The sequence below is a fragment of the Myodes glareolus genome, chromosome 24 (genome assembly GCF_982192425.1).
Source record: "Myodes glareolus chromosome 24, mMyoGla1.1, whole genome shotgun sequence".
Lineage (NCBI taxonomy): Eukaryota > Metazoa > Chordata > Mammalia > Rodentia > Cricetidae > Myodes > Myodes glareolus.
Genome location: NC_142049.1, coordinates 39,133,277 through 39,277,455, shown reverse-complemented (window position 1 = coordinate 39,277,455; position 144,179 = coordinate 39,133,277). Strand labels below are relative to the sequence as shown.

General features: G+C 36.1%; 3 long non-coding RNA genes and 1 pseudogene across 3 annotated transcripts; 2 read left to right on the top strand and 2 right to left on the bottom strand.

Annotated features, from left to right (window-relative positions):
* Positions 1-8,305: 8,305 nt before the first annotated feature.
* On the bottom strand, positions 8,306-17,805 carry LOC146889959 (uncharacterized). Its single transcript, XR_015736303.1, has 3 exons — positions 17,653-17,805; positions 12,721-12,820; positions 8,306-10,216 (listed from the first exon to the last, which is right to left on the bottom strand). It is a non-coding gene; the product is annotated as an uncharacterized LOC146889959 (long non-coding RNA).
* A 42,375-nt stretch (positions 17,806-60,180) lies between these two features.
* Positions 60,181-63,834, top strand: LOC125395966 (uncharacterized). The gene is made up of 3 exons (XR_014999616.2): positions 60,181-60,302; positions 60,521-60,690; positions 63,670-63,834. It is a non-coding gene; the product is annotated as an uncharacterized LOC125395966 (long non-coding RNA).
* A 21,762-nt stretch (positions 63,835-85,596) lies between these two features.
* On the bottom strand, positions 85,597-86,868 carry LOC125395969 (protein tyrosine phosphatase type IVA 2 pseudogene; annotated as a pseudogene).
* Positions 86,869-92,038: 5,170 nt separating this feature from the next.
* On the top strand, positions 92,039-135,246 carry LOC125395968 (uncharacterized). The gene is made up of 7 exons (XR_015736337.1): positions 92,039-92,318; positions 94,458-94,665; positions 100,382-100,447; positions 102,139-103,189; positions 107,064-107,169; positions 114,667-114,785; positions 134,420-135,246. It is a non-coding gene; the product is annotated as an uncharacterized LOC125395968 (long non-coding RNA).
* The last annotated feature ends 8,933 nt before the right edge of the window (positions 135,247-144,179 follow it).

Below are 144,179 nucleotides of genomic sequence, written 5' to 3'. Positions count from 1 at the left end.
CTGACGTCTTTTCAATATAAATGTACAAGGCCTTCAAGTAAGTTTTAAGGACATGAAACATCATAACATAGTACCACAAAGCCTCTTATTTACAAAGATCTTCTCTGAACATCAATATGTTATTTTCCAACTAGTGCTAAAGGAACACCTCAGAGGTTGGTCAATTGATGCTCAGATATATGAGTATATCAATATCTTATTTGGACTCAGTTTTTTTTTCCTATTTGACTCTGGAAGAATAGAAGCAATTATTTTTATGCAAGTCTGTCATCATTTTATTATTAAATTCCTACCCATAAAGTCAGTGTGTTATGCCTTCTCTAACATGTCTTAATAACAATATTTATGTAATTTTCCCCTCATTTTTGGCTGCTATGACAAAAATATATCTGAAGGCTTCTCACTTTTTTCTCTTTCAGTTATGGAACTAATGAGAATGGAGAATTTTTGTCAGGCTAATTTGACGGGTAGTCAGTCCCATTTAAATTATAAATATTAGCAGATATAATCCCATTCTATGATGATTAAAGTATTTAGGAGCTTCCAAAGCAGGTTCTTTCCACCATATTGGCAGCTGTAAGAATATTTTTAAAATGGTCTGTGAATTTCCAGTATTTCACTTAAAGCCATGACTTTGAAAATAAATGAAATAACACACTAGGTAGACCTAAGTGATAAGTATCTGATATCCCTTCATAATATAAGGAATTCCGCTTTACAATATCTCTCCCTATATACAATGAAGCATCTCAAATATTTTCAAATATTCATATCAGTTTACATATATGTACATATATGAGGTTGACTATGCATACTTGTATTTATACATATGTTTACATGTATGTGTATACTTTCTTAATGTAGTTTAGAATTTTATACATGAATACTGTATTTATGTTATTCCATGCTCATTTCTGCTCCTTCATTTAAAACAATACCTATACTAAAAAATGTCAAAATAGATCCAACTACATAATAAAATTATTATATTTTATTTTACAAATACAATTATTTATAACATTATACTACACCATGTTCACAGTGTTGTGATTTTATATAACCAATTTTGCATTGACCTTTTCTAAAACAAAATCCTATCGATGTCACTGTACAGTAGAAAATGATCCTTTCTATTTAGACTCCTATGTTTGTCACTGGCTTTTCTGCAGGTTGTATTAATTTTAGAGAATTTTGTATTTCTGTTGACATTTAAAATATGGGATGGCACTGGGCTAAGCAGTTTTTGTTGTTTCTCTGCTTTCACTTAATCTTAATTGACTTTCCAGATTTCTAAATTTTGTTTTTTATTAACCTACCTTTATTAGAAGACACTGTCTTCCTAGCAGATATCCTGTCCATCAGTACATTAAATTCTCTCTGGACATTGCATGAAATATTTTCTAAGCCAAAAATAGTTTCAAGCTTTTTAATTTATTAGCTAGTCTCTGACCAAACATTGTAAGTTGTTTGATATTTGATCAGTTTGTGGAATTGTGTAGAAATGCTGTAAAATTGTGTTTTCTTTCTTTGTGGAAGTTAGAGCTATTGTTTGCTGTGGGTTTAGGGATACATATTGAGGACACTCTTAGAAATTATATTTGTTTAGAGAAGATGCAGATGAAGTTTCTGTTTCTTTTATCACTATCTCCCTAATTATTTGGAGTCGACTTGAAGATTGGATTTGTCCAAATTTTCTCCCTGTTAGTGATATATCTGCAATAGAAAAAGTGTTAGAGAAAAGTTCAGACATATCTATTAGTACCAATCCAGTAATACATTCTAAGGGTTAAATGTTTTTAAATTATGACATTTGAAGTACATGGAGAAATCATGCACTTTAATTTGATATGTTGTAGTCCAGTTAGTTGTGATTTTGTCCTTAACTTATTAGGATGAACTAAAGTAGAAATTATAGATATATTAAAGTTTTAAGAGATTTACTCTCAGATCTTAATATTATAGAATTTGTTAAAAGACCTTATTTTTAAGAGAAGCAGTAGAATCTAATTTTATTTAATTTTAAGTTGCTATGAATGAGAGGCTCCTGAATGTTGATCTTATTTAAAGTATGTGTGGCTTACATAAAAACAGCAAAGACACTGTAGTGATCCTACTGTTTTATTTCAGAAGGCAGGCAACAAATTTTGAAGCTGTAGGAATGCAAAAAGTAGAATCAGTGGAAAGAAAGTGGTAGAATAGTTAGTTACAATCAAGAAACATCTGTGTCAGTAAAGGCGATTGCCTGTTCTGCAATTTATGTGCTACAAGCTACTGTGTGGTTTGCCTATTGGAAAAGGAGCTGGAAATTGAAATTCTCACGTACACACCAAGAGAAAGACACTGAACATCCTGAAAACAAGAGTGCCAGGAAAAGCTAACTTGTATCAAGAAGGCCAACTTTATTGTGTTCCTGGGCAGCTTATATGGCACCTTCCCTGACCAATGTCCATGCCCTAGCTCTCAGGATTTTAAGCTACAACCCCACCAGAAACCACTCCCCTGCCAACAGGAATTCCTGAGGGTCTTGTGCTCAGAGCAGCTGCAAACACAGGAGAACAAGTTGCCTTTCTCAGAGCAGCTGCAAGCACAGCAAAAATTAGCTGTTTACAGGAAATTCAGGGTCTGGTGGTTCACAGTACCCAACATATTTCTACTCCAAAGAATATAACTTTAATTTATTTTCTGCTTTTATATTTATAAAATGCACAGACTCATAGAAGGCTCTCTTAATGAACTGATAATTTGAAATCTAAAACCTGAATCTATTTCTAGTAATATGTAATAAAAAAACTTATATTCTAACATTGTCATGCAGTCCCTGGACATAAAGCATATGCAGTGAATGCAGGAGCTCTGAAATTTACTGTCCTGTTTCCATAACACATGTGGTGATTTCCAAGGTTGTGGCACAATATTATACTAATGCATATAACTAGTATTTGATGGATATATATGTAAACTTGTATTACTGAGTTTGAGAATGATTGAATTTATAACTGTTTCACTGTAAAATCCAGACAAAGTTCTACTGTATTCTGAGAAACCATTATGAATTGAAAAATATGATCAGAATGTTTTATATTATTTAAGAAGATGATAAAAGGGGAAATATATACTTTCTCAGGTATGCTAGCATTGAAATGATACACATGTGCTAGCAAAATGCCCCATATCCAAACACACACACACACACACACACACAAACACACACACACACTAAAACATGCTTTCCCAGAAGTCAGATGCCACTGAAAAGACATCAGACATATATGACCTAAAGATAGGGTACTGTCATAGGTGATTGCAGAGAAAATCTAGTGATGGCAATGCAATAGATTTTAATAAAATTTTAATATTCATGTTGTGAGACTGAAAAAGATTTAATAGATATTAATTGAGAATATGAATCTGAAGTAAATATCAATAACATGTACACATGTGTGAAACACTAATAAAAGCATATACACAAAGGGGAAATTGTTAAAATGATACATATAATTGAAAGACCCCTGCCTGGCTTAGCTGCTGTAGCGCCATTTTATAGCAAGGCTTGAACTAAGAACTAGGGCTCATAATAAGGTCACAGATGGTATTGCCAATTCTGCACAAGCAGGATATCTGTGGTCAGGTATCAGGAGTTATGCCACCCGCACGAGAAAGATTAAGTGGGGAACGGAAAGTCCCCAAACTGCCAACATAGCTGTTATGCACCCAGCAGAGAGCCAACACCCTGTCTCAGGCATGACCTCATGGCCCCATTAAAATTGACCAATGAGACCCCTGTAACTATGCATCTGCTTCTGTACACCTGCTTCTGCCTACCCCAACCCTATATAATCTGTCCCAACCCCAGCTTGCAGCGCTCAGTCCTCCACATGACTGCAGCACCCACAGGCTCTGTGTGAACAATAAAAATTGCCTCTTGCTCTTGCATCCAGTGGCTCAGACTTGGTTCTTGGGCGAGGGTCTCCAAGTGTTAAAGACACCCTCTGGGGGTCTTTCATAATATTTTTTTCTAAATGAAAACCTCAAATTATTTTTAAATTATCATGACGTTGTTAGATACCAGAAGCAATTTGTGTATGCTCAGAAATGCGTTTAAAAGTAATATTTCAGAATTATTTTTATGTAAAAACACATATGTTAGAAATATATTCAATAATTCATGTATTTATTCATTGCATTTGTCAAATCAGACATGGTCTATTAGAAAATCCCAGAAACAAGCTTCAGTGAGCTGTCCAGAATCACAGTTAGATATCTGCATCCAGAATTGAGACTTTCATGTTGATATCCCAGATATATCCATATAGTAAATATGTTGTCCCTGGTAGTTCTCATGAGCTTTTTATTCCTTCACTAAGTGGTCACAGTGAGAGTAGTAAATATTTTATCCTCTAGACCACTTTTAATTTGGTGGATAGTGCTACAAAACATTTTTAAGAATGGGAGAGAAATACATTATCAGCTATGATTCAACTCTCTCAGATTACCACAAGATTTGCCTCCAGTGTTGGAATTGAGATCACCTTCCTTGTTGGGTTTTATTTCATGCTCAATTTGAATGCACACACTCCTTCAATCAGAAAATAGGAATGCTTATAAAAGTGTTATCAGTGCTGGTTCTTACAAGTGAGATTCTGTCTATATGCCAGGTCTCAGTTGGACCTGGGTATAACCAAAACCCTACTGTTTATTTATCTAGACAAGGCAGGCTTCTCCTGGTGTGTGCAGGAGGCAGAGTCCATGAAATTAGCAAAATCAGAAAGTGTATTCACAGTAACAATTCCAACTGTTGTGAAAATTTTGGAGTATGTATTCTATTATCTCCCCTATCTCGGTGCTTACAAAGTTTTGTGCCAAAATCGCCTTCTATGTTAACTTGCATTACAAATCTAAAAATATCTTCTCAGTCCTGTAATTATTTTCTCAGTTAAACATGGTAGTGTTTCATGTCTCTCAAGCTTTTTAGATGTAATATCTCTCTTATGTAAAATTTTTGGTAGCAAGGCAATCTGTAAAACCATAACTATCTAGTCTTCAAATATTTCAATGTGCTTAGCAGGAGAATGTATTACCCGAGTAAACAGAAAGTGCAAAACAAATAATTTTTAAAATTATAGAATTTAGAAGATTGTGGGTTGCAAGAACAGACACACAAGTTTCTTCTGCAACACTGATGCATCTGTCTTTAGCTTACTGGCCTAAAATATATCGCAGATGTTGTTAAAAAAACATTATATTGAAGGACAGGCCTATTTCATCTTGACAAATTTCATCAGCCCATATCTTTTGTGTCTTTCTTGTCAGATGTGGGCAGCATACTCTCTGTATTTGAGACAAAGGCAGTTTCTTGCCTGATGACTAACTTTGCCACTTTAAAATCAAACTTCACATGGAGATTCATTAAAGGCCATTAGCTTCTCTGTAGTAGATTGGTGTTTGTAGAGCGGATGTATATTACTATCATAATAATTCTTGTGGTATTAAGATAGCTAACATTCTACAATTTTTAGATCGCTGATGTGTTTCAAAATTACCTATGAAAATTTATCACTGATTGACTTAGAAAACGTATCTGACTTTACTGCATTTTTATTGTTAGCAGTAATTAACTACTACCTATAATTGTTAGTTTTTCTAAACAGTTTGAAATAGTATCTTTTATGGTGTAACAATTTTGTGTTATTGTTTTCTTGTTTGGAAAATAATAACCCAAACAAGAATAGAAATCTATGTACAGCATGTTGCAAAAATAACATTGAATCTCTATGAATAAGCCACAATTCATAGCAATGTAAAATATTTCTGATAAGTATCTCTTCTTAGTTTAAGCTAAGACTAAATAATCTAACCTTTTATGCTCTCATTCCTATATCATCAACTCCAGCATGAATGCTGATGAAACAGAGAAACTAAGCAATCAATCCACAATAGTCTCTGTGATAGACATATTGAATTTCCTAACGTACAGGAATAGGAATCAGTCAATGTTTGAATATTACACATCAACCATTAGACATGTTAGGAGTCACTGATATGCAGACTTGTTTGTGTAAGAGAAGGAAGTGTGAGAAGAAATATATGCAATGCCTAGGTCACTTGGGATTATAGTACACAATAAGCAGAGATCTGAGAAAGACCCAAATACACCTAAACTACATTTACTCCAGAAGACCATGCCTATATATTACTTAGCGTATCTTTAATTTTGAATATTCTGACACTTTCTCACAACAGGTGATAATGAAATTAACAAATCTTCACCTTCTTTTGTTATCACTGCAGACTTTCTTTTAAAGTTTTATAAAATTTTATTTTATGTGCATTGTTGTTTTACCATGGGTGACCTTCCCTTCACATCACTGAGTTATCTCCAAACTAGTACCAGAAATAACATTTATGATGGGTGTCAGGATATAGACAGATATATAGGTATATGAATATATCATTAGGAATCGGTTTATTTCTATATGATTTTGGAGAAATAAGAAAACTTTCTGTATAATTTTGTCATCATTTTGGTCTCTGTTTCAAGTCCATTAAAGAAGTATGGGGTATCCTGTCTGGTGGAGGTGGCACCCGCATTTAATCCCAGCACTTGGGAGGCAGAGGCAGGTAGTTCTCTGTGTGTTCGAGGCCAGCTTGGCCTACAAGAACTAATTCCAGGACAGGCTTCAAAAACAACAAAAAAACCCTGTCTCAAACAAACAAACAAACAAACAAACAAAACAACAACAACAAAAACACAAAAAGGAAGAAAGAGAGAAAGAGAGGAAGAAAGAAAGAAAGAAAGAAAGAAAGAAAGAAAGAAAGAAAGAAAGGTGGTATTCTTAAAAAATACTGCTCTTAATCATAATCCTCATAATTACTTAATTTTCAATGGTTTTAGAGCCACATTGACCAAAAGATATCTGAAGATTTTTCACAATTTTCACTTTTGTGCCATATATCACATGAGAGTGAGGATATTTTTCTGCTTATTTAAGCCACTATCATGTAGACTCAATTTTAGTTATGTCTCAAGTATTCCATTCCTGTGAAGCTTCTAATAGCAATGGAAGTACTTCTATTCTATGGGGAAATAAGTTTGTAGGAGCTTTAAAGACAGATGTTTTGCATCATAGTGAGAGGTGCAGACATATTTTTGAAATGGTCTTTTAGCTTCAGTGTAGCAATATAGGAATGCCCTTGTCCAAGAAGCAAATTAGATAAGAATATATTGACACATGTGTTAAAATATTCTCATATCCTTTCATAGTACAAGGAGTTCAGTTTTTATAATATCTCCCCAAGTATACCATGACACATTTCAGTTACTTTCAAATATCATATACTGATTAAGAAAATACTAAACAAACTTCTCTCCAGAGTTTTCTGATAACATGAAGATATTTTCTTAATAATCTCTCCTGATCTCAGGTAGTTTTAGCTTTTTCCAAGTTGACATAAAACTGTCCAGTTCACTATCATAGGTTATTGCTCCATTCAATGTACATTAATAAAGTTTTCCATTTGTTAATTTTCATTACTTTCCTTCCTTTTCCTGCTTAGTGGAACACAATAACATGTGGAGTTAATGTTTCCTGTGGGTATAAGGTGTTCCAGCAGTAGAATATGTAGAATAACCTCAGAGTTAATTAACCTGCTTGAGATGGATGAGTCAGACATTTATACCCTCCCTCCAAATCTCAAGGCATCTTAGGCAATAAAGGGATGAATTTAACTATATTACACATTATCCTTTCCTTATTTTCTCGAATTATCTATTCATAAGTTTGACAATAAATTTGATAATAAATACTGAAAAATATTAGTACTTTGGAATCATCTGCCACCTCTAAATCTGATGTAATCTTTCTGCATCTTTTCAATACTGAAATGCATGGCTTCTGGGTAGGGTTTTGATGAAGATTGCAACACCAGAAAATAGTCCCCCAGAACATATTAAATTGTAAAGCAAAACTTTCCTGCATACCCTTTTGTTAAATACTAATTATTGCCTGAAGATACCTCTCTGATAAGGGTCAAATGATACACAGGTATCTGCATATAACAGCATGTAGTTAGGACTCAGTTTGTTTACATTTGACTTGAGAAAATTGAAAGAAATTGCTTTTGTATAAGTTTATTCACATATTAGTATCATGTTCCTGGCCACTAGAATAATTTTTGAAATTTACTTCCCAGTAATAGTCTTAATCATAATTCTTACAATTAGTTGATTTTTCCATTGACTTTTTTGGATGGTATTGCAAAAATATATCAGAAGAATGTTCACTATTTTTCCTTTTAGGTCAAGTAGTTCATGAGAATGGGAGATTTTTTTAATGAAAATTCTACTCCACCAACAAGATCATTATTTTTATCGAATTATCATTCTGTTAAACCACATGTCAATCCCAGTTAGATTTCTAAATAGCAACAGATTGATTTCTAGTCTATGATGACATAATTAGGTAAGAAATTCATAATTACTTTAAAAATATGTTGTTTCTATCAAATTGGTAGTTGTAAGAATATTTTTAACATAGTCTGTGAAGCTGCAATGTGGCACTATAAGCATGCCTTTGACCAAGAAGCCAGCCAAATAGTACATTACTAGTCCCTGAGCGAGAAATTTCTGATAATACTTTATCAGTTTACACAATATCTCTTCAAAGATACCATGATGCATTTCATGTGCTTTTGAATATTTATATAAGAATATGTATATCTGTATGAGTTTCCATATACATATGTGTATAGAAACAAACATAAAATGCATGTGTTCTCTTTCTTGACATAGGATAGAATTTCATACATGAGCAGTATATTTATATCATTTCACAGTTTTTGCTTACTCTTAAATAAAATATTAGCACTACAAAGTTAAAGTAAATATGAGTAAATACCAAAATTATTTTATTTTATTGTACATGAACAAATATATAAATAACTAAGTCAAACTATGTACAGAATGTGATTATTGTATAATCACTTTAAGCAATGACATTTTGAAATTGAGTAGTCTTTCAATGTTAGTGTACTACAGAAATGGAACTATGTTTTTGCAGTTTTTAAGCTATTTTTTTTGTAAATATATTTGTTATATAAGCTGCACAGGAGGTAGGGTAAGGGAAACAATTATCCATCACTGGTAGGAATGAAAACTTGTACAACCAGTTTGGAAATCAGTATGACTGTTTCTCAGAAAATTTGGAATCAAAAAACATCAGGATCCAGCAATTCCACTCTTGGACATATACCTAAAAGATGTTCAATAATACTGCAAAACATTTGTGGAACTATGTTCATCGCAGCACTATTTGTCATAGACAAAACCTGGAAACAAACTAGATGCTCCTCAACTTTAGAATGGATATAGAAAATGTAGCACAGTTACACTTTGGAGTATTATTCAGTGTTAAGAAAAACAACGACATCTCTAATTTTGCATGCAAATGGATGGAATTAGTAAGCTCTAATTACTAATTAATTAGAGCTCTGAGTGAGGTAACCCAGACCCAAAAAGATGAATATGATATGTACTAACTCATAAGTGGATATTATCTATAAACAAAGGACATTTAACCAATAGTTCACGATCCTTGAGAAGCTAAGTAATAAGGTGAACCCAAAGAAAAACATATATCCACCTGCATATTGGAAACAGACAAGAACACCTGATAAAACTGAGAGCATGAGGATGAAAGGGGAAGAGGAGAGGAAAAGGGCAGGCAGGAAGAGAAATTGAGGGAATGGGATAATTTAAATGGAAAAAGGTCAGAGATTAGAGCAATGAAAGAGATATCTTGATTGAGGGAGCAATTATGGGGTTAGCAATTTCTATGGAAACTCTCAGGAATACATAAGAATGACCCTAGCTAAGACCCTAAGCAATACAGGAGAGGGGGCCCTGATTTTGATTTTGTAGTCAAACAGATGCATATCATAAATATTACCATAAAAGCTTCTTCCAGCAACTGAAGAAATCAGAGGCAGAGACCCACAATGGAGCACTGGACTGAGACTTGACTCTGGAAGGGTTCCCAGGTGTCCAAGGAGAGGTCCCCAGCTTGTTCCTTGGGCAGCAGAGGTGAGGGCGCCTGAACTGATCTTGTCCCATTGTCACGCTGATGAATATCTTGCATATTATCATAGAACCTTCATCTGGTGATGGATGGAGATAGAGACAGAGACTCACACTGGAGCACTGGACTGAGCTCCCAAGGTCCTAATGAGGAGCAGAAGGAGGGAGAACATGAGCAAGGAAGTCAGGACCGCGAGGGAGGTGTTCACCCACTGAGACGGTGGGACAGATCTAATGAGAGATCACCAAGGCCAGCTGGACTGGGGCTGATGGAGCATGTGATCAAACTGAACTCTCTGAATGTGACTGACGGTGGAAGCTAACTGAGAAGCCAAGGACAGTGGCGCTGGGCTTTGATTCTACTGCATGTACTGGCTTTGTGGGAGCCTTGTCTGTTTGGATGCTCACCTTTCTGGATCTGGAGGGATCGGGGAGGACCTTGGACGTCCCATAGGGTAGGGAACTCTGACTGCTCTTTGGCCTGGAGAAGGAGGGGGAGGAAGAGTGGGGGGAGGAGAGGGAAGGGAAGTGGGAGGAGGGAAGGAGGTAGAAATTTTTAATAAATAAATAAATGAATATATAAATAAATAAAAGAGTGGAAAGAATGAGAATATGAACAAAGAGGTTAAGACCATGGTGCGTTGACCCACTGAAACAGTCTACCTGTGCTAATGGGAGCTCAACAACTCTAGCCAGAATGGGGATGAAGAAGCATAGGACCAAACTAGTTCATCTGAAGGTAGTTGACAGTTTCCTGGATGACGGACCAATGAGAGTGGCACCAGGAATCATCCCTCCTACACACACTGACTTTTAAGAATCCAATTCTGTTTGGATGTATACCTTGCTCAGCATAGATACAGTATGGAGGACCTTGGACTTTCAATAAAGCAATGTGCCTTGCCCTCTCTGAGGATTGGATAATGGTTGGGTGGGAGCACAGGTGCAGAGAATGGGAGGAGGACAGGGAGTAGTAGGAACTTGGATTGGTATTTTTTTAAAATCTAATAAATTAAAAAAAAGAAAACCTCATGAAGAGAACTATTCCAGAACACGTTTTCTACTGTCTACTATTTGCAATTACTCAAAAGCAAAAACACATTTAAAACACTTGGTTATATGTAAATGTTCTCTTTTGTTTAATATATGGTTACCTTGTACATTAAAGAGTGGACAGATTGACACATGTAATTTCATCATACATTAATTTTATTTCAGATGTATGCAGTGTAGGTATATTGTTTTAATCTGAAATTCATTCTTACATTTGCACGTAATGTTCAAGAATATCCTCTATGCTGTTCTTTATTTATTGTATGTGTGGAGATAATAAGGACATAGGCCAGGGACTTGATGATCTCCTGACATTAATATTCACTATTCAGAAAATAGAGATCAAACCTGAAAGAAACCAGAGCACTAAATGATGAGTAGGGATCAAGTAGAACATGCTGACCTATGTAGTGGTCAGAAGGGTGTCCTTTGAGTTATATTCCCTTTGCTGTTTCATTTTGTTACTGTGTGATGGCTACTCTGTGAACTGAAAGGGAGAAGTCTCATTCAACAGCCAGCTTATTTGAGAAGTTGTAAACCTAGAATATATTTTTAGAACATTCATATTCAATTGCCCATATAATGGTATTATACATTTCCAGGATATTTGAGAAGTGTTGGTAAATGATGGTATCGTGATAAACTTGGACACCTAGGCTAGCCTGTCAAATTTCATTTCTAAAGAGAAAACGTATCTCAAATCTTATTAAATTTATTAAAATCAAAGCTAGTTTTAATAAACATTTGAACCAGTATTTGATTGATATATAGCATATTGTACTCTTGAATTTCCAACAATTAGAACTAATGCATAATTTTTGTAGTATATCTAGTGCTCAAAAATCCCTGTATTACTAGTGGGAGGACTAATGAATCCCTACACTCATGACAGGCACTATTTTATTTAATGAGCTAATTCAGAAGGAAAACTAGGCTTCTCTTTTAGGAATGTCTGTCATAAGAAACTATTTTTGTTCCAGCAGATGGCTCCATACTCATGGACATAAACTTGTCTTAAATGAACTTAGCTGTTATTAAAGGGTGAAAAAATATATATTTCAGATTATTGAGTGGTATTTGAAACTGGAGTAGAATTTAATGTTGAGAATTTGGTGGAATTTTTCAAAACAATGTATGTTCATATTAATATAAAGAAGATATACTTTGGATATTAATTCCACATGAGAAATAGAAAGTGTTATGACCACTTTCAAAGTTATCTTTGCAATGAGAAATAATTCCATAAAAAAGTCAATAATAATTCCTAACATTATACATATATTTAACATATTTTTTCTTGATATCAATTGACCTTCATTCATTTCTGTATAAATAATACACTCTGAGATTTTATATTTCTTTTGGACCAATTTGGAAGAGAACTTGAGTTTAACATTCCATTCTTTAATTCAAAACAGCACTTTGGTAGCACAATATAATGAATATAACTGTATTATATTTTATATTTCAATTGTATGAAAGTTTATAATTATATTTCACAAATTTATAAAATATAAATTAGTATTTTATATAACATATTATAATATTAATTTAGTTTTATTAAAAGCTACATCCTTGTCAGTTTGGATGCTCACCTTACTTCCTGGACCTGAGAGGAGCAGGGAGGACCTTGGACTTCCCATAGGGTAGGGAACTCTGACTGCTCTTTGGCCTGGAGAAGGAGGGGGAGGAGGACTGGGGGAAGGGGAGGGGAGAGAAGTGGGAGGAGAGGAGGAGGTAGAAATGTTTAATAAAAAATAAAAAAAAGTGGTCAGACTAAAATAAAAAAATAAATAAGTAATAAGAAAGCTGTTATATAAATCTCACCTTATCTGAGATTCATAAATATTATCTTTTAAATTCTTAATAAAATTACAAAGAGCTAAAAAAGGGCTGCAGAGACACTGGTACATGTACATTTATAAACATACAACAGTTTTTCTGGAACATTTTTTGTACTGTTTTATTTTATTTTATTTTATTGGATATTTGTGTTGTTCTTGGATCAGATGGGACAAATCTTAGACTACAATGTTAGTTGCAATTTAACACTGCACAGAGTACAGCATGTGTGGTTGCATGACATTTGGGACTGGCTCCTCAGCATGGGTTCCCTTAGAGACTTGATTCATGGCTGAAGTCTCAGGGAGCCATTACTACCATGGCACCTCTTGGATATTGTTGGGTTCATGTTTATACCGAATAGTATACAGCCCAGAGTTAATAAACCTTATGTATTTTCATCAGGGCCAAGTAATAGAGCCACACTCGTACTAGTCAGCACAAAGCACCCCATAAGCCATCTTGTAAATTGACATTCCTCTGTTTGCCACTAGCATTGATCTTAGATGAAAAAAGGAACTTATTAAGAGGATTCAATTTTTTGTTTGTTTAGAACCTTTGAAATATATATTTTAGTTGTTATGTAGTAATTAATACCCCATGTCAGAATGCCAGTAGTAGGCAGAGTTTGTGTCTCACCAGACGTTTCTTGAAAAATCACAGAAAATAAATTTTCTATTTATTTACACATTTATTATAAACATTTGTAAAAGCACAGCTTATTACTGGCTAACTTGTACATGTTATATTAATTTTATTTCTTATGTCTGCTCTGCCATGTGGACTGGTATGTTTTCTCAGTATAGCAAAAAATCTCTCCTTCCCACTGCTTCTCATGATACTGAGACTCCTCTATTTTTCCCAATTTTTGTGTGGTTATTCAGCCTAAGCTCGTCCTGTCTAGATATAGTTCAATCAGGATCTTTACTAAATCAATCAAAATGACATATATTAATACAGAATAAAGGAATATTTCATGCCCTGTTCTTGATTTTTTATACATACACACTTATTATTATATTTTATTTATATGGAGTTGGAAACATAAATATTCATCCTTACTATCTTCTAGACATGTTTTGTGATTAAAATCTAAAAATGTTGGTATATATTATTTTATATGTATATTTACTCTAAAATATCTATGTTTATTCCTTACATATTTCAGTTATTCAGCAGTAATTTCATCCTGAATGCTCATGTCTAGAAAAGGAAAAAGAACTACATGAACATAGAAGTTGAACCTGCCAAGTTGATGCTTAATATCTTACCATAGACTGGGCTGTGATCTACAACTGAATTAAAATGTGGAATTAATGAACAGGCCCATTTTCTTAGTCAGGCTGCACCTCCCATTCTGTGACAAGAAGTAAGCACCTAACACAATATCAAAGAGTAAAAATATTGTGACTCTAATTATTTCCTATGAGATTGTTATGTCCAAATCTGTGATGTCTCCCAAAAGTCAACAAGGAGAGAGAGTCTCAAATGTAAAAGCCAAGAGCTTTATTTTGTGTAAGTTTGCAAACTCGGTCTCTCCGCATGACCAATGTATTGGAATAAACAGAGAGCCCCGAGCTCAGCTAGTGTTGGGATTTTATTGTGCTAAAGTTATGGGTAAGGGGTTTCTGAAGTTTCAGACCCATTATTGGATGACATTTGTTTAGGGGTTTCCTGGTGACTGTGTGCTGGTAGTTGATTATATCTATAGCAGTTGGCATCTTAGGCATTTCCTTTGTATGATAAATTCTTGGGTGGTGCTTAGGTAATTTTAGTTTATAGTCCTTCTTGCAACCAGGTATTGCTTCAGGTTAAACTACTAAGACTTAGGCCTCTATTAAACTTATTGATGGCTGAGTACTACACTGTCAAGTGATTGTGGTTGGAAGTAAAGAACTACATTTGGGTGATCTAGTCATATTTATATTATCATGGCTGATTCCTGCAAAGATAAAGAAAATAAAGTAAAGAGAAAATTTCAGTATTCTTGTCTTTCTGCACACAACTCAAAATCAAAATCAAAGATAAATAGCACTATATGTTATATGTTAAAGTTCTCTTTTGCTTTATGTAGAGTTTACCTGGTACCTTAAAAAGCCAAATAATGCTGAGCGGTGGTGGCACACACCTTAATCCCGGCACCCAGGAGACAGGGGCAGGAGGATCTCTGTGCGTTTGAGGTCAGCCTGGTCTACAAAAGCTAGTTCCAGGAGAGGCACCAAAGCAACAGAGAAACCCTGTCTTGAAAAAAACAGAAAAAAAAGAAAAGACATAATTTACACAGATAATTTCTTTAGGTATTTATTTTATTTCATATGAGTCTATCATAGTTCGGTTTTTTATTTTGTTTCCACTATATCTTAGCTGAGCTAGGTAGCCTTCCAGTGAATGGGTTCCCTAAAGTCAGAAAAAGCAGGATGGACAAATCCTGGTCCCACTGATCCTGTCTCCACACTCAGTCCCAGTCATACAACTGTCCCACAAAATCAGAGACCCTAGTTTGTCACTATAGTGCTGCACTCACTGTCAGACCAGAGGTGTTAGGTTACCATTAGCTCAGGCAAGCTGTTTCAGTGGGTATTCCCATCATGGCCTTGATCTCTTTGGCTGTATTCTCACTTCTCCCATTCTTCATCTGGAGTGTGGGAACTCAGCCCTGTGATCAACTGTGGATCTCTGCATCTGCTATTATCACATGCTGGATGTAAGTTCTATGATGACATTTGCAAATATTGCCAATCTGACTTCAAGGCAAGGTCTCTTCAAGCACCCTTTCCACTATTTCTTAGGGTTTATCCGGGATCATCCTTGTGAATTCCTGGGAATTTCTCCAATTCCAGATTTTTGCTAGTTCCATAATCATTCCCTCAATCGAGATTTCTATTCCCATGCTATGTCCTTATTCCACTTGACAATCCAGTTCCTTCAAGTTCTTCTCCCATCTCGTCACTCCCCCTCCTACCCTTCTGCATTACTTTCTCCCTGCAACTATACTTTCCCAATTTCTCCAGATGTCTTTTTCCTATGTTTTGTTTTGTTCTTGTTGTTTGTGTTTAGCTCACCCAGGGTGGATTTTTCTAATTTCATTCATCTGCCAGCAAATTTGCAGATGTCATTATTTTTTAAGGCTGAGATGTACTCCATTGTATAATTGATTCCTCATTTTTTATCCATTTTTTTTTTGGTCGATGGGCACAGATTTTCTTCCATGCTGGTATTATAACATTATATGCATGAGGATGAAAGAGGTAGAAGCCAGACATTTGCCCACATTTTTTTCACATTATCATCTACTATTCAGCAAAGATAATATAGCAGTGGACTTTACAGAGGACCATATCATATTTGGTGAATAGGTAGATTACAATGATTTTTAGAATGGTTTACTGTGCAGTCTGTCAGTTATAGTTACTATCATAATTTTTTTGTTTTTATGATTACATTGTAACCTGACACAGTCAGGTAGCAGTCTCGGTCAGCAACTTGCACCTTTGTAAATTTGCAAACCTCGAAAACATTTTTAGAATGCACATTTTCTGAAGAAGGCCTGCTGGTATTATAAAATTCCAGGACATTCAAGAAGTGTTGTAAGAGGAAGTTTTCTGAGTATTTATGACCAACTATGCTAGAATGGTATGTTTCAGTCCAAGGAGAAAATCTGTCCCAAATCTGATAGTTTTAATAAATATCTCCATTAAATCAGTATTTGATTATGTAAACACATTTGTGTGAATGAATTTTCAAAGAATGTAACTAAATGCATAATCCTTGTATATCCAGTGCTCAAAAAATTGGACAAATGAAGCCAAACCCTTATTAGAGTGACTACTTGTTGTATTGAACTAATTGAGAAGGAAATTTACAATTATTTTCAGGGTAGCTTGTCATGAAGTGCACTCATGTACCAATAGATGGCTTTAAATTGATGGACATACAACTTCCTTAAATAAATTTTGTTCTTATTAAATATAGAAAAAACAACTTCAGATTTAATAATGATTATGCAATTGGGAGAGACATGCTACTATTTAGAATCTAGTAGATTTTTAAAATAAATTCTTGTAAATTATTATTTAGAGGTTATTTTATATATATTGATTGTAAGAAACAAAAATATGAAGACTACTTCTTACAAAGTTAAGTGTGCAAACACCTATAAGATCTAAAAACAAGCAAAAACAAATGTTAACAATATAAATATATTTTTTTACCTGAAGTCAATTAAACTGAATTTGTTTCTTTTTCATTAAGACACTGTGCGATACTATATTACAGTCAAGTCTATTTGGAGTGGGTTTCAAATCTGTATTTCATTCTATAATTGACCCATTCTCTTGTACAATACTTCAATAAATTTATATATATATATATATATATATTATGTATTAAAACTCAACAACATTGAAAATTGTAATTGTATATTATATGTGTATATAATTCATACTATCCTATTATATGTAACTTATTTAATTACCATTTTACTGCATAAAAAAACTATAGCTAAAAACAGACAAAAACAGATTACAAAAAATCAGAAGCCAGATCCATTTGACTGCACAGAGACACAATCAGAAATCTACAGGAATGGAGGCTTCCATGTATACAGGTAGATTAGAGGCGAAACAGCTGCAATCTCTCTCAGACAGCCTGTCATACATTGACAGTTTTGCCTGCTGTTAACTTACGTAAAAAACAGGGTAAATTGCATTTTATCTTGTGTTCTCCTGTCAGTTGTTCTGCTTCTTTTCACAGCATATAGGGCAGAGGGAGTAACAGATGACTCATCAGCTCTGAATGAGATCACCACGTTAATGCTGTCCTGTGTTTCCGGTCCTTGTTTTGAGAGCTCTCTCCTTATTGGTTCCTAAATGGCATAAAAAGGTGTGATCTGAGGGATTTTAGCAGTGGGGCTTTGACTAAAGTCCTGCTAAAAGCTGGACTTTAGTCAAAGCCTCACTGTAAACAACCCCAGAGAATAAAATCTGTCCAAGAGATCTGCAGGAGACAGAAGCAATACAAACATAGGAAAGCAAGGTTTTGTTGAGAATCTCCATGTTCCTGCTAAGTGTCCCCTGTTCCTGTTTTCAGTGCAGAATATGTGCTCGAGTTTCTGAAGTCACTGATTCAGTGTTAACATCTGTGATTCCTTGGTTAGAAATGGATTTTGCATTTTCTGAAATGAAGATTTATTTAAGGGAAGCAATAACTGACAATAACTGCGATATACTGATCTTATGCGCCATGTGAGGTCCCAGTAAAATAATTGCTATGTTGGAGAATAGCCTCAAGCACCTGGGAACCTGAAAATTTTCAAGTGTCTGCTTCCCCAATCAGTGTGATTCAGGACTCTGACATGGAATTTCTGAATGTGATACCAGTAAGCTGCAATCGGCAGCACAGAATCACAATCAGTCATCAGCAGGCGCAAATGGGAAATTTCAGATATATAGGCGGGATACAGACCCAAGACATGGGATATATGATCACCTCTTATTTATCTCGCAAAGCTTCCCTCTTTTGATAATTGCATTCTGTTCTGAGTTAAACTGAATTTTTTTCTATCATCCATTTTCACTTTCATTTTTTTTCTGCCGAACCACACATTTAGATGGGAGGGAGAAATGAGTCAGTGGCTCTGATTGAAATCTCCATGGTTACCACAGGATTTGTTTCTATTGGAGGAATTGGGATCATTCCACCCGGAGGTTTATATTCCAGGAAGGGTTTGAATGCACACACTCCTTCAGTCAGCGGAAAGGTGAGCTAATAACATTTTCAGAATAGAGGGTACTTAATTAAAATGGTGAACAGATGCTTAAAAGAAATCTCACACTAGCTCAGAATTGAGAAATAGATATTTATTTAGGGGTAAACTCACAAATTAGAATCCTCCGCTTGACCGGTTGAATCACAGGATCCAAAAGAGCAGCCGACGGAAGGGGAGCAAGGGGAAGGAGAAAACTGACGGACCTGGATTTTTCATCTGTGTATATATAAGATACAAATTTAAGATTAATTGTGTGATAGCAATATATATATATATATATATTTCTGCTCTTGGTTAAGGTATTGTATTGTGCAGCTAGTTTAAAATAGAATGTATGATTAAGAAACACAGTTTAATTGGGAGTCATCTATAATAGTCATGTTGGTAGTCATGTTATTTAGGTTTTTTGATGTACAGAGATATATTACAGATGGGCAGTTATTCTTCAGATCTCTCAAAGACTAATAGAATATGATATTTAAAATGTTTTAAAATTTAGACTGTTTGTGACAATGAGACACATACACATCTGCTCCTGGAACCACCATTTACTTCAAAAGAAGATGGGCATCGAGGAGGCTCCTTATGCAGTTTGCTAGCCATTTTGGCAAGAAACTACTCTTGCCTGGATTGCTTTACGATATGTTGTATGTCCCGGACATGTAGGACCCAACGAAAATGACAGCTGTAGCTGCCTAAAGAAGGTGAGACAGTTCTTCAGCGTTCCCTATTCATGAAAGATTCTGCAAGATATTCTGTAAGTTACATAAGAAAGTGACTGAAAAATGCCAGTATAGGTGAAACTGTCTATGAAATTTCCTGGAAAAGTCTGTCAGAAACTGTGGATCAGTAAGCTTAAAGTGGGTGCCCACAAAGTTACAGAAGGTCTTTGTGTGGCTGTCCATGCAGTGAGATGTCTCTCTCAAATCTAGAGGTTTTGAAGTTACTTACAATGTACTTTCTTAATATTATATCCTTCTGCATACTTTGATGTTGTTAAAGAATAAAATTATAATTAAAGTTTTCTTTAGTTATGATAAAAACATTAAAATATTCCTTTTTAATTAGAAAGAAATGGGGAGGTTCTGTGGGAGGTAATGTATGCTGTGAATATATTTTATTGTCATGCATTGATAAGGAAACTAGTTTCCACTAATGGTTTAACAGAGTAATTCAGGCTAAAGGAGATATATGAGAATATATATGGAGTCAGGCAGAAGCCATGTAACTTCCGTCAGAGACAGATGCCTTCACCGGAACCCATCAAAACTTGGAGAGTAGGTCAAGACCTCATGGTGATGCACAGAATAGTGGAGATAGATGAGTTTAGGATATAGAAACTAGCTAGCAATACCCTTAAGTTTTTGGTCAAATAGTAATGTAAATAATACAGTTTTACAACAATTGTGGTTTTGCAAAGAAGCAAAGTTCTGATTGGATTAAATGAATACTGCAGTTGAGCAATAGCAGTATTTTGTAGAGCATTGCCATAAATTAGTCACACATTAATCAGGATTGAGTATAATTAAGAGATCTTTAATTAGGTATATACTCTTAGATGATCAGTCCTCTGCATGAGCACAAAACAGGAACATAACCCATCAGCGAAGAGGGAGAAAGAGCACATTTCTCCAGCTATTTTTATAGTACTCCAAGACCACATCAACGTGGCCCAGGATCTCAAAACCATTGTCTTGAGCAGTTGCCAGAGCACCTCTCCCTTTTGTCTAAATAAGAGAGTTTTAAACACAATGTAAAGTTATATACAATCAGAACAGATACCATGTAAAAAAATTAGAGTTACAAACAGCATAAACAATATCAAGCAAGAAATATATGCTAAATATTTCAATAATTATCCTATCCCATGGTGTTTAATTAATATTAGAAATAGCTTGGCCAAGTCATGAGAGGAAAGTAAAAATGTCTATCTAGTCTTCAACCCCATGAAAGACCTGAGAAGGGAAATCATATCACTTGAATAAATAGAAAAGGCATTCAAACATCTTCCAAAATGTGCAATACATGACAGAGACATGTGGCTACCTGGCTAATCACCCAATCTCATTTACAAAATTGGAGCAACCAACTTTGGATAAGGCTTAGAGTAACTGACAGACTATTTTCAAAAGAAGGAAAAAATTTAAAACATCTTACTTATACATCTTTGCATGTTTTGGCAGTCTTTTTTTCCCTACTTTTCCAATTCAGACATCATGCATCCTTTCATTAGCTGAGGCATGGGCAGTTCTTTCCCTCAAAGCCAGTTTTGTCAAGCTCCAAGTGGATTGTATTAGTACCCAACATTCTCTGGTGGATAGATAGGTGCTGCAATGATAATAAAACATATTCACAGCACACAGGGAAGAACTTCACATCTTTCCTCCTTTTCTGTATAAATAACAGGAAGATTTTTTTCTTTAACATAGGAAAATTACATATAACAATAAAGAAATCAAGCAAGAAATGTTCACTATATGTAATCCTTTTACATTTGGCAAATTTAGTATAATACTTTATTATTTATCATGTCTTTGTAAGGATAAAGTTTTACCCTTTTTTATCTAATTTATCTTTTATCACCACAAAAGAAAACTATAATTATAATTGTCTGTTTTCAACACTATCAAAAAATACATAAGGATCTTATAACACCTAACAAGAGGAAGTGCATTGAAAATAACTTCCAAAGCTCTAGAATTGACAGAATCTTTCAATCCCTGGACAGTTACCCAAAGTTCTTCTGTAACATTGGGACACTTATCTACTTTCAACAGGCCCATGCTATATGACAGATTTTTCCATTGAGCAAAAAATTTGAAAGACTGTTTCATCCACATTGGAAGTTTACCAGTTACTTTCTTCTGTGTCCTACAGAATATCTGGGAGAGTCATAATGCAGGAATCCTAAATTATTTTTTCTTCTCTTTTAGCAATTCAGTCATTTTTCTGTGGATCCAAGATGTATACATTATATAGCATATGATGAAGCACTGCAGAAAAGAGCAGTTTTCTTGAACAAATGGCTAGGCTTTTCACATTAAAGGAATTTCTATAACAAGTTTCTTCAATACCCATCATCTTCTTGAAGTAATTGGTGCTGCCAAAGTTTAATTGATGATTAAAGTCTAAGTTCTTAAAAGATTTTTAATGCCATATTGTTTATGTCATTGAAGTGTTGAAGATTATATATCTAACTGAATTATATCTTTGCTAATCTAAAAAATTTAAATAACGTGACCAAAAGTTTGATTATTGCAGATGATATCTTATAATCTATATTCCTTAACTTTATAATACATTTAAATTAGCTCCAAAACCACAGTACCTTAAGAACAGAAGTACCCATACAGAGCAAAATTAAACTTAAATTTGTGTCGGTAGACTAAGATTCATTCCAATGCAAAGTTTTCATCTCTATATCATATCCCACTTTAGATAAAAACAAACAAGCAATCACTTTTGAAATGTGGGGGCAGTCTCTCCAAACTTCTTCCTGTTGTTTGTCAGACAATTTTTAGAGTTTACAGAGACCTTTGTGGTGTCTCACTCCATCAAACTACATTAGCCTGGAAATAATTCACAGGTTCTCATCTTCTTTGGAAACAAAAGCAGAACCTCTTTTCAAAAGTAACATATCTGGCATCTGGTGGTGACACACACCTTTGCTTTCAGCACAGAGGACAGAGGCAGGTGTATCTCTGTGAATTAGAGCCAACCCTGGTCTACAAGAACTAATTCCAGGAAAAACTGTAAAGCTACAGAGAAACTCTGTTTTGAAAAACCAAAAACCCAAAAATGTCCTTAGACTCAAATTTTAAGCCTTTAAAACTTGTTTTTGTTTAGCGTAGCATTCCCCGAAATAAAATGTTTCTCTGTCCTCAAAAAATTCAAAGAAATCACAGTAATATATATAATACAGACTCCTTGTATATGTTCCAACATTATGTGGCTTAGTTTTTTTACTAAATTACTTTTATCATTTATTTTATTATCTTTACTCCTTAAAATTATGAATGTCTGTATTCTTTTATGCTATTTTTTTCCATTAGACTTGTTTATTCAAGTATCTGAACACACTCTTTCCACTTCCTCCCCTCCTCCCAATACCCTCCCGCTCCCCATACTCCCCCCACTCCCTCACCTCCTCCCTCACCATTCCCCAGAGCAGTCAGGGTTTCCTGCCCTGTGGGAAATCCAAGTTCCTCCCCCCTCCCTCCAGGTCCAGGAAGGTGAGCATCCAGACAGGCCAGGATCCCAAAAAGCCAGTCCATGCAGACGAAACAAGACCCAGTGCCATTGTCAATGGCTTCTTAGTCTTCATTTGGACCTTGGGGGCTCAGTCAGCCCCCATGTCAACCACATTCAGAGAGTCCATTTTGATCTCATGCTCGTTCAGTCCCAGTCCAGCTGGCCTTGGTGAGTTCTCATTCGATCATTTTTACTGTCTCTTTAAGACTTCATTTTACTTTTTAACACTATTTCATTCTTTCCCTCCCTGGAACCATTTGATTCTTAAGCCTATGCACATTATTTAAACAATTATGACCTGTTTAGTGGTTTATTTTTACAAGAATCTTTATTTCACATGTATAATCATTTTCTGATAGGAAAGGTTTTTTTATTTTTAATGCTAATCATGCATGGCTAAGATTGTACCTGTGGCTTTGCCTGTTGTATACACCCAGTCCAGCATGGCAGATATATGTTCACCACCTCTTTAAGTGTTGATAACTGATCCAACTCTAGGGACACAGTGGGCCAATGTCACTGTAAAGCAACTTGTAACATGCTGCTCATGAACACCATTTATGTGCTCTGTAAGAGGACAGTCCAAAAGATCCAGAGCTGTTTGGGTTTCCAGTATGAAACAGGAAACCATCTCTTAAAGAAGTCATGCCTCTACTCACTGTCACCAAATAAAGCCTTTCTGAAAAAAATGCGACTACCAAGAAGGTTCAATTGACTCCCCTTTATTAGGGTCTAGAAGTGCTTTTTAAAGCCCTGTTAGGCTTTATGTTGGTGCACATTGCTAAATATTGGACACCATGATATAAGCAAAAGTTTTGGTAGGAGAAGCATTTTTCAATGGTTTGAGGAGACACCAAAATGTGAAATGACGAGGGATTATTTGACCAAGGGAGGTTCGAGATCCTGAGATAGAAACCTACATAGAAGATTATTAAGATCATGGGAAATCATGGACTCTAGACCAACAGTGTGAAGTTTGTATTCCACTGATCTAGGCATTCTGCATACGTGAGACATCGGTGTAGCTTGCTCTATGTGAGGGTCCCATGGCAGGTGGACAAGGATATATTTCTGGTGCAAGTTCTAACTTTTTGGAGCCAATTCCAGAAGTTGAGATGCCTAAATCAGCAATGATTTGGTAGGGTTTTGGATCTTCCTCAACTTAATATGCCAGGATATGTTGACTCTCTATGGGAGGCCTAACATTTGGGAGGAATTGATGGAGGATGGGCTGTGGGGAGGCAAGCATGTGGGGAGAGAAGTGGGTAAAGAACTGTGTTGAGCATGTAAAATGTTTAAAAACTAAACAGAAAGAATGCGATTACATAAATTCCAACTTGTCAGTGACTCAAATAGTATCTCATTTAATTTCATACTAAACATATAAGGAACCAAAAAAAGCTGCAGAGACACTGTTACGTGCATATATAAAAATGCACAGCTGTCTGTCCAGAGTCTTTTCGTCCTGATCTTTCTTTACTCAATATCTGCATGGTTCTTTGATCAAATGAGGCAAATCTTATTACTATCTTAGTTTCAGTTTAACACTTCTCTGTATACAGAATGTGTTGTTGTATGGCATTTGTAGCTGGCTCCTCACCTTTGGTATCCTCAGAGACTAGCTTCATGGCTGAGGCCTCGTCTCAAGGAAGCATGATTACCACTGTACCTCTGGGACAGTGTTGGGTCCATGCTTACACTGATTAGAATACAGCCCATTGTTAATAAACTTTCTTAAGTATTTAGATGGAGGGACACTTAATAAATCCATACTCCTGTAGTCACCAGCAACCATCCCATAAACCCTTCTCTTAAAAAGACAGTTTCTGAATAAACACAGAGAAAATTATTATTAATTTTAAACACTCAGCCAATAACTCAGTCTTATTACTAGATAACTTGTCCATTTTAAATTAATCACATTTTTTATATGTGCTCTCACGTGGATTGGTAACTTTTTTCAGTATAGCGGGTACATCTCCCTCCCACTGCTTCTCATGATACTGAGACATCTCCCAATTTCCCAATTTCTTCTTTCACTGATTCTCAAGCTTAATTTATCCATCCTAAATATAATCCAGTCAGAACTTTTATTATATCAATCACAATGACCTTTATTGTCACAGTATAAAGGAATAGTCCATATCTTGTTCTTGATTATTTAATAAACATCTTTTTATTACATTTTCATGAATTGCTGATGGAGACATAAATTATCATCCTCTCTATGTGCTTGACAAGCTTTATGTTTAAAATCTAATCAGAAAAAGATTGGCATATATTATTTCATATGTATGTTTAGTATTAATTATTTATGTTTATCCATTAAATATTTCACTTACTCTGCATTGATTTTATCCTGAAGAAAAACCACATGGATATAAAAGTTGAACTTGCCCAGTTGATGCTTAATATCCTTTCACAGGCTTGGCTGTGATCTACAACTGCCTTAAAGTGTGGGGTTATTGACCAGGCCCATCTTCTTTGTCAGACTGCTCTTCCCATTCTGTGACATGGAGTAATTACAGCAACACAATTTAAAGAGTGAAAACACTGTGGCTTTAAGCATTTCCCACGAGATAAAGAAAGACTAGTAAAAAGAAATATTCCAGTCCTTACTTTTGTTACTATGATTTGAAATTACTGAAAAAAAATCACATTTAACTACCACTAAATTATATGTAAACATTCTCTATTGTTTATGTGTGGTTAACCTGGTACCTTAAAAAGACACACCACCAACACTGGTCATTTCATTAGGTATTATTTTTATTTCATATGAGCATGATAGAGTTCCATTATTTAATTTTATGTTTATTTTTCTCACTATATCTAGGCTGAATTAGGTAGCCTTTCAGAGAATGGGTACCTAAAGCCAGAAGAAGCAGAAGGGATATATTCTCCTCACACTGCCAGTGGCCCCACTGTCTGCCCACGCCATACAATTCTCATCCATTCTGAGATGATGAGAATGGCCTCACTGCCTCCCCTTCTACTTTTCCCTCTCCCTGTGCTCATACTTTCCCAATTTTCTCATGAGGTCCTATCTATTTTCCATTCCCAGAGGGATCAATGTTTGTTTCCCTTAATGTTCTCCTTGTGTCTTAACTTCTCTGAGGTCGTGGGATACAGTTTCTCTATTTTTTGCTTAATAGCTGGTATTCTCACCTATGATTAGGTACATACCATCCTCATTATTCTGGGTCTGGGTTACCTCACTCAGGATGATTTTTTTTCTAGTTTCCTCCATTTGCTTACATATTTCAGCATATTATTTTTTTACCACTGAGTAATACTCTATTATGTAAATGTACCACAATTCCTTTATTCATTCTTTGGTCGAAGGGCATCTAGATTGTTTCCATCTTCTGGCAATTACAAATAATGCTGCTATGAACATAGTGGAACAAATTTCCTTGTAGCATAATTGAGGAAATTTTGTATATAACTCTAATTGTGGTATTAATGAGTTTTGCAGTTGGTTGATTTCTTATTTTCTGAGAAACTACCATACTGAACTCCAGAGTGTTGTTCAAGTTTTAATTCCATTGTCACTCTGTGTCTGAGGTGGAATATACAGGAGTTTCCTCCATGCTGCTTTGGTTACATTACACAAAAGCACTTTGACTGTAATTATTTCCATTAAAGGAAAACCTCTTAAAGAGAATTATTCCAGTACACATTTTCTTTTCTGTCTACTATGTGCAATTACTCAAAATCAAGCTCTCAGTTAACACACTAAGTTGTTTGTAAAGATTCTCTTTTCCTTGATGTATGGTTGGTTGCCTTGTAACATAGAAGGAAAGAAAGATTTAGAAAGATAATTTCATTATACATTTATTTTATTTCATACATGTCCAGTGTTTTTCCATTGTTTTAATCTGATTTTTTTCTGAATATTGCATGGTTTATTCAGGAGTAACATCTATGCTGTTCTCTTTTTGTTGTCTGTATGAGATGATATAGATAGAGGCCAGGGACTTGCTGATTTTCTGACGTTAATATGCACTATTCAGAAAATAGAATTTAATTATGAAGGAAACTAGAACAGTACATATTGACTAGGGACCAAGTAGAACAAACTGACCTAAAGAGTGACTAGTAGTGTGTTTTTGAGTTATATTCATTTTGCTGTTTTACTTTGTGACTGTTTTATGGCTCTTCAAGGAACAGACAGGGAGAAATCTCATCCAACAGCCAGGCAGCTTATCTGAGAATTTGGAAATCTCAAATATATTTTTAGAACACTCATATTCAAATGCTTGCATAATGGTATTATACATTTTAAGGACATTTGAGCAGTGTTGGAAAAGGATATTATGTGATTCTACTTGGCCACTTATGCTAGACTGGCAAATTTCATGTTCAAAGAGAAAACCTATCTCAAATAAGCAAATTATAAAAAAAATCTACATCAAATCAGTTTTTGATTAATATTTAGTACATTTGTACTCTTGAATACACAACAATTAGAACTAAATGCACAATTCTTTTAGTATATTCAGTGTTCTATAGTCCCAGTATTCCTAATGCGAAGACAAATGTATCTGTATAGTCATCAGAGTCACTATTTGATTTAATGAGCTAAATCAGAAAGAAAGCTAGGCTTCTATTTTGGAATGCCTGCCATGAGGGACTATTTTTGTTTCATCAGATGGTTCCATACTGATGGACATAAATCTGTCTCAAATGAACTTCACTATTATTAGAGAGTGAAAAAGAATATGTACCTCTGATGCTATAGTCAAATTGGAAACTGGAGAACAATTTTAGTGCTGAGAATATGGTAGATTTTTTTCAACTTTGGTATGTATATTTTCATAATAAGAAGATATTATGGTTACTAATTGCACGTGAGAAACAAAATGTATGAAGACCAACTTCAAAGTTAAGTATGCAATCAAAAATAATTCTATAAAAATGTCAAAAATAATTTTTAACACAATACATATATTTGACATATTTTTTCTTGAGATCAGTTGACCTTAATTTATTTCTTTATCAATAAGAAATGATGAGATTTTATATTCCATTTGGCTCAATTTGGAAGGCAGTTTGAATCTCAATTTTCAGTCTTCAATCCAAACATCATTTTTGTTGCACAATCTAGTAGATATAAGTGTATTATATTTTAATTATATGAAAGTTTATAATTATATGTTACAAATATTTAAAATATATAATATTAGTATTTTAAAATGTATTATAATATTAATTTAGTTGCATTAAAAAGGCACATGAATCAAATGACATAAACTGATCACAAAGATTCAGCAGTGGGATTTACGTGACAGACTAGAGTGACAACTAAAAATATCCTGATATGAATAGAGGATTTATTATAGCCCCATGTAATTTGGCAACCTGCTCAGCTGACACTACACAATTAGCCTGTTTTATCAAGGGATGCCATGATCTTTCTTCTCGTGTGGGAGATCCATTTTGGGAATGGCCATGCCATTATAGTTTTATTCTTGACACCTAAAAATCACTGAAAATTTCAATCAGTAAAGTAAGAAGTTACTACCCTGCCACCTAAGAACTTTGATGGGTTATTTTGAAATGTAGTTTATCTATGACAAATTATAGCCTTTCCATGATTTTTTTTTCTTTTACAGGAATGTGTTGTCTCATTGACTCAGACTAATCTTTCTATATCTTCATTTGGATTTTCTGTCTGGTAATATTCTGTCCTACCATAGGCCAAAGCATATTTTAATAAGCAATATTAATAAAGCATATTCACAGAATTAGGAGCGGAATCCCACATCCTCTCCCCTTTTCTGTCTAAAGAAAAAGGAAGATTTTTCTTTAACTTAGGAAAATTACATGTAACAATACAGAAATCAAGCAAGAATTAATTGTTCACTATAATTAATCCTTTTACATTTGGCAAATTCAAGATAATACTTTATTACTTATCCTATATTTGTAACGCTAAAGTTTTGTATCTTATTTATCTTTTATCACAACCAAAGAAAACTCTATTATAAGTGTCTCTTTTCAACACTGTCAAAGAGCACAGAAGACTCTTATAATACCTAAGCAAAGAAGAAGTACATTGAAAATAACTTCCAAAACTCAAGTATCCACATAGCCTTTCTCTGGACAGTTACCCAAAGTTCTTCTGTAACATTGGGACACTCATCTACTTCCTACAACCCCATGGTATATGGCAGATTTCTCCTTGAAGCAGGAAAATTGAAAGGCTGTTTCAATGAAATTGGCAGTTTGCCAGTCCCTTTCTTCTGTGTCCTGCAAAATATCTGGAAGACTCATGAAGAAAAAAACATAAAGTATTTTTTCCCCTCTATTAGAAATCTGTGCAATCATTTTTCTATGGAGCCTATATTTCCACTTTATGCAGCATACCATTAAGCAGTCCAGAGACAAACAGTTTCTTGCATTTGCATTGAAATTAGCTCCAAAAACACAATACTTTAAGAACAGAAGTACCTATACAGAGCAAAATTAAACAGAACTATGTCTCTGCAAATCTAGAAAACTTAAATAACATGATTAAAAGTTTGATTATTGGAGAAGATATCTTTTAATCTATATTCCTTACCTTTGTTTATTTATTTATTTATTTATGTTTAAATTACTTCTAAAATACAATACCTTTAAGAAAAGAAGTACACATACATAAAAATTAAACTTAAATTTATATCTATAGATTAAGATTCATACCAATGCAAAGTATTCATCTCTATATCATATCTCACTTTAAGTGAGAACAAGCAATCATTTTGGAAATTTGGGTGCGCTTTTCTCCAAACATTTTCCTGCTGTGCTGTGGAAGCTCTTTCCACATCTTCAGCCAGTAGCCTTTATGATACCAGTCTACTTGGGCATGATCTCTTTTGCTTTAAAAAGCAACAGTACCCCCCCTCTTTTTAGCCATGTGGCTATCACAGATAAGAATAATGGGATAGTATTAATTGTAAGAGTTATAAGAAGTCTGAGATGTGGGGCCAAACAGTTTATAACTAATGTAGACCTCTGTGTGATTCTCTTTGGGACTTAATGACTGTGGGAACTGGGCAGGAAAGATACTCCAACAATGAATGGCACCCACATGGACTATTGCATCCACATAAGCCCGAGAAAGCTTGGGAAGTAATTCTAGACTTAAAATAAAAGAGGTAAGAATGACTTATTAATAGCAGCATTTTCTCAAGTGGACTCTGTTTGCTAGAAGCAAATGTGTCTCATTTGAGAAACTCTTCCTGATTCAAGTTTAGCTGTAAAACCTTGTAGCTGTTTTAAGTGACCCTGCCATTAAACACTTAAATGGTATTAATGAAAAGCTGACCAAATACTTTTTGGTTTTCAGCCATAGCAGCAAAAAAACATGCCATCTTAAAATGTCAGCTTTCTGAGCCATCTTGCCAGAGCAAACTCTGAGTCTTTCAGGCAGGAAGTCCAGCTACAAAGCATTTGAGTGTGCTTTGTGAGCACACTGTTGCAGCTTGCTTGCTGGCAGGGACGTTAGAATGCCAGAGTTGTGGCAATAAACGTGGCTACAGCCAGTATCTCTTACATGAGGCTGGTATCTCAGAAACCTAGGGAATGGGCTGGATCCAGCTGTCAAAGTAATGGCTTTAATCCTCTCCATATTGCTTAGCAAATTAAACACTCATGTGGTCTGAAAAGGAGAGATATATAGTAAAGAGAGATTCAAACATGAAGAAAAACTCTAAATGTTTTGCAGTGTGTTAAAAATATATGTACGCTTGAAAGAGTAAAGAAAAACATTGAAGCCCATAAAATAAAAAAGAAAGAGAGTAGTTGTGTTTGGTGGTATACACATTTAATCCTAACATTTGGGAGACAGAGGCGTACAGACTATTAGGATAGTTGCAGTGTAACACTCCTCAGAGTACAGAATGTGTTGTTGCATGGCATTTATGCCTGGCTCCTCACCCATGGTTTCCTCAGAGACTAGATTCATGGCTGAGTTCTCAGGGAGCCATGATTACCACTGCACCTCTGGGATATTATTGGGTCCATGCTTACACTTGTTTGCATACAGCACATTGTTACTAAATTTTATTAAATATTTAGATGGATGGACACTTAATAGAACCATACACCTCTACTTTCCAGCAACCAGCCCAGAAGCCTTCTCTTTAAAATCTATTCCTCTTTGCCCCTGGCACTGATCTTAGCTGAGCAATGCCAGTTAGTTAGGAGCCATGTTTGACTCCAATTTTTGATTCCTTAGAATCTTTTAGATAAATATTTTACTGGTTATGTAGTTATTAAGTTCTCCACATCAGAAAGCAGGGTAGGCAGAGTATTGTGACCCACCAGACAGTTCCTGAAAAACCAGAGAGAAAATTATTATTAATTTTGAGCACTCAGCTAAAAACTCAGGCTTATTACTAGCTAACTTGTACATTTTAAATTAATCACATTTCTTTTGTGTGTTCTCATGTTGATTGGTAACTTTTCTCAGTATAGCAAGTGCAACTTCTTCCCACTGCTTCTCATGATACTGAGATGTCTCCCAGTTTCCCAACTTCTTTCTCTGGTTCTTAAGCTTAACTTATTACTTCTAGATATAATCTGGTCAGAACATTCATTAAATCAATCACAATGTCACACATTCACACAGTATAAAGGACTATTCTATACCCTTTTCTTCAGTGTTTAATACACACATTCTTTTTATTACATTTTCTTGAATTGCTGATGGAGACATAAGTTGCCATCCTTGCCATGTGCTTGACAAGCTTTGTGATTAAAATCTATTCAGAAAATGATTGGCATATATTATTTCATTTGTATATGTAGTCTAAATTATTGATGTTTATTCCTTACATATTTCATTTGGTGAGCAGCGATTTCATCCTGAATGCTCATGTCTTGAAACTGAAGAACAACCACATGGACATGAAAGTTGAACCTTTCCAGCCTATGTTCAGTATATTACCACAGGCTGCAATGCAATCTACAACTGCCTTAAAGTATGGGATTAACGACCAGACCTATTTTCTTTGTCAGGCTGCTCCTCCCATTCTGTGACATGTAGTAATTGTAGTAATAGAATTTTAATGAGTTAAAACATTGTGACTTTAATCATTTCCATTGAGGCAAAGAAAACCTAGTAAAGAGGAATAATCCAGTCATCTTTTTTTCTGACTACAAGTAGCAATTACTCAAAAACAAAATCACATTTAACTGCTACTAGGTTATATGTAAAGATTCTCTATTGTTTACATATGGTTCTCCTGGTCCCTTAAAAAGACACATCACTAACACAGGTAATTTAGTTAGGTATTTTATTATTTCATATGAACATACTATAGTTGCATTATTTTATTTTATGAATGTTTTTTCTCACTATATTTAGGCTGAACTAGATAGTCTTTAAGTAAATGGATCCCTCAATCGAGAACAAGCAGTAGGATCCCAATAGCCCACAATCTGCCCCAGCCATACACCTGTCACCCACGTTCTGAGTGCCTGGTTGGGTACATTGCTGGTTCTCTCACTGTCAGGACAAAGTTGTTAGGCTCCCAATAGCTCAGGTAAGCTGCTTCAGTGTGTATTCCCAATACAGCCGTGTTATCTCTGGATATATTCTCACTCAGGACAAACAAACAACTCCTTGCAACACCTCCTAGTCTTCATCTGGACTTTCAGAGCTCAGCCCTGTGATTATATGTGGATCTCTGCATCTGTTTCCATCAGTTGCTGAATGTTGGTCCTATGATAAAATTTAAGATAAATATCTATCTGATTACAAGGCAATGGTTTTTCAAGCGCACACTCCATTATTGCTTAGGATCTTCACTTTGGTCATTCTGTGGATTCCTGGGAATTTCTCCTATTCCAGATTTTGAAAGTTCCCAAATGTCTCCCACAATCAAAATAGTTTTTCCTTGCTCTCCATCTGTTTTCATGCTGCATCTCAAGAATCCTGTCCTTGTACAACACTCCAATGGACTTAAGTATATTACGTATCATAATTCAACTAAATGGAAATTTTTAATAATATGTTTATATATAATACATATTGAATGTATTATATGTAACATTTATTTATAATTTGTGTAAAAAAAAAAACCACACATAAAAACAGACAAAAACAGATCACGAAGAATCAGAAAACAGATGCACTTAGAAGTAGAGTCACAATCAGGAAACTCCAGACAGGAATAGAGGCTTCCCTGTATCCTGGTTGATTCGAGACAAAAGCAGATGCAAGGTCACTAAAGCAACCGCCATACTTAGCGAGCTTGTCTGCTGTTAACTAGAGATAAAAGACAGGAAAAAATGAATTTTACCCTGTGTACACTTCAATTGCTCTGCTTCTTTTCACAACACACAGGAAGGAGGGGGAGACACAGATGAATCATCAGCTCTTGATGACATCATCAAGTTAAATGCAGTTCTTGCTTTCCAGTCCTTGATATGAGATCTCTCTCCCTATTGGTTTGTAGATGGCATAAAAATGTCTGCACCGACGGATTTTATCTGTCAGGCTCCTGACTAAAGTCACCTGGACTTTAGTCAGGCTCCTGACGGTAAAAACCAAAGAGAAGAAAAGCTGTCCCAGAGACCTGAAGGAGACAGGAACAAAAGGAACCTCGGGAAAACAAAAGAAAAAACAAAAAGAATTGTTTTGATTTTCCATGCTTCCGCTAAGAGTCACCTGTTCCTTTTCGCAGTGCAGAAAATGTGCTTGAGTTTCTGAAGCTACCGCTTTCTCCATAATATCTGTGATTCCTGGGTTAGTTCTGGATTCTGCATTTTCTGTACGGCAGATTTACTATGGGAGTCATTCCCTGACAACACACGGGGATGTACTGATTATATGCGTCACTGGAAGTCCCAGTAAGATAATTGCAATGTTGGGAAATATCCTCAGGCACCTGGGAATGTCAATATTTCAAGTAGTAGATTCCTCAAAAAGTGTGTTTACGGATTCTGACATGGCATTTCTGAATGCGATACAGTAAGCTGCAATCCGCTGCACAGAATCACAATCATCCATCAGCATGCAGAAATGGGGTATTTCAGGAATATAAGCAGGACACAGACCCAAAGAGTAAGATATACGATCATCTCCTAGTTACCTGCGATGTTTTCCTTTTTTGAAAATTGAATTCTGGTCCTAGGTTAACTACATTTTTTCCTGTGATCCACTTTGACTTTCATTTCTTCTTCTGGACAAAATACAGTTAAATGGGATGGAGAAATGAGTCAGCAGCTCCGATCAAAATCACCAAGGTAACCACAGGATTTGTTCCTATTGGTTGAATTGAGTTCATTCTTCTCTTTGTTCCGGGAACAATTTGAATGCACACACCCCTTCATTCAGAGACAAGCAGAGCTAATTACTTTTCTAGCATAGCGGGTCCTTATTAGTCAGGCTCTGGCTATGCCAGCTCTCAGCTGCTCATGTTTAGAACCTGAACTCGAATATACATTGACCCAGACACGGCAGACTGCTATTGACTTCTATATGAGACTAAACCCATGGAAATTAGCAAAGTTAGGTTTATTTCCAGTATTGCAGTTCTGAGTCATCTGCTATGGTTTCCTGTGTAGCAAATCGAACCCTGCTTCTGAAACCTCTGCTTCTCTTTAAACTTCTGGCACCACTGTCTCAGTCTTGAAACACTGCAGTATCTGCAAGGAAACACTTCACTTCAGGTTTTAGCTTCTGACAGAGTAAAGGGGCATCATTCTCTTTCCTCTTTTCTCTGCGATTTATTGTGGAAATGGTTATGACATTGTAGTTTTTTCATGAAAACTTAGAGTCATTGAAAATACTATGTAGTATTATATGAAGGCACAACCCTACCTGTCACAAAAACTTGTAGTAGAATAATATATAGTATAAGAAGCATATTTCTTTTCATCCTATTGTCTTTTAGGTTTTCACAGCTTCAACTTTTCTGTCTTGATTGGCATAGTCTTTGTGTTTTGGCATATAAAACTCTTTTATTTATGAGAAAGTAATTTTATTAAATTATAAAAGTTCCCATTTCTGCCCCTCCTCCCAACACCCTCCCACTCCCCCCACTCTCTCTCCTCCTCCCTCTCCATCCCTAAGAGCAGTCAGGGTTTCCTGCCCTGTGGGAAGTTCAAGTTTCTCCCCCCTCCCTCCAGGTCCAGGAAGATGAGCATCCAAACAGACTGGATCCCAAAAATCCAGTATATGCAGAGGAAACAAGTCCCAGTGTCATTGTCGATGACTTTTCAGAAAGGCTCCGGGCCAGCCACATTCAGAGAATCCGGCCACATTCAGAAAATCTGGTTGGATCACGTGCTCGTTCAGTCCCAGTCCAACTGGCCTTGGTGAACGCTCATTAGATCAGTCCCCTTGTATCAGTGGGTGATCGCACCCCTCGCGGTCCCGAATTTTTTTTTTCATGTTCTTCCTCCTTCTGCTCCTCATTTGGACCATGGGGGGCTCAGTCGGTGCTCCAGTGTGGGTCTCTGTCTCTATCTCCATCCATCGCCAGATAAAGGATCTATGGTGATAAGCAAAATATTCATCAGTATGGTTATGGGCCAAACTCTTGAACACGATTTTTTTCACATGTATGCTCTTTTCTATTTAGGAAATCAGACAGCTTGAGCTTTGCTGGAAATCAACTACTTATTGATCATGGCAGCAAGGTATTACATATTCCCCCTTAAAGTAATTAACAAAACAGATTTCTTTGCTATTGTGTGTATTGTCTTTGTGTGCTATGAACAAGTGCATATCTTATCTTGTATATTCCATCCCAGACTCTGAATTCCTATATCTGCTAGTAATGTTGTGACTTGAAAAAACACTGGTACTTTCGAATCAAGAGCCTCCATTTGAGTCTGTTGCAATATTTCTGCCATCCTTTCAATATAAATATGCATGGTTTTATGTAGGTTTATAAGACATGAAACATCAGAACATAATACCACAAAGCCTGTTATTTTCTATAGAAAGGCCTTCACATTATTATATTATTTTCATTATGTTATTCTCCAACTAGTGTGAAAGGAATATCTTTGATGTGGGTCAAGTGCTGCTCAGATAAATGATTATACCAATATTTAACCTGGAATCAGGTTTTTTTCTATTTGACTAAGAAAAGTAAAAGCAATTATTTAAATAAGTCTCTCATCATTTTATTATTAGTTTCCTAGCCATAAAGGCAATGTGTGTTATGCCTTCCATCACATAGTCTTAATAACAATATTTACTTGATTTTTCCCCCGATTTTTTGGCCACTATGACAAAAAATATATCTAAAGACTTCTCACTATTTTTGCTTTTGGGCATGGAGCTAATGAGAGTGGAAAATTTTGGTCATGTTTATTTGAGGATTAATCTGCGATTATAGTACAATCATCAATCCCATTTAAGTTCTATATATTAGCAGATAAACTCACATTCTTTCTCGATGAAAGTATTTAGGAACTTCCAAAATAGCTTTTTTTCACCATATTGGCAGTTGTAAGCATATTTTTGAGATAGTCTATGAATCTCCAGTTTTTAACAGAAAGCCATGTTTGGCCAATAAACAAATGAAATAACACACTACTTATACCTGAGTGACAATAAGCTGATATCCCTTCATAGTATAAGTTCAGTTTTTCAGTATCTCTTTTAATATACTATGAAGCATCTCAATTACTTTCAAATATTCGTATGAGTTTACATATGTTTATATGTAAGAGATTGAGTATGCATAGTTATATTAATACATACATATGCATGCATGCGTACACTTTCTTAATGTAGTTTAGAACTTTATACATGAGTTTTATATTTCCATTATTTCACACATCTTTCTGCTTCGTCCTTTAAAGCAATATTTATACTAAAAATTTCAAAATAAGTTCAACAACATAATAAAATTACTATATTTTATTGTGTACATACAATTATATATATCAATAGTCCACACTGTATACACAGTGTTATGACTTTATATAACCACTTTTGCATTGACCTTTTCTAAAACAAAATCCTCATGTACAGTAGATATTGATCCTATCTATCTTAGCCTTCAATATTTGTCACTGGCTTTTCTGCTAATTGTGTTAATTTTAGAAAGTCTCCCATTTCTGTTAACATTTCAATATGGGATGGCGTTTGCTAAGCAGTTTCATTGTTTCTTTGCTTTTATTGAATTATAATTGACTTTTAGGTTTCTAAAAATTTTACTTTTTATTATCCTATCCTAATTACAAGATACTGTCTTCCCAGCAGATCCGCTGTCCTTGGTACATAAATTCTATGTGGACATTGCATGAAACATTTTCTAAGCCAAGATCAGTGGCAAGCTTTTGGATTTATCAGGTAGTCTCTGACCAAACATGTAAGTTGTTTGATATTTGAGCAGTTATGGAAATCTGTAGAAATGCGGTAAAATCATGTTTTCTCTTTTTCTGGAAGTTGGAGCTATTGTCTCCTGTGGGTTTAGAGATGAATATTTAGAACACTGTTAGAAATTATATTTGGAAGGTGCAGATGAAGTTTCTGTTTCTGTTACCACTATCTCCCTAACCATTTAGAGAAGGCTTAAAGTTTGGATTTGGCAATTTTTTTTTGTTAATGATATATCTGCTTTAGGGAAAAATGTTAGAGTGAAGCTCAGACATGTCTATTGGTACCTAACCTGTAGTAAAATCTAAGGGCAAAATGTGGGTAAATTATATCACTTGAAGTACATGGAGAAATCATGCATTTTACCTTGATACGTTATAGTTTGATTTTCTGTTTATAAAATGATCAGATTCATAGAGGGCTCTGTCTGAAGAACTGATATTTTGAAATATTAAATCTGAATCTATTTCTAATATATACATATGAAAAAACCTGGTATTCTAGCATTATCATGCAGTCCCAGAACATGAAACATATGCAGTAAATGCAGGAGCTCTGAGATTTACTGGCCTGTTTTCATACCACATGTGGCAGATCCCAAGGTTGTGAAATGATATTATACTAATGAATATAACTAGTATTTGATGGATGTATGTGTAAACTTTTGTCATTTAATTTCCATTATGTAAGCTTGCATATAAAATTATTCTAATTTAAATTTTAGAAAATGTTCTAATGTATTCTGAGGAACCATTATGGATTCAAATTTATTATCAGAATGACTTACATTATTTGATAATGTAACAGGAGAAAGATAGATTTTCACTGGTATGCTATCTTTGAAATAATACCCATGTGCTAGTAGAATGCCCCATATCCAAACACACAACACACAACACACACACACACACACACACACACACACACTCATACATGCTTCCGCTGATGTCAGATGTCAGTGAAATGACAAAAAAGGTGTATGACCTAAGGACAGGGTATCGGTATAGGTGATTGCAGAGAAAATCTAGTGATGGCAATGCAGTAAATTTTGTCAAAATTTTAATACTCATGTTCTAATACTGAAAAATATATTTTATAAATGTTAATTTAGAATACTAATCTTAAATAAATATAAAGACATATACACATATGTGAAATACTAATAAATGCATTTATATAAAGGTGAAATTGTTGAAATTATACATATATTATAATATTTTTTCAAAATGAAAACCACAAAATATTGCTATATTATCACGACATTTTTAGATACCAGAAGTAATGCTCAAAACTGGGTTTAAAGTAACATTTCAGATTGTTTGTGTAAAAATACATATATGTTAGTATATATATTCTATAATTCATGTACTTAATAATTGCATTTATCAAATATGATATGGTCTATTAGAAAATACCAGCAACATGCTTCAATGAGCAGCTCATAATCACAGTCAGATATCTGTAACCAGAAATGGAGGCATTCCTGTTGATATCTGAGATGTAGACCCAAATAGTAAATATATCGTCATTCGTAGTTATCATCGACTTTTGTGTTTCACTAAGTGGACACAGTGTCAGTAGTAAATTTATATTTTATCCTCTTGTCCTTCTTTAGTTTGGCTGATAGTACCACAAAACACATTTAAGAAGGAGGTCGAAATAAATCAGCAGCTATGATTGAGCTCTATAAGATAATTGCAGGATTTGCCTCCACTGTTGGAACTGAGAGCACTTTCCTTGTTGGGTGTTTATTTCATGCTCTATTTGAAGGCACACACTCCTTCAATGAGAGACCAGAAATGCTTATAAAAGTGTTAGAAAGCTGGTTCTTACCAGTCAGGCTCTGCCTATATTCCAGGTCTCACTTGGACCTGAGTATAATAACCAAAACCCAACACTTTATTTGTCTAGACAAGGCAGGCTGCTCTTGACATGTACAGGAGTCAGAGTTCATTGAAATTACAAATTTCTAAATCGATAAAAATTGCTATTATGTCTATGATTGCATTCCAGGATGAAATATACATTTGTTATAATAAGAAATTTGATTGATTATAATGCTATAATTATATAACTGAATAAATATTCCTAGAAATTGCCTCAAATATACCCCACCTTTAACGAGACCCTATAGTCCAATAGGTACTAATGATGAATTTGTGAATAATTAATCACCAAAGCTGTAACGATTATTTGTGGATCTTGCATGATTCACAACAGTTATGTTATTACAAGGAATCAAAGTTCTTATTGGATTAAGTGTATAGTACAGTAGAGGAAAATAAATATTTTTAGAGCATTGCAATAAAGTAGAACCACTTTAGCTTAGAATTTATTCTAATAAAGAGTTCTTTAATTAGTGGTAGACTCTCAGCTCAACAGTCTTTTGCATGAACAGAGAACAGGAAAAGAATTCAGCTGCCAAGAAGGAGAAAGAGCATGTTTCTACATCCTTTTTATAGTACCCCCAAGACCATGCTAATGTGGCCCAGCATCTCAAAGCCATTGTCTTAAGGAGTTCCCGGAATATCTCTCCCTTTTGTATAAATAAGAGAATTTTAAACACAATGTAAAATTATATATAATAAAAACAGATATCAAGTAAAAATCCTTGAGTTACACCTAGCATAAAAATTATCAAACAAGAAATATATACTAAATGTTTCAATAATTATCCTATCCTAAAGAGTCTAAGTCTTATATTAGAAATGGTTTGGCCAAATCATGAGAGGAGAGTAGCTATGATTATATAGACTTCAACCCCATGGAAGACCTCAGAAGGAAAATTATATTACATTAGTTAATAGTAAATACAATCAAGCAGCTTCCAAAATGTGCAATAAATGACAGAGACATGTGGCTACCTGGGCAATGACCCAAAGTCTCATTTGCAACATTGAAGCAATCAAATTTGCTAAGACCTAGAGTAACTAACATATCATTTTCAAAGGCAAGAAAAAAATTAATACCATCTTCCCCTGTCTTGGCATGTTTTGGCAGTATTTTTTCTTTTATGATGCTTGTCCAGTTCAGATATCTTGCATTTTTTTCAGTGATTGAGGCACGGGCAGTTCTTTGTCCAAAGGCCAGTTTTGACAGGCTCCACATGGATTGTTTTCAGTGCCCAACGTTCTATGAGGAATGGATTGGTGCACCTAGGAGCAATCTTGTATTATGTCTACAGAACTCAAAGTTATTTAAATGCCATATTCTTCAGTTCTTTCAGTGATTGTCGATTACCTATCTATTGGAAATAGAATCTCTATGTACCTAAAGAACTTGATTAGTCTCAATATAGTTATATCAAACATGGATGATTATTCACCTATTATTTTTAATATCTATATAGATTAAAGACTAAGGCTTCATATTAGAATATGAGGCAATCCTAAAACAACTGTGCAGCAAATGAGGACAATGACTTCAAATGTAAAAAATGTATAAACCTCCTAATTAGTGGTGGATGTATAGTGCAATAAAATAAATATATCCTAGAATTGTATCAGTCTACAAATTGTCTTAACCAGAGGTAGAAACATGCGTGCATACATTATGACAAAATAAATTTGCATAGGTAAACAAATATTAGCATAATCAATATACCAAATATAGGTTGAATTTGCATCGATACATAAGAATCTATCCTAACGTAAATTGTAAATACAAGATAGCTCACAATAATTCACTCTATTACTCATTATTATTATTAGTGTGAGAAAGCTCACACTAATCTACCTATTATTCTAATTTAAGGAGTTTCCACAGCAATACTTGATATGTGTGATTAGTAAAACAATATTAGCATGGGAATTTATGTGTTCCAGTAATGCCATTTTTAGTATTTATGGATTAAATAGATTAAAATTGAATTTCTCCTTTTCCTATTATACTTAATATATCATGAAATTTGAATTACTACTCTTCCTATTAAATTCCTCAATGAATAGAGTCAAGTTAAAGAGTAAATTTGTTATTTGTCCTATAATTTCTCTACACTGTTTGTCATCAAAACATGACAAAAAATGCCTGAAAGTCAGGACAGACATTTGAACAGAGAGTAAACCTGGGCTGGTTCTGATTAGACACATTGAACAGACTTGCTAAGTGTTTGGCTTTTCAAGACTTGTTCAGTCTGCTTTTCTATGTTTCAGAGTATCGCCAGCCTAGGGATGACAAAACCCTCTTTACTTTTGCTCTCCCACTTTGTTCCCTGATTAGAAAAATAATATAAAGCCTTCTCTACAGAGTCTTCTGATCACATGGAGATGTTTACTTAATTGAGATTCCCTGATCTGAGATAACTTTAGTTTTTTCCAAGTGGACATAAAACTGTCCAGTCCACTATCGTAGGAAATTGCTCTATTCAAGGTGCATTAGTAAAGTTTCCCGCTTCTTAATTTTCCTCACTTGTCCTGCTTAGTGGACAATAATGACATTTAGAGCTAATATTACCTGTGGACATAAGGTGTTACTGCAACAGAATATAAAGAAAACAGCCTCAATGCTCATTGACCTGTTGTAGATGGATGAGTCAGACATTTAAACACCTTCCTCCAAATCTCAGGGACTATTAAGCAATAAGGAGATGGAAAGAATTGAAGAGTTCAAGGCATATTTAATTATACCATATATTATCCTTTGTTTATTATCTCAATTCTGTATTCATATATCTCATGGTAAAGTTGAGATTGAAAAACATTGGTGTTTGGGAACCATCTGCTGTCCATTTAATCTGTTTTTTATCATTCTGTCATCGTTTCAATACTAATGTACATTGTTTATGGTTAGGGCTTGATGAATATGTGCAATAACAAAACATAATCCACCAAACCCTCTTGGACTGCAAAGCATGACCTATCCTGCATGTCCTTTTGTTTTTTACTAATTATTGCCTGAAGATACATCTCTGATGAGGGTCAAGTGATGCAAAGGTTTATGGGTTTAGCAAGATTTAATTAAGACTCAGTTTGTTTCTCTTTGACATGCAGAGTAATAGAAATTGTTTTTGTATGAGTCTATTAATATTCTAGTATCATATTCCTGGTCATTAAACAATGTTGGGATATTCCTTTCATTAATGGTCTCAATCAAAACCCTTTCAATTACTTGATTTTTCAATTGTTTTTTGGCTGCTATGGCAAAAATATTTCTTTCTTTTAGGGCATGTAACACATGAAAGTGAGGTGTTTTGTTCCTGCAAATTTTACTCCACTACTAGATGATTATTTTTAAGTAGAATGCAATTATTATTTGAGTGGTTTGTGAGTTATGATCAATATCTTATTCTTTTTTTTCAAAGTTTATTAAAATATAAAAGTTTCCATTTTTGCCCCTCCTCCCAACACCCTCCCACTCCCCCCACTCCCTCTCCTCTTCCCTCTCCATCCCTAAGAGCAGTCAGGATTTCCTGCCCTGTGGGTAGTTCAAGTTCCTCCCCGCTCCCTCCAGGACCAGGAAAGTGAGTATCTAATCAGACTGGATCCCCAAAGATCCAGAATATGCAGAGGAAACAAGTCCCAGAGTCATTGTCAATGGCTTTTTAGAAAGACTTCGGGCCAGCCACATTCAGAGAATCCAGCCTCCTCCAGAGAATCTGGTTGGATCAAGCGCTCCTTCAGTCCCAGTCAACTGGCCTTGGTGAACTCTCATTAGATCAGTCGCCTTGTTTCAGTGGGTGATCGCTCTGATTTGCTTTTTCATGTTCTTCCTCCTTCTGCTCCTCCTTTGGACCTTGGGGGGCTCAGTCCGGTGCTCCAATGTGGGTCTCCCTCTGCATCGCCATCCATCGCAGGATGAAGGTTCCCTCTGATCTTGCCCTCCCTGCTCACGTTCTTCTTCCTGCTGCTTCTCGGTTGGACCTAGGGAGTTAAGTCCAGTGTTCCAACGTGGGACCCCATCTCTATCTCCATCTATTGCCAGATGAAGGATCTATGGTGATAAGCAAAATATTCATCAGTATGGTTATGGGCCAAGGCCACTTCAGGCACCCTCTCCTCTGTCCAGAGAACAATCTGGGGATCTCTCCTTGGACCTGGGATACCATTTACAATCAAGTCTCTAGTAAACCCTAAACTGACTTCCATAGTTGAGATATATTCTTCCCTGGACCCATATCTATCCTTCCTCCCTCCCCCCTCCCAGTTCCCCGAGCATTTCCCATTCCTCCCCTGCTCCCTTGTCTCTAACCTCCTACCCTTCCAACTACCCTCCCAACCCCCCATGCACCTTTGGTTACCTGGAACTCTTGTCTATTTCCAATCTTCAGGAGGAAAACTACCTGAAATTTCTTCAGGTTCACCTTCTTATTTAGCTTCTCTAGGATCACGAATAATAGGCTCAAAGACCTTTAATTATGGCTAGAATCCACTTATGAGTGAATACATACCTTATTCCTCTTTTTGGGTCTGGATTACCTGACTCAGTAAAGCGTTTTCTTTTTCTTTCTTTTTTTTTATTTTTTCATTTTATTTATTTATTTATTTATTTATTTATTTATTTATTTAAATTTTACTGGGAACCCCTCAAGAATCAAGTCTCTCGCAAACCCTAGAATGGTTCTCTTAGTTGCGATATTAACTTCCCTGCTCCCATAAACATCCTTCCTCCCTCCCCCCTTCCATTCCCCCAAGCCATCCCCAATTCTTGCCCTCTCCCCACACCCTAACCATCTTCCCTTACTTGCACCCCCCCACCCCCCATGCACCCGACTTTGCTTGTCAATCTTGCCTAGATCTATTATCCAGGAGGATAACTATACAAATTTTCTTCAGGTTCACCTTCTGATCTATCTTCTCTAGGATCACTAATTATAGACCCAAAGACATTTAACTATGGCTAGAATCCACTTATGAGTGAGTACATACCATATTCCTCTTTTTGGGTCTGGCTTACCTCACTCAGTAAAGCGTTTTCTATTTCCATCCATTTGCATGCAAAATTCAAGATGTCATTGTTCTTTACCGCTGAGTAAAACTCTAATGTATATATGTTCCACACCTTCTTTAACCATTCTTCTATTGAGGGGCACCTAGGTTGTTTCCAGGTTCTAGCTATTACAAATAGTGCAGCTATGAACATAGTTGAACAAATGCTTTTGTGGTATGATAGGACATCTCTTGGGTATATTCCCAAGAGTGGAATTGCTGGGTCCTGAGGGAGGTTGACTCCCAGTTTCTGAGAAACTGCCACACTAGTTTCCACAGTGGCTGCACAAGTTTGCATTCCCACCAACAATGATGAGTGTTCCCCTCATTCCACATCCTCTCCAGCATAGGCTATCATTGGTGTTTTTGACTTTAGCTATTCTGACAAGTGTAAGATGGTATCTCAAAGTGGTTTTGATTTGCATTTCCCTGATCGCTAAGGAGGTTGAGCATGACCTTAAGTGTCTTCTGGCCATTCGAAGTTCATCTGTTGTGAATTCTCTGTTCAGATCAGTACCCCATTTTTTAATTGGGTTAATTAGAGTTTTAGTGTCTAGTTTCTTGAGTTCTTTGTATATTCTAGAGATCAGACCTTTGTCTGATGAGGGGTTGGTGAAGATCTTCTCCCATTCCGAAGGCAGCCTTTTTGTCTTACTGACAGTGTCCTTTGCTTTACAGAAGCTTCTCAGTTTCAACAGAGACTGAGAAATCTTCAGAATAAATTTCCCATTTATTCATTGTTTCTCTTATTGTCTGTGCTACTTGGGTCCTACTTAGGAAGTTGCCTCCTGTGCCTATATCTTGTAGACTACTTCCCACTTTCTCTTCTATCAGGTTCAAAGTGGACAGATTGATGTTGATGTCTTTAATCCATTTGGACTTGAGTTTTGTGCATGGTGATAGATATGGATCTACTTTCATTCTTCTACAGGTTGTCATCCAGTTATGCCAGCACCATTTGTTAAAGACGCTTTCCTTCTTCCATTGTATACCTTTAGCTCCCTTGTCGAAAATTAGGTGTTCATAGGTTTGTGGGTTAATATCTGGGTCTTCTATTTGATTCCATAGGTTGGCTTATCCGTTCTGATGCCAATACCAAGATGCTTTCAATACTGTAGCTCTGTAACAGAGTTTGAAGTCAGGGACAGTAATGCCTCCAGAAGTTCCTTTAATGTATAAGATTGTTTTGGCTATCCTGGGTTTTTTGCTTTTCCATATAAAATTGATTATTGTTCTCTCAAGGTCTGTGAAGAAGTTTGATGGGATTTTGATGGGGATTGCATTGAATCTATAGATTGCTTTTGGTAGAATTGCCATTTTTACTATGTTGATTCTCCCAATCCAAGAGCACGGGAGGTCTTTCCATTTTCTGGTATCCTCCTCAATTTCTCTTTTCAAAGGCTTAAAGTTCTTGTCAAATAGGTCTTTCACTTCCTTGGTTAGAGTAACCCCAAGATATTTTATGCTATTTGTGGCTATCGTGAAAGGTGATGTTTCTCTGATTTCCCTCTCCGCTTCTTTAACCTTTGTTTATAGGAGGGCCACTGATTTTTTGGAGTTGATCTTGTAGCCTGCCATGTTACTAAAGGTGTTTATCAGCTGTAGGAGTTCTTTGGTAGAGTTTTTGGGGTCACTTATGTACACTATCATATCGTCTGCAAATAACGAAAGTTTAACTTCATCCTTTCCAATTCGAATCCACTTGATCTCCTTATGTTGTCTTCTTGCTATTGCTAGAACTTCAAGCACTATATTGAAGAGGTATGGAGAGAGTGGACAGCCCTGTCGTGTTCCTGATTTTAGTGGAATGGCTTTGAGTTTCTCTCCATTCAATTTGATGTTAGCTGTCGTCTTGCTGTATATTGCTTTTATTATATTTAGGTATGATCCTTGTATCCCCAGTCTCTCCAACACCTTAATCATAAATGGGTGTTGAATTTTGTCAAATGCTTTTTCAGCATCCAATGAAATGATCATATGTTTTTTTTCTTTCAGTTTATTTATATGATGGATTACATTGATAGATTTGCATATGTTGAACCATCTCTGCATCTCTGGGATGAAGCCTACTTGATCATAATGGATAATTTTTCTAATGTGTTCTTGGATTCGGTTTGCCAGTATTTTATTGAGAATTTTCGCATCGATGTTCATGAGTGAGATTGGCCTGTAATTCTCTTTCTTGGTTGTGTCTTTGTGTGGTTTTGGTATTAGGGTGACTGTAGCTTCATAAAAGGAGTTTGGCAGTGACTCTTCTGTTTCTATATTGTGGAATACATTAAGGAGTATAGGTATTAGCTCTTCCTGGAAGTTCTGGTAGAATTCTGCATTGAAACCATCTGGACCTGGGCTTTTTTTTTTGGTAGGGAGATTTTTGATAACAGCTTCTAATTCTTCACAACTAACAGGTCTATTTAGATTGTTCACCTGGTCTTGGTTCAACTTTGGTTTATGGTACTTATCTAAAAAAATGTCCATTTCTTTTAGATTTTCCAACTTTGTGGCATATAAACTTTCATAGTAAGATCTAATGATTCTCTGAATTTCCTCTGTGTCTGTGGTTATGTCCCCCTTTTCATTTCTGATCCTATTAATTTGCAAGTTCTCTCTCTGCCGTTTGATTAGTTTGGATAGGGGTTTGTCAATCTTATTCTTTTGATTTTATGTTTACATTGTAACGTGAGACAGTCAACTAGAAGTCTTGGTCAACAAAATGACCATTTGGAAATTTGCAAACCTAGAAAACAGTTTTAGAATACTTGTTTTCTAAAGCAAGCACGCTAGCCTTATACAATTCCAGGACATTAGAGAAGTGTGGTAACAAGAATCCTTATGATTATTCATGGCCACATAGGCTAGAATGCATGTTCAGTTCAAGGAGAAAATATATCTCAAATCTGCTAGATTTAGTAAATGTTTGCATCAAACCAGTATTTGATTAATATGTAAGCATAATTGTCCTAATGAATTTTCAAAAACTGGAAATAAATGTGTATTTTTTCTAGTACATCCAGTGCTAAAAAAGTCCTAGAATGCCTAGTGTCAGGACAAATGAAACCAAACCCTTATTTGTGTGGCTTTTGTTGTATTGAACTAATTGAGAAGAAAATTTTGAATTATTTTCAGGGTAGCATGCCATAACGTGCACTCATGTATCAATAGATGGATTCAGCTTGGTGGGAATACAACTTTCTTTAATGAATTCTGTTTTTATTAAAGATATAAATAATATACTTTGAACTTAATAGTAATTATAAAATTTGGAGAGATATTCTTGTATTTGGAATCAGGTATATTTTAAAGTAAATACTTTAATTTAATATTTAGAGGGTATTTTATGCATATTAATTGCATGTGAGAAACATAAATATGAATGCCACTTCTTGCAAAGGTAAGTGTGCAAAAACCTATAAAGCTTAACACATGCAAACACAAATGTTAAGAATATAAATATTTAAACTTTTTTCCTGAACTCATTTAATCTGAATTCTTTTCTTTATCATTAAGACACTGTGGGATATTGCATTACAGTTGACACTATTCGGAATTGGGCTTGAAATCAATATTTCTTTCTGCAATCCACCTATCTCCTTGTACAACACTCCAGTGGACTTAAGTATATTACATATTATAATTCAACTAAATGGAAATTTTAATTATATATTATGTTTAAATACATATTATTTGTATTATATGTAATATATTTATTTATAAATTGTCTTATAAAAACCACACACAAAACCAGATGACAAAGAATTAGAAGTCAAATGCACTTGGCTGCATAGAGTCACAATCAGAAATTTCCAGACAGGCATGGACACTTCCATGTATACAGGTAGATTCAAGTCAAAAGCAGCTGCAAGCTCGGTCAGACACCATGTCATACTTAGCCAGTTTTGACGGCTGTTAACTAGAAGCAAAACACAGGAAAAATTAAATTTTATCCTGCGTTCTAATTTCAGTCGCTAGACTTCTTTTTACAACACACAGGGAGGAGGGAGGCACAGATGAATTATCAGGTCTGGATGAGATCATCAAATTAAACGTAGTCCTGTGCTTTCTGATCTCTCTCCTTATTGGTTCAGAGATGGCATAAAAATGTCTGCACTGAGGGATTTTACCAGTCAGGCTTCTGACTAAAGTTCAGCTGGACTTTAGTCAGGAGCCTGACGGTAAACAACCACAGAGAAGAAAATCTGTTTCAGAGACCTTAAGGAGACAGAAGCAATAGGAACCTAGGAAAAGCAAGGATTTGATGTGATTTTCCATGTTCCTCCTAAGAGTCACCTGTTCCTGTTCGCAGTGCCGGAAATATGCTCGAGTTTCTGAAGCCAGTGCTTCAGCCTTAATATTTGTGATTCCTGAGTTAGTCTTGGATTCTGCATTTTGTGTAGTTAAAATTTACTTTCAGAGTTAATACCTGACAACACCCGGGGATGTACTGATTATATGGACGCCCAGTAAGATAATTGCAGTGTGGGGAAATATCCTCAGGCATCCGGGAACTTTAAAATTGTAAGTGGCAGATTCCCCAATCAGTGTGTTAGGGACTCTGACATGGCATTTCTGAATGTGATAACAGTAAGCTGCAATCAGCAGCAAAGAATCACAATCAGCCGTCAGCAGGCAGAAATGGGAAATTTCAGGTAGATAGGCAGGATACAGACCAAAGAAGTGGAATATATGATCATCTCCTATTTACCTGCGATGCTTTTCGTTTTTGAAAATTGGATTTGGTCCTAGGTTAACTACATTTTTTCTTGTCATCCACTTTCACTTTCATTTTTTTTTCAGCTGTACCACACAGTGAGATGGGAGAGAAAAATGAGTCTGCAGTTCTGATCAAGATCTCCAAGGTTACCACAGGATTTGTTCCTATTGGTGGAATTGAAATCATTCTTCTCATTGGTTCATATTTCAAAAACAATTTCCCCTCATGGTTCCGGGAAAAATTTAAATGCTCACACTTCTTCAGTCAGAGGCAAGGAGAGCTTATTACGTTTTGACCATAGTTGGTCCTTACTATTCAGGCTCTGGCTATAGTACATCTCTCAGCTGCTCATGTTTATACCCGAAAACCGAATGTACATTGACTCAGACAAAGCAGACTGCTATTGACTTCTATATGAGATCAAGTCCAGGGAAATTAGCAAAGTCAGACACTGGTTCATTCGCAGTGTTACAGTTCTGAGTCACCTGCTATGGTCTCCAGTGCAGCGAGTCAAATCTTGCTTCTGAAACCTCTGCTTCTTTTAAACGTGTGGCACCACTGTTGTAGTCTTGAAACACTGCAGTATCTGCAAGGAAATAATTCACCTCAGATTTTAGCATCTGACAGAGTCTCAGGGAGTCATGCTATTTCCTCTTTTCTCTGAGTTCCCTTGTGGGAATGAGAATGTTATTGTAATTTTTTTCATAAAAACTTATAGAGTCATTTAAAATATATTTTATTAAATTAAGGTTTTATTTTTAACTATAATTTTCTGTAATGACTTACACTATTAAATGTATGCTTTTACAGAACCTAAATTAAGATTTTATAGATTTATGATCATGACTGCCATGCAGTGTGTTTAAAGCAGAATATACTGGGTTCGTTAACGTCACTAAAAAGAAACAAGACACAGATACACAACTAAAGCAGAATTCTGTTTCTTATAACACTTTTATTAATTAAAATTACTTGGATCAAGGGCTATATATTGCTGTAGAACAAAATTCAAATATCTGTACACTTAAAAATCAACAAAATTATGACCATAGAAGTGATTAATAATATTTTTTTCTGATAGATTTTAAATTTATTGCTCCAGTAATTACATATGTATAATAACATTGAATATATTTAATTCTTAATAAGGTAAGCAATTTTAAGTTTTTTTTAATTTTTATTTTATTACTTAACAAAAACAATCCAAATTCCTACTCTCTCCCCTCCTCCCTCCCTGAATGTGCCTGATCTTGTCATTGAAAATATTAACCAGTAACAGGAAGGCACAACCCTACCTGTAAGCAAAGAATCTGACACCAAATAAAATAGTATAGAAGAGGAAACACACTTCTTATCATCTCATTGTTGTCTTGGTTGGCATAGTCTTTGTGTTTTGGCATATAAAAACTCTTGTACATAATTTTTCTCTCTTGCATTCTCTTTTCTGTTTAGGAAATCAGACAGAATGAGTTTTTGGTGAAAATCAGCTCTAAATTGATCATGGCAGCAAGGTATTCCATACTACCCTTGAAAATAATTAACACATCAGATTTCTATGTTACTATTTGTGTTGTTTTTGTGTGCTTTGAACAAGTGCATATCTTATCTTTTATCTTCCATCTCAGTCTCTGAATTCCTATATCTGCTAGTAGTTTTGAGACTGGAAAACACTGGTACTTTGGAATCAACAGCCTCCATTTGAATATGTTGCATTATTTCTGCCATCTTTTCAATACAAATGTATGTCCCTTTAAAGTAGGTTTTAAAGACATGAAACATTAGTACAAAGTACCATAAGCCTCTTATTTTCTATACAAAGACCTTCCCTGAACATCATTTTGTTATTTTCCAACTAGTGCCAAAACAACATTTATGATGTGGGTCAAGTGATGCTCAGATATATGAGTATATCTATATTTCATTAACACTCAGGGTTTTCTTTCTATTTTACTATGGAAGAATTGAAGCAATTGTTTTTATGTAAGTCTGTCATTATTATTATTATTAGATTCTTAGCCAGAAAGTCAATGTATGTTATACCTTCCATCATGTCATAATATCAATATTTACTTGATTTTTCCCCTGACTTTTTGGCCACTATATCAAAATATATCTGAAGACTTCTTACTATTTTCTCTTTTCAGCTATGAATCTAATGAGATTGAAGCATTTTGGTCATGTTAGTTTGAGGATTAATCTGTAATTATAGCACAAGGTGTCAATCCAAATAAATTCTAAATATTAGCAGACATATTTCCATTCTATGACGATGAAAGTATGTAAGAACTTCCAAAACAGGTTCATTCCACTGCATTGGCAGCTGTTAGCATATATTTGAAGTGGTCTGTGAATGTCCAGTTTTGCAATTAAAGTCATGATTTGGCCAATAAACAAATGAAATAACAAACTACTTAGAACTGAGTGAGGAAAGACTGGTGTCCCTCATAGTATAAGGAGTTCAGTTTTATAATATCTCTCCATATATAATATAAAGCATCTCAATTATTTTCACATCTTTATATAATTTAATGTATGAGTATAAGTATGAGATTGACTATGCATAATTATATTTGTATATATTTATACATGTATGTGTACAATTTCTTAACATATTTTAGAATTGTATACATGAAACTGTATTTGTTATTTCACGCTCATTTCTGATCCATTCTTTAATCTATACTAAAAATGTCAAAATAAATCCTACTGAATATTAAAATTGTTATATTTTATTTTATAGCTACAATTGTATACATCCTTATTTTGCAATGAATATACAGGGTTGTGATTATATATAACCAATTTTGCATTGACCTTTTCTAAAACAAAAATCCTATCAATTTTACTGTGCAATAGAAAATGTTCCTTTCTATCTTAGCCTTCAATATTTATCAGTGGCTTTTCTTCTAATTGTGTTAAAGTTAGGAAGTTTTCCATTTCTGTTAACATTTAAATATGGAATGTCATTAGGCTAAACATTTTTGTTGTTTCTTTGCTTTCATTTAATTTGAATTCGATTTTCAGATTTCTAAAATTTTGCTTTTTATTACCCTACCTTTATTAGAAGACACTGGTTTTCCAACAGATATTCTGTTCCTTGCACATGAAATTCTGTCTTGACACTGCATGAAATATATCCTAAGCCAAGAATAGTAGCGAGCTTTTTGATTTATCACCTAGTATCTGACCAAACATTATAAGTTGTCAGATATGTGAACAGTTGTGGAATAGTGTAGCATTGTTATAAAATCTTGCTATTTTTTTTTTCTGGAAGTTAGAGCTATTGTTTCCTTTGGGTTTAGAGTTAAATATTTAGGACAGTGTTAGAAATTTTATTTGTTAAAAGAAGGTGGAGATTAAGTTTCTGTTTCTGTTACCACTATCTCCTTAACCATTTGGAGTAGGCTAAAGGACAAATTTGGCAAAATTTTCTTCCTGACAATGATATAGTGAAAACATTTAGAATAAAGGTTCAGATATGTTTATTGGTACAAAACCAGTAATACAGTTTGAAGGGCTAAATGTTGGTAAATTGTGACATTTGAAGTACTTGGAGAAATCATGTATTTTACCTTGATAACTTTTAGTTCTCTTAGTTGTGATTTTGACCTTCAAATATTAAGATGATTAAAAGTAGAAATTATAGCTATAGTAACACTTCAAGAGACTGACTTTCATATCCTAATATTACAGAAATTGCTAAAAGGTCTTATTTTAAGAGGAACAGAAAATCCTAATTTTATTTAATTTTGAGGTGTTACGTATGGGAGACTCCTAAATGTTGCTCTTATTTCATATATGTGTGGATTCCATGAAAATGGCAAAGACACTGTAGTGATCCTATGGTATTAGTTCATGGAAATGACAACAAATTTTAAAACTGTGGGAATGCAAAAAATAAAATCAAAGGAAAAAAAGTAGTAAATAGTTAGTTACATAAAGAAAATCTCTGTTTGTAAAGCACTATGCCTGTTCTACAGTCTACATGCTATGTGCTACTGTACAGTTCAAAGGCTGGTAAATAGGCTGGAGATTGAAATATACACATACACCCAGAGACAGAGACACACGTCATCCATGAAACAAGAACGCCAAGAATACCAACTTGAATCAAGAACACCAAACTTACTGTGTCCCAGGGAAGCTTATACAGTGCATTCCCTGACCAACATCCATGCCCTAACTCTTAGGATTTTAAACTACAACCCACCAGAAACCACTCCCCTGCCATCAGAAACTCCTGAGGATCTCATACTCAGAGCAGCTGCAAATACAGGAAATAAGGTTGCCTTGCTCAAAACAACTGCAAACACAGGAAAAACAAGCTGTTTACCGAAAATTCAGAGATTGGGAGTCCACAGTTCCCCAATATGTGTCTACTCTAAAAAATATCCCATGTGTTATTTTCTGTTTTTTGTTTATAAAATGCACAGATTCATAGAGGGCTCTGTCCATGAACTTACAATTTGAAATATGAAAATTTGAATCTATTTCTAGTATAAAATATGGAACAAATTGGTATTCTAACATGTCCCAGGACATGAAGCATATATAATGAATGTATGAGCTCTGAGATTTGGTTTTCAACAATGGATAGTCTATTTTGACAGGCAAGTTTTGTACATCTGTTTCCATTTCCCTAGAAGCAAGGCTTCTAACATACTATATTCTAGCAGCATTTGCATAACAGGACATCTGGGCCATACTAAACTCAGTTTGCATTTAATTCTTTGAGTTTGAATGGGTCAGGGCACCTAATATATTTTTTATCCTGCACATCCCTTTGCTCTATTGCTAATAACATTTCAAAGCCTTGTGCTTCCTCTCCTTTTATTGTCCCTTCTCTGAGACTAGCTTGCTTGAGGGCTACACAAAATTATGAGTGCTTGCAAGACTCCAGGAGGTCTCTTCACCATGTGTGGATCTAAACCAGACCCTGTGAAGTAAGAAGAGTGCTTAACTGATAAGATGAGATGTACAGAGTTTCTTAATTCTCTGACAGTGCTATTGCTAAATCCCTCAAACTTTGGAGCTCCTGCTCAATTTCTCCACCAGGTTTTTAATTCTCAGCATTCCACAACAGAAGCAAAGGCGTTGAAAACTCCTCATTGTGGTACTTAGCAGCTTCTTCCTATAGCTCACCAGGCTCAGGCTGATCATAATCACACAGTCCTGTAATGCTTCCCCATCTAGAAGCTTCTGTGGAGAACTGGAGTGTCTTGTCTCACTTCTAACCATTTCAGGGAGAACAACCTTTTGCCTTTCATGGTGCCAATCCAAACCCTCCCTTATAATTACTCACAAGTTAAAAGAATCTTGTGTGATCCTTTCAGGTCTATATTTGTTATCATCATCTTGGATTTTCACCTCAATTTTTCTGCGTCTAAAGTACCATGCTTGGAAACTCAAGGGAGAGGTGCTTTACAAATTCTAAAATTTTCTGTTCTTGCCACTACTCCAACTTATCTCCTCTATCTCTGAAAATATCTCCAAGCAAGTGCATGTTAGTTGATTACTGATTTTCAGCTCCCATATTTGCAAATTTATTTACAATTATAGTCCCATGTTATTCAATCCATGTTCACCTTTACTGACATCCAAAGTGCTTACTCTTAACTTACACCTATGGTATTCTTGACTTGAGGTATCCGTCAGGCCATACCTCCAGAATGCTTCACTTCCAAACAGCCATTATTCAGGTACGGACCAACCTATTTGTCCATACATGGCATAAGGATTAGTATTAAGATAGAAATTTCAAGAGACAATTGATACAATTTGAAGGGCATCCAATGAATACTGTTACATGTCCCAAGTTTACTGTTCAGTTTTTAAGAACCTCAGTCCAAAATGGTAAGGGGAGGCAAGACTTTCTTGACATGATACAAAGACCAAACAGAGTAATTTACTCAACAAATCTCCAAACAAGAAGTAACCACACCCTAGTTAATAATAAATTTTTTTCTTGACAAAATATCTTGTAACCACACCTTACATTAATGCATCCTGGCTTATACCCTTGAAGAAATAAGACTAGTTGGAACAGATTGATTTCTATGGTCTCTTCAATATAAGCACATGTGAACTCATGAATTCCAACAGATATAACAAAATGTTTAATTCTTATAATATATCAAGATTCAGAAATCCCATTATGCCTAATGGCATGACAAATGAGGTCTGATCATTATTAGAGTGGTTCTTTGATTTAATGAGATCAGTGAAAAGAACATCAGATATCTTTTCAAAGATATTTGCCAAAATAAACTACTAATGTTCCAGTAGGTGAATTCATACTGAATGAGAGACAAATGGTGAAAATGAACACAGTTATTATTAAAAGGAGAACGAGAAAATAATCTTCAGATATAATAGTGATTTTGGAAATTTGGGAATAGTTTGAGAATTGGGAATGTGGTGGGATTTTTCCCAAAAAATATTTGTAGAATAATTTAAAGAATATTTTGTATGTAGCTTCTCTAGGATCTCGAATAATAGGCTCAAAGACCTTTAATTATGGCTAGAATCCACTTATGAGTGAATACATACCATATTCTTCTTTTTGGGTCTGGCTTACCTCACTCAGTAAAGTATTTTCTATGTCCATCCATTTGCATGCAAAATTCAAGATGTCATTGTTTTTTACCGCTGAGTAAAACTCTAATGTATATATGTTCCACACCTTTTTTAACCATTCTTCTATTGAGGGGCACCTAGGTTGTTTCCAGGTTCTGACTATTACAAATAGTGCAGCTATGAACATAGTTGAACAAATGCTTTTGTGGTATGATAGGGCATCTCTTGGGTATATTCCCAAGAGTGGAATTGCTGGGTCTTAGGGAGGTTGACTCCCAGTTTCCTGAGAAACCGCCACACTGCTTTCCACAGTGGCTGCACAAGTTTGCATTCCCACCAACAATGGATGAGAGTTCCCCTCACTCCACATCCTCTCCAGCATAGGCCATCATTGGTGTTTTTGACTTTAGCTAATCTGACCGGTGTAAAATGGTATCTCATAGTTGTTTTGATTTGCATTTCCCTGATCGCTAAGGATGTTGAGCATGACCTTAAGTGTCTTTTGGCCATTCAAAGTTCTTCTGTTGAGAATTCTCTGTTCAGACGACTGCGAGAGGTGTGATCACCCACTGATACAAGGGGACTGATCTAATGAGAGTTCACCAAGGCCAGTTGGACTGGGACTGAACGAGCACGTGATCCAACCAGATTTTCTGAATGTGACCGGATTCTCTGAATGCGGCTGGCCCAGAACCTTTCTGAAAAGCCATTGACAATGACACTGGGACTTGTTTCCTCTGCATATACTGGATTTTTGGGATCCAGTCTGTTTGGATACTCACCTTCCTGGACCTGGAGGGAGGGGGGAGGAACTTGAACTTCCCACAGGGCTGGAAGCCCTGACTGCTCTTAGGGATGGAGAAGGAGGAGGAGGGGGAGGGGAGAGGGGGAGGGTGTGGGGAGGAGGGGCGGAAATGGAAACTTTCATAATTTAATAAACTTTAAAAAAAAAACAAAAAAGAGAATATTTTGTATGAATAGGAATTACATCTGAGAAAGAAAAACAAATAGAGCAAATGCAAAGTACCTCTGAAATTGAATATAAGAACTTATAAACTAAAACAAATAATTGTTGATAACATGAATATATATATATATATATATATATATATATATATATAAAACTTTCTTAATGAATTCATTTGATCTAATTTTATTTCTTTATCTCTAGCACACTGTAAGTAATTATATTCCAGTTGGGTCTATTTGGAAGAAGGCTTGAAAACAGTATTTCTTTCTTCAGTCCTATTAATTTTGAGGTATGATTTTGTAAATATGAATATATTATGCATTATATTTAACTTAATAATTATAATATATTACACACATATATAATATCTGCTATTTATTATACATATCGTGTTTTATAATTATAATTCAGCTAAATAAAAAACATACAGAAGAACTGACAAAAACAGATAAAAAACAGTCATTGGCCAGATGTAATTGACAGCTAAGAGTCACACTCAGAAAAGTTCAGACAGGAATGCATGTTTTCATGTATACAGCTAGAATGTAGGAAAATGCAGCCTGAAACTCACTCAGCCAACCAGGAATATTAGACAGTATTCTCTAGTGACCACTGGAGGTTAAAAATAATTTCTCTTGATTTCCCCTTAATTACCCTGGTTATTGAGAGCTCAAAATCTCAGCTGAACTGAGAATGAACAAGCATAGGACCAAACTAGACCCTCTGATTATAGTTTACAGTTTCATGGATGAGGAAGACTGAGGAGCCACTGTAGTGGAACCAGGATTTATTCCTATTGCATGTACTAGCTTTTTGTCAACCTATTCCTTTGGATGGATACCTTAATCAACTTAAAGATAATAGGGAGGGTCTTGGATCTTCCCCAAAGCAATGTGCCTTACCCTCTCTAAAGATTGGATAGGGGTGGGGTGGATTTTGAGGGAATGGGAGTAGTAGAGGGAGTGGGAACATGGATAGTTATGTATAAAGAAAAAAAAAGATTTTCTTGTGTGTTCCACTTTAAATTAACCTGTATATTTTACAGCACATATGGAGGAGGGAAACACAGATAAAACAGCAACTCTGGTGGAGATCTCTATGTATATTCAGACTAATGCTTCCCATTCTATGGTTTTAGATCATGGGCCTTAGTGGTTCCTAATACATCTCCACTTGAAGGCATGTTTTTCTCCAATTGGAGGCCTCAGATAAAATAAAATGTCTTTATTGAAGCATTTTGCCAATCAGACTGGTGGCTAACATCCAGCTTTTAGCTGTATTTATTAAAAGTATGGCTATAAACATCCATAGACTAGGAATTCAGTTTCAGACACATGCAGGAGACAGAGAGAATAGAAACCTAGAAAAGACAAAAAATTTGTGGGATTTTCCATTTTTCCGCTAAGAGTCACCTGCTCCTGATTATAATACAGGAAATGTATTTGTGTTTCTAAAACTACTGCTTTAGGCTTTATATCTGCAATGTTTGACTCAGTCTTGGTTCTGCATAAACTGCAAGGAAGATTAAACTTGTTCTGCAATACCTGTCAGAATTTGCAGATGTACTCATCAACTGACAATCAGAGATCCTTCTGGGATAATGGCTATATTGGATAGTATTCTCACATAGCCACCTGGCTCTCCTTGAAAATTTCAAGTGTCAGATTCCCTATTCATTCTGTTTATGGAATCTGGCATGGAATTTCTGAATGCCATACCAACAAAAGGAAACTGTAAGCACAGAATCACAATCAGGCATAGCAGGCAGACAGGGAGGCTTCCATGTATGGCCAGGACGGAGGGATAAGTTGCTGGCTATAGTATCGCACCCTAGTTACCACAGGATGGGTCTCTCTTTTGATAATGGAAATAAGTGATAAAATTAAATAACATTATTCCTGTCATCCACTTACAATTTCTTTTTTGTTTCTGTCACAGCACACATTAAGATGGGAGGGAGAAAGGAATCAGCAGTTCTGAAGGAGATATGAAGGAGCACTGAAGGAGTTCTGAAGGAGCTCAGGAGGAATCTCAAGAGCTCTGGCTGCTCAGTCGGCCTGCCAGGGTGCTGCAACTGCCGACATCTGCTGACTAATAAAGATTATTACACCTACTTCAATTCAGGTTAGGAAATCATAAAATTTGAAAGTTATATAAATATTAACAATATTACTATTCTGGAATTTAATAACCAGTATGCACATGCTAGAGATGGTATTCTGCAAGGTGTCTGTGATTTTTCTTATACATCCATTTATTTGGTTTTGGGAAATAGGTATGTTTTTCAAATTATATCTCTAAGAAAATGTTTTGAAAACAGAGCCAAAGATGAGTCATTTTTATAAATGATGCATTCTTTATAGACTAATTATGAGCAGGTAGTTGAAAACATTAACACTAATGAAAATGATAACATTGCCTTAACAGACAAAATCCAATCTATGGTACTGAGAAATTACCAGAAAGAATTCATACTGTTGCACTTAACAATCAAAATCTGCTGAAAAATTATGATAGGTTATCAGATAAACTATCTCTTTTTGAAAGCAATATACACTACATCAAAATAAAATCCAATGATGAGACAGTATCTTTACTGAAGAAATTTCATACCTTGGAGTCATATGTGCAGAATAAGGACTAATAGCTAAATGAATCAATGAGTGGACTAGAACAAAATGGAGGACTAGAGATTCAGACTTTACAAAAGTCAATGCTAAAATTTTTTGAAACTATAGAAGAAATTATTAGAACTGATGGGCAGGGAGAGAAGGTACAGTAAGAGGACTTAGACACACCAGTGTGGGTCAAATTCAGGGACGACATGCCTTGAGTATTGACTGTGTATCTGGTTATCTCCTCTGAGAAGCCATCTGGTACAAAATACTCCAAGGTAGTCAAATAATATAAATGGCAAACTATAGGAATGGGTATCTAAAGAAAATTAAACAAACACTTATCGCTGCAGCATTGGCTGATACTTTGAAACATGGTCCTCATGTAGGATTGCATTTCCCTGCCTAAATATAGGAGTAAGTTTCTGATCTTATGGCAAATTGTTATGCCAAGCTTTGCTGGTGTCCATGAGAATTGTACCTCATATTGTGAAAATACTGTAGAGGAGCAGAGTAAGACCTGAACCTAAGTGAGCCATATGGTGGTATGGAAGCTGACTCAGATTGGAGAAATAATAAAAAATATTAATTAAATTAAAATTAAAGCAGTGAATGTCATACAGGGAGTTAAAACTAATCATGAAAGGGATTTTATAAAATGATAGATAAAATAAATAAATAAGAAAAATGTGTTTCACTGTTTTTCTCTGTAAAGAAGATGTCATAGCTGTCCACTGGCTATACCAGTGTCAATATCTGAAGATATTGAATACAATCAGAGATGTCAGCTTTTATCTAAAACGTCTCAAAGGAGACTTAGATACTGCAAAAATACTATCATAGGCTAGATGCTTAACTCTCAAAAGTTCAGCTTACTGTGTCACCAATTAATCTGGTTGAATACTGGATCATCCTAAAACAAATCATCAGGTCTTTGCCTTAATTTATATAAGTCTTCAGTCTGCTATCCAAAAGACAGGGTTTCTTCTAGGCATTCTTGGCAGCTGAATTAATATGGGCATATGCTACTATCTCAAAATTTAATCATTGTTCTCTTTGTCTACGAAGGCCCTCACTGATAAGTATATCAGAAGAAAAGCGAATTTGTTGGTCCTGATTTCTCTCATCTGTGACGTGACAGTGTTCTGTATGTTGTTTTTCAACAACAGATAGTCTCCTTTTGACAAGTAAGTTTGTTCACTTGTTTCCAGTTCTCAGGGAGTAAGGCTTCTAAAATCTTATACTCTAGCATCATTTGCACATAAATAGCATTTGGACCATACTGAGCTCAGGTTACTTTTAAGTCTTTGAGTTGTTTGAATGGGTTCAGGGCAAATAATCTATTATTTAGCCTGCATATCCCTTTGCTCTATTGCTAACAACATTTGAAACTTCTATCCCGCAGCTTGTACCTTCTCTGAAACCTGCTTGCTTGAGAGATACTCAATGAATTCTGAGAGTTTGCACTACTCCAGGATATCTCTGAACCATAGGTGGATCTAAATCAGCCACTCTGTAGGAAGAGGATTTCTTTTCTGATAAGAGAGGTGTACAGTGTTTCCTACTACAGTTAAGGTAACATTTTCAAATCCATCCAGCCTTTTACCTTCTGCTACATTTCTCCGTAAGCTTTTACTTCTGAACATTACTCACTAATAGCAAAGAATTTGAAAACTACTCATTGCTGTACTTAGTGGCTTCCTCCTAAAGCTCACTAGCCTCCGGCTGATCATAATCCCACGACACTATAAATGTTCTTCATCTAAAGGCTCTTCTGGCAGAGAGGAGTGTCTTGTCTCATTTCTAACCATTGCAGGGGGACCTACCTTTTGCTGTTCATGGTGCAAATCCAAACTCTCCCTTATAAGCCCGCCCAAATGAAAAGATTACTTCTTGAATATGACAGGTTCAAATATTCTTGTAATGGTCTTGGATTTTCACCTCAATTTTTGATCTTCCAAGGTACCATGCTTGAGAAATCAAAGGCAGATTTACACATTCTAAATTTCTGTTCTTGCCTCTGTTACACTGTAGATCCTCTAGATTTTATGATATACTTGAGCAATTGCATAGTCATTTGGCTACTGATATTTTGCCCCATATTTACAAATTTATTTAAAATTATACTCCTATGTTATTCAACCCATGTTCACATTAACTTTTTCCCAAGCATTTACTCCTTTCTTAACACCTGTGGTATATTGATTTGCAGTGTTCCTCATGTTTTACCTCCATGCCCAAGCTTCACTTCTGTGAAGTCATCACTCAGGATCTCAACCAACCTGTTTGTCCATACTTAGAGAAGGGATTAGAATTAAGACAGTAATTTAGAAGAGAAAATTACAGATTTTGACGAGCATCCAGTGAACACTGTTGTCTGTCTCAAGTTTATTAATCAAAGTTCTTATGTACCTCAATTGAATAAAAGGGGAAGACAGACTTCCTTTCCATGATAAAATGACCAAACAAAGTAATTTTATCTACACCTCTCCAAACAGGAAGTAACCACACCCTAGGGCAAAATACTCTTTTACTTTGGCAAAATGTCCTATATCCAAACCTTAGGTCAAAGTATCCTAGCTTAAACCCTTGAAGGAGCAAAAATAGGTCTGATCTCTCTGATCTTTAGACAAGCTGGTACAGCTTCATTTCTCTGGATTCTTCAATATAAGCACATGTGAACTCATCAATTCCAAATGATAGAACAAGAACTCAGAAATCCCAATAAACCTAATGGCAGTACTAACAAAGTCTGATCCTTCTTAGAATGGTTATTTGATTTAATGAGTTAACTGTGAGAAATATTAAATATCTTTTAAATACATTTGCCCAAATTAGCTACTAATGTTCCAATAGGTATATTCATATTCATTGACAGACAACTGCCATAAATGAGCTCAGTTTTTAATTAAAGAGAGAAAAAGAATATAACTTCAGAAGTAATAGTGTTTTTGGAAATTAGAGAGTAGTTTTATAATTGGAGATGTGTTGAAATTTTCCCAAAAATATTTGTATATTAACATAAAGAATATATTGTATGGATAGGAATTGCATCAGAGAAAGAAAAACAAAAAGAGCAATATAAATATAAGTGTGAAATTGGACATAAACCCTTTTAAACAGACAAACTTAAATGTAGATAACATGAATACATATAAAAAAGGTTAATGACATTTGATCTTATTTTATTTCTTTAACTTTTGTTTTCTCTGATTTACTATATTCAACTATGGCCTATTTGGAAGAGGGCTTGAAATCTATTGTATCATTTTAATGTATGATTTAGTAAATTAAAATATATTCAACTAAATGAAAATATAATTATAAATTGTAGGTAAATGTAATATATGTTACATGTATCATGCATATAGTGTTTAATAATTATAATTCAGCTACACAAAAATAAACAGAATTGCCAAAAAAATAAAAATGATCAGCAATGAGATGTACTTGGAAGCCCAGAGTTACAATCAGAAAAGTTCAAACAGGAATGGATGCTTTCATGTGTACAGCTTGAATCTAGGCAAAATCAGCCTGAAATTCACTCAAGCAACATTTGGTATTATACAGATTTCTCTACTGATGACTGAAGGCAGTTCCCAGGTTAAAAATTATTTTCTTGTGTGTTCCACATTCAATTACACTACTTATTTTACAACTCTCAGGGTGGAGGGAGACACAGAAGAATTGGCAGCTCTGGTGGATATCTCCATGTAAAATTCAGACCTGTGCTTTCTAGACCTTGGTTTGTGATGTCTGTCCTTATTGGTTCCTAATATAATTATACATGAATGTATGTACTCCCCCAATAGGAGGCAATCAGATCAAAGAAGAATGTCGGCACTGTAGCATTTTGTTAGTCAGCCTGCTTGCTAAAATCCAGCTGTTAGCAGGATTTAGACAAAGCTTGGCTATAAGCAGCCCTAGACAAGGAATTCTGTCACAGAGACCTGCAGGGGACAGAGGCAATAGAAATGTATGAAAAGAAAAAAAATTCGTGGGATTTTCTGTTTTTATGCTAAGAGTCACCTGCCCCTGTTTGTAGTAGAGGAAATGTATTTGTGTTTGTAAAGCCACTGCTTCAGGATTTTTATCTGCAATTTCTTGCTCAATCTTGGTTCTGCATTAAATGCAAGGAAGATTAACTTTGGAAATGAATACCTGACAAAATTCATAGATTTACTGATGATCTACATAATCAGAAATTTTTCTGATAATGATGCCTATATTGGGCTATAGTCTCACATAGCAACCTGGATCTCATTGAAAATTTCAAGTGTCATATTACATAATCAGTTCGGTTATGGAATCTGGCATGTGATTTCTGATTGTCATACCAACAAAAGGCAACTGGGATCACAAAATCACAATCAACCATAGCAGGCAGAGTGTGCTGCTTTCATATAAATAGCCATGACAGACGAATAACTAGCTGGATCTAGGATCCTCTCCTACTTTCTATAGGATGGTATTTTCTTTTGATAATCAGAGTAAGTGCTTAAGCTAAATAACATTTTTTGCTGTCATTCACTTACACTCTTGTGTCTGCCACAGCACACATTTAGATAGGAGAGAGAAATGAATCATCAATTCCAAAGAAGCTCTGAAGGAGCACCAGGAACCATGGTTTCTCAGTCTGTCTGAAAGCTGGCTGCAACCCCTGATAGCTATTGGCCAAGAAAAATTATTATACCCACTCCAATTCACTGTAACTGCCTAGAAAAGGTAAGTAATGTATAAAATTTTAAAGTTATATGATTACAGATAATATTACTATTCAGGAATTTAATAACCATTTTGCTTACACCATGGATGGTATTTGGAAGGCTTATGTGAGTTTAGTTATACATCTATTTATTTGGTTTTGAGAAGTAGCTTTGTTTTTTTAGATTATATCTCTAATAAAATGGTTTGATAACAGAGCTAAGAATGAGTCATTTGTAGAAATGATTGTCTTTTCTGACTAATAATAAAGACATAAGTGAATATATTAATATTATTGAAAGGGATAATATAAATTTAACTGAGAAAATTCAATCTATGTTTAAGATTCCTGAGAAATTATCTGAAAGAATTCATACTGTTAAACTTAATAATCAGAATCTGTTGAAAAGATATGATAGGTATCAGGTAGACTATCTCTATAGGAAGGCAATATGCACTCCATCCAAATAATATCCAAGGATGAGACATTAAAAAGATTTCATACCTTAGAGTAATGTATGAAGAATAAGAACAGTAACTACATGAATCAATGAGGGCACTAGGACAGCAAACAGGACCAGAGATTCAGACTTTACAAGAGTCAGTGGTAAAACATTTGAAAAAAATTGAGGAAATTTTAGGAACAGATAGGCAGGGATAAAAGGTAGATGAACAGGATTTAAACTCACCTGTGTGGGCCAAAGTCAGTCATGAATACCTAGATGTTTACCTGCCTACCCAGTTATCTCATCTGTGAAACCATCTGGTATAATATATCCTATCGCAGTTAAATAACATAATTGGCAACCTATAGGTTAGAGTGATCTCTTGAACTCACTATTTATTAGGGACAGGATTCAGTAACTATGAAAGAGTTGAATCATATACCAGGGTTACGCAGGGCAAGAGTGAACACTTTAGTAACTTTTTACAAAGACTAACCAAGGCTGCACAAATAGGAGTAACAACCGAGAAGCTAGATGTGTACTGATTGATCATCTACCTTTTGTCTACCTTTTGAAAATGCCCACATCGAATGCAAAAAGATTCTTGGACCTTTAAAAGTCAGGTCAGGACCAATACATGAATGGATCTTGCTCACAGTGAATTTTGTGACATTTGAATATAGTACTGATGCTAGGTTAGGAGAAGTAATTTTCAATGGTCTGAGGAGACACCTAAATGCCAAATGAGGTGAGATTGTATGAGCAAGGGAACTTCAAGATCATGAGCTGGAAACCTACAGAGAAAAGAAGCAAGCTCATGGGAAAAGGTTGGTATATATTAATTTATATGTATATTTAGTCTACATTATCTAAGGTTAATCCTTACATTTTTCACATGCTGAGTAGTTATTTCATCCTGAATGTTCATGTTTGGAATCTAACGAGCAACCACACAAACAGGAAAATATGATCCTGACCAGCAAATTCTTAATATCTTAACACATTCTGGGCAGTGATTTAAAATTGTCTTAAAATATAATTTTGATCAACAGGCCCATTTTTGTAGTCAGTCTTCCCCTACCATTCTGTGACATGAAATATTCATAGTAACACAACTACAATGAGTAAAAACTATGTAACTTTAATCATTTCACATGAGATAAAAAAAAAACTCTTAAAAATTAAAATTACTGTACTCATTTTTTCCGTTTCCACTTTGCACTCAAAAGCAAAATCACATTTAACTAACAATATGTCACATGTAAATGTTTTCCTTTGCTGTACATTTGTTTCTCCTGGTACAGAAAAGAACTCTTCAATAACACAGACAATCTTATTAGGTATATATTTTATTTCATGTGAGTATACTATCGCTTCATTTTTTTTATTTTATGCTTATTTTGTTCCCACTGTATTGTAAGAGTCTGCACTTCTCAATGGATACCCACACCCGGTTCAGGCTGCGCGCTTTCCCGAACTCGAGCCCACGAGAATGGACGATTGTCCTGAGGGTTGGAAAAGAGACACACACACAAAAGAGACCTTTGCTCATTTACCAGAGTAAATGGCCACTTTATTAAACTCAAGTCGTGTATTTATATCAGTGGGCTAGAAGGATCGAAAATGCAAGGCCTCCTCCCAACCAGAAGCAGGAGGAGAAGATTAAAGCTTCCCAGCCCCTCGGGCAGGGTCAGCTAGGGGAGGCAGGCTATAGGCCCACTGCTAAGACCTTGAATACAAGTGGAATCACCATAACAAAGAGAACCAGGTTCTTGCTAGGTTATCTCCTCAAGCCAGAGCTAGTGCAGAGTCTCCAGAGAGCCGGAGGTCACACGGCCCTGTGAATCGCCAGGAGAAGGGAAAAACCTTGGCAGCTACACTGTATCTAGATAGCCTTCCAGAGAATGGATTGTGTAAGGCCAGAACAAACACAAGGGTTTAATGTTATCCCACTGACAATGGCTCACAGTTTGTTCCAGCTAAACAACTGTCACCCATATTTGGAGTGCCTACTTGGTACTATGTTGGTTCTCTTACTGTCATGCCAGAGTTGTTTGGATCCCATTAGCTAAGGTAAGCTGTCCCAGTGTGTATTCCCATTACAGCCTTGGTCTTCTTGCATGTATTCTCACTCCTCCAAACTTCAAGTTTGCTTTGGGTGCTTATCCCTGTTCTTGAATGTGGATCTCTGCATCTGCTTCCACCTACTGCTGGTTGACGATTATATGATGATATTTTAGATAGTCATCAATCTGACTACTAGTCAAGGGCTGTTCAACCACACTCTCCACTATTGTTTAGGGTCTTCACTGGTGTCATCCCTTGTGGATTCTTGAGAATTTCTCCTATTCCATGTTTCTACTAATCCCATAATAGTTCCCTTCTCAATCAAGATACCTTTTCCTTCCTCTCTGAGTCTTCCCATCACCATTCTTGAAAATCCTGTGCCTTTAAGTTCTCCTCCCCTCTCTTTTCCTCTCCTCCCCCCCTTCTGCAATACCTTCTTCCTGCACACATACTTTCCTAATATACTCAGGAGATCTTAATTTTTAACCTTCTCAATGGGATGCATGTTTATTTCCCTTAATGTTTCCCTTATAATTTAGCTTCTCTGGAGTTATAGGTTCCCAATGTTTTGCTTTATAGTTTCTGTTTCTTTATGATTGGGTACATACCATCATCATCATTGTGGTATGGGTTACTCACTCACCGTGGATTTTTCTTGTTTCATTCATTTGCCTGGAAATTTAAAGATGTAATGATTTTTTGTTACCGTTGTCACACACTCTGTTGATTAAATGTACCAACAATTTTCTATCCAGTTTTTTGTTGATGGTCATGGATTTTCTTTCAGGCTGCTCTGATTACATTATATGCATAAGGATGAGAGCAAGAACCCAGATGTTGTCTGAGATTATCATTTATTATTCAAAAAAGATAATGAAATTTTGGGGTTTATAGAGGACCATATAATATTTGGTGTGTAAGTTGAATACAACGATCTTTAAAGTGGTTAGCAGTGTGGTCTGTGATTTATACCCATTATCTTATATTTTTTTTACCCTTATGGTTGCATTGTATCCTAAGACAGTCAGGTAGCACTCAGTCAGCAACATGCCCATTGGGAAATTTGATAACCTACAAGACATTTTTAGAAGACTAGTTTTATAAATCAGTTGTGCTGATATTGTTCAGTTACAGGAAATTAATGAAATTTGGTAAAGGAATGTTTTCTAAGTATGCATGGCCAGCTGGGCTAGAATGATACATTTCAGTCCAAGAAGAAAACCTATCTCAAATCTGTTACTTTTAATGAATATCTGCATTAAAACAGCATTGTATCAATATGTAAGGACATATTCCCTAATAGAATTCCAACAAATAGAACTAAGTGCATAATTCTTGTAGTATATCAAGTGCCAAAATATCCCAATAATCATAGTGGAAGAAGAAATGAAGTCAAACCCTTATTAAAGTGGTCATTTACAGTACTGAACTAGTTGACAAAGAATTATAGAATTATTTCAGGTTAGATTGCCAAGTAAGGCACTCTTCTACCAAGAGATGATTTCTAATTGATGGATATACTATTTTATTAAAGCAATCTTTTTTTTTATTTAAGATTGAAAAATATACTTCAGATTTATGTGTAATTATGTACTTTGGAGAGAAATTTTTGCATTTGGAATCTAGAACATATTTAATGTAAATGCATTAAATTAATATTTAGAGGATACTTTATAATAATTGCAGGTGAGAAACAAAAATATTAAGGCCTCTTTGTGCATAGGAGTGTATGCAAACACCTAGGAGGCTTTAAAACAGGCAAAACCAAATGTTAACAATATAAATATATTCATTTTCTTGATTTCAATTAAACTGTATTCATGTCTTTATCATTAAGACACTATGGGCTAATATATTACAGTTAGGTCTATTTGGAAGTGAGTTTCAAATCTACATTTCTTTCTACAAACAAACCATTTTTTTGCACAACACTCGAATCAACTAAATATATTATGTATTATAATTCAACTACATGAAAAATTTTAATTATATTTTATATTTATATGTAATACATATTATCATATTATATGAGACATATTTAATTATAATTTGACTGCATAGGAAAACATACATAAAAACAGGTCACAAAGAATTAGAAATCAGATACACTTGGCGGCACAGAGTCACAATCAGAAATCTCCAGACAGGAATGGAGGCTTTTATGTATACCCATAAAATATAGGCAAAAGCAGCTACAAGCTTGCTCAGACAACCTGTTATATTTTACAAGTATTGTCTGCTGTTAATTGGAGGAAAACCCAGGGTAAATTACATTTTATGCTGTGTACCCCTGTCAATTGCTCTGCTTCTTTTGACAACGCACAGGGAGGAAGGATGAATAATCAGCTCTTGATGAGATCACCGGGTTAAAAGCAGTCCTATGCTTTCCAATTCTCGGTTTGTGTTCTCTCTTCTTATTGGTTACTAGATGGCATAAAAAGGTCTGCACTGACGAATTTTACCAGTCAGGCTCCTGACTAAACTCCAGCTGATAGCTGGAATTTAGTCAAGGAGACTGGCTATAAACAACAGCAGAAAAGAAAATCTGTTCCGGAGACCTACAGGAAACAGAAGCAATGCAAACCTAGGAAAGCAATTATTTGGTGAGAATTCTCATGTTTTTGCTAATATCACCTGTTTCTATTTGCAGTGAAGGAAATGTGCTCTAGTCTCTGAAGCCACTGTGTCAGCGTTAATATCTGTGATTTCTGGGTTGGTCTTAGATTCTGAATTTTCTGTAATGACTATTTACTTAGAATGTCAATACCCGACAATAACCGTGATGTACTGTTCTTACTGGAAGGCCCAGTAAGATAATTGCGACATAAGAAAATAGCCTCACGCATCTAGAAATCTGAAAAATACAAATGTCTGATTACCCACTCTGTGTGTTAAAGAAATCTGACAGGGCGTTTCTGAATATGATACTAATAAGCTGCCACTGGCGGTACAGAATCACAATCAACTATCAGCAGGCAGAAATGGAAGATTTAAGATATATAGTCAGGATACAGACCTGATAAGTCGGATGTGAGATCACCTTCTATTTACCTCACAATGCTTTCCTCTTTTGATTATTGGATTCTGGCCTTAGGTAAGTTACATTTTTTCCTGTCATCTACTTTCAGTTTCTTTATTTCTATCTTTATTTTTATTAAATTTTATTTTATTATATTTTTGGCTGGACCACACGTTTAAATGGGAGGAAGAAATGAGTCAGCAGCTCTGATGCAGATCTCCAAGGTGACCACAGGATTTGTTCCTATTGGTGGAATTGATATCATCCTCCTCATTGGTCTATATTCCAGGAGCATTTTGAATGGACACCTGTGAGGAAGTGAGCAACTTGTTGTTTCTCAGCTGCTCAGTCCTAAAATAATAACATAGAATTTATATTAATTAAGTCACTGCCTGTCCATTAGCACAAGGCTCTTATTGACCAAACCTTACATTTTAATTTACCACATTTTATTAATCTGTGTGTCAACATATTGCAGTTGCTTACCAGCCTCATCTCTGAGATGTTCTTCAGTTCCAGCTGACACTGAGCAGCAAATGGCTTACTTATCATGAACTCCATTTCACTATTGGGTTGGAGCGCCTCTTAAAAGCATCATTCCCCTGCTAGTCACAAGTCCTCAGTCAAGAAGCCCTCTTTTAAAGGAGCCATTGCCCTGTGTGCACTATCCTTGACCAAGGAAATAGTGCTGTCAGTATGCCTTACTTGGTTCTATCTCGGGGTGCTTAGAACACTTCTAAAGTCCTTTTGGTCTTACGTGAAATTTTCTTCCCTGAATATAAAAGTCAATAAGTGTGTATGGGAGTTTTTTGTCCCACCAAATTATTCGCAAATAACCACACAGAGAGCTATTATTAAGAATCAATCATCAGTCAATAGCTCAGGATCATTGGAAGATATTTCTTACATATTAAATTCAGCGATATTTCTTCTCTCTCCTCTTCGTCGTGGTTAATTACCTTTTCTTATTATAACAAATTCATTTCCTTTTCCCTGTAAGTGCTCATGATTCTGAGACTCCCTTTTTACTCTGCAAACTCGATCTGACTCTCGTGGCTACCGCATACTGTCTAGCTATAATCCAGTTAGCTTCTTTATTAAACTTTATTAAATTACAATGACATTTATTTAACCTGTATAAAGAAAATTCCACATACTCTTCTTGACTGTTTCAATACATACCTCCTTTGTATTACATTTTGTTTATAGGCTAGGGCTGGGTGGTGGAGGCATTAGTGGAGACATATATTTCCATTTTTCTTTCCTGATTGACAGGCTTTATGTTTAAATTCTATTCAGAAAAACATTCAGGAAATGTTACATGTATGTTGACTTTTAAGTATCTGTAATTTTTACTACCATATCTCAATTAATAAGCAGACAATTCATCTTGTATGCTCATGTCTAGAATCTCAAGAGAAATAACATTTTTAACTTTGATTTAAAAGTTTGATTCTTTTAAAAAATAAAGATCTCAAATGAAAGCAACAAGTTCTTTTCTGAAAATTGAGCAATGAGTGTGTACAACTTTATTCTAAATCCCTGGTTTAAAAAAGTTACTTGATATAGCGTATTTCCTATGCATTTTTGTTGGACAGGGAGCACAGGCTTGCAATGTCAGATGCCTTCAACCAGGATGGTGAACACCACCCTTGGAAGACCAGGGTCATAGAGAGCATATATCTGGAAGAAGAAGACCAATCTGTGAATATTGCAATGCATGAGAAATAAAATCTAAAATAATTGATATCCATGCAGATTAAGAAGATGAAGATATTTATACGAAAGTATAGAAACATTCTAGAAGAAAGAATTTTTTAACTGAAAAGAATATCTCCAAGATAATTATCCTAATTAAGCCCTTACTGTGTTACAAATGAATGAGAGTATGAGCATCGTGTGGACCAGTAATGGAAAGAAGCAATGTCAGTTAAAGCATTTCTCACTCAGTGGAAGAATGACTTTTGTCTGGGAAAGAGAAACTTTAGCCTAGTTAAGTTAATACAACCTTAACCAGGATATAATGAAATTATAATACAGAATGAGACTATCATTGCTCAAAATGCTGTCAGAGTCCTTTTGAGAATGTCAGGTAAAATTTCTGAACAGGTACTTGTAACAGGGTATGTATCTTTAGCATGAAGAAAACACATGCCTACAGTGACTGACACACAGAGAAAACATAAAGAGAAATAGAAATTTTAATAATTTCATAATAACAAGCTAAGAGTAATAATTATTGGCTTATAAAGAAGCAATTTTAGGTTGATTTATAAATCTGAATAGATATTTTTCTTATTTATCTATTTTATCTATCATTTTATACAATCCTTTTTATGGTTAGATTTAACACCCTGTATGACATTCACTGTTTTAATTTTAATCCAATTATTTTTTTATTATTTGTCCATCCTGATTCAGCTTCCATACCACCACTCCATCCCTCTCCCTCACTTACGTTCAGGTCTTACTCTGCTCCTCTACAGTATTCTCACAATAGGAGACAGGATTCTCATGGACACCAGCAAAGCTTGGCACAACAATTTGCCAAAAGATCATAAACTTATCCCTATATTTAGGCAGGGATATGCAATCCTACATGAGGAACACGTTTCAAAGTATCAGCCAGTACTGAGGGACAGAACATACTCCCATTGCCAGGTGTCTCACGAATAGTTAAAGCCTTATAAATGTCACATGTAATCATTAGATTAATAGATTGATTAATTAATATTATAATAATATAATAATTATTAATAATAATAACTAGATTAATAGAGGAACTAGGTAGGTTCTATGAAGCCAGAGTGGTTTTTGATATATTCTTACATTTTTCACATGCTGAGTAGTGATTACATCCTGAATGTTCATGTTTAGAAACTGAAGAGCAACCACACAGACAGGAACGTTGATCCTGACCAGCAAATTCTTAATATCTTAACACAGTCTGGGCTATTATCAACAATTGCCTTAAAATATGGTTTCGATGAACAGGCCCATTTTCTTAGTCAGCTTTCCCCTACCATTCCTTGACATGAAGTATTCATAGCAACACAATTACAATGAGTAAAAACTATGTAACTTTAATATGTAAAGTATGTAATTTCCCATAAGATAGTGAAAACCTCGAAAAACTTAAAATTACTGTACTCATTTTTTTTTCTGTCTCCACCTTGCACTCACTTAAAATCAAAATCAAATTTAACTAACAATATGTTACATGTAAACGTTCTCTTTTGCTTTAGGTGTGTTTCACCTTGTACATAAAAGGATTCATTTATTACACAGGCAATTTTATTAGGTATATATTTTATTTCACTTGAGTATACTATAGCTTTCTTGTTTTATTTTATGCTTATTTTGTTCCCATTAGCTAGGGTAAGCTGTCTCAGTGTGTATTCCCATTACAGCCTTGGTCTCTTTGCATGTATTCTCACTCCTCCAAAACTTGAAGTTTGCTTTGGGTGCTTATCCCTGTGATTAAATGTGGATCTCTGCATCTGCTTCCACCAGTTGCTGGATGTCGGTTATATGATGGTATTTTACATAGTAATCAATCTGACTACTAGGCAAGGGGTGTTTAAGCACACTCTCCACTATTGTTTAGGGTCTTCACTGGGGTTATTCATGAGGATTCTTGAGATTCTCCTATTCCATGTTTCTGCTTTTCACATAATGGTTCACTCCTCAATCAAATACCTTTTCCTTGCTCTCTGATTCTGTCCATCACTAATCTTGAAAATCCTATTCCTTCTAGTTTTCCTCCCCTCTCCTTTTCTCTCCTCCAAACCTTCTGCAAATACCTTCTTCCTGCACACATACTTTCCTAACTTTCTTAGGAGATCTAGCTTTTTCCCCTCCAAATGGGATGAATGTTTGTTTCTCTTAGCATTTCAGTATTATTAGCTTGTCTGGAGTTGTGGGCTATAAGTTCCCGATGTTTTGCTTTATAGTTTGTGTATTTATGATTGAGTACATACCATCCTATTCATTGTTGTATGTGTTACTCACTCATGGTGAATTTTTCTAGTTTTCTTCAATAGCCTGGAGATTTCAAGATCTAATGATTTTTTGTTACCACTGAGACATACTCCATCAATTAAATGTACCAACAATTTTCTATCCAGTTTTCGTTTGATGGGCATGGATTTTCCTTCAGGCTGCTCTGATTACATTATATGACTGAGGATGATAGAGCAAAAACTCAGACATTTGTGATTTGTTGAGATTATCATTTATTATTTAAAAAAGATAATGCAACATTGGGGTTTACAGAGCACCACATCATATTTAGTGTGTAAGTAGAATACAATGATCTTTAGAGTGGTTAGCAGTATGGTCTGTGATTTATAGTCATTATCTTATATTTTTTTTCCCTATGCTTGCACTGTAACCTAAGACAGTCAGGTAGTAGTCAATCAGCAGCATGCCCATTTGGAAATTTGATAACATAGAAGACTTTTTTAGAAGACTAGTTTTATAAAGCAGGCATGCTGATATTGTACAATTACAGGGATTAAGAAAATATGGTAAATGAGTTACTAGAGAAAGGTAAAGTGACCCGGAATGAGTCAGGAGGACTGATGTAGTCAAAGCAATATATGTGCATGCATCTAAAAGTCAGAGTGAGACCCACTAACATGCTTGATAAATATACACTCTTTGTTATAACACTAAAAATGAAAAGCAGTAGTCATGTGAGAAGTGTTGGTGTGCTTAATCATCCTCGGATCCTGCTCATATTTCCCTGCACCTGACTCTGATGAAGAGCAGGAAAATGCAGCGTCTGCAAATAGGCACAGGTGTCAACGACCTGGGAGTGATTTTCAAGCCAGTGGGGTTAGCAGACTGTTTTTAACTTTTATTTTAGCTTACCTGTGTAGTGGAATTTCAGTTGTATTTTAATAAATAAAGACTGCCTGCTGAAGAGCTGAGACTAAAACAGTCCCACTGGTCAGCCTTACAGACCAGATTATGGTAACACACACCTTTAATCCCAGTAGCTATAATGACACATACCTTTAATTCTACAGCCACACTAGTTGCCATAGAAACTGGGCAGTACATGCTTTTAATGACGGGAGTGCACAACTTAATCTAAGCCCTAGAGAGGATTATAAAATGGTAGGAAACAGCTCTCAGACACAGTCCCCTTCTGAGATTCCTGGAGGCAGGATCACCATTTCAGACTAAGGTTGAGGTAAGAGCCTGTGGCTGGCTGTTATGCTTTTCAGATTTTCATGTTGAACCCCAATTTCTGACCCTGACCTTTTATTAATCATGCATCATACCTGTTTGAGGGAAAACATGCTTGGCTTTCTATGCCTTGGTTATTTTACTTTATATGATTTCTCAATGGCAATATGGCAGCACTTCATTTTGTTACAAGGGTTCACTTTCTCTCTGTGTGTTTTTAATTCTATCAGTCTGTCTGTCTGTCTGTCTATGTGTGTCTTTGTGCATCTATCATCTCTCTATATATCTATCTTTATATACTTATTTACATAATATTTCTTATATCTATTTATCTATAGATGAACTCTGAGGAGTATTTCAAAGCTCAGATATCATAAATTATGCTGGAATAAATGGATATATAAGGATCTCTTACCTATGCTGACTTTATTTCTTTTGGATATAACCCGGGAGTGGGCTAGCTTGATCATGTGTTAGTCCTATGTTTAGATTTGGAGGAGCCACTACGCTGATTTTCATAGTGACTGGACTAATTTGCGTGCTCACCAGCCAGGTACATGGCTTCCTTTTAGTCCACACCCTAGCTGGCTTTTCATTGTTGTTTATTTTATTTTGGTAGCCATTGTGATTAGGGTGAGAAGGACTCTCAGTGATGTGTCGGGTGACATCTACTTCTCCCTCTTGGATAATTAAACACATTTTTGTTTTATTTCCGTGGCTACATTGAGCCATACAGTGCAGAGCTTTCCTTACCGTTGTCTTCATTTCAACGTCACTGAGTTAACATGTTGTATAATAAACATAAAATTATACATTTTCCTCCTTTTCTAATTTTTATGGAGTGGCATATATTTTACTTCCATATATGTTGAAAATCCCAAAATTCTTAATTATTTTACCCCTGTGCAAACTCAGCAAGCCCCTTCATAAGGTGGGCACAACTAATCCAGGTGGGCAGGAGTCAGCAAAGTCTGTAGATCCCCTTACTGTTTTGATGGCTCTCTGTGTTAATCTTCTCGTTTTCCACTACCTTCGCAGTGCTGTCTGCCAGAAAATACTCGGCGCAACTATTATTTTTGCTTTAAGTCGTCAGGGATAGTATAGTGATTTAAATAACAAAATTGGCATTGCTACGATAGTCATCCTTGTCACATGCTTAGTTTCCTTGTTTAGAATCAAGTTTCTTTCCGGTCTTACCACTTGTACACAAGTCTTTTATATGCATATATATATATGTTTTATATAGATATAGATGTGATATATATATATATATATATATATATATATATATATATATGGAAGAGTAGCCATGTCAGCTAAAGCTTGTCAATTAATGTGGAAAGACTATTACTATCAAACTATAAAAATATTAACCGACTGTGAGGGTGCTTGAAGCATCCCAAATACAGTGATAAAGTTGATTAACTGCATCAACAACACATCTAAAGGTGTATGGATGTTAAACATAAGAAAAATTGTTCTGAGAAGCTATGGGGAGGAAATGGCCTTTTAAACAAACCTTATTAGGACAGTTGACATCTGTATGAGGGACTAAAATGACTTCATGCCCAAACGTGAATTATAATGCTATATTTGTGGGTGGACGGTGCAGCAGTCTTCTGGGGAGTAAAAGGGGAACGCATCTAGAACTTCAATGCAGAGAAATATTAATTTTTTTAGAGTTTACTTTTATTTCATGTGTCTTGTTTTGCCTGCATGGAAAAATTAAAACAAAAAAGAAAATATGGTAAAGGAAAGTTGTCTGAGTATGCATGGACAGCTAGACCTGAATAACACATTTCAGTCCAAGGAGAAAATCTATCTCAAATATGCTACTTTTTATTAATATCTGCATTAAGCCAGCATTATCTAATATAGGTACATATTCCCTAGTATAAGTCCAACAAATGAAACTAAATGTAAAATTCGTGTAGTTTATCAAATGCAAAAATCCAAGTAATCATAGTGGAAGTACAAATGAAGCCAAACCCTTATTAATGTGGTCATTTACAGTTCTGAACTTGTTGACAAAGACATATAAATTATTTTCTTTTTACTTGCTATGTATTGCACTCCTGTACCAATATATAGTTACTAAATAATAGGCATACTATTTTATTAAAGCAATCATGTTTGTATTCAAGACAGAAAAATATAATTAAGATTTAAAAGTAATTATGGAATTTGGAGAGACATTATTGAATTTGGGATCTAGATAATATTTGATGTAAATGCATTAACTTAATATTTAGAGGATATTTTATGTATTTTAATTGCATGTGAGAACCAAAAATATTAAGCCCTCTTCATTCATAGGAGTGAATGCAAACACCTAGGAGGCTTTAAAACAGACAAATCCAAATGTTAACAATATAAATATATTCATTTTCTTGATTTCAATTAAACTGTATTCATTCCTTTATCATTAAGACTCTATGGGCTAATATATTACAGTTGGATCTATTTGGAAGAGGGTTTCAAGTCTACATTTCTTTCTGCAATCCAACAATTTCCTTGTACAACACTCTAATCATCTTAAACATATCATGTTTTAAAAATCAACTACACGGAAATTTTTAATTGTATATTATATTTATATAATACATATTATCATATCTTATAAGCTATATTTAATTGTAATTGGACAGGATAGAAAAACATACATAAAAATCAGATCGCAAAGAATTAGAAGTCAGATACACTTGGCGGCACATAGTCACAATCAGAAATCTCCAGACAGGAAGGGAGGCTTTTATGTACACCCATAAAATATAGGCAAAAGCAGCTACAAGCTTGCTCAGACAACCTGTCATGTTTTGGAAGTATTGTCTGCTGTTAACTGGAGGAAAACCCAGGGTAAATTACATTTTATGCTGTGTACCCCTGTCAATTGCTCTGCTTGTTTTTACAACGCACAGGGAGGAAGGATGAATAATCAGCTCTTGATGAGATCATCGGGTTAAAAGCAGTCCTATGCTTTCCAATTCTTGGTTTGTGTTCTCTCTTCTTATTGGTTACTAGATGGCATAAAAAGGTCTGCACTGACGGATTTTACCAGTCAGGCTCCTGACTAAACTCCAGCTGATAGCTGGAATTTAGTCAAGGAGACTGGCTATAAACAATCACAAAAAAGAAAATCTGTTCCGGAGACCTACAGGAAATAGAAGCAATGCAAACCTAGGAAAGCAATTATTTGGTGAGAATTCTCATGTTTTTGCTAAGATCACCTGTTTCTATTTACCGTACAGGAAATCTGCGCTAGTCTCTAAGGCTCCTGTGTCAGCGTTAATATCTGTGATTCCTGGGTTGGTCTTGGATTCACCATATTCTGTAATGCCGATTTACTTAAATGTCAATAGCTGACAACACCCAGGATGTACTGATCTTATTGGAGGGCGCAGTAAGATAATTGGAGCGTCAGAGAATAGCCTCACGCACCTGGGAATCTGAAAACCTCAAGTGTCTGAATCTCAAATCTGTGTGTTAAGGAATCTGACATGGCATTTCTGAATGTGATACCAGTAAGCTGCAACTGGCAGCACAGAATCACAATCAGTCATCAGCAGGCAAAAATGGAGAATTTAAGGTAGACAGTCAGGATACAGACCTGATAAGTCAGATGTGAGATCACCTTCTATTTACCTCACAATGCTTTCCTCTTTTGATAATTGGATTCTGGTCTTAGAAAAATTGCATTTTTTTCCTGTCATCTACTTTAACTTTTTTTCTTTTTATCTGTATTTTTATTTCTTTTATTTTTTTTTCTAGACAGAACATTTAGATGGGAGGAAGAAATGAGTCAGCAACTCTGTTGCAGATCTCCAAGGTGACCACAGGATTTGTTTCTATTGGTGAAATTGAGATCATCCTCCTCATTAGTTTATATTCCAGAAACATTTTGAATACACACAGTCCTTTAGTCAGAAGCAAAGAGAGATAGTTTCAGCTAAGTTTCAGCTTAGCTAGCCCTTATTTGTCAGGCTCTGGCTATATGCTAGCACTCAGGTGCTAATGTTTATAACCAAAACCTGAATGTACATTGGCCCAAACAAAAAGACTGCTCTTGACATCTATTTGAGAAAAAGCCCAGGGAAATTAGCAAAGTCAGGTGCTGGTTTATTTCCCGTATTACAGTTGTGAATCACCTGTTACTCTCTCCTGTGCAGCAAATCGATTCTTGCTTCTGAAATATCAGCTTCTCTTTAAACTTGTGGCAACACTGTCTCTATATGAAAACACTGCAAGAAGCTGTGTGAAACTCCGTATTTTTGTATCTAGAATTAAGCTTTCTCAGGTTTTCAAGTGGATTTTAGATTGTCAGGTCGGCACCACTTTGTTGGAGGGAGTGAGCAACTTGTTGTTTCCCAGCTGCTCAGCCCCAAATTAATAACACAGAAGTGGTATCAATTAAATCACTGCTTGCCTATTAGCTCCAGCCTCTTACTGGCTAACTCTTACATTTTAATTTACCAAATTTTTATCAATATGTGTATTACCATGTTGCAGTGGCTTACCAGCAAAATTTCAGCATGTCTGATTGTGGCGGTAGCCCCATGGCTTCTTTCTGACTCTGCCCTTCTTTCTCCCAGCATTCAGTTCCGTGTTCCCTTCCTACATAAATTCTGCCCTGCTATAGATCCACACAGTTTCTATATTCATTGATGGCATCACAGCATACAGAGGAAATCCCGCATCATTTGTTCTTCCATGTGTTGACATATATCAAACTCATAAATAGTTTTATAATAACAAAATATCTTAAATTCTATATACTATAGAGTACTGATGTGTTATAGATCACCTATGTACCAAAATTTATCTTTGATTTACCTATAACATGTATCTAACACAACTTCCTTTTTGATTGTTAGAGATGATTAACTACTACCTACATTTGTTAGTTTTCAACTCGCAACACTTTATGATACAGTTTTTCAATGAGTGCATTGAAAATATAACCCATACTAAATAGAATATACTGTTTTATGCATAATATAACAATTAATTTATATCAATAAACAAAAATACATAAAAATGTATAATATTACTGAAAGGTACATCTTTTTTATTTTAGGTGAAGACTTCATAATTTAACTTTTTTCTTCTCATTTATATATTATCAACCCAAGCATAAACTTTGTGGAAACAGAAACTAAGCAGTCTATCCATACTACTCACTGAGAGAGGAATACTAAAATAATTTATATACAGCAATAAGAATCAGTCGATTTTTAACTATTACATATCAGTCAATAGATATGTGTGGGCATCACCAGAGATGGTCCCCTTGGATGTCACAGATATGGGTACTCGATGTGTAAGAGAAAGAGGTATGAGAAGAAATTTATGTAATGCCTAGGACACTTGATTTTATAGTATACAATAAGCAGAGATTTAAGAAAGACACAAATAATTCCTGGATCTTTAGACTCTCATTGAAAATTTATGGTTTTACTAAGACTATTGGAACAGAGCATTTATACAGTCGTACATCTTTTTGAAGAGCTAACTGAATAATTATAATGCAAAAACTGTCTATAATATAGACATGCAATGTTGAAGAGATAAGAGAAAGAGAAGAAAAAGAAGTGGTGAACCTGAGCTACTAGAATAAAATGGTAGCAAGATACAAGTGAAGCATCAATCATTGCAAAAACTTAATGAAAGAAAGATAACATTTGTGTTGATGGTATTGTGACTGAATTTAAAGGTGGATAGGAAGTTCATAGGATATATCCTTCATGGAACCTTCTAGAAGAAGCCAAGTTTATTCCATGTGTGGACAAATCTCCAATGCAACATTTCACTATGCTGTCCATTTTAACATGAACTGCCTAGGAATAAACAAATTTCTTAATCCATTCTATGAAACAAACAAGAGATGAAGAACTGAAGTTTGTACAATTAGTATCTATGTGGAAAACAGTTAGATATTTAAGATGTAGAGACCTAAAATAATCCCAAGTGTGGATTTAGTGTCTTAAATCTAAAGAAAATAATAGTACCTTCGTGGCTCACCCAGATAGATATGTTTATGGCATATCTGGAGGCATTCTCAAGGTTACTCTCTGTATTAAGTTAACAATTATTTCTAAGATGTACAAAAGTCATACTTTATAAGACATACTAGAGGTGGGATGAGGGATCTAAGCCTGATGTGCAAATGTAGTTAAAGAATGAGGAGAGCAGCAGGATCCAAATCCCTCAACTCATGTCTTAGTGTGGAAAATAAGAAGTTTCTTTGAAGATATTTCAAGCCATTTAGCTCACCAGAGACAGTTGTTGGATGCAACATTTCCCTTTAATCCACAGACTGATGGCTAGTATTGTAAATAAAATAGATTCTGTATGATTATTTCAGGACAGAGCATCCGAGAACAAACAGAATCCTCCTTACATTAATATTTGCTATTATGCCATGTAGCACATGAGAGTGAGGATTTTTTTCCTGCTAATGTAAACCATATCATGCAGATTTAACTTCAGTTATATCTTTTATAGTCTATTTCTGTGAAGCTTTGAATAACAATGGATGGATTTCTGTTCTATGAGCATATGAATGTGTAGGATCTTCCAAAAATAGATGCTTTGCCTCATATTCATAGTTATGAACACATTTTCGAAATGGTTTTATGCTGGAATGTCGAATTATAGTAATTCCTTTGTCAAAAGTGAAAGTAAGATTACAATGTATTGGAACACTTTTTAGAATACTACATAGGTGTTCTGTTCTCATAATACCTCACTAATTGTACCATAACAAATTTCATTTACTTTCAAATGTTATGTAAGTTAATGTATTGCATATATATTTTTTCTGAATATGTACAATTGCCTGATATAGTTTATAATTTCATATATAAATATTGTATTTATATTACTTCATTAATCTTTCTGCTACCTTTAATGCAATATCTGCATTAGAAAATATCAAAACAAATACAATAATTAGTAAAGTTATTTTAGATTTTTTACATATACAAATGTATACTTAACTATCACACACTAAATAAAAATGTGGTGATTATATGTAATAATTTTAGCTTGTCCATTTGAAACTTAAAGAACAACTAATATTGTTGTACAGTAGAAGCAGACCTATTCTGTCTTAGCATGGAATTTTTGATCTTTTCTGCTGTGTGTGGGAATTTGAGATATTTTCCCATTTGTGTTGTCATTACAATTTGTGATGAAATTGAGCTTAATTTACTTTTTATTTTTAATTGTGATCATTTAGTTTTTTTGTTGGAGATCACATTTTCTAATTTTTTAAATATGTTTTTCCTATGTAGGAGATGATGTATGATATGAGTAGCCTATAATTCTCTTGGCTAAATAAGAAGATGATTTCAACCAATGGCTTAACAAAGTAAAACCAGTCTAAAAGATAGAGAGAGAGAGAGAGAGAGAGAGAGAGAGAGAGAGAGAGAGAGAGAGAGAGAGAACGTAGGCATAGTTGGGGAGAAGCCATGTAGCTGCCTCCAGAGAAAGACATCTCCACTTAAGCCAGCCTAAATTTTGCATGTAGGCCATGACCTCATGGTGATGCACAGGTTACAGGAGATGGGTTATTGTAAGATATAAGAGCTAGCTAGCAATACACTTAAGCTATTAGCCAAAGAGCATTGCAAAATATATACTGTCTTGGTTATTATTTTGAGTACAGGTGGTTGTGAAATGAATTAACAACATAGTCAACTATATCGACATAAATGTGACAGAGCCTAAAAAAGGAATTCTAGATACACAAAGACAGACTTAAGCATGCCTTTTTGGTAACAGCATTTTGTCAGGTGGGCTTTGTCTGCTAGAAGCAAGCAGTGGCACAATTCTTTTAAGAGAAGGCTTTCTGATTCAGTGGTAACAGCAAAAACTGGGAGACTCCTTTATGAAAGCTACGTGGTCTATGATAGTTGCATGAAGAACTCTGACTCTTTCTGGTGGTCTTGCTATGGAGTATTAAAAGGGGTTTGTGAGTAGAGAGCTACAACTTAATGGCATCACAGACCCAAGTTAGAATCTGAATATGAGAGAAAAGCACTCAGAGGCCAGGAACATCACTTTTCCATGTTGAACTCAGTGGAACCAACAGGAAAAATGGTATGATTTGTTCTAGTCATGTCTAAGAAGAATAGGTTGTTGGCAGAAGCTATTATCTTAGTGATACTAAATTGAAACTAACCATTGTATACAATATATTCTGAGCCCAAGAATAAAAGTGAGTTTTGTGTATTGATCAGGTGTAATTGGAAGAAACACTACAGTTTCTTTCCTTTTATTACCAAATGTGAACTTGAGTAATATTGTTGTAAAATGATGGTTTTAATGACAATTATAGCGAATGTTTAACACTTCAGTGAATGTTTACCAACATGCTTACCAACAGCATTACATACAATGCTGCTTATTCATGAAGCCTTCATTTATCAGAATATTTAATGATTTTTTTGTTTTGGTCGTACTTCAAATCTTGTATTTTTCCTTAACAAATTATTTTTGAATTCTCCCACTCTTTTTCTGTTTCTGTGTTTTGTAGCTGTTTGATTATTTTAAAATCAAGCACTCCAATCCAAAGATATAAATCTCTTGTAAGCCGTGATGATGAGTAGCTTTATGCTTTTGATTCTGAAAATTGGAGAGTAGTTTTAAAAATGAAATGTGGTGGATTTCTCCAAAATATACTTTTCTATTAATATAAAGAATATATTTAATGAATAGAAATTCCATCAGAGTAAGGAAAACATAAATAACAAAGGCAAAATATGTGTGAAATTAAATATAAGACATTTTAAACAAACAAACATAATTTTTGATAACATAAATATATATAAAATTTTAATGAAATCATTTGATCTTATTTTATTGCATTATCTTTATCACAGTGTGTTATTATATTCAAGAATGGTCTATTTGTAAGAAGGCTAAAATCAAAATTTCTTTCTTCAGTGTTATCATTTTTGATATGTAATTTTGTAAACATAAATATTTTATATATTGTTTTCAACTCAATAAAAAGATAATTATATATTATATATGCAAAACATATGCCATGTGTATTATACATATGATGTTTTGTATTGTAATTCAGCTACATAAAAAGTACATAGAGTTACAGAAAGAAAAGTTCAAAAACAGTCAGCAGTCAATGTACTTGACAGCCCAAAGTCACAATCAGAAAAGTCCAGAGAAGAAGGACGTTTTCATGTATACAGCTCAAATCTAGGCAAAAGTAGTCTGAAAGTCACTCAGCTAACCAGCAGTATTAGATAGTTTTCTCCTGCTCAGGGAGGAAGAGCACAGGTGATAAAAATATTTTCTCATGTGTTCTTCTTTCAATTGCCCCGATGTTTTTAACACACACAGGGAGGAGGGAAAAAAGATGAATCAGCAGCTCTGGTGGTGATCTCCATGTCAACTGCAGACCTGTGCTTTCCATTACCCGGTTTTAGATTTCTGGACATATTGATTCTTAACGCATATATAATTTAATGCACAATCTTTCCCAACAGGAGGCAATGAGAACAAACAAAATGTCTCTACTGAAGCATTGTGCAAGTCATGCTGCTGGCTAACATCTATCTTTTTAGTTGGATCTAGTTAAAGCATGGCTATAAATAACCCTAGACAAAAAATTCTGTTCCAGAGGCCTGGAGTTGACAGAGGCAATAGAAACCCAGGAACGGTAAGGACTTTATGGGATTTTCAATTATTTTGCTAAGAGTCTCCTGCTCCTGTTTGCAGTACAGGAAAGATACTTGTGTCTCTAAATCTGCTTAAGCTTTATATCAATGAATTCTGGCTAAATCTTGGTTTTGTAATAACTGCAAGGAAAATTGACTTCAGGAATCAATAAGTGACAGAATCCATAGATGTACTGATCAATTGCACAATATGGGTCCCCCTCAGAAAATGGCTGTGTCAGAAAGAAGTCTCACATAGCCATCTGTGTCTCCTTGAAAATTTCAAGTGTCATATTCCCTAATCAATTCATTTATAGAATCTGGCATGAAATTGCTGAATGTCATACCAAGAAACCGCAATTGTAAGCACTGAATTAAAATCAGTTATACCAGGCATAGGGGGACATTTTCATGTAAGTAACCTGGACAGAAAGATACATTGCTAGGTATGGGATTGCCCCATGGTTCCCAAAGGATGTTTCTACCTTTTGATGTGGGATTTAGTGACAAAATTAAATATTTTTTCCTGTCATCCACTTACAGTTTTGTTTTTTCTGCTACAGTATACACTTACATGGTAGGGAGGAATGAATCAAAAATATGGACGGATCTCTGAAGGAGATGCAGGAGCCCTGGCTGCTCAGGTTTTCTGCCAAGCAGTTACAACTGATGACACCTGCTGTCCAATAAAAATTATTACACCTACTCCAACTCACTGTAATTGCCTAGTGCAGATAAATAATTTGTAAAATTTAAAATTTATGATTACTGATAATATTGCAGTTCAAAAATTTAATAAACAGTTTGCTTACACTATGCATGTTATTCTGCAAGGTTTATGTGATTTTCCTTATATATTCATTTGTATGGTTTTGGGAAATATCTTAGTTTCTCTTATTATATCTCTAAGAAAATGGTTTGATAACAGAGTCAAGGAGAGTCACTTTTAGAAATAATACAATCTTTACAGACTAATAATAAACAGCTTGCTGAAAACATTAATACTATTGAAAAGGATAGCATTAATTTAGCAGAAAAATTCCAATCTATGTTGAGGGGTGCTGAGAAATTATCTGAAAGAATTCATACTGTTGAAATTAACAATCAGAATCTATTGAATAATTATAATAGGTTATCAGATGAAATATCACTCTAGGAAGGCAATATGCACTATGCTCTCTATTCAAATAATATTAAAATATGGGACATTAACTTTACTGTAGAAATTTCATACCTTGGAATTATAAGTTCAGAATAAGGACCAGAATCTAAATGAATCAATGAGGCAGTAGAACACCCCACATAATGGAAGTGTGTGCTCCCCAACAACTGGCTCCACACTGGTTAATATTCTGCTGATTTTCCTCAGACACCATTTTGAAAAAAAGTTTTAAAAACACAGGAGATTTTGAAATACTTCAATTCTGGCAGAAATCAAAACTCCAAAACTAGGAGCAAAACCCTCTTTCACTAAATTAATCCCTTTTCCTTTCTATTTTCTTTTCTTAAACATTTTATTCGTATTACAGAGGGATTTATCATTTGCTTTCTTCTCAATCATTAGGAGTTGAGGAGCACTGAACTACTTTGATGACACAGGTAAGATTCCAGATTCACATTTCCAGGTACCAAGAGTTCCCTCTAATGCCACGATCCAGTAAGCCTTCCTCTACTTCTACTGAACAGAGCAATGCCCATTGGTATCTCTGAAGCATAATTGCATTTTAGGTCGGTATTTCTCCAAGAAAAGCAGCTGTTTGGAATTGAATGCTCCCCTTCTTTTTTGTCTTATAAACTGAACAGCATCTTCATAATTCATTCCACCTTCAATCAATGCAAGTACCACTTGCACAGGAGCCCTTCCCAATCCTGCCACACAATGCACTGCGACACAGCAATCTGGCTCTTCACGAAATTTGGTTTTTGACAGCTTTAGCCAGTCATCTACTATTTGATTAGGGGGTGGAGCTCCATTAGCAGAGGTTCAATCTAGAAAGTGAATTCCTTCTTTTTCGACTGGAGCCTTGTCATATGTAGCATTACAAACTCGAACCAAAGTTGTCACTCCCTACTTCTTATGTTCCTCTGTGAATTTGTTGAGAGTAGCGTTGGTGGGGTTGTGAGTTATGAGAAAACGCGTGTTCTTGAAAGAGATCTTTACAGGGTCTGGACGGTTGATTATGGCAAATAAAAAGTGTGAACGTGCGTGTGCGAGTGTAGTCGGGAAAATGGGGTTGGAGGGCTTCAATAAATCTTGAAGTGTTCCTCAGCAGAAAACATTAAAAAGACCACTAAAATGCCTATTATTGATCACTATTTTCTCTATTCAACTTGTTTACTCCTTATAAAGCTTCTCTCTTCAGCAGAGACAGAAGTATTCAGAATCCACTTCAATCCAAATTCAACTTGGGCCTCAATGACAGCAGATGGATGCCTTCAGCCTCCAAAAAAAAAAAAAAATCCAACTACATACAAAATTTAAGCAGCCTTTAAACTACCTTCAAGCACTAGTGAGACAAGTTAAAAGTATAGGTTCTTTTCCACTTTTGTTTACTTGATGCTTAATTTTACTGGAGTCATTAAAAATATGCTTGTAATTGACAAGAAATAAAAACCTACTACTTCTGAGTCCAGTCGGCATAGCCTCGTGCCTTTCCTGGCTGCAGCTGCCACTCCAGCTGCCCCCAGACGGACGATGGTTATAGCCTATCTCATTTATTTTAATAATAAACTTACAAAGAACCAAAAAAAACAAATAAAATAAAAAATAAAAGATATGCAGAGACACTGGTACATGTATGCTTAGAAACACACAGCAGTCTGTTTAGAAGTTTTTATTGCCTTCATCTTTCTTTATTAAACATCTGCATGGTTCTTTGATCAGATGAGACCAATCTTCTCATAACTCCTGTGTTACTTGCAATTTACCACTGCTCAGAGTACAGCACGTGTTGTTGCATGGCATTTGTGACTGTTTTTTTGCCCTTGTTTTCCTGAGAGACTAGATTCATGGCTGAGGTATCAGGTAGCCATGATTACCTCTGCACCTCTGGGACATTATTGGGTCCAAGCTTACACTGAGCAGCATATAGCCCAATTGTTAATAAACCTTTTTAAGTATTTGAATGCAGGGCCACTTCATAGAGCCATACTTCTGTTAGTCACCAGCAACCAGCTCAGAATCTTTTCTTAAAAACCTATTCCTCTCTTTGCCATGAGCATGGATCTTAGATGAGCAAAGGTAAGTTATTCATAAGCCAAGTTTGATTCGATTTTTTGATTGCTTAGAATCTTTTAAATATATTTTATTTGTTATATAGTAATTAGTGCCCCAGGTCAGAATGCCATTTGTAGGCAGAGTTTTGTGTCCCAAAATACAGTTTCATAATAACCACATTGAAAATTATCATAAATTACAAACACTCAGCCAATAACTCAGGCATATTACTACCAAACCTGTATATTTTAAATTAATCACATGTATTATGTGTGTTATATGGATTGGTAACTTTTCTCAGTATAGAAAGTACATTTCCTTCCAACTGCTTCTCATGATACTGAGACTCCTCTCCTTATCACAGATGCTTCTTTTTCTGGTTCATCAGCTTAACATTATCCTGCCTAGATACAATCCAGTCAGGATCTTTACTTAATCAATCACAATGACATTTATTCACACAGTATAAAGGAATATTTCATATCCTGTACTTGAGTTTTTAATACACACAGCCTTTGAATTACATTTTATTGATTTGATTATCGAGACATAAATTGCCATCCTACTGTGTTTGACAAGATTTATGATTAAAATCTATTCAGGAAAAGATTGGTATATATATATATATATATATATATATATATATATATGTGTGTGTGTGTGTGTGTGTGTGTGTGTGTGTGTGTGTGTGTAAATATATATAACATTATCTATATTTAATACTTACATTTTTCACTTGCTGAGTAGTAATTTTATCCTGAATGCTCATGTCTAAAAACCGAAGAACAACATCACAAACATGGAAGTGTATCCTCACCAGCTAATTCTCAATATCTTACCTCAGGCTGGGCTGTGATCTACAATTGCCATAAAATATGGTTTTGATGAGCAGGTCCAATTTCTTAGTCAGCCTGCCCCATCCATTCTGTGAAATGAAGTAATCACAGCAGCACAGTTTCAAAGAGTAAAAACACTGACTTTAATCATTCCCCATGAGATAGAGAAAACGTAGTAAAGAGTAAAATACCTGTACTCATTTTTTTTCTGTCTACAACTTGCAATGAATCAAATCCAAAATCACATTTAACTAACACTAAGTAATATGTAAAGATTATTTTTTTCTTTATGTACGGTTCACCTGGTACCTTCAAAGACTCATCACTAACACAGGTAATTTAATTAGGTATTTATTTTATTTCATAGGATCATACAATAGTTTCATTATTTTATTGTATGTTAATTTTGTTTTCATGGTATCCAGTTAGCATTTCACAGAATGGGTTCCCTAGGGCCAGAACAAGCTGACAGTGGCCCACAGTCTTTCCCAGCCAAATAGCTGTCATCCATATTCTGAGCTCTAGTTGGTACATTGTTGGTTCTCTCACTGTCAGTCCAGAGTTGTTAGGCTCCCATTAGCTCAGGTGAGGTGTTTCAGTGGGTAGTCCTATTACAGCCTCGGTTTCATTGCATGTGTTGTCCCTCTGCCAATACTTCAACATGGTTTGGGGAGCTCAGCCCTGTGATTGAATGCAGATCTCTGCATCTGCTTCCACCAGTTATGGGTGTAGGTTATCTGATACCATTTAAGATAATCATCAAATGGATTCCTAGGCAAGGACTGTTCAAGCACACTCTCCACTAATTTTAGAATCTTCACTAGGATCATCCTTGCGGAATCTTAAGATTTTCTCTTATTCCTACTTTGCTAGTCCTATAATAGTTCCCTTCTATATCAAGATACCTTTTTCCTTGCTCTCTGATTCTGTCCATCCCAAATCTCAAAAACCCTGTTCCTTCAAGTTTTCCTTCCCTCTCCTTTCCTCTCCTCCTCCCCTTCTGCAGTACCTTCTCCCTGCACATATACTTTCCTAATTTTATCAAGAGATCTTGCTTTTTTACCCATCTCAGGTGGATGAATGCTTGTTCCCCTTAATGTTCCCATTGTTACTTAGCTTGTCTGGAGTTGGGGGCTATAGGTGTCCTATTTTTTGCTTTATAGTTTTTTGGTCACCTATGGTAGGTACATACCATGGTCATCATTGTGGTCTGAGTTACTTCACTCAAGATGGGTTTTTCTTTTTTTTTAATTCTAAAATTTCTTATTTATTTACTTATTTATTTATTAAAAATGTCCAACTCTCCACCTCCCTTTTCCCTCCTCCTCCCTACCTCCCCCTCCCTTTCTAGTCCTGAGAGCAGTCAGGGTTCCCTGCCCATGGGAAGTCCAAGGTCCTCCCCACTCCATCCAGGTCTATAAAGGTGAACATCCAAACAAACCACGTTTCCACAAAGTCAGTCAATGCAGTAGAATCAAAACCAAGTGCCATTGTCCTTGGCTTCTCAGTCAGCCTTCATTGCCAGCCACATTCAGAGTGTCTAATTTGATCATATGCACCATCACTGCCAGTCCAGGTGGTCTTGGTGAGCTCCTATTAGATTAGTCCCACCGTCTCAGTGGGTGGATGCACCCCGCATAGTCCTGACTTCCTTGCTCATGTTCCCCCTCCTTCTACTCCTCATTTGGACCTTGGGAGCTAAGTCCAGTGCTCCAATGTGGGTCTCTGTCTCTATCTCCATCCATCGCCAGATGAAGGTTCTATGGTGATATGCAAAATATTCATCAGTGTGGCTATGGGACAAGGCCAGTTCAGGCACCCTCTCCTCTGCTGCCCAAGGAACAATCTAGGTACCTCTTCTTGGACCTGGGAACCCCTCTAGAGTCAAGTCTCTTGCAAACCCTATAATGGCTCCCTCAGTTAAGGTATTTACTTCCCTGTTCCCATATCCACCCTTCCTCCATCCCACCCATCCATTCCCCCAAGCTTTCCTGAATCCTCCCCTTCTCCCTTCTCTCTACCCATCTCCCCTTACATCCACCCCCCCCACATCCCCGTGCGCCCAAGGTTTTTTCTAGTTTATTCATTTGCCTGCTATTTTCAAGATGTTAATATTTCTTTACCACTGAGATGTATTCCATTGAGTAAATGTACCCACAATTTGCTATCCATTTTTTTTTTTTTCGGCCAATGGGCATGGATTTTTCTCGAGGCTGCTCTAATTATATTATATGCATGATGATGATAGAGCAAGAATCCACACAATTGCTCATTTTTGACATTATCATCTATTATTCAAAGAGATAATTCAACAATGGGGATTACAGAGGACCATGTCTTCTATTGTGATCAAGTAGAATACAATGATCTTTAGAGTGGTTAGCAGTGTGGTCTATGATTTATAATCATTATCTTAATTTATGGTTGCATCGTAAATTAAGACGGTCAGATAGGAGTCAGTCAGCAACATGCCCATTTGAAAATCTGTTAACCTAAAAGATATTTTTAAAATAGTAGTTTTATAAAGCAGGAAGGATGGCATTGTACAATTTCAGAAAAGTAAAGACATGTACTAAAGAAAGTTTTCTGAGTATTTATGTCCAGCTAGGATAGAATGGCACATTTCAGTCCAAGGAAAAACCCATCACAAATCAGCTACTTTTAATTAATATTTGCATCAAATCAGCATTTTATTTATATGTGAGCACATTTTCCTAATAAAATTCCAACAAATGGAACTAAATTCATAATTCTTAGTATAATTAGTATACCAAGTACTAAAAAATCCCAGTATGCATAATGGAAGGACAAATGAAGTCAAAGCCTTATTAGAGTGGCTGTACACTGTATTGAGATAATTGACAATGAAATTTAGAATTATTTTCAGTTTGGCTTATCATATAGGCATTCATGTACTAATAGATGGTTTCTAACTGATGGACATACTATTTCCATAAAGGAATTATGTTTTTATTAAAAAAGAAAAATGTATACTTTAGATTTAATAGTGAATATATAATTTGGGGAGAAACTCTTATATTTGAAATCTAGAGAATTTTTAAAGTAAATACACTAAATTTATATTTAGAGGATTCTTTATGTATATTAATTGCATGTAATAAACAAAAATATGAAGGCCGTTTCTTGCACAGGTGAGTATGCAAACCCCTAGGAGGCCTTAAAACAGTCGAACACAAATGTTTTCAATATATATATTTAATTTTTTCCTGATTTCAATTAAGCTTAAATAATTTCTTTGTCATTAAAACACTATGAGCTATTATATTACACTTGGATCTATTTTGAAGAGCAGTTCAAGTCTACATTTCTTTCTACAATCCACATATTTCCTTATACAACACTCTAATTGATTTAAATATATTATGTATTATAATTAACTACGTGGAAGATTTTAATGATATATTATATTCATATATAAAACTTATTTTTGTATTATATATAACATATTTAATTATAACTTGATTGCATTAAAAATACATAAAACACATCACAATGAATATCGAAATCAAAAATATACTTGGGTTCACATAGTCATAATCAGAAATCTCCAGACAGGAATGGAGGGTTACATGTGTACAGATAGAATCTAGGCAAAAAGCAGCTGCAAGCTCGCTCAGACAACCTGTCTTATTTGCCAGTTTATTGCTGTTAACTATAGAAAAACCCAGGGTAAATTACATTTGATCCTGTGTTCCTCTGTCAATTGCTCTGCTTCTTTTTACAGCGCACAAGGAGGAAGGAGACACTGATGAATAATCAGCTCTTGATGAGATCATCAGGTTAAATGCAGTCCTGTGCTTTCCAATCCTTGGTTTGAGTTCTCTCTCCTTATTGGTTCCTAGATGGCATAAAAAGGTCTGCACTGAAGAATTTTGCCAGTCAGGCTCCTGACTAAATTCCAGCTGTTAGCTGGAATTTAGTCAAGGAGACTGGCTATAAACAACCGCAGAAAAGAAAATCTGTTCCAGAGACCTACAGGAAATAGAAGCAATACAAGCCTAGGAAAGCAACTATTTGGTGAGAATTCTCATGCTCTTGGTAAGATCACCTATTTCTATTTGCAATGCAGGAAATGTGCTGTAGTCTCTGAAGACACTGTTTCAGCGTTAATATCTGCGATTCCTCTGTTGGTCTTGGATCATGCATTTTCTGAAATGAATATTTACTTAGAAAGACAATACCTGACAATAGCCGCGATGTACTGATTTTATGCGCCATTGGAAGACCCAGTAAGAACATTGCAGTGTAGGGAGACAGCCTCAGGCATCTGGTTTCTGAAAAATTTCAAGTGCGTGATTCTCCAATCTGTGTGTTTAGGGAATCTGACATGGCACTTCTGAATGTATTACCAGTAAGCTGCAATCAGCAGCACAGTATCACAATTAGCCATCAGCAGGCCAAAATGGTGCATTTCTGGTAGATAGGCGGGATACAGACCCGATAAGGGGGATAGGTGATCATCTCCTAGTTACCTCACAATGATTTCCTCTTTTGATAATTGGATTCTGGTCCAAGGTAAACTGAATTTTTTTCTGTCATCCATTTTTACTTTCATTTTTTTTTTTCTGCCGAACAACACAGTTAGATGCGAGGGAGAAATTAGTCAGCAGCTCTGATGGAGATCTCCAAGGTTACCACGGGATTTCTTCCTATTGGTGGAATTGAGCTTCTTCTCCTCATTGGTTCATATTCAGGAACAATTGAATACACACAGTCCTTCAGTCAGAGGAAAAGAGAGCTAATTACATTTTCAGCATATCTGGTCCTTACTAGTCAGGCTCTGGCTATATGATAGCACTCAGGTGCTAATGTTTATAACCAAAACCTGAATGTACTTTGACCCAGAAAAAAGTCTGCTCTTGACATCTATATGAGAAAAAGCCCAGGGAAATTAGCAAAGTCAGGTGCTGGTTTATTCCCCATATTACAGTTCTGAGACAATTGTTACTCTCTCCTGTGCAGCAAGTCAATTCCTGTTTCTGAATGCCATGCTCCTCTTTCAACTTGTGGCACTATTATCTCAGTCTTGAGCACAGCAGTATCTACAAGGGAAAAATTCACTTTAGGTTTTAGCATCTAACAGACTTAAGGGGTGTCATGTCCTTTTCTCTCTTCTTTGAGTTCCATTGTGGGAGTGGGTATGACATTGCAGTTTTATTTTCCCTAAATCTAAGTACTTGAAAATATTATGCAGTAACATATAAAAACCCAACCCTACCTGTCAACAAAGACTCTGAAGGTAGAATAAGGTATTGAAGAGAAAATATACATTTCATCATCCTATTGCCTTTAAGCTTCTCACAGGCTAAACATTGCTCAATATTTCATTAGGACTCAGTTTTTCTTTTAATCTGGCAGTTTAAAATGATTTATTTTTATGTAAGCATGTCACCATTGTAGTCTTAGATTCCTAGCCATTAAGGTTCTTTGTGTCTGCCTTTCATCAATTGTCTGAATACGAATATTTACTTGATTTCTCCCTAGATTTTTTGGCCACTATGACAAAAGTATATCTGAAGACTTCTTAGTATTTTCTCTTTGCGGGCATGTGACTAATAAGAGTGAAGAATTTTAGTCATGCTAATTTGAGGATTAACCTGAATTTTAGCACAAGAATTCAATCCCATATAAATTACAAAAAATAGCAGAAGAATTCTCACTATATGATGATAAATGTATGTAGAAACTTCTGAAACACATTCTTTCCACCATATTGGCAGCTCTAAACATATTTTTGAAATGGTCTGTGAATCTACGGTTTTGCACTTAAAGCCATGACTTTGGCCAATAAAAAAATGAAAAACCACACTACTTGGATCTCAGTGAGAAAAAGCTGATATCCCTTCATAGTATCAGGAGTTGAGTTTTACAATCTCTCTCCTAATATGCTATGAATAATTCAATTACTTACAAATATTTATATAAATTAATGTATGTGTACATGTATGAAACTGACTATGCATAATTATATTTATACAAGCATATGTATGGATGTGTACACTATCTTACCATAGTTTAGAATTTCATACATGAGTGCTGCATTTATTTTATTTCAAACTCATTTCTGCTTTTACTTTTAAAACCATATTTATGCTAAAAAGTGTCTAAATAAATCCTACTACATAATCAAATTACTATATTTATTGTTCATTCTAGTTGGAGTTGGTGAGCTACCATTTGCTCAGGCTAACTGTCTCAGTGGATGAACACCTTATGGTCTTGAATTCCTTGCTCATACTCTTACTCCTTCCACTCTTTAACTGGATCTTGGCAGCTCTGTCTAGTGCTCCAATGTGGGTCATTGCCTCTGTTCCCGTCTGTTGTTGGATGAAGGTTCTAAGATAATCAGCAGTCTGACTACAGGGTAAGTCCAGTTCCGACACCCTCTCCTCTATTGCTTAGGGTCTTAGCTGGGGTCATCCTTGTGGATTCCTGGAAATTTATCTAGAACCAGGTTTCTTGCTAACCCCATAAAATGTCTCCCTCAATCAATGTATCTCTTTCCTTGTTCTCATATCTGTCCTTCCTCCATCCCAACTATCCTACTCCCTCAAGTTCTCCTCAACCCCCACCTTTTTCTCCCCTGCCTCCTAACCCCTTCCCCCATGCTTCTAAATCTTTCTTCGCAGCCTATATCCTGTTCCTAAGGACATTAAATTCTGTCTGGACATTATATGAAATATTTTTTTTGTTTTGAAAGCACTAGTTTTTTTTTAATTAATTTATTTGTTTATAAAAATTTACACTTCCTCCGCTCCTCCCCATACCCTCCCATTCCCCATACTCCCTCTCCTCCTCCCTCTCCAGTCCTAAGAGCAGTCAGGATTTCCTGCCCTGTGGGAAGTTCAAGTTCCTCCCCTCTCCCTCCAGGTCTAGGAAGGTGAGCATCCAAACAGACTAGGATCCCAAAAAGCCAGTACATGCAGACGAAACAAGACCCAGTGCCATTGTCAATGGCTTCTCAGTCAGCCCCCATGTCAGTCACATTTAGAGACTCCGGTTTGATCACATGCTCATTCAGTCCAAGTCTAGCAGGCCTTGGTGAGCTCTCATTCGATCAGTCCCCTTGTATTAGAGGGTGAACGACCCCAAAAACTCTACCAAAGAACTCCTACAGTATTCTGAGGAAGCATTATGAAGTCAAAATATTATTAGAAGTGTTTATATTATTTAATGAGATGATAAAAATTGAAAGATTGATTTTCTCAAGTATGCTAGCTTTGAAATAATGTCCATGTACTAGTAGAACGCTCCGTATCTAAACATACATCCACACTGTTTGTCTCTCTGTTTCTGTCTCTGTCTCTCTCTCTCTCTCTCTCTCTCTCACACACACACACACACACACACTTGCTTTCTCTGAAGTCAGACGTCACTGAAAAGAGAACAAGTGTATGAACAAAAGATGGAGTACTGATATAGGTGATTACAGAGAAAATCTAGTAAAGGCAAGGCATTGAATTTATTTAATATTTAAAAATCATGTAATAATACTGAAAAACATTTCATAAGTATTATTTGAGGCAATGTAAAGTCAATGTCAAAACATGTACACATATGTGAAACACTAATAAATCATACATACAAATGTGAAAAATTTAAAATTAAATGTATATTGTGATTTTTCTCTAAATGAAAACATCAAATTATTAGTAATTTATTATGACATTGGTAGATACCATGTGCAATTTGAGCATGTTCAGAACTACAATTTAAAGTTTGTATCTTACTTCATAATTATATTATGCAAAAAATAATTATTTTGTATCTTTATAGTGAATTCTATAATTCATGTATTTATTCATTGCTTTTGTGGAATCTTACATTGTCTCTTAGAAAATGCCAGCAATAATCTCCATGAGCAGACGAGAATCACAATCAGAAATCTACAGTGAGAAATGAAGGCTTTCATGTCGATAGTCAAGATGTAGACCTGAACAGTAAATATATCATCACTAGTAATTATCATGGACTTTTTTTCCTAGAGACTAAGTTGACCCATTGTTAGGAGTAAATTAAATTTGATTCTGTTGTCTACCTTCAGTTTGACTACTAGTGCTACAAAACACATTTAACTTAGAGGGAGAAATGAATCAGAAGCTATGATGGAGCTCTCCAAGATTACCACAGGATTTCCCTTCACTGTTGGAATTGAAATTACTCTCCTTGTTGGTTCTTATTTTATGTTCAATTTGAATGCACACACTCCTTCAATCAGAGGACAGGAGTGCTTATAAAAGTATTATCAGTGCCCGTTCTTACTGGTCAGATTCTATCTATATTCATGTCTCAGTTGAATCTGGCTATAACCAAAGCCTCACTGTACATTGATCTGGATAAGGCAGCCTGCTGCTGGCCTGGACAGGTATGAGAGTCCATGAAAATTAGCAAAATCAGGACTTCCATTCATAATGACTATTACAACTGTGTTTGATAACTCTGTAAAATGTATTATATTATCCACCCTATCCTGGTGCTTACAAATTTCGTGTAAAATCCACATTGTATGATAACTTGTATTCCAAACTAAAAATATCTTTTCAGTCCTTAAATCATTTTCTCAGTTAAACATGGTAGCATTTCATATTTCTCAAGCATTTTATCAGATCACCTTTATGAATATTTTTTTAATTTGGTAGCAAGGAAATCTGTTAAACTATGATTATATAGTCTTTAAACCTTTCAGAACCTGAGCAAGTGAATGTATTACCTAAGTTAACCACATGTGCAAAACAAACAATTTTTAAAACTATGGAATTTAAGGAGGCTGTGGCCGGCAGGGAGAGTCACCCAAGTTTATTCTGAAACACTGAGACATCAATCTTTATCTTATTGCCCTAAAATATCTCACAGATGTTATATAAGGCAAAATGTAGGGAATTTCTCCCCAAAATATTGGTATATTAATATAAAGAATATTTTATGAAAAGGAATTCAATCAAAGGAAAACATAAAGAACAAATGCAAAATATCTGTGAAATTGGATATAAGACTTTATAAACAACCAAACAAATGTAATTATTGATAACATGAATATATATATATATATAAAATATTTAATGTAATCTTTTGATCTTATTTCTTTATCTTTATCACACTGTGTATTATAATTAAGTAGGGTCTATTTTTGAGGCATGATTTTGTAAATATAACTAAACTGCAGACCTGTGCTTTCCATTCCCGGGTTTTAGATCTCTGTACTTATTGTTTCGTAATGCATATATAATTTATTAAATGGTCTTTTCCAATAGGAGGCAATCAGAACAAATAAAAATGTCTCTATTGAATCATTTTTCCTGTCAGATTGCTGACTAAAATTTAGCTTTTAGCTGTATCTAGCCATTTGTTAGGGTGTGGATTCAAGAACTAGGAAAAAGAATTTAACCATATGCCAAGGTTAAACAGGGCAGAAGAGAACTTTTTAGTGAGTTTTTACAAAGACTAAGGCTCTACAAGTAGTCGTAGGAGACCCAGAAGATAGATGTGTACTTATAGAATCTCTGAAAATGTCAATTTAAAATGCAAAAAGATACTTGGACCTTTAAAGTTCATAACAACACCAATAGATTAATAGATCTTCCATACATTAAATTTTGAGATATTTGAATATAATACTGAGGCTTAGCTAGGAGAGGCATTTTTCAGTGGTATGAGGAGAAATGAAAATGCTTAATGAACAAGGATTATATGATCAAAGAAGGGTCAAGATCATGAAAGGGAAACCTACAGAGAACAGAATCAACCTCAAGGGAATTCATGATATCTACACCAATAGCTGTGAAGCCTATATTCTATTGATCTAGGCCATCTACATGTGGGAAACAGATGTGTAGCTACCTCTATATGAGAGGCCAAGATATTTATTCCTGTAAAAAGGTAACTTTATGGAGACAATTACATAAGTTGGGATTCTAACTCAGTCTTGATATGGTAAGGTTTTGGACCTGCCTCATCTTAATATGTCAGGCTATGTTGCCTCCAATGGGAGGCCTTACATTTGAGAGGAGATGATGGGAAATGGGTTCCCCAAAGGTAGGCAAGTGTGTGGGAAGAGGAGAGTTTGGCAAGCGTATGTTTAAATATAAAATGAATAAAAATAAATAAAAAGAAAGCAATTGTGTAAATCCCACTTTATTAGTGACTGTTAAATATTATCTCATTTAAATCCATAATGCACTTATATAGATCCAAAAAAAAGAGCTAGAAAGACACTGATACATGCGTATTTATAAAAACACAGAAATCACTCTAGAATTTTTTTTACTGAATATCTGCATTGTTCTTTTATCAGATGAGATAAGTCTCTAACCACTCTGGTAGCTGCAGTTTAACACAGCTCAGTGTACAGCACATGTTGTTGCATGGCATTTGTTGCTGGCTCCTTGCCCTTGGTTCCCTCAGAGACTATCTTCATTAATGAGGTCTCAAGGAGCCATGATTACCACTGTAGCTCTGGGATATTATTGGCTCCATGCTTACACTGAATAACATACAGCCCAGAGTATGTATATCGTATTAAGTATTTAGATGGAGGGCCACTTAATAGAGCCAACCTACAGTTTGTTACTAGCTTCAAGCCCAGAAGACAACTCTTAAAGAGACATACCTCTGTTTGCCAGTAGCATTGATATTAGCTGAATATCAATATCACTATCAACATCAATTGGCTCCTCCCATCCTTAAACTGGACATTGGGAGCTCAGCCCTGTGATCGACTGTGGATCTCTGCATCTGTTTCCATTGTTTGCTCTATGTAGGTTCTACGATGACATTTAGTGATGTAGGAGGCCACTTGTTCATTTCACAGCCTCCCAGATTCCAGGAATATTCACATGGAAACTATATTCTTTAAATCACTGCTTGACCCATTATCTCTAGCTTCTTATTGACTAATGCTTACATATTAACGTATTCAATCTTTATTAATCTGTGTATCACTATGTGGCTGTGGCTTACTTGCTAAAGCTCCAATGTCTGCTATTTGTTTATATTTAAAGGGAAATATGCTACAGAGATTTGCATTTACAAGGATTTTGGTTTATTGATAGAAATTTAAGATCAATATTGTTACATATATATTTCTACTTCTGATTAAGGTATTTTGTTTTTGCAGGTAGCTTAAAAATGTAATGTATAATTAAGAAATATAGGTTAATAGAGATTCTTCGGTAATAGTCAAATTTTTAGTCATGTTGTTTTGGTTTTCAAGAAATACAGAGATATATTTCTGATGGACAGTTATTCTTCAGACCTCTCAAACACTGAAAGAATATTCCATTTAAAATGTTTTTAAAATTAAGATTTTCATGGCAATGACACACATGCACATCTGCTCAACGTAGCATTAATTACTTTAAGAAGAAGATGGGCATCGAGGAGTCTCTTTATGGAGTTTGCTAGACTTTAAGACAAAAAACTGCTCTTATCTGGACTGTTTGATGGTATGCTGTCCTAACTAAATATGCAGGAAACACAGAAAAAATATTGGCAATGACTCCTAAAGAAGGAAAGACAGTCCTTCAGGATTCCTGAAGACAAAAGTGATTGACAAACTGCAACTATAGGTGAAACTGTCTTTGAAATTTCCTGGAAAATTCTGCCAGATACTATGGGTCAGTAAGCTGAAGATGGGTGCTTGCAAAATTATAGAAGATCTTTGGGTGATTGTCCAGAAAGTGATATGTCTCTCTTAACTCTAGAGATTTGGAAGTTGCTTATAATGCATTTCATATTAATTTAGGTAATATTATATCCCTCTGGAGACTTTGATGGGGTGGACAGATAGTTATAATTATAGTTTTCATTAATTATGATTAAAGTTAAAAATAGTTATAAATACTGTAAATGTAATTCTTGTTAGATACTGTTTTGTTATATGTAACTTTACTAAGTTAAAGTTAAAACCTTCATTTTTATTTAGACAAAAAAAGGGATGGGATAGAGGGGGTGATGTAAACCCTTGCTAAGGGACCTTCTTCTGCTCCTTCAGCCAATAGACTTTAAGATACCAGCCTACTTGGGCATGGGCTCGTATGCTTTAAAAAGCAGTGGTAGTCATGTGCTCACTCTCTTGCTTCCAGCTCTGCTTCCAGTTACTAGACTCCTTTCCTGATCTCGAAGAAGGCTGTTTTCTGGGACAGTGATAGGTAAGTTTTTTCCCTTTAAATTAATAATCATTTTATTAATGATAATTCCATATTGGTGTGGGATTGTTTGTGACTTACTCCTTCAAACTATGAATTCTTTATATTGCTATGTGTTAATAAGGAAGCTGCTTATAACCAATGGTTTAACAGAGTAAAACCAGGCTGAAAGAGATATAAAAAGTAGGTCGAATTTGGAAGAAACCATGTAGCCAACACCAGAAACAGATGCCTCTACTGGAGTCCACCAAATTTGCCAGTAGGCCACGACATCATGGAGATGCACAGATTAGTGGAGATGCGTGATTTTAGGATATAACCTTAAATTTGTTTCAGTAGACTAAAGTCCATAACAATGCAAAGTATTATCTCTATATCTTATCATCCACATTTTTAAACAACTATGATCTGTTCAAAGGTTTATTTGTGAATGAATCTATCTTTATTGTATATGTGTTATATGTGTGTCAGAACTATTTTCTGACAGGAGAGATTTTAATCTTAATGCTCATCAGGAATGGTAAAGATTATCCCTGTGACTTTCCCTTTTGTACCTGCTCCCCTAATTCCAACATGACAGAGGTATATTCATACCTCTCTAAGCATTGATAATTGCTCCAGCTCTTGGGATACAGTGGGCCTATGTCACTAGAAATCATTTTGTAACATGCTGCTCACAAACACCACTTATGAGCTCTGTAAGAGGACCGTCCAAATAATCCAGAGCCCTTATTTCTTCCAGTATGGACCAGAAATCCATCATTTAAGAAAGTCACATTTCTACTCACTGGAAACAAATAAAGACTTTATGAAAAAATGTGACTACCAATAAGCTGAAATTGACTCCCCTTTATATGGGCTTAGAATTGCCTTTTAAAGCAATATTTGGCTTTATGTTGCTGTACACTGCCATAGGTTGGTCACTATGTTATAAACAGAGACTCTGCTTATGGTTTCCCATGCACACAGACCAAAGTAATCACATAGAAACTATAATCCTTACTACACAGTTTGGGCAAGAGATCTGGTGTATTTATAGCTAGATCTTACATCTTAAATTAACCCATTTCTGTTAACCTGTGTATATCCCCAAGACTGGCTTACTGACATTTCTTCTTCAGTACCAACCTTGCTTTTCTTTGAATCTGCTTACACTTTCTCTATATCTCTCCTTGATTTCTTGCCTGGATATAATCTTTCCTGCCTTAAGCCAAAGCAGGTTGCTTATTAACCAATGGTAAGAAAACATTTCACTGCATATAGAGAGGAATCCAACATAAGGACATGAGTCAGCATCTCTGAAGGAGATTGCAAAGTTTACCACAGGATTTATTAATATTGATAGAATTTATATTGCACTATTAATTGGTTCATATTTCAACCACAACTTGGATGCACACATTCCTTCAATCAGGTACAATGAGAGCTAATACAGTTGTCAGCAGAGCATGTACCTACCAATCAGGCTTTGACTATATCTCAGTTCTCAGTTGCTCATGATTATAATCAAAACATGAATGTTCCTTGTTCCAGGTAAGGAAGACTGTTTCTGATATCTGTGTGATACAAAGCTTTTGGATATTAGAAAAGTCAGGTATTTAAAGTTAATAATCATTAGAGGGTTTAAACAATGTAAACATATGCCATGTTTAATATAGATGTTACATATCCTGTTCCTTTCTCATTACTTACAGGGTGGATCATGCCTCTAGGTTCCTCTTATTAATAAGCTTAAAATCTCTACAGATCAAAAATTGTGGCTTTTTCATACAACATGTGACTGCTGCCATTTTCATTAAGGTCAGATAACCTTACAGTCATCTTAACTGAGAGACAGTTCATGTGACCAATTCCCACCATCTTTACTGAAGTATATCCTGCCTGGTCTCCCTATTTACTTTTGTTTTTTTTCTCTAAATTCTTCTTGCTGACTCTATTGCATGTGTGCTTTGCACAGTGGCATGCCTTTGGTAGGGTCCAACAAGAGCATCCACTTAACCTAATTCCTCTTCACTCTATGTGTGTGTTTGTTCATAAATGCAACTTAAATGTACCTATGCGTAATGTTATAATTGTTCATTGCATCTCATTTCAGACTACAAAAGAATAATTTCCATGTTTTAGATTGGTATGTACTTTTAAATCTCTTACAACAATACAATATATTTAATCCAACCCTAATTTAAAATATAACAAGATATTCTATACTATTGTCAGTTATGCCATTAACCTTCTGTTGGAAGCAGTCTTTTCTTCTTTCTATCTTTTTATAAGTGTAAATGTTACCTGTTAAGAACCAGTACAGTCAAGGTCAGACCCAGTTCTCCAGGCAGAGTCTATACTGTAATTTTACCTGATAAACAGCCCTCAAGGGCTCAGAGATCTGGGAAATAAGGCATTTCCATATTTAATTATGGTTGGCTCCTAACAGCAATACTCTGTATCCCCCAAAGAAGACAGAAGACAAATGACACAGAACAATGACCATTTACAATTAGCTTAAAATGTCAAGTGCTGACCATTGGGGAAAACTGCAGTTCATCTAAACTAGAGATCACCAGACATGGACAGAATCAATGGAATTTACAGCCTAGCTGCTCAGCTCAGGATTGGTTTGTCTTCCTACATATTTCTTAGCCCACAGAATCTTCTGGAGCCTGACAGGCCTTGTGCTAAACAGTCAAAGGCAAATACAACTTTGAGCGAACATCGAGAACCCTGAGGAGTAGCATAGCATGCCACCAGGTGAGTTCTCTGTTGTTTTTTAATCAGCAACTCAAGTAAAATTTCATTCTTCTCTAAGATCTCTGATGCAATTTGACAGCTGAGTGATTTTGTCAGTTGAGATGGACAATCTCACCAACAAATATCAGTAAAATACAAATACAAGTTATTAAGGTGTGTACCTGAAAGTTACAAAGGTGTGAGGACAAGTACAAGTCAACAAAATTCTCTCTCACATTGCCTTCCATACTCTTAAAATCACTTTTCATTGTTCAAAAATATCTGTCACAATCATTCTGAAATAAAGATGCTACTCTTTATACAATGTATATGCCTAAAACTTCTGCTTTCACAACCCCCCAAAAAATCTTGTGAGTTCCAAGGAGCTGAATTGAATGATTCACCTTAAACAAGTAAGATAAACCCTCCTCAATTCCCTGGTCCTAAAATTTATTTGCCTAATTTTAACCTTGTCCTCTGTTCTGCCAATACCTTAAACAGGTGTAAGAAACACCAGATATTTCCATATCAAAAAGACCTGACAGGAACAAACAGACCAGTTACACTAGGATGTGACCAGCACTCAGCATTTCAGGTTCCCCCCCCCCCCAAAATGATGTCCAAAAAAAAAAAACAACCCATGATGCAATCTTGAGAATTCACAGCCCCAATTCCTTTAATCTGTGGTGCCTTTTTATTATTAAGAAGAGATGGGAAACTGCTGTCACTCAAGGACCTGCAGCATTTCTACCAAAGTAGCCACTGGGGATCTGCAGCAATTTTAATTACATTAAATTTGGTGCCAAGAGACTCAGAAGGCTCTCCCACCTTGAGTCCCTCTCTTTGGTCAGGATCTAGAATGAGGTTTTTTTCCCCACAACAAACACGTTTTCCATATGCCTGAGTGTGATTTCTACAACATGATTTCTACACACTCCATTGGCTTTAATTGGTGTTTCCCCCATTCTGGTCAGCTTTACCAGTTCTTCAAACCTGAGGTACTGACTGGTGAGGTTCTGGAAATTTTCTGGTGTTGCTAGAACCTGGAGGACAGTCCCCAACTATGGAAGGTTGAGCCTTTCACTGTCATTCATCTCTGGATTTCATCCCTTAGCTAAAATCATGACCAGCCTGACCCAGGATCAGCCCTCCTGCACTAGCACAGGACACTCCGTGTGGTGCATTTGACTGGGGGCCCAGGGTTCCTCAGTTTTTCTTCCTATTTTTTTCTTTTTCTTTTCTGTTATTCCCCCTTACTGTGAAAGGCCACTCAGAGCAGCCTCTGGCCTCTCTGGCTTCTGATTCACTCTGACAAAATCCAGTCAGGCTGTAGCACCCCAAGTCTGGGTGGAAGAAACTCTCCCATAAGTCCTATGATGTTCATGCTGATTCCCACCCCACATATAATAGAGAGACATCTCACTTTGGCCTTATGGTATTGCTAGTTTTGTGGGTTTTACAGTTTCAGCTATGCATAGCAAGCCATCCATGTCCGTCTCCCCTGGGATGGATGCCTTTTAGAGATGCTCAACAAACACACTTCAGGAAATTACAAATACAAGTTATTAAGGTATATACCTGCAAGTTATAAAGGTGTGAGGACAAATACAAGTTATCAAATTTCTATCTCACGCTGCCTTCCATAGTCTTAAAAATACTTTTCATTGTGCAAAAATATCTGTCACGGTCATAAAGATGCTACTGTTTATACAATGCATATGTCTAAAACTTTTATTTTTCCAAACCCACAGAATTCTTGTGAGTTCCAGGGAGCCGAATTTAAGGATCCGCCTTAAACAGCTTTAAGAAGCACCAGACATTTCCATATCAGAAACACTGGACAAAAACAAACAGACTAGCTACACCAGGATGTGACTAGCACCCAGCTTTCTCAGGTCCCCCCCACACAGAAAGATGACACCCATAAATAAACAAGAAGCAGTTTTGAGAATCTGCTGCTTCAATTCCCTTAACCTGTGGTCCCTAACCTCCTGCCCTTTTATTATAAAAAAGAGATGGGAATGTATTGATCTATGCTGTCTCTTTAAGAGACAAGCCATGGCTACTTCCTCCCCCATCCACTGAGGCAGGCAGATTTTCCTTCCAGTTAGTAGTTGAGTCTCTTCCTTTCTGTCTCTCCTCAAAAGAGTCAGATTCTGCCTCTTTCCATTCTCCCCTTCCCCCTTCGGTATCTTTCCCCTCTCTGTCTCTCTCCCTGTCTCTCTCTCTGTCTCTCTCTCTCTCTGTCTCTGTCTCTCTCTCTCTTTATCTATCTATCTATCTATCTATCTATCTATCTATCTATCTATCTATCTAATCTGCTCTTCTCTCCTTTTCCCTCTTTCCTTCTATAATCCACTAAATGAATAATCTAACCTCACTCTGCTTTCATGCTGATCCGTGTCTCTGTCTATCGTCCATTACTATGTGTCTGCCTGCCTGGGAACAGTCACCTTCAGAGACCTGCAGCATGGTCCTGAGGCATGCCCATTTGTCTGTCTCTCCTCATGACCTGCTGCAGTCACTCAGGGAACTTTGGTGTCCCTGCCTGGGACTGGCTTCTCTTGGGACCTGCTGATCACTGCCTGTTGCCACATGACCTGCTGCCACTGCTTGGGGACCTGTAGCATTTCTGCCACTGCAGACACTCGGGGATTCACAGCATTTTTAATTAATCCACTAGAGTTTGAATCTCACATTCCATTCTTCAATCCAAACAGCTTTTTGTAGCACAATCTAATAGATGTAAGTGTATTATATTTTATATTTTATTTATGCAATTTTAATTGCATGAAAGTTTATGATTATACATTACAAATATAATACATATAATAGAATTTTATAACATATCATAATATTAATTCAGTTTCATTAAAAAGACACATGAATCAACTGACACAAACTTATCAGAAAGATTCAGCAGGAAGATGAACTTGGAAGACCAGAGTCACAATCATAGAAGTCCTGGTATCAATGGAAAGTTTATTATAGATACATAGATTCTAGGCAAAAGCAGTCAGTGACTCACTCAACTGACCCTACACAATTAGCCAGTATTAACAAGAGGTGCTCTACTTTTTCCTCCCCCATGGCAGATCCATTACATTGTAGTTTTATTCTTGAAACCTTAAAGTCACTGAAAATTTCAACCAATAAAGTAAGCAGTCTCTACCCTAAGGATTTTGATAGTCCTGAAATATAGCTTCTCTATGACAAATTATAGCCTTTCCATCACTTTCTTCTTCAGTAGCTGCATGGCATCTCGTTAGCTCAGACTACTCTTTCTCTATATATTTGTTGAATTTTCTGTCTGGCAGTTTTCTGTCCTAGCATAGGCCAAAGCATATTTTTAATATGCAATGATAACAAAACATATTCATAGCATACAGAGGGGCATCCCACATCATTTCCACTTTTCTGCCTAAATAAAAAAAAGACTTTCACTTTAACATAGGAAAATTATATATAACAATACAAGGATAAAGTAAGAATTGTTCAATATATTTAATCCTTTTACATATTGCAAATTCAGGAAAATACTTTATTATCCATCCTATCTTTATAAAGCTATTATTTTATATGTAATTTATCTTTTATTGTTACAAAAGAAAAATATAATTATAATCATCTGTTTTCAATACTATCAAAGACCACAGAACAGTATTATAACACCTAAACAAAGAGGAATTGCATTGTAAACAACTTCCAAATCTCTAGAACTGATAGAGGCTCTCACTCTCAGGACAGTTAACCAAAGTTCTTCTATAACATTGCGACTTTCATCTACAACCTATATTCCCATGGTATCTGACAGACTTTTCTATGAAACAGGAAATTTGAAACACTGTTTTACTTACATTTGCAGTTTCCACTGACCTTTTTCTGTGTCCTTCAGAATATCCAGAAGACTCGCGAAACAGGAACCCTGAAGTATTCTTTCTCCTTGTTTAACTTTATGTATGATTCACCTGGTACCTTAAAAAGACAGATCACTAACACAGGTAATTGCATTAGATATTCATTTTATTTCATATGAGCATACTCTAGTTCTATTATTTTATTTTCTGTTCATTTTGGTCCCACTATATCTAAGTTAAACTAGGTAGCCTTCCAGAAAATGACTTCCTAAAAATAGAACAAGCAGTAGGAATAAATCCTGTTCCCACTGTTTGTGTCTGCCCAGCCATACAACTGTGACTAACATTTAGAGTGCCTAGTTTGGTATATTGCTGGTTATCTCACTGTCACACCAGAGTTGTTAGGCTCCCATTAGCTCAGGTACACTGTTTCAGTGGGTACTCCCATTACAGCCTTGATCTCTTTGCATATATTCTCACTCTTCCCATTCTTCACCTGGACTTCGGTAGCTCAGCCCTGTGATTGACTGTGGATTTCTGCATCTGCCTCTGTCAGTTGCTGGATGTCAGTTCTATGATAACATTTAAGATAGACATCAGTATGACAACAAGGCAAGGTCTGTTCAAGCACCCAGTCCACTATTGCTTAGGATCTTCACTGTGTTCATCCTTGTGGTTTCCTGGGAATTTCTCCTATTGCATGTTTTTATGGGTCCCATAATGGCTCCCTCAATCCATGTAACTTTTTCCTTGCTCTCTATCTCTGTGCATTCCTCATCTCAACAATCCTGTTCTTTCAAGTTCTCCTCCTTTCTACTTCTCACAGAACCTCCTTACCTTCTGACTTTCCTTCTTCCTTCACCCATACTTTTCCAATGATTTCAGGAGATCTCTATTTTCTATTCCTAGAAGGATTTATGTGTGTTTACTTTAATGTTCTCTTTGTTACTTAGCTTCTCTGGGGTCATGGGCTATAGGTTTCCAATTTTTGTTTTATAGCTGTTGCTCACCTATGACTGGGTACATACCATCCTCAACACTCTGGATCTGGTTACCTCACTCTGGATGTTTTTTTTCTTGTTTCACCCATTTGTTTGCACATTTCAAGATGTTATTTATTTATCTATTACAGTGAGTAGTACTCCTTTGTGTAAATTGCCATGTTTTCTTTATCCATTCTTTGGTTGATGAGCATCTAGGTTGTTTCCAGGATCCTGCAATTACAAATAATTTTGCAATGAACATAGTTGACCAAATTCCCTTGTAGCATGATTGAACAAACATTGTATATAACTTTAATAGTGGTAATGATTGGTCTTACAGTTGATTGATTTCAAATTTTCTGAGAAACTGCCATGCTGAATTTCAGAGTTTTGTGCAAGTTTTAAACCCATGTTCATTCTGTATCTGAGATGAAATATACAGGAGTTTTCTCCATGTTGGTGTTATTATATTATACGCATGAAAACAATAATGGAAAAACTCAGACATTTGCCCATTCCTTGACATTATCATCTACTATTAAGAAAATGTAATTTAACATTGGTGTTTACAGAGGGATATATCATATTTGGTGATTAAGAAGAATGAGATGATCTTTAGAGTGGTGAACAGTGTAGACTGTGAGTTATAGTCATTTTCTTATTGTAGGAGGAGGGTCCACTTGTTCATCTTTGCCACCCAGACCCAAATAATCACAAAGAAACCATATTATTTAAAACACTGTTTGGCCCATTAGCTCTAACTTTTATTGGCTAATTCTTACATCTTAATTTAACCCATTTCTATTAATCTGTGTATCACCATGGGGCAGTAGCTTGCTTGGTAAAATTCTCAGCATCTGTCTCTGGTGGATCCATGGCATCTCTCTGACTCTTTCCTTCTCTCTGCATGCCATTTAGTTTTCCATGCCTACATAAATTCTTCCCTATGAACAGGCCCAAAGCAGTTTCTCTATTAATCAATGAAAACAACACAAAGACAGAAGGGCCTCCTGCATCATTTCCCCTTTTCTGTTTAAACAAAAATGAAGGCTTTAAATTTAACAAAGTAAAATTACTTATAACAAAACAGTTATCAAGCAAGAATTGCAGTTACAATATGTATATCTACTTTATCTTTTATCATAGCTAAGGAAAAGTATAACTATAAATTCTTCAACTCCATCAAAGACTCCAGAAGGATATAATATTACCTAAGTTAACAAGAAGTAGATTATAAGCAACTTCCAAAACTCTAGAATTGACAGAGACATATTGTTGCCTGGACAGTGACCCAAAGTTCTTCTGTACCCTTGGGGTAACAATCTTCTGCCTACAGGCCCATAGTATCCAGCTGATTTTTCCATGTGGCAGGAAATTTCAAAGATATACCTGTCTATATTGGAAGTGTGCTAGTCATTTTCTTCTGTGTCCTACAGAATGTCTTGCAGATTCTTTCATGATGCAGGAAACACAAAGGATCATCTCACTAATAGGCAAGTTCATCAGTCATTTCTCTGCAGGTCCTGCATGTCCAGTGAAGCAGTCAAGGCAAGAGCAGTTTCTTCCCAAATGGTTAACCAACTCCATCAGGACCTTCTTCAATGTCCATCTTCCTCTTGAAGTAAAGGGCACAACTGGTAGAAGGAGGGCCCACTTGTTCATCCTGGCAGCCCAGCCCCAATATAATCACAAAGAAACCATATTATTTAAAATACTGCTGGCTCCTGGCCTGCCCACAACTTCATACTACATACTGCTTGTCCCATTAGCTCTAAATTCTTATAGGCTAATTCTTACATCTTAATTTAACCCATTTCTATTAATCTGTATATCGCCACATGGTAGTGGCTTACTGGGTAAAATTCAAAGCATCTTCTTATTTTTTTTTTGCTTTTATGGTTACAAAACACAAAGAGGAGGGAGACACAGATGAATCATCAGTTCTTGATGAGATCATCAAATTAAATGCAGTCCTGTGCTTTCCGGTCCTTGGTTTAAGATCTCTCTTCTTATTGGTTCCTAGATGGAATAAAAATGTCTGCACTGAGGGATTTTACCGGTCAGACTCCTGACTAAGGTACAGCTAAACTTTAGTCAGGAGTCTGATGGGAAAAAAAAAACACAAAGGAAAAAAGTGTGTCCCAGAGACCTACAGGAGACAGAAGCTACAGAAATCTAAGAAAAGCAAGGATTTTGTGTAATTTTCCACGCTCCTGCTAAGAGTCTCCTGTTACTGTTTGCAGTCCAGTAAATATGCTCAAATCTCTGAAGTCACTGCTTCAGACTTAATATCTTTGATTCTTAGTTAGTTTTGGTTAGTTTTGGATTTTGCATTTTTCTCTAATGAAGATTTACCTTGGGAGTTAATACATGACACCATCTGGGGATGCACTGATCTTATGCACCATTGGATGCCACAGTAAGATAATTGCTATGCCAACTAATAGCCTCAGGAACCTGGGAATCTGGAAATTTAAAATGTCTAATTTCCCAAACAGTGTGTATAGGGATTCTGATATGGCATTTCTGATTGTGATAACAGTAAGTTGCAATCATCAACCAGAATTGCTATTAGCCATCATCAAGCAGAAATGGAAAATTTTAGATAGATAGTCAGGATAAAATCCCAAGACTTGTGATGTATGATCCTTTCCTAGTTACCTGCAATGTTTTCCTCTTTCAATAATTGCATTCTGATCCCAGGTAAATCACATCTTTTTCTGCCATCCACTTTCACTTTCATTTTTTTTTCTGTCGGACCACACACAGTTAAATGGGAGGGAGAAATGACGCCACAGCTCTGATGGAGATCTCCAAGGTTACCACAAGATTTGTTCCGATTGGTGGATTTGAGATCATTCTCTTCATTGTTCCGGGAACAATTTGAATGCACACACTCCTTCAGTCAAGGCAAAGAAAGCTAATTTCACTTTCAGCATAGCGGGTCTTTCCTAGTCAGTCTTTGGTTATATTCCAGGCCTCAGCTCCTCATGTTTATAACTGAAGCTGGAATTTACAGTGGTCCAGACAAGGCAGAGTGCTCTTGACTTCTACATGAGACTAAACCCAGGAAAATTAACAAAATGGGGTAATGGTTTATTCCTATTATTACAGTTCTGATTCACCTTTATGGTCTCCTGTGACACAAATTGATTTCTGCCTCTGAAACCTCTGCTTCTCTTTAAACTTAACGCACCACTGTCTCAGTCTTGAAACACTGCAGTATCTACAAGGAAATAATATACTTCAGGTTTTAGCATCTGACAGAGTCAAGGGGTGTCATGCACTTTCCTCTGTTCTCTGAGTTCCATTGTGTCAATGAGTATGACATTGTAAGTTGTTTTCTTTCATGAAAACTTTGAGTCATTGAAAATATGCAGTAACATATTGAGGCAAAACCCTACCTGTCACCAAAGACTCTCGAGGCACAATAAGGTATAAAAAGGAAAGATACTTCTTATCCTCCTATTGCCTTTTAGGTTCTCATAGGCACAATTTTACTGTCTTCACTGCCAAAGTCTTTTTTCTTTTGCATATAAAAGCTCCTGTAAATGATTCTCAAAAGTATGCCCATTCCTGACTAGGAAATCAGATTGCATGAGCCTTTTTTGGAAATTAAATATTTATCGATAATGGCAGTAAAGTATTATGCACTACCTTTAAAAATAATTAACACACCATATTTATTTGATAATCTATGTTTTGTTTTTGTATGCTATGAGCAGGCTATAAATTCCTCTGTCTGCTAGTAATTTGTGACTGGGAAACATTGGTACATTGCAATCAACACCCTCCGTTTGAGACCTTTGCAATATTTCTGCCATCTTTTCAATATAAATCTAGGATGCTTTCAAGTAGGTTTTAAAGTCATGAAATATCATAATATAGTACCACACAGCCTCTTATTTTCTATAGAAAGCCCTTCTCTGCTCATCATTATGTTAGTTTCCAGCTAGTGCCTAAGAACATCTCTGATGTGGTCAAGTTATGCTCAGATATACAAGCATGTCAATATTTCAATAGACTCTGTTAAATGAGGTGATAAAAAGGGAAAGATAGATTTTTCAGGTATATTAGCTTTGAAGTAATGCCCATGTGTTAATAGAATGTTCCATATAAACACACAAACACACACACACACACAAGCTTTCTCTGAAGATAGATGTCACTGAATAGAGAGAACAGATATATGACCTAAGGATGGAGTATTGATATTGTTGATTAAAGAGAAAGTCTTGTGAATGCAAGCCAATGAATTTTATCAAAATTTTAAAATTCATGTAATAATACTGAAAAACATTTCATAAGTGTTATTTGAGACTATGAGTCCAAAATCAGTGTCAAAAACATGTACACATATGTGAAACACTAATAAAAGCATACATACAAGTGTGAAATTGCTGAAATTATATGTATATTGTGATTTATTTTCTAAATGAAAACATAAATTTTTAAATTATCATGACATTGTTATATACCATATACAATTTCAGCATGATTAGAACAGTGTTTGAATATAACATTCCTACTTAGAAAATGTGTGTCTAATTTCATAATTTTTAATGTAAATATATATATATACTCTATAATTCATGTATTTATTTATTACATTTATGGAATATGACATGACTTCCTAGAAAATGCCAGCGACAAGCTTCAATGAGCAGACCAGAATCACACACAGAAATCTGCATCCAGAAATGAAGGCTTTCATGTCAATAGCCAAGATGTAGACACAAAGTGTAAATAAATCATCACTCATAGTCATAATGGAATATGTTTTTCTCTGTCTCTAAGTTGACCAGTTATTAGGAGTAAATATAAATTTTATTCTGTTGTCCTGAAGATGGACAATTTAGCTGCTAGTGCTAGAAAATACATTTAAATTGGAGGGAGAAATGAATCAGCAGCTATGTTTGAGCTCGTTAAGATTACCAGAGGATTTGCATCCATTGTTAAACTGAGATCACTCTCCTTGTTGGTTCTTATTTTTTGCTCAATTTGAATGCATACACTTTTTCAGTCAGAGGACAGGATTTCTTATAAAAGTATCAGCAGTACTGGTTCTTACTGGTCAGGTTCTATCTATATTCCCGGTCTCAGGTGGAACTGGGCATAACCAAAGCCTCAGTGTAAATTGGTTTAGACAAGGCAGACTTCTGCTGACATGTATAGGTGTGAGAATCTATGAAAATTAGAAAAATCAGGACTTACATTTACAATAACTATTCCAACTGTGTTTGGCAATATTGGAGAATATATTATATTTTCCACCCTATGTTGTTGTTTACAAAGTTGTGAACCATAATCACATTCTAAAATTCTTGTACTTCCAAATGAAAATTTTCTTTTCAGTCCTTAAATTATTTTTCAGTGAAACATGGTAGCATTTTATATATCTAAAATTTTAAATGTTACATCTCTTTCATATTTTTTTAAAATTTGGTAGCAAGAAAAACTGTAAAACTATAACTATATAGTCTTCAATCCTTTCAAGAACAGAGCAAAAGAACATATTACATGAGTGAACAGAAAGAGCAAAACAAACAATTTAAAACTTTGGAACTCAAAGTTATTTTGATTTACATATCCCTGATCACTAAGGAGGTTGAACATGACCTTAAGTGTCTTTTAGCCATTTTAACTTCTTCTGTAGAGAACTCTCTGTTCAGTTCAGTACCCCATTTTTAATTGGGTTAATTAGAGTTTTAATATCTAGTTTCTTGAGTCCTTTATATATTTTGGAGATCAGACTTTGCCTGATGTGGGGTTGGTGAAGATCTCCCAATCAGTAGGTTGCCTTTTTGTCTTAATGACAGTGTCCTTTGCTTTACAGAAGATTCTCAGTTTCAGGAGGTCCCATTTATTCATTGTTGCTCTTAGTGTCTATGCTACTGGTGTTGTACACAGGAAATGGTCTCCTGTGCCCATGTGTTATAGACTACTTTCCACTTTCTCTTCTATCAGGTTCAGTGTGATCAGATTAATATTGAGGTCTTTAATCTATTTGGACTTGAGTTTTGTGCTTGGTGATAGATATAGATCTACTTTCATTCTTCTCTAGGTTGACATCCAGTTGTGCCAGCACCATTTGTTAAAGATGCTTTATTTCTTCCATAGAATACTTTTAGCTCCTTTGTAAAAAATAAGGTGTTCATAGGTTTGTGGATTAATATCTGGGTCTTCAATTCAATTCCATTGATTAACATCTCTGTTTTAGTGCCAATACCAAGCTGTTTTCTTTACTGTAGGTCTGTAATAGAGTTTGAAGTCTAAGATGGTAATGTCTCTGGAAGTACTTTTATTGTATAGGATTGTTTTGGATATCCTGGGTTTTTTTGTTTTTCCATATAAAGTTGATTATTGTTCTCTCAAGGTTTGTGAAGAAGTTTGTTGGAATTTTGATGGGGATTGCATTGAATCTATAGATTGCTTTTGGTAGAATTGCCATTTTTACTATGTTGATCCTCCCCATCCAAGAGCATGGGAGATCCTTCCATTTTCTGGTATCCTCTTCAATTTCTTTCTTCAAAGACTTAAAGTTCTTGTCAAATAGATCTTTCACTTCCTTGGTTATAGTTACCCCAAGATTCTTTATGCTATTTATGACTATCGTGAAAGATAATGTTTCTCTGATTTCCATCTCTGCTTCTTTTAGAGACAGAGACCTACATTGGAGCACTGGACTGAGCTCCCAAGGTACAAATGAGGAGCAGAAGGAGCGAGAACGTGAGCAAGGAAGTCAGGACTGCGAGGATGTGTCCACCCACTGAGAAGGTGGGAATGATTTAATGGAAGCTCACTAAGGCCAGCTGGACTGGGACTGATGAAGCATGTGATCAAACCAGACTCTCTGAATGTGTCTTATAATGAGGGCTGACTGAGAAGCCAAGGACAATGGCACTGGGTTTTGATTCTACTGCATGGAATGGCTTTGTGGGAGCCTCGTCTGTTTGGATGCTCACCATTCTAGAAATGCACATTTAGAAAATCTAACTAACAAATTTGACTATTATAGAGGTTATCTATTAACCTATATTTCTTAATCATACATTACATTTTTAAAATGAGCTATACAATCACAATACCTTAATCAAGATTTGAAATACATATACATATAACAAAATTGACCTTAAATTTGTATCAATAGAGAAAAATCCATACTAATGCTAATTATTCATCTCTATATCATATCCCCCTTTAAATGTAAACAATCTGTTATAAACAATATTTGGGAATATGGGCATAGTTATTTCTCTCCAAACTGCTTCGTGCTGTATGGGGCACTGTTAATCAAGTTTTTCATGGTGTATCCTATGTGCTAGGTTCATCTCAGTCACTAGTTGGGTGAAGTAACTTTTTGAGGGTGTTCACGATGACCTTTCAGGAAGCCTTTGTCCATGAAACCATATTTGTTTGTAGATAATCCATAAATTCTCATCTTCTGAAAAAACAAAAGAACCTCTTTCCCAAAGCAACTTATCCTTAGGCTAAAATTTGGAAATCATGATACATTTATAATATACATGTCTCTCTGAACTTAGCTCCTTCACAGTCAAAAAATTCAAACAAAACACAATAATATACAGAATCCAGACTCTCTGAATTTTTCATTTTTGTGGCTTATTTTTTTCACTTCTTTTAATTTATGACTATCTGTTCTCTGTCTCTTTAAAGACTATATCTTTTTTAAGCATAAACTTTATTTTATGACTCTCTATACTCTTTATCTTTTCTCTCCCAAGCCTACACCCATTTAGAAGTTTTTTAAGTCTGAATCTGTCATATTGTTAATCTGTAATTCTTTACTATCTAGAAGAGATTTTAAAATGCTAAGCAGCTTGATTGGAGCTACTCTGAATGTTGGCTCTACCTCTCTCCAATTTTAAAATGATAAAAGCACCACCAGTGTGAGCTCTAAGTCCACCAGGCAAGAGCCAAGCTCAGCAGTCCAACCATGAGAATACACATAAACCCTTTTTTATCTGATTTACAGTCAAATCTGCCACGCAGAACACTGCACAGCCTGGAAACATCTCTCTTTATAGCAGTAGTAATCCGTCATGCTCTCCTGCTTGTCCAAACCTAGTAGACCTGATCCCACTGCCTGCCTAAGCAGAAAGAGCTGAGCCACAGGCATGGTCTCAGCTACTTTCCTCCAAATCCTCAGTGGGCACACAAACACTCGGGGCCCACACATGCTTCATAGCCAGATTTGCACTGGCGGCAGGGCCGAGGAAGCCTGTTTAAAGATGGCACAACTTTTATTCTGCTGCTATTGCTGAATCAGGAAAATCTCTCTGTGGCACACCCCAGCAAACAGCAAAAACTCTGTTGTTTCTGTGTGTCTAGTATTAAGCTCTCCCAGGTTTTTAAGTGAATTTCGTCCATCACATAGGCAGCAAACTGGTGTAACTGAGTTATTAGAAAGCAGTAGTTGTTAGATATGAGTGGAGCCTCAGTCATTGCAGGAAAATTATTCAAGAAACACGTTTGTCCTGGTATTATTATGGTAGGATTTAAAGATGACTACGAAATTTATAGAAGTAATCCATCATAAATCAATCTATGGGAAGGCAATTTTATGATTTGTGTGGGCAAATAGCAATTGCAACTTTTTCCTATGATAACCATTTTGACATGTGTCGAAGTCTAGAGCATCTGGGGTCCCTGGGAAAGAGTGTCGAACAAACCAGGACACAGGGGATGCAGGGCAGGAAAAACAGCATTTGCAAACTGCATGCTGTGTGTTTATTAAGTAATCCTTTTATACGCTTTGGAAACAATTGCTTTAGTCAACAGTTTAAAGAGGAACTATGTTGCCGGGCGGTGGTGGCGCACGCCTTTAATCCCAGCACTCGGGAGGCAGAGGCGGGCGGATCTTTGTGAGTTCGAGGCTAGCCTGGTCTACAAGAGCTAGTTCCAGGACAGGCACCAAAGCTACAGAGAAACCCTGTCTCGAAAAACCAAAAAAAAAAAAGAACAAAGAGGAACTATGTTGCATCTGCCTTATCAGCAATGAAGATGCAACACCAGACTCTTCTTAACTGCGATTTATTCAGGCCCTCAAAATAATCTTCTCATCCATTTGCTATCTCTTGCAACCTTTCGCCCAGGGGAAAAGCCAGTCTGCAGTTTAAATAACCTCTGGGTAGCCAACCCCAGCAAGCCACGTGGGAGATGCAGAAGGGAGGTCCAGAAATGTGGAAGCAAGCCAGATCTTAGCATTAGCCATAAATGGAGTTGTTACACATCTGAGAGCATTCACCATTGGAAAGGTGGAAGGTGGGAATCAGTGCCACCTGTAAGGCGTGGCATCACGTGGCTCTTTAGAGTTCCCTCTTTTTGTTTTAGATGCAACAGGCAAGAGTAGAGGCCTGATCTCTGAATACAGAATGACATTGGGACCTTGTACTGATCCTCATTCTGGTGTCATCCACCAGAAGAGTATCAGACCAGTCCGATATCTTTTTTCAGAGGTGGGATCTAGGGTATCAACCCACATGCAATTAGGCATGCTCTTCTCTGGGCCCAAAGTGACTGACCCTGAGTGCAGTGCTTAGCCTCGCATCCTGAACGTAACAATTCTATGATTGTCAATCATGTATGGGGGACTGTTCTGCTTCAGTGGCTGTAAAGCCTTTAATAATCATGGCTGCTCTGCGCTACTGAAAAAACCTGATCTTGCATATACACCACAGGCAAGCCATGGAGACCAACACCAAGAGGCCTGCTAACATTCCCAAGCCTGCCCACTCTTTTAGATGTTTTATGGCAGTGGAGATCCAGGATGAGAGTCCTTCAGCTATGCCAGCATCCACTCTGGTAGAATTCATGGTGACGATGACCACCCTTAGCTGTTCCATCACAGCATCAAATTCTCCTATCCAATTATCTAAAAGATAACTAGATAACTGCTTAGACAAATTTATAGCATGGCTTGGTAATAATCAGTCACTGCGTCTGAGATCGTAGGGGTGTAATCCTCCAGCTGCATCAAGAAGTCTACCAGAGGCATGCTGGAAGCTACGGGCTTTACTTTTTGTTGGCCACACTCAGCAGGGTGTTAACCCCATTAGACATTGCCCCTTCAGGGGAAGCCACGCAGCCTGCTGCCACCGAGGCCGGCCCGTGTTCCGCAGCAGGCGTGGTTATGGAGCTCGTGCCCATAGTGGCAGCGCCAGCCCCGGGCCCCCCTGCCGTCCCCACGGGGCTAGCCTTGCTCTCTGTGGCTGTGCTGGTGGGAAGTGTGGCACACAGGCCGGCGCCGCCTCAGAGCTGCTGCAGCTCATGGGGCTGACGGGAGAGGCAGCGAACAGGGTGGCTTCCTCGTTAGCAAACTCTATCAAGAGGGCTCTCCAGTTTAAATACTGTCCTGGGCAAGTCATTCCAATCACCAGTAGTCATGCAGTATCTATTCAAGGCTTTCACCTGTGCCACAGTAAAAGAGGCTATAAATTCTCACAGATTTAGCCAAGGACTTAGTCACCTTAATATTCAGGGGCTCGTTGTACCTATATAAGGGTTTTAAGCAGTTCTTAAAAACTTAAGTTGCATCATGTAGAGGTAATATGGTCCTGCCTGTTTACTACCAGTTTAAACCTTAATTGCGCTTTTGTTATGAAAATTACGATCAGTCCTGCCTCAGGTCTGCACAGTTCAACTTAGTCAAGTGGAGCCAGAGCCATTCCAGCCTCAGAGCCCCTCACAGCTCCAGGTACACTGCAGGTCTTTCGGTTTGACAGCTTGTGGCACCACTCCCATTCTCGGCACTGCTGTGGCATCTGCCAGGCTAGGCACCGACTGGGCTGGGACAATGTGCCTTTCACCACAGCCACCAAGCAAAGCTCTGCTCCAGCCGCCTTCTAGCTCCTGCTGCATTCGTTTTTGGTTGAAACTGGTGCACGGAGTGAAGCAGAACTCAGGGAAGCAGGCTTGCTGTCCTGCAACCATTGAAAGGACCCCACTTAAACAATCTTTTAGGGAATTTGGGCATTGTCAGTCTGTCTCACTACTTCCTGCTGAGTAGGAACATTGCATTTTTAGGGATATTTACTACAACATTTCAGGAGGTCTCGGTGATTCAAACCACATGAATCTCAAATAAATCCTTAGGCTCTCATTTTCTGTGGAGACGAAAACAGAACCTCTTTTCCAAAACATCAAGTTTTTTTAAGCAAACATTTAAAAAAACATTAAGTTTTTTTTAAGCAAGCCAGATCTTAGCATTAGCCATATATGGAGTTGTTACACATCTGAGAGCATTCACCATTGGAAAGGTGGAAGGTGGGAATCAGCACCACCTGTAAGGCGTGGCATCATGTGGTTCTCTACAGAACTATAGATCATGAGTTAACCAAGGACTTATTTAGATTATGCACACAAAGCAGCTTAATGTAACAAGGGTGGTCTGGGGGCTTGCAAAACATCCTAGCCTATTTTAAACAAGGGCCTCCAGAGACATTATCTCACTGTCCCAATCTAGTCTAAGATTTCCTTCAGTGAGCAGAACAGCTGCTTCAAGCTGAGACTGTGGCCTCAGGGCAGCCACTTCCACAAACCACAAGGTATGTGATACTTGCTCTCAGAATTAAAAGTCATAGGATTTGTCACTCTGAAATGTCCCATAGCATTCCATGGAACTTCTCTTAGATTCCAAGGCAGTACTCAACACCTCCCCTGGCATGGGTGGCATGATCCCTGATTTTTATAACACAGTCTCCAAATCTCCACAGACATGAACAGCCTAGAATAACCATATTCCTTATTCCATTGTATAAAACAACCAAAAGATGGAGAAATAAATTTCTGTACAATTAGGACCTATGTAGATTTTCAAGAAATAGAGGCCAAAAGTCATCTCCAGAGTGGGATTAGTGTCTTAAAAAAAAGAAAATAGTACAACTTTCATGACTAATCCAGATAGACATGTTTATGACGTAGCTGTAGGCATTCTCAAGATTACTCCCTAAGATAAAAATTGCTTCTGAGATTTAGAGAAGCAAAACTTTATAAAACAGACTACAGTTAAGCTGAGTGGTCTAAGCCTGATGTGAAAAGGTAGTTAGGAAAGAGGAGAGCACCTGTATCCAAATGCCTCAACTCATGCATTATTTGGGGAGTTAAAAAAAAATTTTCCTTGATGATATCTAAGTGAAGAAATTGTCAGACTCAGGAAAAAATTAATGTGAATTTTGTACATCCAGATAAGTCAGATAATAACATTTTTCATTTGTATATATTACTATATGTCTGAGATATAAATAGTGCTAAAATCCTGTGGTAGGTTGACTTGCCCAATCATACTACAAAAGCATTTGGTCATAGCAGCACTGTTTGTAATAGCCAGAACCTGGAAACAACCTAGGTGTCCCTCAATGGAAGAATGGATAAAGAAGGTGTGGCACATATTCACAGTAGAGTTCTACTCAGTGGTAAATATCAATGGCATATTGAATTTTGCATGCAAATGGAAGGAAATAGAAAACACTTTACTGAGTGAGATAACCCAGACCCAAAAAGATAAATATAATATATACTCACTCATTAGTGGAGTCTAGCCACAAACAAAGGACATTAAGCCTATAGTTTGTGATCCTAGAGAAGCTAATTAAGAAGGTGAACCCAAAGAAAAACATATATCTATCCTTCTGGAAATTGGAAGTAGACAAGATCTCTGGGGAAAAGTTGGGAGCACAAGGGTGGGAGTGGGGAGGAAGAAAGCGGAGAAAAGGAAAGACAAGGAAGGAGAGTATTGGGGAGAGCCTCGGGGAGTGGGATGATTGAGATGGAGGAATGGTGGATATGGAAGCAGGGAAGAAGATATCTTAATTAAGGGAGCCTGTTTAGGGTTGGCAAGATACTTGGCTCTAAAGGGGCTCCCAGGTTTCTGGTGCGGGAGACTTGTCTGTAATCTGTCAATCATATTTTAAATAAATGCTGATTGGTCAGGCAGAAAGTATAGGCAGGAAAATCAGACAGGAAGTAGAAGTGATGCAAAGAGAACAGGAGTATTCTAGGAAGTAGGAAGTTCCCTCTGCATTCCTGCCCAGATCACTGAAGAAGCAACATGTGAGTTGACAGCTGGAAAAGTTACTAAGCCGTATGGCTAAAACAGACAAGAATTATGGGCTACTGTAAGATATAAGAATTAGTTAACAAGAAGCCAGAGCTAATGGGCCAATCAGTGTATAATCTTATGGAGTCCTGTGTGTGATTTTCTTTGGGGCTTGCTGGCTGTGGGGTACAATGCAGGACAGATACCCCAACAAGCCAGCCTTCATGTTACAGATGGGGTGCATGTGGATAACTACATCCACAGAAAGCCTGAGAAAGCTTGGGAAAGAATAGAATAAAGCATGTTTTCTTGGTAGCAGCAATTTCTCGGGTCTACTCTGCTTGCTAGAGGCAAGCAAGCACTCTCATCTAAGAGAGGCTTCCTGACTCAGCTTTAGCTGCAAAACCCTTCAGCTCTTTTAAGAAGTCCTCCCACGAAACATTTAAACAGTGTTGATGAAAAGCTGAATGCATGCTTTTTGGTTTTCAGCCATAGCAGGAAAAAGCTGCACTATTTTAAAATGCCAGCTTTCTGGGCCATCCTGCCAGGGGAAACTCTGGCTCTTTCAGGCAGGCAGACCAACTGAGTGTGGTCTGTGAGCAGAATGCTGCAGTTTGCTTGCGAGCAGGGACCTTCAAACGCCACAGAGTTGTGGCAATAAAAATGGCTCCAGCAGTACCTCTGCCATGAGGCTGGAAAGCTAAGGAATGGGCAGGATCTAGCCCTCAAAGCAGAAGCTCTCCATATTGCTTAGCAAATTAAAGACTCATGTGGTCAAAAAAAGAGAAATATACAGTAAAGACAAAGTAAACCCCTAAATGTTTTACAGTGTGTTAAAAATATATGCAGGCTAAAAGTTAAAGTTCTTAAAGTTAAAAAGAAAGAGAGTAGTTGAGTGTGGTGGTACACACCTTTAAACCCAATACCTGGGAGGCAGAGACAGACAGATCTCTGTGAGTTCAAGGTGTTGTAGCACATGCCTTTCTTTAATCCCAGCACTGGGGAGGCAGAGACAGATGGGATCTCTGTGAGTTCAAGGACAGCCTGTTCTACAGAGTTATTCCAAGACAAAGATATACAGAGAACCTGTCTCAAAAAGTAAAAGTTAAAAAAAAGAAATAGAGGTTAAAATAAAGCCTCATAAAGATGGAAAATACACAGAAAAATCTTGATACTGTATGTTATTATGCTCTCTTTGAATCGTTTGAATGCTGAGGAAGGAGCAACAGCTGCTAAAAGACTTTTGTTTAAGAATACTGCTAACCCAAGAGGTATTCTGAAAATACCTTGACTTCAAAACTGAAGTCAAAAGGTATGTTTCTTTGGAGAAGAGATTTTACTTTTGTTTCCACAAAAAAATGAGAGGTTGTGGAATCATTCTGAGTTAAGAAAAATCCAGTTTGACCAAGGGAGACTACCCGAGAAACCTCCAGTAGGAAAAGATGGCTCAGATGTCTGAGTTCTACATCCAGAACTGATTCAAAACTACTGCCTGAGATGATAAAGACGCACAGGATACTCCAGTCAGGACTTGATTATAACTCTAAATTTTTTTTTAGGTTCCCATAACTGATCTGAACAGAGAATTCACAACAGATGAACTTCGAATGGCCAGAAGACACTTAAGGTCATGCTCAACCTCCTTAGCGATCAGGGAAATGCAAATCAAAACCACTTTGAGATACCATCTTACACCTGTCAGAATAGCTAAAGTTAAAAACACCAATGATAGCCTATGCTGGAGAGGATACGGAATGAGGGGAACACTCATCCATTGTTGGTGGGAATGCAAACTTGTGCAGCCACTTTGGAAATCAGTGTGGCGGTTTCTCAGGAAACTGGGAGTCAACCTCCCTCAGGACCCAGCAATTCCTCTCTTGGGAATATACCCTAGAGATGCCCAAACATACTACAAAAGCATTTGTTCAACTATGTTCATAGCAGCACTATTTGTAATAGCCAGAACCTGGAAACAGCCTAGGTGCCCCTCAATAGAAGAATGGTTAAAGAAGGTGTGGAACATATACACATTAGAGTTTTACTCAGCGGTAAAAAATAATGACATCTTGAATTTTGCATGCAAATGGATGGACATAGAAAACGCTTTACTGAGTGAGGTAAGCCAGACCCAAAAAGAGGAATATGGTATGTATTCACTCATAAGTGGATTCTAACCATAGTTAAAGGTCTTTGAGCCTATTATTCGTGATCCTAGAGAAGCTAAATAAGAAGACGAACCTGATGAAGATTTTTTAGCTATCCGCCAGGAGGTAGGAAATAGTCAAGAGTCCCAGGTAACCTTGGGTGCATGGGGGGGGGTGGGAGGGTTGTTGGAAGGGGAGAGGGTTAGAGAGAAGGGAGTAGGGGAGGAATGGAGAAAGCTCTGTTGACCGGGATGGGGGGAAGGGAGGAAGGATGAATGTGGGATCAGGGAAGAATATATTTCAACTAAGGGAGTCATATTAGAGTTTACAGGAAACTTGATTATATATGGGATCCCAGGTCCAAGGAGAGATCCCCAGATTGTTCTCTGGACAGAGGAGGGGGTGCCTGAACCGGCCTTGGCCCGTGACCATACTGATGAATATTTTGCTTATCACCATAGATCCCTCATCTGGCGTTGGATGACGATACAGATGGAGGCCCGCATTGGAGCACGGAACTGAGCCCCCCAAGATCCAAATGGAAGGAAGAAAATGACGAAGGACTGCGAGGGATACTATCACCCACTGATACAAGGGGTCGGATCTAATGAGAGTTTACCAAGGCCAGATGGACCGTGACTGAACGAGCATGTGATCCAACCAGATTCTCTGAATGTGGCCGGATTTTCTGAATGTGGCTGGCCTGCAGTCTTACTGAGAAGCCATTGACAATGACACTGGGACTGGTTTCCTCTGCATATACTGGATTTTTGGGATCCAGTCTGTTTGGATGCTCACCTTCCTGGACCTGGAGGGAGGGGGGAGGAACTTGGACTTCCCACAGGGCAGGAGACCCTGACTGCCCTTGGGGACAAAGAGGGAGGAGAAGAGGGAGGGAGGAGTGGGAGGGCGTTGGGAGGAGGGGCGTAAATGGAAACTCTTTATAATTTAATAAAATTACTTTAAAAAAAAAAGATTATCAGTGCTCCCAATCAGCCGGAAGTAGCCTGGAATACCTCGCCCACATTCCCAATAAAATGGACTTTGGATATTTACTTTTTTAAAAAAAGAAGAGGGGGAAATTGTGTGGGAGACTTGTCTGTAATCTGTCAGTCATAGTTTAAATAAATGCTGATTGGTCAGGCAGGAAGTATAGGCAAGAAAACCAGACAGGAAGTAGAAGTAAAGCAAAGAGAACAGGAGTATTCTAGGAAGCAGGAAGCTCCCTCTGCATTACTGCCCAGATCACCAAAGAAGCAACATGTGAGCTGACAGCTGAAAAAGGTACCAAGCCATATGGCTAACACAGACAAGAATTATGGGTTACCGTAAGATGTAAGAATTAGTTAACAAGAAGCCAGAGCTAATGGGCCAATCAGTTTATAATCTTATTGAGTCCTGTGTGTGATTTTCTTTGGGGCTTGCCGGTTGTGGGGTAATGGGTGGGACAGATACCCTAACTAGCGGGCCTTCATGTTACAGGTGTCCAAGGGGATGTCCCCAGCTATGTCCTTGGGCAGCAGAGGAGAGGTTGCCTGAGCTGGCCTTCTCCCATAACCACACTGATTAATGTCTTGAATATCACCACAGAACCAGCGATGGATGGAGATAGAGACAGAGACCCACATTGGAGCACTTTAATGAGTTTCCAAGGTCCAGATGAAGAGCAGAAGGAGGGAGAAGATGAGCAAGGAAGTCAGGACCACGAGAGGTGTGTTCACCCACTAAGATGGTGGGTCTTATCTAATGGGAGCTCACCAAGGCCAGCTGGACTGGGACTGAGAGAGTATGTGATCAAACCAGACTCTCTGAATGTTTCTGACAATGGGGGCTGACTGAGAAGCCAATGATAACAGCACTGGGTTCTGATTCTACTGCATGTACTGACTTTATGGAAACCTGGTTTGTTTGGATGCTCACCATTATAGACCTGGTTGGAGGGGGAAGGCCTGGGACTTCCCGCAGGGCAGAACACCATGACTGCTCTTAGGACTGGAGAGGAAGGGAAGTGGGAGGGAGGAGTAGGAGGGAAATGGGAGGAGGGGAGGAAGTGGAAATTTTTAATAACTAAAATTAAATAAATAAATAAATAAATAGTGCTAAAACATCAGAACTACCCTTTATTCAGAAGTACTTGTGTATATATACTTAGGTTGTTATTAGTTTCGAATTTTCTGACCTTCTCAGAACAGGTGCTAATGAAATTCATAAATCTTCGTCCTCATTTGTACCCACACAGGCCTATTTTACATTTTTTTTAAAAAAAAATTATTTTTATTTTATGTGCCCTGGTGTTTTACCATGGAAGGCCTTCCTTCACAACACTGAGTTATTTTCCATCTACTGCCAGAATCAACATTTCTGTTGAGGGTCAAATGACGCACACACACTCACACACACACACACACACACACACACACACACACACACATTTATGAATATATATAGGAATCAGTTTATTTCTATATGACTCTGACAGAAAGAAAGAAATTTTTCTGTATAAATTTGTCATCATTTTAGTCTCAGTTTCGATGTCATTAACAAAGTGAGGATTATGTTTTCTAAACCATGCACTTAATCATAAAATTCATGATTTTTTTCATTTCTCCCATGATTTTGGGACCTCTTTGATAAAAATATATTTGAAGATTGGTCATGATATCTTTTTCTACTGTTACATATAGCACATGAATGTGAGGAAATTTGTTCCTGCTAATTTAAGATATATCATACAGATTAAACTTCAGCCAAATCTCATGTAGTCAATTCCTGTGAAGCTTCTAACAGAAATAGAGGGAATTCTGTTCTCTGAGGACATAAATGTGCAGTAATTTCAAAAATGGATGCTTTTCCTCATATTGGAAGGTGGAAACATATTTTTGGAAATGATATTTTAGCTTGTGTGTGTAATTATTGGAAAGCCCTTGTCCAAGAAACAAATCAGATAGCAATGTATTGGTAACTTTATTAGAAAAGTCTTCTATTTTTTCATAGTACAAAGGATTCAGTTTTCATAATATGGCAGTAAGTTTTTATGTGTCATTTCATTTAATTTCAAATATTTATTTGAGTTTAGGCATTGCATATATATGTGTTTCCTCATGCATATATGTATTCTTATGTAAGTGCTCTATTTATATTACTTCACAAGTCTCTCATCTACTTTCAATATAATATCTTCATTAGAAAATATCAAAATAAATACAATATTTATTAAAGCTATTTCATATTTTGCACATATACAAATGTATACTTAACTGTCACACTGTATAAAGAATGTGGTGATTATATGTAAAACATTTTAGCTTGTCCATTTGAAATTAATGGAACTATCAATATTATTGTACAGTAGAAGCAGAGGTTTTCTGTCTTAGCAGACAGTGTTTGTCCATGACTTTTCTGCTGTGTGTGGGAATTTGAGAGAGTTTAACCTCTGTGTTTATATTACAATTTCTGATGTGATTGTGCTTACTCTATTTTTGATTTTCAATTGATTTTTTAGTTTTTTTGTTGGAGTTAACATTTTCTAATTTTTTTTTTACTTTTTAATATGTTCCCCTTTAAGTTTGAAGTGTTGTATGTTGTGAATAAGTTTTATTGCCGTTGGCTAATTAAGAAGATTCTCTCAACAAAGACTTAACAAAGTAATGCCAGACTGCAAGAGAATATAGTGAGAGTAGGCAACGTCCAAGAGAAGCCATGTAGCTGCAGCCAGAGATAAACACCTTGACAGGAAACTGCTGAAACTTTGCTGGTAGGCTTCTGCCTCATGGCAATGCACAGATTAGTGGAGGTGGGTTAGCTTAGGATAAAAGACCTAACTAGCAATATGCGTAAGCTATTGGCAAAAGAGTATTGCAAATAATATTGTTTCTGAGTAATTATCTTCAGTCAGACAGTCGTGAAATGAACTAGCAATGTGGTCAACTACATTATTTAAACTGAGAAAGCTTAAAATGGAATTCTAAATTCAAAAGGACAGAGTTAAGCATGGCTTTTTGGTAGAAGCATTTTCTCAGGTGGGATCTGTTTCCTAGAAACAAGAAGCAGCACAATTCTTTTAAGAGAAGGCTTCCTTACTCAGTGGTAGCAACAAAACTTAAGACTCCTTTAAGAAGCCTTCCTGGTTCATGCTAGTTACATGAACAACTCTGATACTTTCCGGTAGTCAGGGTATGGAGCACTTAAATGGGGCTTGTGAGCAGAGTGCTACAACTTACTGAATGGCAACACAGACATTGTGAAACCCAATACAAGAACTGCATCTGAGACTGAGTCTCAGAGACAGTGAAGAGGCCTTTGCCATGTTGGACTGGGTTGAACCATCAGAAAAGATAGCAGAGTGAGTCCTACCCATGCCTCTTAGGATTTAAGAACAGGCTTTTGTCCGGAAGCAATTACAAATATGCAATAAACAAATTCAGACAGAAGTAAACCTCTAAATGGGTCAAAGTGTCACAATGTGTTTAAAAAATACACATAAGCGTAGAAAAGTAAAATAATTGCAGGTAAAAAAGAAATAAATGATTTCAAATGATTTTAAAAAATAAAACAAGTCTTTAATGAAACAGAATAGAGACTCTAAAAAGGGTTAAGAGAGAGTGGGTAGTTTGATGTCACATATCTCTGAGCCAACATTCCATTGAAACATCACAAATATTTTAATAAATATAGACAAGCCATTAATGCCTAGCAACACAAGTGTTCCTATAACTACAAGACCTCTTAGTAAAGAAGTAAAGGGTAACTATGTTGGAATGGCCTATTATCAAATTGATCCTGGATTTCTTTTGCAAGATATTTGTTCTTGTTGTTGTTGGTTTTTGTTTGTTTGTTTGTTTTTATTTTGTTCTGTTTTTCAAGACAGGGTTGCCCTGTACCTTTGGAGCCTTTCCTAAAACTAGCTCTTGTAGATCTTGATGGCATCAAACTCACAGAAATCTTCCTTTCTCTGTTAATGGACACAGGCCGAGGAATCCCATGTTATCTCCAAGATATCAATTATATTTTCTCTATTTTAAGGGACCAACTCATGACAGAGAAAGAAGTCCAAATTGCTTAGTAGCACTGAAACCACAGAGAGAGGGAACACTTGGCAGGCTAGGTACCCAAAAGGTCATGCCCTAACCTGGTCCAACATCTTACAAATCATTGGCTGATAGAAATTTCCCCTTATGCCTCTGCCTCCTTAGTACTAGGTTAAAGGTGTGTGCCACCACTACCCATCGTCTTTAGCAGGTTTAGCTGCATTAAATCCATATTTTTTTCATTGCACATGTCAAATCTCAGACTCTTTGGAATTATACCAAATTCCTCTCATATAAGCTCTAATCATTTTAGAAATGATAACATTTTCATAGTAAAAACAAGTGGTTTCAAACATTAACAGGTCAATGCCAAATGTATGAATAATAACAATAAAAGACAATTGGTTAAGTTACAATTCTTATAATTTCATTCTAATCAAAGAAAATGTTTTTGTGATTGGCAAGATATTTGTCTTTTTCATCTCATAAAATCCAAATGCATTGCTGCTATCACCTTTAAAAGATATGTTTCAGTTGGTCAAGTCCCTGAATATCAAATATTAGCAGCAAATATTTCATTCCTACTCATATACTGAAGTGTGGCTTTATCCACTCATTGCATCTAAAATAGTGTTTGATTGCCTTAACAAGTTTCTATCTCACAGAAGGGAAATTTCTAAATATCTTTTCTCCTCTAGCTCAGAGCAGATGAAACATTGCACTGTCAAAGTTAACTTTTGTGTCCCAAGATATATTTGATAAACATAGCCAAACATTCAGTCAATAGTCCTTTGCTCAAATCAAATTAATAAAATTCACAGATGTCTATGTGGTCTGTGCAGCAGTTCTACCAAGAAATTGGAATCAACAACCATCAGTCTATCCTCTTTTATTTGTCAGATTGCAGTATGATGACAGCAGAGTTTCAGCAGTCTCACTCCAATCCCTGTTGTTGAGCACTTGCAGCCACAGTATTATCCAGTGTGGTATTTCTCAGGTCAACACACCCCCAAACTTTCAGAAAGCCATTGAGATTTATTCTCTTCATGCAAACAAAGAAAGAAAGAAACATGCACTTGACCCTATATTAAAACAGGATTTTGTCCTTTCCATAATCCAGTACGAGTGTCTTCCCATTTTGCTTTAGCCAAAAGTCACATGTGCACCATCATGCCAAAATCTATGTATAGTAGATTGCCTATGGGCATCCACATTTAAGAAATATAGAATAAAAATAGCATGATGCAATGCATTATATGGTGACTGGGGTATAATTCCCCTTTATTTAATATTTGTAATTGTGCAACCATGAAGCCAGGGAAATGCTCCACCTGAGCCAGCCCTTGTCTTGTAGCAGCTATAAGTGACCTAGAGAAAATAAGGTTGCTACTATCCTTAAGAATCTCACTGCAGAGATCAAGATTTCCAAAAGACATTTTTTAAAAGGCACAGTCACTGTTTATCTACCTATCGTTTCTGAAATCCTTTCAAAGTTTGCAAGCTTTCTTTTCTAATTTTCAATATCTCATGCTTAATTTCTTTCGGATTCAAGATATGTCCCCCAAACAGGAAAAGCAAATGAATTTGTATTTTCTGTGGGGAATTAACTACCCTTACATGGCAAGCTCTGCTGAGGCTGTCCAAATGTTGCAAGCAAATGTTTTATTATTTTATGGACTAGCAAGCTGTCTTTTATAATAGATAATTAAAACTTGTGGAAATTGATTTCTAATATTTTGTATAGCATGAGGCACATATATCAGGCATAATATAGCACTATATGCCATAACCAGAGGCAACACATATCAATAATATCTCATATCAACACATATCAATAATTTAAATAATAATATTTAAATTAGTTCATGAAACACTAAATGATCTTTGAAAATCTTTTGGAGCTAAAGGGATGCTAAAAATATTTATCAAATCTAAAACATTTTATAGTTATCATTTTTACCATACCTGAAGGAGAAGGTAATGCAGGCTCTAAAGCTCCACCTAGGTGCATGATCTCATTAACTATTTATAATTCTTGTATCAGTCCCCATTTTTCCAGATTTCTTTGTTATGAGAGTACATCTTTACCTTTTCTCCCCTGCATAGCAGCAGCCATTACTAGACCTTGGGTGTATAATGTTAAAATTCCTGAACAATTTCAAATATAATCAGAGATTTCGCCTTTATTTCTAAAAGATGTCAAAGCAGCCTGATATATTACATTAGCATGCTCATAGGATAGCTGTTTAAAAATCAAAATTATAGCTCCTATATCTCCAACTAATCAGTTTGATGGGTGCATCAGTGTAGAGAAAAATATTCTGAAACACCTCAAAATGTTTCTGCATTATTTAAGATTAAGTCCTCAGTCTGCTTTCCTGAAGACAGAAGTTTATTCTTAGAACTATTTGGAACAGATTGCTCATGGCTGTGACCTGACTTTGTTCTGTAAACTCAGTTTCCAACATCAGATAGTCTTTTTCTGTCAGACAAGCTTTGGCCATATATTTCTAATCCCCAGGGTATGGCGCCAAAATCCATATACTCTAGCAGCGTGTATAAAAGGAGAAATCTGGTCACATTGAGCTCAGGATTCCTTTAGCATTTTGGTCTGTTTGACTGTTTTCAAGCCATGTTGTCCTACTAGACTTCCCTGAGCATCCCTTTGTTCTATTGCTAAAAACATTGGAAATCACTGAACATTTTCTAATTGTCTCACTCCTTCTCTAAAAACTAGCTTGTATGAGAAATGCCTTACAAAAGCTGAGTGTTTGCCTTGTCCCAGGAGGTCGCTGCACCATAGACGGATTTATACCAGCCACTATGGTAGAAGAGGAATGCTTTTTTGACAGGAGATGTTCAGTGCCTCCAACTTCTATGAAAGTGAAATTAATAAATCTCCCAGGGTTTTTAGCTCCTTTATTTAATCCCATAAATCCCACTGATAGAATGAAATGCATAATTCTTATATTAAGAGCTCAGAAATCCCAATATGCATAATGGCAGGACTAACTGTGTCTGATCCTTATTAGTTAGGTTATTTGATATAATGTGATTATTGTGAAGGAATGTTAGATTTTTTTTTTGAGGATTTTGCCCAAATGGGCTACTAATGTTCCAGGAAGTGGATTCATAATGAATGACACCCAACTGCCATAAAGGAGCTCCATTTTTATTAAAGAGGGGAAAGAATACAAATTTCAGATAGTATAGTGATTTTGGAATTTGGAGAGTAGCTTTATAATTGGGGACATGGTGATTTTTTTCCCAAAATATTTGTATATTAATATAAAGTATATATTATATGAATGGGAATTGAATGAGAGAAAGAAAAACAAAATGAGCAAATTCAAACTACCTGTGAAATTGGATATAAGACTTTGTAAACAAACATAATTGTTGATAACATGAATACATATAAAAAAGTTTAATGATATTTGTTTTTATTTCTTTACCTTTAGCACACTCTGAGTTACTATATTCACCTCAGGACTATTTGGAAGAGGACTTGATATCAGTATTTCTTTCTTCTATACTGTCATTTTTTGATGCACGATTTTCTAAATAAAAAATATATTAAACTAAAGAAAATATATTATTAATTATATCTCTATATATGTTATATGTATTATGCATAAACTATTTTATAATTATAATTCAGTTACATAAAAATATACAGAAGAACTGAAATAAACAGTTAAAAACAGTCAAGAGTGAGATGTACTTGAAAGCCCAGACTCACAATCAGAAATGTTCAGACAGGAATAGAGGCTTTCATGTTTACAGCTCTAATTCATGCAAAAGCAATACGAAACACATTCAGTCAACCTGGAGTATTAGATATTTTTTTCTACTTATCACTGGAGGCACAGCCTAGGTGAGAAAATATTTTGTAGTGTGTTCCACATTCAATTACCCTACTTATTTTAACCACACTCAGGGAGGAGAGTGACAAAGATGAATTGGCAGTTCTGATGGAGATCACCATGTAAACTCCAAACCTGTGCTTTCTAATCCTTGATTTGAGAGCTCTGTCCTTAGTGGTTCCTAATGTATTTGTATGCAAATACATATCTGGTGTAGGAGGGTCTTCTTTCTATGTGTTGCTTTCATTGGTTAAATAAAGAGATTGCCTTGGCCTTTTGCTAGGACAGCAGCTTAGATAGGTGGAGTGGACTGAATAGAATTCTGGGAGGAAGAAGGCAAGCAGAGAGCCGCCATAGAGCCAGCCACCAGGTCAGACAGGCTAAATCTTTCCTGAAGCCAAAACCTTGTGATGAACACATATTATAAAAAATGAGTTGAATCACAATGTAAGAATTAGCCAAGAAGAGGCTAGAATTAATGGGCCAGGCAGCATTTAAATGAATATAATTTGTGTGTTGTTATTTCAGGGTATAAGCTAGCTGGGCGGCCAGGAGCCGGGTAGCGGGAAGTCACCCGCCACTCCTCTTACTACGGAGTGGCACTCCAACGTGGTAACTAATTCCTCATAAAACTTAAGAGGGCTTAAAAAGGAATTCTAGACACAAATATAGAGTTTAACACAGCTTTTTGTTATTTGCTAGGGCGTGCTGTAGAGAGATTGCCTGATTCAGCAATAGCGGCAGAAAAAAAGCAGCACCATTTCAAAATGAGGCCTCCTGGGCCCTCCCACCAGTGCAATCTCTGGCTATGGACCATTCGTGGGCTTGGATGTTTATGTGCCCACTCAGGATTGGAAATAAAGTAGCTAAGACCATGCCCGTGGCTCAGCTCTTCCTGCCTGGGGTAGGCAGTGGGATCAAGTCTACTAGAAAGTGACTGTTTTAAAATACCAGTTTATGGTCTGAGCTGCCATTGTGATCACTGTCTGACTCAAAAAGGAGACAGAGATTTTGAATGTTGTATTTGGGGTAAGGTGCTACTATTTGTTTGATGGCAACTAGACTTTCTGTGTGCCTAAAAGGGGGACATTGCTTGCCGCAGCTCAGTAGCACAAGCAGCTCCACAATGCTAGAAGTGCAATGCGCATGACCTGGAGACATGAGCAGCTCTGCCATGTTGGACTTGGTGGGGCAAGCCCGCAATACCTGTTTGTGATCTAGTAATGTCACAGCTTAGATTCTTAAGTGCTTAGCGATTTAACAGCATAAAGCAAAAATGTTCCTGAATACTAAAGTATTACAGACAATGCAATAGGACAGATTCAGACATTAAAGACCTCTAAATGGGTCATAGTGTTAGATAGATATACATAGGCTTGGGAGAAAGAAGTAAAAGAGTATTAAAAAGTCATAAAGTTAATGAATAAAAAGAATAAAGTCTTTAAAGAGACAGAGTACAGATAGTTAGAGATTAAAAGAAAAAAATAAGACATGTAAAAATGGAAAATTCTCAAAGAGTTTGGATTCTGTATATTATTGTATTTTTTTCCAATTTTTTGACTGTGAATGAACTAAATACAGAGAGACATTTCATTGTATGGTATGCTAAGCTAATCCAAAATGTGTATTATAAAGCTATCTTGACTTCAGAATTTGGATATAATTATATGATACTTTGGAAAAGAGGTTCTTCTTTTGTTTTCACAGAGAATAAAACCCTGTGGGTTGCTTCTATTCCAATGTGGTATGATAGACCACACCCTTCTGAAAGGTTGCTGTGAACACCCTCAAAAATTATTTTGTCCAACTGCTACGGAGAGGAATTTAGCACACAGGTTATACAATGAAAGACCTAAATAACAGTGCCCCCATTCAGCACGAAGCAGTGTGGAGAGAAATAACAGTGCCCATATTCCCAAATAATGTTTATAAATGTTCTTTTACATTTAAAGGGGGAGATGATGTAGATATAATTAATTTGCATTGGTATGAATCTTGGTTTGTTGATTTAAATTTAAGGTCAATTTTGTTTTATATATATATGTATATATATATATATATATATATATATATATATATATATATATATGTATTTCTGATCTTGATTAAGGTATTATGATTGTGCAGTTCATTTAAAAATGTAATGTATAATTAGGAAATATAGGTTGTTAATGGAAAATCATCGATAATAGTCAAGATTGTAGTCATGTTATTTAGATTTTGTAGATATATAGAGATATATTTCAGTTAGATAGGCATTCTTTATATCTTTCACAAGACTACAGAATATGGCATTTTAAATGTTTTAATAACATAGGTCCTTTCATGACAATGAGACACATCTGCTCCTGGCAGTACCAATTTACTTCAAGAGGAAGATGGGCATCGAAAAGGCTTCTTATGGAGTTTGATAGCAATTTGGGCCAGAAACTGCTTTTGCTTGGACTGCTGAATAAACTGGTCACAAAGAACCCACAGAGAGAGGACTGCTAAACTAACCTAAAGGTGATATATGCCTTCGGGGTTCCTGATTCATAAGAAAGTCTGTGAGACATTCTGCAGGATACAAAAGAAAGTGCTTAAACAGTCTTTAAAAGTTCCTGCTCCATGGAAAATTCTGCTGGATACTATGGGCTGGATACTATGTAGGCTGAAGATGGATGCCCCAATGGTACAGAAAAGCTTTGTGTAACTGTACAGGCAGTGAGATATCTATGTCATTTCTAGAGTTTGTAAGTTGCTTATTTCTTGTTTACTTAGGTTATATTATATCCTTCTGGAGTCTTTGATGGAATTGAAGAATTTATAATTATTGTTGTTTTCCTAAGTTATGATAAAAGATAAAGTAGATATAAATATTGTAACTGTAATTCTTGCCTTATAACTGTTTTGCTATGTGAAATTTTACTATGTTAAAATTAAAGCATTTGTTTTTTTGTTTAAGCAGAAAAAAGGGAAAATGTGTAGGAGGGTCTTCTTTCTATGTACTGCTTTCATTGGTTAAATAAAGAGACTGCCTTGGCCTTTGATAGGACACCATCTTAGATAGGCTGGGTAGACTGAACAGAATGCTGGGAGAAAGAAGACAGGCTAAGAGCCACCATGGAGCCAGCCACCATGTCAGACATGTTAATCTTTCCTGGTAAGCACAACATCATGGTGAACACATATTATTACAATTGGGTTGATTCAAGATGTAAGAATTAGCCAAGAAGAGGCTAGAACTAATGGGCCAGACAGTGTTTAAATGAATACAATTTGTGTGTTGTTATTTCAGGGTATAAGCTAGCTGGGCGGCCAGGAGTCTGGCAGCAGGAAGTGACCTGACACTCCTCCTCTTACTACACATGTGCTCCTCCAATAAAAGGCAATCAGATCAAAAAGATTGTCTGTACTGTAGCATTTTGTCAGTCAGGTTGTGGCTAAAATCCAAGTTTTAGCTGGATTTAGACAAAACTTGGCTATAAGTTACCCTAAACAAAGAATTCTGTCCCAGAGACCTGTAGGGTAAAGAGGCAATAGAAACGTAGGTAAGGCAAGGAATTTGCAGGATTTTTCATTCTTCAGCTAAGACTCCTCTGTTCCTGTTTGAAGTAGAGGAAATGTATTTGTTTCTCTAAAACCATTGCTTCTGGCATTAGGTCTGCAACTTCTGCTCAATGTTGGTTCTGCAATAACTGCAAGGAAGATTAATTTTGGGAATCAATACCTGACACAGTTAACAGATATACTGTTCAAATGCACAACTGGAGGTTCGCCCTAAGATAATGGTTATATCAGGAAGAATTCTCAAAGCCACCTCTGTCTCCTTGAAAATTTCAAGTGTCAGATTTCCTAGTCAGTTCATTTATTGAATCTGACATGGAATTTCTGAATGTCATACAAAAGACATAACTGAAACATGAAATCACTAAATCACAGTCAGCCATCAGCTGACAGAGAGGGAGGCTTCCACATAAATATCCAGGACAGAGGGATAAGGAGCTGGATATAGGATCACGCCTTAGTTACCAGAGCAATATTTTCTCTTACAAATCCACTGTTTCTGCAAAAGCACACATTTAGATGCGAGGGAGAAATAAATCAGCAACTTTGAAGGAACTCCCAAGGAGCAGCACAGACTTGGCTGCTAAATCTATCCATGATGCAGCTGCAACTGCCGACACCTGCTGGCCAGTGAAGATGACTACACCTACTCCAATTCACTGTTATTGACTAGAGAAGGTTAGTAAAGTGTAAAATTTGAAAGTTATATAATTACAGATAATATTACTATTCAGGAATTTAATAACCATTTTGCTTACACTATGGATGGTACTTGGAAGGCTTATGTGATTTTCCTTATACATCCATTTATTTGGTTTTGTGAATTAGCTTTGATTTTTAAAGATTATATCTCTAAGAAAATAGTTTGATAACAGAACCATGAATGAGTCACTTTTAGAAATGATACAGTCTTTACAGACTAATAATAAACAGATAAGAAAACATTAATATTATTGAAAAGAATAACATTAATTTAACAGAGAAAATCCCTTCTATATTGAAGTGTCCTTAGAAATTATCTAAAAAAAATCCATATTGCTGAACTTAACAATCATAATCTGGTGAAAATATATCAGATAAACCACCTCTCTAAGAAGGAAATATGCACTCCATCCAAATAATATCCAAGGAAGAGACATTATCATGACTGGAAAAATCTCATACCTTGAAATCATATATGCAGAATAAGAAGTAGAAGCTACATGAATAAGTGAGAGCACTAGAGCAACACACAGGACCAGAGATTCAGATTTTACAAAATTCAGTGGTAAAACATTTAAAACAGTTGAGCAAATTATTGGAACTGATGGGCATGGAGAAATAATACAGGAACAGGATTCAGCCTTACCAGTATGGGTCAAAGTCAGGGATGACTTACCCAGAGTTTTAACTACCTGCCCAGTTATCTTCTATGAGAAGACATCTGGTACAAAATACTCCAATGTGATCTAACAATATAATTAACAACCTATAGAAATAGGTGATCTACAAACAACATAAGCAAAAGTATTTTTTTGGATTGCACTCACCATTAATTCGGGACATTATTCAGGAACCAGAAGAGATAATTGAATCATATACCAGGGTTAACCAGGGCAAGATAGAACACTTTTGTTGCTTTTTCCAAAGACTAAAGCTGTACAAACAGGAGTGACAACCCCAGAAGCTAGATGTGTACTGTTTGAATTTCTGAATTTTGTAAATGCCAACTTCGAATGCAAAAAGATACCTGAGTTTTTAATGCTCAGGTCAGCACCAATAAATGAATGGATCTTGCATATAATGATTTGAGACATTTGAATATAGTACTGGTGAGATAGTAGGAGAAGCAATTTTCAATGTTGCGAGGAGACACCTAAATGCCAAATGAGGAGGGATTCTAAGACCAAGGGCTTTTAAGATCATGAGAGGGAAACTACAGTGAACAGAACGAAGTTCATGGGAAATTCTGAACACTACAGAAACAGCTGGGAAGCCTGCATTCTTCTGATCTAGGAGATCTGCATGTGACAAGACAGCTGTGTATCTTACTTTCTTTGAGGGGCCCTTAGCAGGTGTTCCAGGATTTATTTCTGGTGCTAGATATAAATGTTTGGAGACAGTTCCATAAGTTGACATGGCTAGCTCAGCCTTCATTTGGTATGGTCTTGGAAATTCCTCAACTTGGAAATTCCAGGTTATGCTGACTCTCCATGGAAAGCCTTATTTTTGGTGAGGAATTGATGGAGGATTAGCTGTGGTGACGCAAGCATATGGGAAGAGAAGTGGGTAAAGAATTATCTTTAGAATAAAAATGAGCAAAAAATAAAAATACGCAATTACATGAACCCCAACATATCAGTGAGAACAAATATAAATAATAAATATAATTCTAATTGACCTACATGAAAATACTACACATACAACCTGACACAAACATGTAGCAAGGATTAATGGGTCAGAGTTATTGGCAACCTAGTATAACAATCAGAAAACTTCAGACAGTTATGAAGGTTTTTTTATGGATAACTGGAATCCAGGCAAATTCATCTGGAATCTAACCCCACAAGCCACCATTAGGCAGTTATCTCTACTTTTAATTGAAGGCAAAGCTAGGGTAAATCACATCTTATCAAGTGCTCCCTTGTCAATTACATGGTCTCTTTTACAACACACAGGGATGAGGGGTCATCAGATATGGTAGAGATCTCTATGATAAGTGTAGTCATCTGTTTTCAATTCCTTGTTTTGAGATCTCTGTCCTTATCCTTAATGCATCTCAATTTGAATGTATACACTCCTCCAGTACAAGACAATAAAAATTTATAAAAATATATCTACACTGGTGGATTATGCCAATCAGTCTCCTGGACAAAGTCTTTCTCTTACATGGATTCAGACAAACCCTGACTCTAAACAACTCAAGAGAAGAAAAAAACTGTCCCTGAAACTATAAGAGAAAGGCAATAGAAACTTAGCAGAGGCAAAAATTTAGTGAGAATTCCCACACTCCTCCTCTGGATCTCCTGCTCCAGTTTGCTGTGCAGGAAATGTGCTCCTGTGTCTAAAGTCATTGCTTCAGACTCAATATCTGTAATCACTGGCTCAGTCTTAGATCCTACATTATCTGCAGTGAAGATTATTTCAGGATTCAATGCATGACAGAAACCAGGATGTTTTGATCATAATCTCCTTCAGAGAACTTATAAAAAAAATGACTATGTCATGGACAATTCTCACTTAGACACCTAGGAACCTTAACATTTCAATAGTCAAATTCCACAAAGAAGGGGATTTGGAAATGTGACAAAGCATATGTTAAAAAATGTTATCAACAATCTGTAATTGGCAGCCCAGGATCACACCACAATCAGCCATCAACAGGCAGACAGGGAGACTTACCTGTAGAGATATTGCATATAGGCCAAAAATAATTGGATATATGAGAATTCCTGGATAACATGGAATGGTTTTCTCTTTTGATTTTAGCATTCAGGCTCTGGATAAATTATATATATGTTTTTTCAATACAGGGTTTCTCTGTAGCATTGGAGCCTGTCCTGGAACTAGCTCTTGTAGACCAGGCTTGTCTCAAAGTCAGAGAGATCTGTCTGCCTCTGCTTTCTACTTTCAATTTCATTCTTTCAGCTGCAGCACACTTTTAGGTGGCATGGAGTCATTGGAAATCAGTCAAGTCAGGGATTGCTTGATTCTCATCATTAGAACACTGAGTCCTCTGCTGCTGTTAACTGTGTAGTAATTAAAATCTTGTTTCTGATGCTACTGAGTAAGGACGTTCTGCTCTTTTCTATCTCCTGAGAGATTCATTGTGGAAATGGCTATGTTATCAGAGTTTCAATCATAAAACTTTAGAGTCACTGTAAACATCAATCAGTAACAGTTGGAGTCACTACTATACCTGTCACTAGAGACTCTGGGGGATCAATAAGAAATAGCAAAAAAAAAAAAAAGAAAGAAAAAAACCTTATCATTCTGTGCCCATTGAGTGTCCTAGATGTTACTTTTCCAATCTTGGTTTGCATTGGCATGGTGTTTTGCCATATAGAAATGTATCTACCTGATTTTTTTCTTTTTTGTCTCTTTGTTCCTATCCAGGACATCAAGCAGGGTATGAACTTTGCTGGAAACCAATTATACTTTGCTGGAAACCAATTATTTATTGATGATGGTAGAGAGGTACTGCCTATTTCTCTGGAAATTACTTAACAAGCTAGATTCCTTTGTTCTTGGTCTGTTGTTTTAGTATGTCTTGAACTGCTGTAGAGCTTAGCCTGTGTCTACTCTCTCATACTATGAATTACATTGTTTGGTAGTAACGTTGAAAGTGGAAAGCAGTCTTACTTTAGAATCATCAATCATATCTGAATATGTTGTATTCTTTCTACTTTCTTTTCAATGTATATGCGAGTTATACAGTATGGTTTTGCTAACATGAAATATCAGACTTTTGTAGCTTAAGGCCTCTTATTTTCTATAGACATATCATTGCTGCACATCGCTATGTTATTTCCAAACTACTGGCTTAAAACACATCTCTGTTGAAGGTCAGGTGATGCACAGATCGATGAGTATATAAATATGCCATTAAAACTCAGCTTAAGTATATATGACTCTGGCAAATGAAAAACAGTCTTTGAGTCAGTGATAATTCTAGTCACAAATTCATGGCCTCTAAAGCAGTTTGGGGTATTCCTCTTATATCATGGTCTTAATCATAATCCTTACAATTGCTTGATTTCCCCAATTATTTTTTAGGACACTATGACAAAAAAAAATATATCTGAAGATTTTTCACTAGTTTTTTTTTTTTTTTGACATGTAGCTCATGAGAGGAAGGAATTTTCTTTCTGCTGAATTTAAGCCATTAAATGCAAATTGCTATTGAGTCATATCACATTTAGTCAGTTCCAGTGAAGCTTCTAAATAGCAGCAGATGGTGTTCTGATTTTTCATGACATACGTATGTAGGAGCTTCCGAAATAGGTTCTTTACATCATATTGTGAAGTGTAATCATAGTTTTGACATGGTCTGTGAATCTCCAGTGTGCCAATATAGGTATGGTTTTGGCCAAGAATCAAAACATATCATTTCTTACTGGTACCTGAGCAAAAAAAAACCTCTGATATCCCTTCATAGCACTAAGGGTCAAATTCTCATTATCTCTCCAAATATACTATGATGCATTTCACTTACTTTCAATAATTTATATAAGATTGTAGAAATGAATATGCATGAGGTTGCTCATATATATATATATATACACACATATACTTAAGAGCTTTGTTTGTATACTATTTCTTGACACATTTAGAATTTCATATATAAGAACAGTTATTATTCTATTTCACACTTCTTTCTGCTATCTCTTCAAGTCAATATCTGTATTACATAATGTAAAAATAAATAAAACTAATCGTTAAATTTATTTTATATTAATGTGAAAATTATCTCATTTAAAGTCATACAACTCTTATAAAGAACCTTAAAAAAGCTACAGAGACACTGGTACATGCATATTTATAAGCACACAGCAGTCATTCTAGAGTTTTTTTTTGGGGGGGGCTCAATCTTTCTTTACTTAACATCTGCATTTTTCTTTGATCAGATGAGACAAATCTTAAACTACTATGTCAGTTGCAGTTTAACACAGCTCAGAGTACAGCGTGTGTTGTTGCATGGCATTTGTGGTTGGCTCCCCACCCTTGGTTTCCTCAGAGACTAGCTTCATGTATGAGGAATCAGGGAACCTTGATTACCACTGCACCTCTGGGATATTATAGTGTCCATGCCTACACTGAATAGGATACAGACACTGTTAATAAAACTTATTAATTGTTAGGAATATTTTTTAATATGAGCCTCTCCACTGACACAAATAATTACCATCAGACTGAATTGGACTGAATAAGAGATGCCTATGTTTAATGCAGAGCTATCAAATTGCACCGGGAAAGCTTGGCCAAGGTAAGAAAGAGAAGGGGAGAGCACACAATACCCAGAGACGATGTGTTCATTCTCTGGGGGGGGGGCAGCTTAAATAGCCTGTGGGAATGTTCCTGATCCTCCCTGGGGCAGGGTCATAGCTTGGCAGGTTTTTCTGGAAGTGGAGTCCGGACCAAAGTATCTCCAAGGGGAGGAGGCTTGCAATGGATCTTCCTGCTTCATTCCAAAAATGGGTTCCAGGGTCTGGGATGAGGCCTCAGAAGATACTATTAATTGTTTGAATGGAGGGTCCATTAATAGATCCATATTCCTCTTTGTCACCAGCAACCAGCCAAGAAGCCATCTCTCTTTTTTTCTTTTTTTTTTATTACTTTAAAATAATATCAATCAAAAATTTCACATCCTCCCCTCCTCCCACTTCCCTCCAGCTCCCCCAGTCACCCTCCCCACCTCCAGTCCTAAGTTAGTGTAGGTACCCTGCCTGTGGGAAGTCCAAGGCCCTCTCCCCTCCTTCCAGGCTTAGGAAGTTATGCATCCAAATAGACTAGGATCCCAAAAAGCCAGTACATGCATTAGAGACAAATCCCAGTGCCATTATCATTGGCTTCTCATTCTGCCCCAATTATCAGCCACATTTAGAGGGTCCAGTTTGATCCCATGCTGGTTCAGTACCAGTCCAGTTGGCTTTGGTGCGCTTCCATTAGATCAGGCACACTGTCTCAGTGGGTGGGACAAAATCCTCGTGGTCCTGACTTCCTTATTCGTATTCTCCCTCCTTCTGCTCTTCAACTGGACTTGGGAGCTCAGTCCAGTGCTCTGATGTGGGTCTCTGTCTCCATCCTTTGCCAGACAAAGGTTCTATGGTGATATTCAAAATAGTCAACAGTCTGACTATGGGACAAGGCCAGTTCAGGCATCCTCTCCTCCACTGCCAAGGGTCCTAGCTGGGGTCATCCCCATGCACTCCTGGGAACACCTCCAAAGCCAAACCTCTTGCTAACCCCAAAATTGTGCCTTCAATTAAGATATCTTCTTCCCTGCTTCCATATCCTTCCTTCTTCCATTTCAACCATCACACTCCCCCAAGCTATCCCCAAACCTCTCCTTCTCCCCTCTCTTTCTCTCCTTTCCCTTTCCTCCACCCCACCCTCCCGGCCATGCTCCCAACTATTGCCAGGTGATCTTGACTACTGCTTCAAATTTCCAGGAGGATATATATATATATATATATATATATATATATATATATATATATATATATATATGCTTTTCTTTGGGTTCACCTCATTACTTAACTTCTCTAGGATCATGAACTATAGGCTCAATGTCATTGTTTATGCCTAGAATCCACTAATGAGTGAGTACATACCATATTCATATTTTTGGGTCTAAGTTATCTTATTCAGGATAGTGTTTTTTATTTCCATCCATTTGCATGCAAAATTCAATATGTCATTTTTTTTTTTACCGCTGAGTAGTACTTGAATGCGTAAATGTGCAACACTTTATCTCTTCTTCCATTGCGGGTCATCTAGGTTGTTTCCAGGTTCTGGCTATTACAAATAATGCTGATGATATGATAGTATATATAGGTGACCCCAAAAACAATAGCAGAGAAATCCTACAGCTGATAAATATCTTCAGTGAAGTGGCAGGATACAAGATCAAATCAAAGAAATCAGTATCCCCCCTATACACAAAGAATAAAGAAGCTGAGAGAGAAATCAGAGAAACTTCTCCTTTCATGATAGCCAGAAATATCATAAAGTATCTTAGGATAACACTAACCAAGGAAGCAAAACATCTATTTAACAAGAACGTTATCTTTGAAGAAAGAAATTGAAGAGGATACCAAAAACTGGAAAGATCTCCCATGCTCTTGGATTGGTAAGTTCTACATAGTAAAAATGGCAATCCTACCAAAGGCAATCTATAGATTCAATGCAATCCCCATCAAAATACCAACAAAATTCTTCACAGACCTTGAGAGAACAATAAACAACTTTATATGGAAAAACAAAAATCCAGGATAGCCAAAACAATCTTATTCAATAAAGGAACTTCTGGAGGCATTACTTTCCCTGACATCAAACTCTATTACAGAGCTACAGTAATGAAAACAGCTTGGTATTGGCACTAAAACAGAGAAGTTGACTAATAGAATTGAATCAAAGACCTGGATATTAATGCAGAAGCCACCTCTTACAGGAGAAATTCCTCTGTTTGCGACTAGCATCGAGCTTAGTTGAGCAAAAGCAGCTTTTCAGAAGCCATATTTGACTTAGAATCTTTTAGATGTATTTTTTAGTTGTTATGTAGTAATTAGGGACCCACTTTGGGGTGCTATTAGTAGGCAGAGAATTGTGTCCCGCCAGAGTATCCCTAAATAACCACAGAAAAAAATGTTTTAATTATAAACACTCAGGCTTATTACTAGCTAACTTCTAGATTTTAAATTAACCATTTTCTTGTTTGTGCTCTACCATGTGGAATGGTACATTTTCTCAGTATAACAAGTACATCTCCTTCCCACGGCTTCCCAAGATTCAGAGACTCCTCCTTTCTTCCAGCTACTTAGTCTGGTTCT